Raw genomic sequence first — 144,179 nt, 5'->3', positions numbered from 1 at the left:
ATTTTAAAGAGAGAACAACTTATATATATTTATATATACCAAAAATAAGGGTAACTACTATGAAGGGGTAGAATATGACTCTAAAAATGAAAAATAAAAAATATTTTTTAAAAAAGGGATTGATAAGATGTTGGTTTAAAAAGGGAAAAAGAAAAATTAAAAAAAAAAGACAGTTAAAAAAAATTAACTTTGAAAGACTAAAGAATCATGGTAAAAAAGCCATGAATTCTATGTGCAGTATTCCCCTAGCGCTGGAGTTCTGCCGTTCTCACTGATCTCACTGGTCTTGGCTGGCTGTTCTTGCTGATCTTCTGGGGGAGGGGCCTGTTGCCGTGGTTCCCAAATGTCTTTGCCGGAGGCAAAATTGCCCCGCCCTTGCCGGTCTGGGCTGAGTAATCTGCTCGGGTTTGCTCTCTGGAGCTTTTGTTCCCTGTAAGCTTTCCGTACAGCTTTGGAGGCGGAGAGTGAAAATGGCGGCCTCCCAGTCTCCGCCCCGGAGAAGCCGAGAACTCAGGCCCCGCTCCTTAGTGAGCCCCCAGAGAAAAGCAGTTAGTCACCCCCATCTCCCCAGTCTCCAGCCACACTCCGTGCTCACCTGGCCTGTGACCGAGCGTTTCTATATCTGGCACCTGACCCGTGTGGAGTCTCCAAACCCAGCAGATCCCTGCGGTGCGCTCCCGTGCTGCCCCTCCCGGGGGAGGAAGGTGAGTCTCCCCGGATCTGCCGCTTGTTGGGTCCCTGCTGGAGGAGCAGCGGCCCGACTGTGCCGCGGATCACGGTTTATGGCAACCCCGAGCTGAGAGCCCGCGCCTGGGCTCCGTCTCTGCAGCCGGCTTCCCCGCTCCGATACCTGGGAGCTCTGCCGCACTCAGGCACCCCCGGTCTCTCTGTGACCCCGAGGGTCCTGAGACCACACTGTCCCACGAGGGTTCCACCCCCCGCTTAGCCACTGGAGCGAGGTCCCTCAGCGGAGCAGACTTCTAAAAGTTCCGATTTTGTGCTCCGAGGCTCTATCACTTGCCAGAAGCGGCCGACGGAGCCCCCTCCCCCGCCACCTATCCTCCCAAATATCGGCACGGATTCACTTCTCCGCACGTCCTACCTTCCAGAAAGTGGTCGCTTTTCTGTTCAGAGAGTTGTTGCTATTCTTTTCTTCGATCTCCTGTTGAGTTTGTAGGTGTTCAGAATGGTTTGATCCCTATCCAGGTGAATTCCTGAGACCAGACGGAATCCGGGTCTCCTACACCTCCGCCATCTTGCTCTGCCCCCTAGACACTTTTTAAAAATTTTCTTCAGGGATTTATTCCACTATGATCTACTTGTACTGAATAATGCTCTTCCCCTTCAACCTGGGGGACAGGACTTCCAAACAAGAGGGAGATTTGCACAGATCCAAGTAGAGTTCTGCCTGAGGCATCCGAAGCAGCTGAAACAATGGCCAACTCCAAGAGCCTTCTCAGAAAGAATTTAAGAGCCCTAACCATTTTGCTAAGGAATTTGACTGCACAGGGCATCATAACAAGCTAGATTCCAGCTCAGCTAAAAAGTAAATGGCTCCTACCACACAAAGCACGAGAATACTTCCATTACCCATCCACGAAAATAACAAAGCCTCCGCACTGTTCAAAGCTTCTTCTTTGAAAGCTGGATTGACAGTTTTACATTATGGCTGCCTTCAGCACGATGATCAAAGAAGAAGTTGGCAGAGATAGCAACTTGATATTCAGGTACCAACTGCATTGAGAGGGGCTAAATAATACTGGATTGAAGCAATGCAGTTTAATATCAAAAATGACAACTGGCGATGTAGCGGGGAAACACAACCCACCTCACCGTGGATGAATCAATGTTCTGCTCCGAGCCATTACTGCATTAGTGGCTGGTTATTACTTAAAAATAAAAACTTGCAAGTGTATTGGCTACACCTTCATCAGACTGTCTCTCTGGAGGATTCTTTTATGATTCTTCTGTTTTCCAAGTTGCACAAAACAATTTTCCGTTAACCATATCCCAGCATATTCTGCTTACTAAACCAAAGCCATTTACATAATGGGTAATTTCACACACACACACACACACACACACACACACACACACATTAGCTAAATATATGTGTAAACAAATACCTTGCTGAAGTTTGCATACACTTGGAAAATGCAAAATACTTAGACTGTAGGGGAGGTAGAAGATGGGAGTAAGGTGTATACATGTTACAAGTTAAGAACTAAATAGATTAATATTATCTAATATTTATAATAGCACTTGCTACACTATTCTAAGCACTGTATTTGTATTAATTCATTTCATCTGCACAGAAACTCTATAATGTAGGTGTATTATTATCATCATCTCCCACTTACAGATGGACCTCTTATGCAGAGAGATCAAACAGCAGAACTGGGCATTGAACTCAAGAAGACTTAATTATTAGACTCTGCTACTGCTAGTATACTAAATATATACTATATATATATATATAGAGAGAGAGAGAGAGAGAGAGAGAGAACCTCCTAAGTATAATTAATGTGAGGATTATTCATTTCTTCATTCAAAAGATACTCAGTGGGCATCTGCTCTATGCCAGGCCCTGTCCTGAACAATAAACAGAACAGACAAACCCCTGCCCTCAGGAAACCTACTTTCTAAAGTGGGGAATAGACAATAAACAAAAATGTAGCAACACTATACACACTCTACAGCCACTAAAGCAGTGGAGAGTGGACCTCTTCACTGGGCTTATGGGGTACAAGCCTAACCCTTGGGGTGAAAAGCCACTGGGACACATGGACATATAGAAATAATGCTCTCACATTTCTCTCGCACTTAGAAAAGTTAAGTTTTGGTCCCAGGATACCACGTCTAGTGAGTGGTGATGGAGGCTGTGTTTTGCAGGTCAATGGTCTTTCTAATGGAGATGCTCAATAAGTCATCATTTCCTAAGCTGCCTGCAAGTGAAGAATCTTCTTCTTTTCTTTAGGTTTTACATTATGGCTGCCTTCAGCACGATGATCAAAGAAGAAGTTGGCAGAGATAGCAACTTGATATTCAGGTACCAACTGCATAAGATGATCTACCAAGACATCACTTCTGTGCAGAGAATTTCTCTCTCCCAGAGCTGGTCAAGGGCATTCATAGAAACATATCAGGAGATGCCATCCCAGGAGAGGGGCTAAGGAGTTCTTTTAGCAAGATATCACTTTCTATTGTCAGAATCCAGCCAGGTGATTTTAGACAAGTTAAATAATCTCTTTTTTCCTGGTTCCTCATCTGCAAAATGGGGCTGGAGGAGTCCTATTTTATAGAGTGGTTATAAGTGTTAAAACAGCACTACTTGGATGCTTGAATTGGATACCTCAAATTAAACATATCCAAACATACCCAAATTAAACATGATGATTCTGATTTTCATCTCCAAACTACTTCTATTCCAGCCTTCTCCATTTCAATAAATGGTAATTCCATTTTTCAGGGGGGCTTAATCTAAAAACAAGCCAACAACAACAACAAAAAAATAAACTTTCTGGAATCTTCCCATCCACCCCATATGCATCAACAAAATTCTGTCACCTCAATCTTGAAAACTGTCCAGAATCCAACCACCCCTCACCTTTACCTGCTGGAACCCTATTCAAGTCACTATAATCTCTCACTGGATTGTTGCCATGACTACTTAATGGTCTCCTTGTTTCCATCCTTGGCCCTCAATGGTCAATTCTTAAGGCAGTGACTGGCAGAATCCTTTAAAAACATAAATCAGCTCATGATACTCCTCAGCCCCAAACCCTGCAATGGCTCTTCCCCCTCTCACATAGAATAAACTCAAATCCTTACACTGGTCTACAAACCCTCCACATTGTCCCTCCCCCATCTCCTTCTACCTTTGTGTCCCCTCCCACACTCTTGTCAGGTCATAATGGTCTTCTTGCTATTCCTTGAAAAAGCCATTCATGCTCTTGCCTAGGTCCTTTCCTGTTGCTTTTCCCTCCGCCTGGAATCAACTCTTCCCCTTGGTATCCACATGCATGCCCCCCATTTCTTCAAGGCTTTCCTCCAAAGTCACCTCTTAAGCTAGGCCTTCCTTGAACATTCTGCTTAAATTTCCAACCACCAACCCTCCAGGCAAGCATGCACATGCACTTACCCTTCTTCCCCAGTTTTTTTTTCCCCTTCATAGTATAAAACCTTCATTGTCTTCTAATATAATTGACAAGTATTTACTTCTTAAATGGTTTGTTTCTCCTCACTAAAATAAGTTTCATGAAGGCAGAAATTTTGTCTACCTTGTCTACTGCTGTATCTCTGTCACCCAGAATAGGGCTGCTCAGCACACTGACATTTTGGGCAGGATAATCCTTTATCACAGAGGGCTGTCCTGTGTATTGTAGACTGTTTAGTGGCATCCCGGACCTCTGCCCATCAGCTGCCCTTCCCCAGTTACAGCAACCAAATGTCTCCAAATATTGCTAAATATCCCTCCTGGAAAGCAAAATCTCTCCCAGTTCAGTGTCACTGATCTAAAGCAATGCTTAATACAAAGCAAATGCTCAACACATACTTACTGAAAGAATAAATCGGAGTGAAATGAGTTAATATCTTAAGTACATAGAACAGTGTTGGGCACATAGTAAGGACTCAAAAAACTTTAATTATGATGAATGTATTATTTTTATTATTATTGCTGCACTGCTGTCTACATCTAGAATAAACTATGGAGTCAACCAAACTGTATTATGTGGAGTGCTAGGACCTGATACAGACTTCATTTTTAAAATATACTTGAATTATTTTAAAAAACTGCAGTACAAAGCCTCACACTGAGAAGTGTTAACACATTGGTTACCACCAATTCATTAATTTGTGTTGCCACATTAAATTGTTTTGCGCAGACCTCAGAATACATCATCTTTTGCCACCTCTTTGCATATATTTTAACTTCTTATAAATGGGTCGCTGATTCGGAAGGCTATAGTTTGGCACTGCTGTTTATTTTTAATCCTGTCTATTCCTGTCGGCTCATGTAAAACTGTTCAAGCAAGTATTCCATGGTAGAGTTGTATCAAACATACATTGATTTAATCTGCCCAAATTCAACTATACACGCTTGGCCAAAAAAATAAAGAGAAAAAGCATAATTTTCATTCAACATAGGCCCCTAAATGCAAGCCAATTACTTCATCTGGTGCTCAACTAAGCAGCAGCAATCTGTTCTACCCTGGAGGGACAATTGGCTATATTAGACTTAGCAGAAAAAAAATGGGAAACTCTACACAAAACCGATATACCATATTTTATGGGAGATTTAGGGTATTTTTCATGGCCAAATTTGACCATGTATGTTATAGTTCTTTTTTATCTACAGTCTCGAAATCCAAAAAGTCTTTGAAAAATAGCCTTTTGGAGGAACGCATTTGGCAGCAAATTCCTTGAGGTTATTTATGGTCATTGGTTTCCCAGTGTGTTTGATTATGAGATGCTGCCCAGATCCTGCTGAAGGAGTTAGAGAGGAGAACACACACTCCTTCTTGCCTTACGAAAATTCTGATTTTCAAAACACATGTGACCACACAGGTTCAAAAGACAGACTGTGGACCAGCACCTGGTTTTCAACTCACTTGCTACTTTTTACCCTGATACCTGAATAGGATGTTACCTGGTGGTATAGCAATACCACTGTTATGTACCCCACCCAAGACATGCTCCCTACTTGTGTCCCTCCTGTCAAAAGAATAATCATGAGTGAAGGCTTATATAGCATTTAGGTGGTTTTTGTGCTTAATATTAAATTTGGGGCACTTGCTGTCTCATTTTTATATTTATAACATCAAATTAAAGTAGTTATGATATAATCTGTTAAGCCACCTAACCACGAGGACTGAATATACTAAGCACAAAGTCTTATTTATTTTTTAATATTTATAAGCATCATCATTGTCATGGCTGATGGTTCATCTTTGAAATCAAATTTCTTACTAGTGTTCCTTCATACTTCAATAACGTTTATTTGAAGAGCATCCTGGGATTACAAGGCAAACTGTTAAAAACTGACACATCTGCTCACACATGTATCCTCTTATTTGCTCAATGAAGACTTTATCAAGCAAAACTGGTAAGCCACTAGCCAGACGGATTAAGAAAAGAGAAGACATAAATGACCAATAGAAGAAGTGAAAGAGGGAATATTGTTACAGCATCAATAAACATGAAAAGGATAGGAAGGAATATTTTAAACAACTCTATGTCAATAAATTTGATGATAAGTGGACACATTCCTTGAAAGACACAAACTACCAAAGCTTACTAAAGAAGAATTTGATCATTTGAATAGTCTTATATCTATTAAAAAAATTGAATTCCAAGTTACATCCTTACCAATTGACCCTAATGCTTTCATTTGTGAAATCTAGATTAAACATTTAAGAAAGAATGCAAAGGAGAAGGAGTAGGACAGATCTTTTTGGGGTTGAGCAGAAATAATCTGTATCTCAACTGTGGTGTAAGTTCCCTAATATATACATCTTTCAAAACTCTTCAAACTATATACCTAAAATAAGGGTTGAATTTTACCATATGTGAATTATATCTTAATGCACCTGAACAAAGAAAGATGGAGAAAAAAGGAGAAGTGGAAACCATCTGGGGGCCAAGTATCCAGGCAGTCTGAGACAGCAAAAACCAGCATTAAGAGTGCTCAGATGACAAGTCCACAGAGGTTCTCAGGCAATAAGGTCTAGACAGTTTTGGGTTTCATACCAGTTTGTGTAGGGGCTCTACCCACAAGCACAAGCTCCATCTAAAACCACCACAAAGTCCTGCCTTCAACTCTCCACCTGGAAGGTTCTAAAAGAACACAGAATCAATCTAACATCTGCTAGTTTTCCTCCATTTTTTTAAATTTAAATTCAATTAGCCAACATATAGTACATCATTAGTTTCAGATGTAGAGTTCAATAATTTATCAGTTGCATATAACACCCAGTGCTCATTATATCACATGCCCTCCTTAATGCCCATCCCCCAGTTACCCCATCCCCCCACACCCCTCCCCTCCAGCAACCCTCAGTTTCTTTTCTAGAATTAAGAGTCTCTCATGATTTGTCTCCCTCTCTGATCTCTTCCCATTCAGTTTTCCCTCCTTTCCCCTATGATCCTCTGTGCTATTTCTTATATTCCACATATGAGTGAAACCATATGATAATTGTCTTTCTCTGATTGACTTATTTCACTCAGCATAATAGCTTTCCCTTTGATGGAGAAATATTTCTCTTCCTTCTCCATGGCTCCTGTGAGAAAGTGCACGTATATGTCTACTGAGTGGTTATAACCACTTTCCTTGGGAAATAACCTGCTATTCTCAAATGTGAAAGAGACAGTTTTAGTTTAACAACAGAGGGCTGAAAAGGAATTAAATTTCTTAGCTCAAAGTGAAAAATACCCAAAACTAAAGAATTTTGTTTGTCTTCCTTTCACTTTTAGGACCCAAGATTTTATTAAAGTTCAGAAATGTCACTTGTAGACCCAAGTGTCGTCATTTTTGTTTTATTTTTTCCTGCTTTGTTATGGGCTGAACTGTGTCCCCTCCAAATTCATATGTCGAAGTCCTAACCCCTAGTACCTCAAAATGTGACTGTTTTTGGAGATAGGGTTTTTGAAGAAATGACGAGGGTTAAATGAGGTCCCTGGTGTGGGCCCATGTCCTTGTAAGAAGAGGAGATTTGGACAGACACACACAGAGGTAAAACTATGTGAAGACACAGAGAGAAAATGGCCACCTACAAGTCAAGAAGAAAGGCATTAAAAAAAGAAATAAAAACCTGCAGACATCTTGACCTTGGTCTAAAGTCATGAGAAAATAAATTTCTGCCCTTCAGTCTGTGGTACTTCCTTATGGAAGCCCTGGAAAACTCAAATGGTGACTTTCCAGGCCATGCATAATAAATACAGGTCCAACTCTGCATTTGTAAGCTATGATCTCTGCCCTGCTGGGGCCAAATCACAGAAAAGGCAAGAAATTCCAAATGAGCTTGTCCCGAATGGAGTCAGATGTGACTCAGCCAAGCTGGACACTGATCTCAGCCTTCCAGTTCATTTTAGCAGCCTTGGGGCAATTATAGTGTGAGCCTTTTCTGTAGGACTTCCTGATGGCATTTGTGCCTCGTTGGTGACCATATTTGAAAATGAATAAAACAGGCATTTGGTTAATTACATATTTTTCAACCTGAACAAATTATATTCCTGAACCCAGCCCAGCTTGTGTTTTTGTTACTCCAAATGCAACAGTGAGCCATTCAGGGTGACAGAGTAATTTTCTATCCAAAAAAAAAAAAAAAAAAATCACAACAATAATTTAAGAGTCCCAAAATTCTTTGGGAAGGAGGACACAGACTGAGCATGTTCTCTGCACCAGCCTCTTGGTCAAGGAGCACACAGCCTTAGAGCTCCTGTGTTCTCTGAAATGCCTACTCTACAGCATAATGCTTCACAGCAAGGACTTGAAAACCAGAATGACTTGGGTTTCAATTCTGGTTTCATCATTTATTGTTCTGTTTCATTTGTCTAGGGGCCTCAGTTCCCTTGTCTTCTAAGATGGTAGTTTTATTATTGTTTAGAAGGCTCTTATTAATTATCATCATTCATATTCAGTAGAAACTGTCATTGTTGCGATAAGAGTTTGAGACACTGTAAAACACTTTAACATATACTCTTGTGTTTATCTCTAACATGCCGCTGTGAAGTCAAGGGAGGGTATTGTTTATTTGTAAGGAAATTGGGTCTAAAGAGGTTCGATGACTTGCCCGTGGCCACACAAGGATACAGTGTTCTGCTTACTTCCAGGTCTTTAAACTCATAATGTTATGCTCTTCCCCAACAGTACACTGCCTTCTCCCTCGCTAAAGGTGACCTGGAAGGTTGCTTTAGGCCAGGACTTATGTCAAAAATCTGTCTTCCTTCCTGCAAGTTATAATCAACAACCCATAAACCAGACAAATGCAAGACAAATGCAAGTCTGCATTTGCAATGTACACCAGACAAATGCAAGTCTGCTAAATGCCTTTTGCTAGGACGATGGATATCAACAATGATGATCTTCACACTCATACCAAAAAAAATCACACACATCCCCTGGGGCTTCCTGCCTGGAATCAGGTCATTTTAAGAACTCATTTAATACAACTGTGCTTTGAAAGGCAACTGCTACTGGCTCAGAACAACACTATCAGAAGGCAGCCCATTCCTGGAGCCCTTGCTGCTGAAGGCAAGGGCCATTAGCTAGCCTCCTGGCTCTTCATCACAGAATTCCCCCAGCGTGGGATCTGAGTGATCTCAGAGTCAAAGGCCATTTGCCTGGGGTGTGCTCTCTGATGCAGAAATGTCTGGGCCTGGGCCTTGGCTTGTAAAGCAGCATTGCTCAGACTTTTTAAAATGCAATCTTCAGTAAAAAAGATATTTACATCATGATCCAGCAACAAGTGTGTTTGAAAACAGTGGGTAGAGAAATCAGTTTCGTGAGTACAACCAACACTTTTAAAAATGAATTAGAATAGAAGGGAATGCAATAGGATGAAATAATTATGGAATAGAATAGAAAGTGCATTGCATTTACTAAGGATTAAGTATCCATCTATCTATCTATCATGTATCACTTTATCTATGAACTGGGACTTCAAGTTTAATCTACTTCTGACTGTGAGTCATAGTCAAAAATGTTTGGAAGACCACAGTGTAGACGATGCCAACAGAAGGTGGTTGCAGTGGTTAGGGATTTGAAGAAAAAGCCATAAGAAGGTTTGAGAAGATGAGTGAATTCTACTTCTCCCCTGACTGGGTTCTTTCAAAGTCTCCTCATCCTCATTCCCCAGGAACCCCCTTCCTTGCTGGGTAGGCACAGTCACGCGTGATCGAGCCTGCGACATCTCCAGCCTCACGGCTGACCCTTCTGTTAAAGTAATTAAACAAGGAGGCCATGAGGCTAGGGTGGCTCTAACGCCTTGGAGGCCCGCAAGCAAACCAAAACCTAAGCCAGGCTCAATGCACTCAAATTCAAGAAAATGAAACTTGAAAACAATCATCAGAGACAACCAGCCAGGCTTTCCCAAGTAAGTCAATGGCCTCAGCTATAGCCAATCAAATAATTTCCTTGCTTTTGCTTCCACATCTTTATAAAAACCTAACCCCAAGCTCCTGTTGTGGGGGGCTCCCAACAGCCTTTGGTTTGGCACTGCCCAACTCAAATCAAGGTATGCTCGAAGAGACTCTTGGAAGTTTTCATGTGCCTCAGTTTATCTTTTAACAACTCCCATCGCCATCCCACCCTCAGCTTCGGAAACACCAAATCCAATCCAAACTCCCCCATCCCTGCAGGCTTCTGCTCACATGTTGTTTCTACCTAGATTTCCTGTTCTCACTGTGCCTCTGCCTAGATAACTCCTGGTCAGTGATTCCAATTTTTCAACAGAGCGGCTGCCTCCCCCCTCCAGTGATACCTGTTAGGTATCACTCAGCATTCATTAATTCATTTAGTATTTAACAAATATTAACAAAACACACACCGAGGTACTGGAGATAGATACTCTGGTCAACCAGACAGAAACACCTGCCCTCCCGGGGTTTACATAGAGTGAACGGACAGATGATAAATGAACAACTAAATATGTAATATGATGTCATCAAATGAAGCACAGGAGGGAGAGAAGAAGTAGTAGAGGAAACCTTCAGTGAGGGATAATTGTGAGCAGAAAACGGAGTTAGGCTGCAGAGCAGCCCATGAGTACGTCTGGGGGAAGAGTGTTTCTGAGCAAGGGAACAGCAAGTGCAAAGACAGCAGCAGGACCAGGCTTGGTGGTCCCTGTTGACCAGACTAGGTTAGTTATTCCTCCTATAAACTCCTTAGCACTTGATGTATACTTTTATTACACCAAATGATGTTTTTTTGTTTGGTTGTTTTCTTTCTACTTAAATGAGCTCTTGATGGCATCTGGGAACTAACCAAATTAGTTCCCTCTACATATTTGAGTGTGTGAAGAAAGAAATTAACAAACAATTAAGGAAATGATTGATAAGTTGAATAAATGAGTGAAGCTTGTCTTTTCTTAGGATCCTCCAGAGTGAAGCAGGTCTCTATAACTAGGAGGAACGATGAGGAGGATATGGTCCATCCTTGACAACATAGACAAGGAAATTGATACCACAGAAGAAAAGTCACTTCCAAGGGTCCCCCTGGAAATTCGTGGGAGTAACGGCCAAATTCCTGGTTTCTTGGACAATCCAGGTCTAGAGACTGATCTCTCCACTAATCCTGTAGCTACATCCTGAAGGGACGGTGTTAGCAGGGGAGACCTGGTTGTCTCTGGTCCTCGTGCAGGCAGCAGGAGGATTCCAAAAAATGTACACTTTGAAAGCGAAACTCTGGAAAGGAAAAAAAAAAGAGAGAGAGAGAGAGAAACAAACTTTCCCTAGAACTAACCCAGCTGATATAAGCAAAATCAAAAGAAGAGGTGAGTAGATTGCTTAATTCTTTGAAAAATGTGCCCCATTAGGCTGAACCATCCAAACTCATTAGTTTGGGAAGTAAATTACCTTTCAAGATATACTTGTGTTAAATCAGTGTTTAGAAATTCCTCTTGGCTCTGCAATATTCAGTCTTGTGGAAAAGAGATGCCATGCCCCTGAAAATATTTTCAACTGTCTAGAAAATGAATCCTAAAATATCAGAGCTATAAGGAAAAGATAAACTGCCCCAAAGTCCTCATTTGATAATACAGAGAAGGAGGCAGGGCACTTGCTTGTCCGGGCTGTGCCCAGAACCTGGCCTCTTCCCTCTTGTGTCAGGGTCCTTGCCTCCCACCATACTGCCTCAGTTTACCCATTGCAGATTATTTTTCTTCTTCAATTTTATGAGAGAACATTCCCCCCAATTATGGGATCGAGATTTATGAAGATAACTGAAAAGCATGAAACTCTATTGGCCTTCTCCCAGATTCCAAGATATCAGAGGAAAGATTGCAACACTGTCACATCAAATTAAGTGTCGGATGAAAAGAGCTCCAGAGAATCTGAAATCCAAGGGCCCCTTCCTATCTCACTCTGTTTCTCTTTGACCTCCTACGCTTAAATAAAGCTTAATGGGAGCTGATCCCAGAAATACCCACTTTTCCTCAGCACAGATTATATTGGGAGGAGATTTAGAGATTCCTCCCAGATAATGATAAGGTTGTGAAGTGTGCTCAGGGATAGCAATATAACTTGGAATGTTTTTTGCTTTTTACATTTCTTAACCAGTAGTCAAAGAAATGGAATATAGTATATTTTTAAGTATTTATTTTAGAATATTTTTTGGTTTCATATCTGTTGCAAAGATAATGCAGAAAGTTTCCATATATCCCTCACTGAGTTTCCTCTATCACTAACACCTTACATTACCTTTGGATATTTGTCACAACTAAGGAACTGCAGTTGGTCATCATTATCAACTGAAATCTACACTTCATTTGGATTTCATGAATTTTTCCTAATGTCTTTTTTCTGTTCCAGGGTCCCATGCAGGAATCCATATTACATTTAGTCACCAGGTCTCCTTAGATTTCTTTGATCTGTAACAATTCCTTTAGACTTCCTTTGTTTTTGATGATCTTGACAGTTGTGAGGACTCCTGGTCAGAGATTCCATACCTTGTCCTTCACTTTGCACTTGTCTTAAACGTTTTCCACAGTGAGACCAGGGTCATGAGTTTTAGAAAGGAAGACTACAGAGCTAAAATGCCATTCCCATCATATCATTTCATTTTTTAAGATTATTTATTAATTTGAGAGAGAGGGAGAGAGAGCACAAGCAGGGAGAGGGACAAGCAGACTCTTCACTGAGTGCAGAGCTCGAGGTGGGGCTTGATCTCAGGACCCTAAGATCATGACCTGAGCTGAAATCAAGAGTCTGACTCTCAACTGACTGAGCCACTAAGGCACCACCCCCCATCATATCAATCAAAAGTACATTCGATCACCATGACTTAACACTGATGATAACCTTGATCACGTGGCTAAGACACGGACTAAATAAAAATGGCAAAACTTTTTAACCATGTGTCAGAAATCACCTCAGTTGCCAATACTCCTCTCCCTACACTTTCCAGGAGCACAGAAGCCCACGTGGTTTGCAAAACATACCACATTCCTCTTCCCGCTAGTCCTTTGTTCATGCTGCTGCCTCTGCCTAGAACTCACTAGCCTTCTGCCTTGGCTAATTCCTACTCATCCATCCATATTCAGTCCTGCCTGGACTTACGTTACTTCTTCTGGGACCCTCATTGCCTGTTTGGGCAGGGCAAGGTACCTCTACTGTTTGCTCCCCTGTGCTCAGTTCACACCCCTTGGCATGCTGATTTATATGTGCTTACTGTTCTCCCATCTCCCTTTCATCTGTGAGCTTCTTGAAGAACATGACCATGTATTATCGATTCTCATCCTTAGGGTATAGTGCACAGAAGGAAGTTGAGAAATGCTCATTGAATAGGTGAGTGAATGAATGAACCTGAGCCTTTCAACCTTGTCCAGTAGAAATCATCTTCATTTTTAAAATGGTGAAACCAAGGCTCGGGGATACTAGATAACTTCTTGAAGTTCACACAGCTAGTAAGGACTATGTCCATGTCAACTTCAGTGCTAATATCTTAAGAATCTGTCAGTTAGCTGGTGATGTGTGCAAATTCCTTAGTGGCTACAGGTTGTTATTGTGCTCTTTTGTCTCTTCTAGGTTCAGCTGTTACCATTCGGGTCTTGACTAAAGTGTTCTAATTTGATGTACTTGATATTGAACCTTCATTGTGTGAGCTTCATGTTCTCTCCTCAAATTGGATGCAGGGTCCGCAAGGGACTTCAAGGCTTGTCTCTTTGAAAGTGATTTTAAGGGTGTGCCTGATGTTGGAAGACCAAAGGTGATCATGTACTTTATTTGCACTCTTGGTTCGTCATATTTTTTCTAGGTAAGCAATTGTTAGTCCTAATTGCGATACAATCAAGGGTCCCAGTTCATAAAGATCACCAAATTCTGAGCTCATCCTTTGCTATGTAGAGGACAATACGGAGATTCAGAGAAGTGAATTACCTGCCCTTCCTCTTCATCACTCGGCCCTGCTAGAGTTGGCTGACTTCCAGAAAATATGTAGGCCATACATTCTCTAGGGAATATGGTAAAAATCTTAGCGTTCCTGAAGACAGAATGAAGAAAACCTGGGCCATATGTACAGTATTTCTCCCATCTCTTCTTTGTCCTCCTTTGCTCTTTCCTCTTCCCTCCCCCTCCCTCTGCTTGACAAGTGGGTTACAGTAAGAGAGAGGAAAGTGGGCAGAGTGCCAAACCAATTATAACATCTAAACTTAACCTACAGCTAAACAAACATATGCTAGATTTTCTAGACGAGATCCAATTTCAAGGATTCTGCTCAGTCTCCCTGAAGAATTTCTCACAATGCTAAATTCAAACTGGGAACCTCAGCACTCCCGGCAAAGGTAGGCAGTCTTTGCGGGCTGTGCCAGAGAAGCTCCAGCTGATTGGCAACATGTGTAGAGTTTTCCTTCCTGGCATTCTGCATCATTTTTGTTTTCTCACACAAGGTCTCAGATCACTGATGCCCCTTAATCGTTGGTTAAACATCCTATCTGCTCTTATCCACAGCTGCTGACCCAAGCACATCCCAGCTACGACAGCATTCATCAAACCAATGTGCTCCCCTACTCAGCTTTTTTTTTTTTTTTGGTATGGACTCCAAGCTAAGAACGCTTTTTTGCATTCTTGAATGGTTGAAAATAAATCAAGAGAATAATAATATTTCTTGACATATGAAAAGCACATGAAATTCAAATTTCAACATCCATAAATTTTTGAGTTTTACCAATTAAAAATTTGTAAACAATTAGTTTTCTCTCTTTTCATACAGGTACCTATGGAGTAGCCCCCATGTTGCTTCTTGGCCCACAAAGCCTAAAATATTTACCATCTAGTTCTTTACATAAAAAGTTTGCCTCCCCCTGTTACGGAGAAAAACTATCATGTTAAAAGCTCAGGTCTTAGAATCAAGCTGACTTGGATGGAATTGCCAGCTGTGGGGTTTCAAAGCTGGGTGACTTTGGGCAAGTTACATACCTCTTGCAAGTTTGTTCATCTATTAAATGGGGGGAAAATGGCACTTGGTCTGCAGGAATATCATGAGGATTAAATGGGAGGAGGCACAGAAGGCACTTAAGCATGTGCCTGGCACATAACAAATGCTCAGTGTCTACAGCATCATCCTTGTTATCTTTGTCATTTATTATTAGAGAAATTTTTCTGAAGCTCAGTTCTGAAGCTCCAAATCTCTCTAAAGTGGGTCCTCTACTGAAACGGTGATTACCGGGAGAAGTTGATAACAAGAAAGCATGTTAAAACTCCCTTTCAGGCTCCTCAGTCTCAAGTTCTGATAACAGGGAAGCTGTATATTGGGCTCTCGGTAAGATGCGGATCTAATTAAGTTTTTGCACATTAGAGCATCTATAAGGCTTAACCCTCACAGAGGAGGCATTTTTTGTATTAACAGAGTTACTTATTTCACCAAAGAAATCTTTAGTTGGTGAAACGAGTAGATGATGGAGAAGGGAAATAGGTCAGTGATGGTAGAAAAAGAATACCTATCTAATCTTTGTGCACAGGAACGAGTCTTCCCTTAGTCCCTGTCATTACCAGCTTGCATACTTCTCGCTACTCCCATTTGGTCTTGTTCAATAACCCTGCCTCTGCTTCCTCCAGCCCAATACACATTTACAGTGCCTACACACATACTTTAATTTGTCTTCAAGAAAGCCAGATATATAAAAACAGCATTGTATTATTTTGTTTTTAAATATTCATTTTCATTATAAGTGAAATATTACCAGCGCCTGGGTGGCTCAGTCGGCTAAGGGTCCAACTCTTGATTTCCACTCAGGTCATGATCTGAAGGTCGTGAGATCGAGGCCCAAATTGGGCTCTGTGCTGGGCATGACGCCTGCCTAAGATTCTCTCTTTCCCTCTCCCTCTGCTCCTCCATCTCTGTAAAAAACAAAACAACAACAACAAAAAAACCATAGTATTAAAAATTTGACAAACAAGGAAATAAAAGAGAAAAAGCCAGTATCTCACCTCAGATTTCACTCTTCCTGAGCATATGCCTGCTCAGAGTTGTAATCATAATAAAATAACAAAAAATAACAATAAAATAAAACAACAAGCAGGACTCAGGAATCAGATACCTAGGTTAAAATCCCTCTCGCCTACTAACTGTTGTACCGCAAAGGTACAATAAAACATTTATTTGGTCTTTGTCCCCAGTTCCAGGCACAGAGCTTCCAAAACCCTTGGGGTTTCCTGAGTGATGGGAGTGTCTTTTATTATTCATAACAAGCCCCTTTTGACTACATTTGAGTTTATGTTAATGAGGTGTCAAAGGGTGGTGTCCCAGTTAGCTTCAGGATGGGAAAACCAAACCTGTGATCAGTAGGTAAGAACTTTCAGCCCCTCCATCCATCCACCCCACCCTAGCATTGAGGGAGGGAAGGGGGGGTAGAGACTGAGTTATAAAAACTCTTGAACAATGAAATTTGGAGAGCTTCTGGGTTGGAAAACATTGATGTGCTGGGAAGGTAGCGCACATGCCCCCCCCACCTTATGCCCCCTATACCTCACCTTGCACGTCTCTTCCATCTGTCTGTTTCTGAATTCTATCCTTTATATTAAACTGGTAAATGTAAATAGGTGTTTTTCTGAGTTCTGTGTGTCATTTTAGTAAATTATAGAACCCGAGGAAGGGAGTCACAGGAACCTCCAAATCTGTAGTGAGTTGGCCAGGAGTGTGGATAGCCTGGGCATTCCATCCACAGCTGGCAACTGAAGTAGGACAGTCTTGTGCGGTCTGTGCTAACTCCAGGTGGGGTTGTGTCAGAATTGCATTGACTTGCTGGATCCCCAGTTGGTGTTGGAGAACTGGAGAACTGGCATGGAAAAATGACACACATTTGGTATCAGAAGTGGGTTCAGAAGATACCACGCAACACCCTTCGTTGACTGCCAGTGACAGTTTACAGAACAGGGGAAGAGATTTCCCCAGCACGGTCTGACCATTCCCAGGCTCTCCAGTTCCCACTCCTTCCCAACCTCCCACTGGTGGGTGTGGAGACACACTTATTAGGCAAAACACTCCCAACATACAACCTCCCCAGGACAAGTCTGGGGAAAGAATCGTCTTCACCATAAGAACGAACACATTAATTTTGGAAGTGCTTCATAATTTGAAAAGTTCATCTCTACCCATAGTCTGTAAATCACATTATCCTGCAGAGTAGAGTTTAGTCCTTTTTATTTAACCACCCCCCCACTTCCAAATTGGGCCTCTTGGAGCTTGCAGGGAAAAAGAACAGACCCCATGGCAAGAGCTGCTTCCTTCATTACTAGAAGAAAATCAGCGCAATTGTTGCCCTAGCAAAGATTCAATTAAATTCTTAGCCAAAGGCCCTTGTTCTCTGTAGTTTCTATCTAGGGAAAGAAGGTGAGAGAAAGCTCTTGATCTCTCAGTGACTCCAGGTTTTGCTCTTAACTTCATCAACATTTTACTCATATCTCTGTAGTGGCACTCAACATTTCAGGATTTATCTTTTTGCTACCTGCCCCCCTCACCTCCGCCCACCCTATTAAACTGGATGCACCTCAAAGACAGGGTTGACTCAGCTGCTGCAGCAGAAGCTTAGCAGAGTGTCTGGCCCACAGCGGGCAGCCAGTGAACAAGTGGGTGACTTTGTGTGTGTCTGTGTGTATAAATAGGCATGAACCAATAAATGAATAAATAGCTAATCAGGATAATAAGGTCTACCTTTCAGGATTCTTGCCAATAAGAAAGGAAACTAGAGGAAACATGGAACACAGTTTCTAGTCTGTGTCCGTGCTCAGTAAATGCTAAGTTTCCTCCATTCATTTTCTAAATACAAAAAGCTCCAATTTTGCTTCTATGGTTTATGACATCATTATCATTTGTATGTTGGTTTACTGTAGTAAGTGGACACTTTTAAGAAGTCCTCAGCTCAGTTTTTGTCTGTGCTTTTAGCTATTATGTGGTTATTTTATCACATTTATGCAATGTATTCCAGAGAGCAAATCTCTATTCTCATGTTACAAGCAAAGGGCCTCCTTGCCAAGGATGGTTAAGTGCTAAGTGCAGCATCTATTTGGGATTACAACTGGGGTCCTTGAAAAAATAACGGTATATATAGAAGATAGTCTTTAACCTAGAGGGGGGAATATCAGCATATTTTAAGAATTTAGGGAGATAGTGGAAAAGAACATCTTAATTTTAAATGATATATGAAAACCACCCAGCCATTAAAAGAAGAAAATGTTTTAACCTAAAAGGGGGAAAAGGGGAGATCTGAAAATATTGCAATAGTTTACAGAAAAAAAAATTGCTAGGAATATCTTAATTTAAAAGCAGATACTAAAACTACCCAGCCACAACCAGTGTGTAAACACAAAGACTTTCCAGATATTATATTTGATCACTAAAAGAGAAAGCATTTTCAAGCTCTGATTTTCTATTTTATTCTGTTTAGCTGTGTGTGTGTATGTGCTTCCTTTTATCTTAATGAGAAGAAGCAAATGGAAATAAACTAAGAATTGCTAAGTCAAGCTATGTTCATTTTAGCCCATCAGAGCTTTTTTTTTTTTTTTCCAGAGAATTGGGGGACCTAGCGAATGTTCGAAATAAACTAAAATGGGATTTTGTTTTTCTTACTCATGCCCAACCTCCTTATAACCAAAATCAAAACCAAAACCACTCTGCCCACTGAGCTGTATAAAACTGAAATTTGGCATCCATAAACCAAGCCACGGTTCTTTTAAGACCTTCAGAGTCATAGCCATTCTCTCGCTTGGATAGAACCACGGGGACACCTAAATATAACTACCATTTAATTTGTTTTCTCCTTCTTGGGGATGACAAACTTTTTTGTGGCTAAGTTCCAATTAGGGAAGAATTAAGAGAAACCTGGATCCTCTCTGGATCCAAGCAGAATTCAAGGGGGCTCCTGGCTTGGGTCTTCTAAATGGGAGAGAAGCCAGATTATTTGTGTAGCTTAATTTATATCCATTACAATTACAATATGGTGAGTCTGATGTCAGTAGTGATCACTTGGAAGCCAGCCACGGTTTCCCTCCATCTGGCTCTGACGGGGTGTGCCTTTAAGAGCCATTCCTGCCCAGGCTTTCTTCTACTGTCCATAACCAAAAGCCTTTCCCATTCAGACAGCAGCAAGCCCAACTCCATACCCATGGCCAAAGAAGAAAAGGATCAGTACATAAATATATCTGACAAAATCATCAGGGATTAGAAAACAGAATCTGGCAATAAATATGGTAATTAGGTAATTTGAGACTTCAGCGCAGGGTTCTTTGAAAATGCAATCTCAGAATTGGAGTCTGGAGTTGATTTTTGCAACATTACGGAGAATTATGAGAGAGTAGAAAATTTTAATGACATTTAAGTATTTTTCATTGGCAAATTAATAACTTTTCTGTCCACGCTAGGGAAATTTTAATGACACAATTAGGAAAAAGACCCCCACTTTATCGCAAGCTGCCCGGTTATAGAACTAGCAACTCCAGAGCAAACTCCCACTCCTTTGGAAGCCAAAACGCATTTTGGCTTGAGTATATAATGAGCACTTGGTGGATGCTTAAGAATTCAATTCAGCTGCTATTTAGAAAAAGAAAAAAAATAGAAAGAAGGAAGGAAAGAAGGAAGGAAGGAAGGAAGGAAAGAAGGAAGGGAGAAGAAAGAAGCAGCCATCTTTTTTTTCCCCTCTAATTTAATAGCATGGAAGTTTTAACTATGTTTTGCCATTTCACGGAGGAGAGTTTTGGATATTTAATCAATCTGCAGGTTGTGCTTCAGCTTGGTGTATTTGCTGTGAAGAAGCCTTGATGCATCAAGGAAGGCTTCCCTCTGTGTTTGGAAAGGGAGAGAGAAGCCGGCTCAGTGTGACTTCCTTCAGAAGGTCACCTCTAAACACCCAAGACTGAGTCCTGAGCTCCTCCTGGAGCCATTGCATCTCATCTCCCTCTGTACCCTGACAGGGACACGGTTGTATTGAGATCACTGGTTTTCTCCCCCAGCTTCTGAGCTCCTCCAAAGAAAGGAGTGTGTGCTGTTCCCCCTGGGATTCCAAGTCCTTCCAGAGCTCCTGGCTCATAATGGCTCAGTTATTTATTGAATAAATGAGGGGGGTAGGGCCCATAGGAATAAAAATGCTCTCATCATAAAAAAAAAAAAAAAAATTCTGCATGTTGGAAAGATTCCATGTTCTCTTTTCCTGCTAAGGTTATTTGCTTAATTCCTTATACTGTCCTAAAATATAATCTTTGAGAGATCAAGGTAAAAGAACCTTAGAATAGTACCTCTCAACCTGATTGACGATCAAAATCACACTCAGAAGTTAAAATATCAATTTCCTTGTCAAACTCTAGGCTGGAGATCTGCAGTACTGTTGCTTTGTAGTAGTAGTAGTAGAATCCAGTCGATTCTGAAACATTGGAACCCCTGCTTTTGAAATTAGACGAACCAATCCTTCCAGTTGATGGATTAGGTCATTGACCAGAAAGAATGAGACACTTGCCCAAGGTCAAAAGTAAGTTAGTGGCAGAGGTAGGACTTGGACCTAGGTTTCCTGATTCTCAGCTCTTTTATCTCCTTCTTGCACTTCAAGTGCTTACGAGTGTGCTGAGTACTTTTAATGTGCCAGCACTCTGCTGGGTATTGGAAATAAAAGACAAATAGTAATAAAGCTCCTTTATTAAACACTTACTATATACATGATACTGAGTGAAATGCTTTATTATATAACATAACCCTGTAATGTAAGTATTATTATAATTCAGAGAATTTTGACTTAAACAGGTTAACTTGCTCAACAGAAAAAAAAAAAAATCACTAGTTTTTAAATAGTGGGCCCTGCTGTGGGAGAATTCAGTCTAACAACAGAGCTCAGACAAGCACCTACAGAACCAATTCTACATGGTATGCTGGGGTTTTCACCCCCAACCCTCCTCCCAGCCTCTATCTTTCCTGGAGCTGCTGACTTTGATAAAGTAACTCAAACTGGGGAAGCGGACAGACTCTTTTCAGCCTAATAAGATATAGACTAAAAAAAGGTATAGAAGATGTGTCTATAGGAGCCGGTCTTCGTGGAATAAGGTTTTGTGGCTTTTTTTCTTAATACAATCCACTTGCAGACCAGTGCGCTGTGAAGCCCACTGCTTCTCTTGTCTACTTCTATCCCCAAAGCTGAAATCCTTGCTAAGCTTCTAGCAGTTGCAGAAATAAACATAAGAGAATACCTAACCTTGAAGAGTGGACTTTGAAGATAGGACAGGGTGGGTGACAGGGTTAAAGGGCTCAGGGTGTTGATTTAGGAGGAAAGAAGATAAGTGGGAAAGGCCTGAAGCATCATACTCTGCAGATGATGAAACTGTCCCGCGAACGTGCTTGGAAATCCTAGAACAAAACCACAAACTCCTGACACAGAGCTCAGGGCCAAGGCAAATGATCTACAAAAGCTATTCCAAAATGCCCATCATTTTATTGATTCTCAGTCAATAGGAAACTGAAATATATTATCCAGGACTTCCTGTGCTCTTTATGTTTTCCCTGCTGATACTAACATTTTGTAACATGCTGTTCCACCCTTCTCTTCCATGATGGGGTGGAGCAGAGAGCAGAACAATGAGTACATTCCAGAAGTGCTACGGAGCCCAGATAAAAGAGAAAATAGATCTGCCTAAGGCTAGGGTGTAAGATAAAGAAAATTATCAGGGAAACCATGGCAATGCTGAGGCAAGCCTTACAAGTAGAAGGAGCCCTGAAGTTTGGTCTGTTTCGAACATAATGCTCAGGGTCTCATGTTCTGGAAACTTGCTGAAATGCAGATTTCTAGACCTTCTCTCTGAGACTCTACTTTAATAGGTGTAGAGGTTTTTTGTTTTGTTTTGTTTTGTTTTTTAACTTAGTGTATATAATTCAAATTCAGGAAGTCCCTGATCTTGGACAGGAAACATTTTACATCTTTATTTTCACTAACCTTTAAGTGAAGTTTAGCATTTTGAAAGTCGGCAACAAACTAGGCAAGTAGTAGTCTCTGTGATGCCACCAACAGAAACCCCAAATATTTTGAAGTCAGTAGATATCTCAAAAATCATGTTTATGCTGAAACAACAGAAGTTACTAAACTTGGTGCTAAATCTTATTTAACGTGTTAATAAATAAACGTATCTTACTACATCAGAAAATTGATAGTTCTAGAGATATAAAACTGTATAATTATTTTCCCTTGTGATCCCCTGTATTTAATTGCATGCACTGTTGTGGGAAGAGAGTCCAAGGCCCAAGACATCTGTCATTACTTCTTACAGAGTAAGTTCCAGAAGTCTCCGTTTTCAATATGCAAACCTGGTATTTCTGATGCTAGTGGTCTAGGGACCAAACTGTGAGAGATGCCGGTGTAGGATATATGTGTGTGTATATGTGTGAGTGTGTGTATACGTGTGAGTATGTGTGTGTGTGTGTGTGTGTTATGTGTTTGTGTGAGTTTGGGAGGGTTGGGGGGCTGTGTGTGTGTGTACAAGTGTGCTTGTATGTAAGTGTGGCAAATGCCTGTGTGTGTGTGTGTGTGTGTGTGAATGTGTGTGTGTGTGTCTCTAATGCAGAGGAATTTGGGGTGAAATGTAGTGTTGCAGAACAACAGTGCATGAAAACGAGACAGGAAAGTCAGCGGGGCCTAATATGTACGGCTTCCCAAGAAAGTTCGTTAAGGACAGCACAAGGAATGTCACACTCTCAAACTTAAATATGAAGTCATAAACAAGTAATGCATACCACTTAGCCACCCGACTGTAATTTATTCTTCCCTCCCTACAGTCACTGTTAAATCACAGAAGCAAGGCGAGCAGGCTTTATGACAATAGTGGATTTATGTATACACTATGTCTCTTATTAGCCTGAAATCTGGGCCAAGAATAGGAAGGAAAACAAATGAGCCGTGAGACAAAAGGACACAGGAAATGCCAAGAAACCAGGGCTCCACTGGTAACCAAGGTGGGGACCTGGGGCTCCAGGATCATTCTGGCAAGCTGATCTCCTCTCAGCTGCTGTCCACAGAAAGAAGAGACTATGCATGCTGCCCACCGTCTTCCTTCAAGTGTTTTATTCGACCTCTCCATGTTTAATTATAAACCACATTCCTTTGTGGGTTCAAAGGGAACGAAGAACTAAACTTAGTATATATTTCCTGCCAGCCAGGTAACTGACATACTCGATCTCGTAGAACTTTGAGGAAGCTACTCTGGTCCCCATTTGCCAGTTAAATGTGACTCAGACGGGTAAAGATAGTGTTTAGCAGGTGAAAGTGCTACTGCCATGATCAACCCTTGCTGCTCTGACAATCCCACCCTGCTCCTCTGATTTGTGCTGAGGAATTTCTGCAATTAGTTGGGGAGAACAATTACATACTGTTTTTCTTTAAAAACAAAATCGAGTTGAAGACGGAGGCACTCACTCATCTCTTCAATGACCCAAACGCAGTCCAAAAAGAGTAAAGGGATTATTCCAAGTGCAAACCCTCAAGGACAAAGAAAATCGGTCATACTAGCAGCAAAATCTGAGAAGCCACAAAGCAGATGGATGACTGATAGGACAGTGAATGCAAAAGGCTGGTCCAAAGCCTGCAGTGGGAAAACCAGCTGTATAGGCTGGTTTATGCCACACGTGTCCCCAGAGAATCAGAAACTGGTGGGACTGTGCACCTCTGCATATAGGGACACCGGGGGCTCACAACAAGAGGGTTCTTTTTAAATAAGTTTAAGAAGCGGTTAAACCCCACATCGATTTCTCTATGAATCACAGCCAAGAGTCAGTTGCTTTACTGCAGCAAAAAAGCCTGGAGGTTTATTCTTTGGAAGAGCACAGCCAGCCAGCCTTCCCTCTCTGCGACCACCCACATGAAGGTGAATTAGGGTTGGCTTCCCACATCCTCTCCTTCCTCGGCTGTGTACTGGGCTCCCGGTCTCCTGAAAACCTGCTGAATCTGGAAGATGGTGATAGATGACCCAGGCCCTTGCAATGAAAGTATGGTCTCAAAAAAACCAGAGATGTGCTGGGGATTGAGAAGGCAGGGTAGCCAGGAAGAAGCATAAATTTCCCCACCATCAGCACCACAGAAATGCTGACACTAAAGGTTGTGGGTGAGATTTTTGCAGTGAGTGTCAGTGTGATGCCAGATACCACAGACAGTTGTAAAAATGTCCCAAGTTTCCCCTGAAATTTCCTGGCAGGACAACTGGGCTCCATCCTTAGAGGTGCACTAGGTATAGTAAATGTCATGATTGGACAGAGCCCTAGCACCAGGGTGACCTGATTCTGCCTTCCCCTTGTTTGCAGGGAGAGTAAGGAACATAAGGAGGACCAACATTTGGGGGGGACCAACATTTATTGACTCACTGCAATCATCTGCTCTGTGCTTTCCCTAAAGCAGCAAGAAAGAAAAAGCTAAAAGCCCACAGCCACTAGGGGTTGCTCTGGACAGCAGAGAAAAAATTCTTTCCTGGCCTCTCTCCCCTTCTACCAGCAGATGCTGCTAAAAGGGAGAGAGCATCTTGGACTCTCTTTAAAAATCGGAAGGAGAGATGAACCATGAGAGACTATGGACTCTGAGAAACAAACTGAGGGTTTTAGAGGGGGGGCGGGGATGGGTTAGCCCGGTGATGGGTATTAAGGAGGGCACGTACTGCATGGAGCACTGGGTGTTGTACGAAAACAATGAATCGTGGATCACTGCATCGAAAGCTGATGATGTATTGCATGGTGACTAACATAACATAATAAAATAAAATTAAAATAAATAAATAAATATTTAAAAAAATAAAAAATAAAAATAGGTAATGGGAGAATTTTTTTTTAAGTTTTTTTCAAAGTTTCTGCTTCGCTAAAAGTAAGGATACGTGATGAATAGCTCACTAACTTAGGAAAACACTCCAATGTCCTTTTTGATTAGGAAAGATAAGACTCAGCTGTGATATACAAGGAGGAAATTGACACCAAGGGGAGATAAAGCTCCCTGGAAAATAAAGGGAGTTTTCAACCCACCCCAACCCCCCAACCCACATCCCAGGAGACTGCAGGGTGGAAGAGACAGGTGGGCAGGGCTGAAGGGAGGGACCAATGCCCAGAAGATGGTGCCAGGCTGAGACCTAAGAAGAACGAGGCTGGAAATATTCCATGGCTGGGGCTGACCCAGGAAGTGCAGGGAGAGTGAGATCAGATACTCGCTCTAAGGGGTGCCTTTGTTCTTTATGGGAATCATTTGACATTATTTTTTAAAAATCAAGTCATTAAAGACAAGAACGGTTTTATTAGGGGATCCTTTGGAGAATCGTGAGAATCTTCAGACGTCTTTGGAGCATGTTGGACTTCACTCAGTCATTTAGAATGGGGATTTGAGTTGGACTATTTAGGTCGTCAAGGAAAGGGTGACATGACAGAAGGCAGACGAATTCAGGGACAATAAAACATTGTCTCTTCTAATCATCAGGAAGATAGGAAGTGATTATTATTATTTTTATTATTTTGACTGCAGTGTACCTCTTTGCTACTTGAGTTGTAGAGAATGTCCTCGGGTCACTTCTCAGAGTGTACGGTGGCATAGAATGGAGTCTAAATATCTGGTTCCTCTCCTCTGAAGGACTCCCCACGTGCTTCACGTAGAGGGCAAGTTTGGCTCGAAAGGGTTATCTATTTCACTGAAGGTTAGGGAGTTTCATGGCTTGTAAATTCTTGAGTTGTTAGTAATTTCTGGAAGAAGTTTGAAGGTCAATAAGACAGGCTGAGCAAAATGCAGAATAAGGAGCTGGAAACTAACTACATAAGAGAATGTTGTGTTCTTGTTATCACAAGAACGGAGTAAGCCAAGAACACGTAATCCGATTAAATAGAGATGAAGTCTCCATAAAGACTGTGTGCATCTTTCCTGGTTACCTTGGTAACTCCTTTTTGGAGATCATGATGTTATAAGGAGAAAAAAAAAAAATACTTGTACATGTGACCTAGCAAGAGGCCCCTGGAGGAAGGTCTGGGAAGAAGTTTGGGAGAGAAAGAACTGAGTTGGGCACAGAGTTTGGCCAGGGGAAAATCTTAGGTGCTGCAGACCACGGTGCCCTCTGCTGCCTTGGGCATAGTCAGTGTAAATAATAAGCTAAGCATCTGTGGAACCACGCTTCAGGCCTCCTGGCCTGTGTGGGCACTTTGCAAGCCCTGAGCAGGGATGGTAGAAACCCAGGCTCAGAGGGCTGTACCTCGCTTTATTATCTGCACAGCAGAAGGGGTCTGCGGAAATCTGGGTCAATGTCCTTTCATCTCTAACTGGAAGGTGGGGATGTCCCCAGCCCCGACCTCAAAGGGGTTTAGGAGGATTAAATGAGTTAATACACAGAAAGCATTTTGAACAATGCTTGGCATGTAGTAAGTTTTCTTAATATGTGAGCTGTTAATATTGTAGTTGTTCATAGTATCTAACAGACAAAGTTGGAGTAGAACCCAGAATCAGCACTTCAGTGTCTATCTGAGCGTGATGTCTGGGATGGCAAAGAGCAGAAAGGGAGGAAAGTGTTGGTTTGGGGCCAGGTCAAGCCCAAAATGCAAAGCTGCTGGGTCAGAGTCCCTGGCTCCCAGAGAAGACACAGTTCTCACACCAAGGACAATCGTTCTTTGAAGGTGAGCTGGGCCACTTCCCAGGCCTATACTCTGTGACAAGGACCCTGCACCCTAGTGGGTTCAAACCTCGGGCCTGATTTCTTCGTTACCAGTTTGCTCAGCTCAGGCCCAGGAAAAAAAAAAAGCTATTCTCAAATATAAGTCAGATTCAGGAGGAACTGGTTCCAGCATCCATGACCCTCCAGATGTGCAAACATTGTGCCCCTTCTCATCTTCTGACTCAGTTGTCAGGGCCAGCCCACTAGTCCCAGTGCCAACTGCCCTCTTGAGAATGGATGTGAGTTGAATTGTATTCTCCAAAAAGATATGTTGGAGTCCTCACCCTTAGTCCCTGTGAATGTGACCTTACTTAGAAATAGGGTCTTTGCAGATGCAATCAGTTAAAATGAAGTCATACTGGATTAAGGTGGGCCCTAATCCAGTGACTGTGTCCTTATAAGGAAAGGGAAATTGAAGCTCAGTTATGGAGGGAATGCTGTGTGATGGCAGAGGCAGAAGTTGGAGTTGATGTCTCTACAAACCAAGGAACACCGAGGATTGCCAGCAACTACCAGAAGCTAGGAAAAAGCAGGGGAGGATTTTTCTCTAGAGCATTGAGAGAAAGCATGGCCCTGCTGGTACCTTGATTTCCAATGTCTTGCTCCACAACTGTGAGAGAATAAATGTCTGTTGTCTTAAGCCACCAAGTTTGTGGAAATTGGTGGCAGCAGCCCTAGGAAGATAATACAACGTGGCCCCACTGCCTTTGCCTACCTCTGAGCAGGTCATGTTCCCTTTGCCCTCTGAGTACCTCTTTCTTTTTTTTTTAATTTAATTTAATTTTATTATGTTATGTTAGTCCCCATACAGTACATCATTAGTTTTTGATGTAGTGTTCCATAATTCATTGTTTTTGTATAACACCCAGTGCTCCATGCAGTACGTGCCCCCCTTAATACCCATCACCGGGCTAACCCATCCCCCCAACCCCCTCCCCTCTAAAGCCTTCAGTTTGTTTCTCGGCATCCATAGTCTCTCATGGTTCGTCTCCCCCTCCGATTCCCCCCCCTTCACTTCTCCCTTCCTTCTCCTAATGTCCTCCATGCTAATCCTTATGTTCCACAAATAAGTGAAACCATATGATAATTGACTTTCTCTGCTTGACTTATTTCTCTTAGCATAATCTCCTCCAGTCCCATCCATGTTGATGTAAAAGTTGGGTATTCATCCTTTCTGATGGCTGAGTAATATTCCATTGTCTATATGGACCACATCCTCTTTATCCATTCATCTGTTGAAGGGCATCTCGGCTCTTTCCACAGTTTGGCTATTGTGGACATTGCTGTTATGAACATTGGGGTGCATATGGCTCTTCTTTTCACTACATCTATGTCTTTGGGGTAAATAACCACTAGTGCAATTTCTGGGTCATAGGGTAGCTCTATTTTTAATTTTTTGAGGTAACTCCACACTGTTTTCCAAAGTGGCTGTACCAACTTGCATTCCCACCAACAGTGTAAGAGGGTTCCCCTTTCTCCACCTCTCCAACATTTGTTGTTTCTTGCCTTGTCAATTTTTGCCATTCTAACTGGTGTAAGGTGGTATCTCAGTGTGGTTTTGATTTGAATTTCCCTGCTGGCTAATGATGATGAACATTTTTTCATGTGTCTGTTAGCCATTTGTATGTCTTCTTTGGAGAAGTGTCTGTTCATGTCTTCTGCCCATTTTTTGACTTGATTATTTGTTTTTTGGGTGTTGAGTTTGAGAAATTCTTTATAGATCTTAGAAATCAGTGCTTTGTCTGTCGTGTCTTTGCAAATATCTTCTCCCATTCTGTGGGTTGCCTCTTTGTTTTGTTGACTGTTTCCTTTGCTGTGCAGAAGGTTTTTATCTTGATGAAGTCTCAAAAGTTCATTTTCCCTTTTGTTTCACTTGGCTTTGGAGATGTATCTTGAAAGAAGTTGCTGTGGCTGATGTCAAAGAGATTACTGCCTGTGTTCTCCTCTAGGATTTTGATGGATTCCTGTCTCACATTGAGATCTTTCCTCCATTTTGAGTTTATCTTTGTGTATGGTGTTAGAGAATGGTCGAGTTTCATTCTTCTGTATATAGCTGTTTCTAACTTGGAGTCTTTGGAGAACAGACTGGGGAGGCATCAGTCCTTTCTTACAGAATATCATCTGGGTCCCTTAGGCAAAGTGACCCACCAGTCCCCAGGGCTCTGCATACCACAAGAAGCAGCCGACAGCAGTCCTGCAGGGCATAGAATTAAGTAGAAATATAATTTTGGATTCACCTTCTCTGGGTGGGGCCATCTGACAGCCCCTGCATGCAGAACATGCCCTAAAGATCAGCATAAAGGTGACAGTTTACCTCTGCCTGGCCTGAGCACCAGGTAACTGGTTTGGGCAGCTTCATTTGGAAGAGAAAAAAATAAATAAATCTCCAGTGAGTCTCTCCAATTTATTCCCAACTTAAGGATTAAAGAACTGAGGCTCAGAAAGGTAAACCAATGTGTAACAGTAGAAAATAAATTTTAATGCATGTGTATCTGGTTCTAAACATATCCCCTTTCTATAATCATAATAAACGTCCTGTTCAAAATATGCCAAATAGAAAGAGGTAGGGAGTAGAATCAAAAGATCAGGGTCGCTTAAATGTTCTTCACAAGTTTTGTTGTTTCCATGTGCATATCCAAGGAAGGGTATGACCTGCGTGGAACAATGGCAGGGATTTTTTTTTAAGATTTTATTTATTTATTTGAGAGAGAGAGAGAGAGAGAGAGAGAGCATGAGCATGGGGGAGGGGCAAAGGGAGAGGGACAAGCAGACTCCCCACTGGGCAGGGAGCCTGAAGTGGGACTCCATCCCAGGACCCTGAGATCATTACCTGAGCAGAAGGCAGCCACTGAGCCGACTGAGCCCCCCAGGTATCCCTGGAACAGTGGCAGGGATTAACCAAAGCTGACACTCAGAAAACACTAGAACAAGGAAGAGACAGATCTGAGGGATCTGAGGAAGGAAAGGAGAGGAAGAAAAAAGAATAGTTTTAAAGGAAAGAAGGGAAAAGGAATAGGATAGAACAAAGTCTCTCACAAACTCAGGGGCTCCGGCTGTGAGTTAAGGCCCCAGTTGAGAACAGTTGGAAAAAGCCAGTCCAAACTGGAAAACCCCCAGCAATGTGTGGGACTGAGCCAAACCCCAATGCCATGCCTTACATTTCTGGCTGTCTGACACACATTGATTTAATAACAGACTTCCGGAAGGGGTGGGGAACTGGGGAACCAACCCTTCATTAGCTGTGCACATAGATGTTGTGGTTTCTCAGAGGCAATAATTAACAAGCCTTCCTCTTCTGAGTTCCAAGCCCATTGACAATAGATACCAGTGTTATTTAGGAAATAAAATATCAACTTCATCATGGATAAAACTGGATTGGAGAACTACAGCTTGGATCTCCTGCCAAGAGGAGGTTTTGGATGTTTTCCAAGTCTAGACCACCACCCTATCTTGGGTGGAGTTTGCAAAGCAGTAGGCCTGCAGGGGAACATTTAGCTGCAACAGAAAAAGGCACCCCTTCGGTGAGAACAGCCCCCTGGGTGCATGGCCTGGCACACACAGTGAGGGCTGCAATCTCAGCCCCCACTGGTCCTCATGGCCAGGTGCTTTTATTAGTACACTAACCACTCAATTCCTTGCTGTTCTGCCAAGTAAGCACTCACTCCTCAGTCTGCACACTGGAGAAACTCAGCCTGGCTCCAACCTCCCGATCCTAACAGAGCACCAGGGAAACCATGGACCTCTAAACCTACCTCCAGAAAAGACCCTGGGTCCAGGTGTCCTGACAATCTTGGAGATGAAGCAAACAAAGGAAACATCGTGCTCTTTAAGCAAGCCAAGCGGCCTGAGAAAGTGAAGACAAGCAGACCACACAGACCCTATAATGGACCATCACAGTCAAGGGACATCAACTCATGCAGAAGTTTAAAAAGTTTTGACCGAGACCCACAATAAGAGATATGTTTTAGTTGGTGGGAATGCAAACTGGTGCAACCACTGTGGAAAACAGTATGGGGGTTCCTCAAAAAATTAAAAACAGAACTACCGTATGATCCAGTAATTCTACTACTGGCTATTTATCCAAATATGAAAACACTAATTCAAAGAGATATATGCACCCCCCCGCTTTTTTTAAAGAAAGGCAGACTGCCACCTGCAGCACCTTATTTGGATATGTGTGGAGTCTTGGAAGCTTGACTACCCTAAGTTCTCTTACAGATGGACCTTGAGAGCTTGTTTGGAAGTTCTAGCAGGGGAGCGCAGCTACTCCTATACCCTTGCCTGAAGAATAATCCTCCTTCCTGGGGAGGGTCATCTTCTTCGACTGACTAAGTGTGCAGCTTCGGGAGGGATGCACAAGGAGCAGTGAAGGGAGAGGGGATGCTAGTGACAATGGGGTGACAGATGTTGCAGCCAGATCCCCCTCACATCCTATGCACCCCTATGTTTATTGCAGCATTATTTACAATAGCCAAATTATGGAAGCAGCCCAAGCATCCATCAACTGATGAGTGGATAAAGAAGATGTGGTGTACATATATAACAGAATATTACTCAGCCATAAAAAAGAATGAAATCTTGCCATTTGCAACAATATGGAGAGAACTAGAAAGTATAATGCTAAGAGAGTAAGTCAGAGAGAGACCAATATCATATGATTTCACTCATGTGGAATTTAAGAAACAAAACAAATGAGCAAAGGAAAACAAAAACAACAACAAAATAGAGATACAGAGAAAGAAACAGACTCTTCACTATAGAGAACAGACTGATGGTCACCAGATGGGAGGTGGGTGGGGGGATGGGGATATAGGTGCTGGGGATTAAGGAGGGCACTTGTTTTCATGAACACTGGCTGATGTATGGAATTGCTGAATCACTAAATTGTCCACCTGAAACTAATATTACACTGTATGTTAACTAACTGGAGTTACAATACAATAAATTAATAAATAATGCATAGAGATATGTTTTATATTGTGATCCATCACACATGTGCACACACATCCCAAACTGAACTAAATCTTTCAGTAACCATATTTACAACATTCTCCATATTTATGTGATGTAAATCTCAGCCTTTATTGATTTCAACCTTTAATCAGTCACAACTCCAGTTTGAAAAGTTCTGGCCTAGTGGAAGTCAAACTCCTACCCCATCAATCAAATAAATGATTCTTCCTTCCTTACGGAGGATTCCGTGACAGGGGTGGAGGGAAAAGCATGTATCACCTTCCTGATACTTCATACTTCATCACCTTCCTGCACATTCTAGGGGCCCCAGAAACATGGGGAGGAAAAGACAATCGGAGCCTGCCCTGAGTGGTAGATGACAATCTCAGAAATACCAAAATGGTTCAAGTGCTTCTTTTAATTAAAGAAACATGTTTTGTTTTGTTTTGTTTTGTTTTATTTTGTTTTTAACTGTGACTCGAATCAAAAGTATTTTTGTTTGTTTGTTTTTTCTACAAATATGCCTCCTGGATGGTTTCAAAGTGTGACCAAATCAATGCATTATCTGGTGATTCAACTGGAACAAACCAAAACAACAAAAACATCCTTCAAGCTGAACCAATATTTTGTTCCCTTCAAGCCTCAATGGATCCTGAGACTTAAGGCTTCTGAAGTGTTGATCCCAGAAGCAGGAGGGCCCTGGACTTCAAGCCATTCTGTGCCCCTAACTTGTAGCCTGTATCCCCGTTGTTCTCAGTTACTCTCAGTTCCCGTACGATCCCCAAACACTTCATGCCTCCAAGCCTCTGCTCACACGGCTCTTTCTGCTTAGACTGCCCTTCCTTCTACCCCTTGCCTCCCTGTCTGCTTGCCTCCCTACTCATCTCTCAACTTCATGGTCACTTCACTCATTAATTCACTCACTTTTTCAACAAACTTTAGTTGAAGATTCACCATATGCTAGGACCCATCCTGGTTTCTTGGGGAATCCAAAGGTGAACAACAGCTGGTATTACTGGACACAATGCATGGCATTATTCAAGTGCACTAGGCACTTAAAATAACGTGGTGAGGGTGATCATCCGAGCAAGCATACAGGGTATCATTGGAGCACAGAGCAGGGTCCCGTAACTCAATGTAATGGGCCACGTAAAGCTCCCTGGAGGAGCTAATGCTTGACCCAGCTGAAGACGTGGAGAGAGTGGGGATTCTAGGGGTCAGCAATAATGGAATTAAATATCATTATTCCCAATTTACAGATGAAGAAACAAAGGCACAGAATGGTTAAATCCATTTCCCAAGGTGCAAAGTTATCAATTTACAGAGCTGATATTTGATCTTACTGCACACTGACTCCAAGGTAGGCCTCTGAATCAGTAACTTGAATCATCTTTCATTTGCCATAGGAATTCAGACAAGAAGGCAGCACCATGGACAAATAGGAGAAAGAAACTCAGTGGGATAGGCATGGCTCTTAGATCCACGGTGAAGCCAAGTACTAAAGCCCAGAGAGGATGGCAGAGGGGGTGGGGCTTGGGACAGGGGATAGGGACAAAGCCACACGCACAGCACCTGTAACAGAGCACTAAGTCCTTGGACAATATATTTATACTTTGTAAGCCTCCCTTTCTGTGTCTCTACGATGGAGCTAGCATTGTGTCAACCTGAGGGGCTGTGATGAAGATTATATTAAGTGTATAAAGCACCAAGCATAGTTCCTGGGACACAGCATGTGCTGATTCACATTACTTCTGCTTTCCCTTTGCAGCCCTTAGGTTTTCCCTCCCGTGCTGAGAATACTTGCCTAGGTCCATCCACTTCCTATGCCACAGAGCGAGCAGAAGCCTGAAACCCAACCCCATCCTGGTACAGGTGAGTCCCTGGCACAACCCTGCCAGGGAGTGGCTGGGAGCAGAGTCCCAGGGCACTGAGCGGAGCTTGTTAGAGTGGAAACGGGGAGAACAGGGTCTGTCTTCAAGAGCTATCCAAGGAAGCATGGAACCACCCACCCCCTGCAGGAAGGAACTGCTAATTGAGTTATTAATAATACTTAGCATTCTCCCCATGCTATTCCAAGCTAATTAATTCTGCTCCAAATCCTGGAAAACAAATGACTGGGTGTGTTAGAGACAAGCTTCTGTGTCTGAGATAGAAGAGTGGAGAAGCTTTGTCCTCTGTAATGGACTGGGGGAGGGAAAAACTGTTGCACCACTTCCTAGGGTCAAGTCATTCAGAATTCACAGAGGGCTTTCAGTCCTGGTGGGGACTTACCCTCCACCCCAAAGACCTTCTTCAAACAGGAATAACCACCCAAGGGTACAAAGATACAAGGCTCGCCCTGCCCTAGGACACTGCCCAGAAGTGGCAGGTGTTGTTAAGCTGGTACCATGGTCTGGAGGTAAAAGTTTATCCTTCTATTTCCCCAGAACCCAGGGTAGAGCTCATGCGCCGGAAGACAGGATGTGTAGTTAGCTGCTCAACTCTGCTGCCCTTTAACTCAGTGGGGACTCACTTTACAGACCAGAATCTGGGGGTACCGAGAGTATGACCCGGTTCCCTCCCCTCACAGAAGTGCACAGTCAAGCATGAGACACAGAAGTAGCAGGTAAGCAGAGAGAAAGCTACAATAATAAAAGAATGACTCTGATAAAGGGAGCACCAAGAACCTGGAGCAGTCTGAGAGGAGCAGAGTGGGGTCCCGGAGGAGAGCATGTTTGAGCTGTTTGGGAGGTTGATTAAGAGACAACAAAACAAAGAAATGGAGAGGTTGGTCAAGTGAGGACTAGCTGGACCGGTGCTTAGCGTCAAGAGGAAGCAAAGCACTTTTGGGAATGTGAACGTAGTCCCGTGCGCTGTGGGGGTGGGGGGACTGAAATTGACTTTGTCATCACAGAGCGAAGAGAGGCTAGTGGGAAAACACACAGATGCAGAGGCATGCATAATACATGAGGAGGGGCTCCGGTGAAGAAGAAGGGATTGAAGGAAGTTGACATTACCTTTGCCTTTCGGGGAAGGATCAAATCGGCGACAGATGAACAGGGGAGGGTCCTGCCTTGAGGCCAGAGGAAGCATTTCTCAGGCATGAACTTTTGCCAGAAGCTCCTACCCCCACAAGATTCTGATTCAGTAGGTCTGGTTGGGGCCCAAGAACCTACACTTCTAGCAAACACCCTAGTTTACACAGATGTGGTTCATCCCCAGGTCTTCCTTGGGAGGTGTGGTAGAGAGGTCTTGGTGCCCGGGCCGGCTTCGTGGGTACTCTGACTCTGGTCTGTGCTATTTGCAAGAAATCGCAGAAGGGGCAGCATCCCCTGTGAGATGGGAATGGTGCTGCAGGGGAAACTTCCATACCTTCTTCCAGTGTTCTCCCTTTTCAAATCCAGAAAAGCTCCTGAAAGATAACTTTCCAGATTCCATCCCTTGTAGCAAGGTCCTTAAGAGAAGGGATGCATCTTATTTGAAGGTACATCCCAGCTGAGATTTCATGTGCTTGTGTAATAAATGGAACTGATCAGGGCGCCTGGGTGGCTCAGTCGTTAAGTGTCGGCCTTTGGCTCAGGTCATGATCCCGGGGTCCTGGGATGGAGCCCCACATTGGGCTCCTTGCTCGGCAGGAAGACTGCTTCTCCCTCTCCCACTCCCCCTGCTTGTGTTCCTGCTCTCGCTATCTCTGTCAAATAAATAAATAAAATCTTTAAAAAAAATAAAAATAAATGGAACTGATCTTCAGTCCTTTTCTGAGAAGTGTCCAAATGTTAGCAGCCATCGTGGTTATTTGAATGGATATAACCTGCAGGTGACTCCCTATCCTAATTTCTCCCTTAAAAATGGGAATGTGGTCTCTAGGTATTCTAATTTTTTAAATTTTTTTAAAGATTTTTATTTATTTACTTGACAGAGAGAGAGACAGCGAGAGAGGGAACACAAGCAGGAGGAGTGGGAGAGGGAGAAGCAGGCTTCCCGCTGAGCAGGGAGCCCGATGCGGGGCTCAATCCCAGGACCCTGGGATCATGACCTGAGCTGAAGGCAGACGCTTAACGACTGAGCCACTCAGGCGCCCCTCTAGTTATTCTTGCACCACAGTTGGCACAGGGACCAATGATTTCATGGGCTTGTGGAGTTACGTTGCCTGTGCAGTCACTGGAAAGTGCAACGGACATAAGAAAACTCAGATGTGTGAGTTTGCTAGTTACTAGCTATAGAACTCCGGGAAAGTGAACTATTGTCTCCATGTTGCAATTCCTTCTTTAATAAAGGGAAGGAATTAAATAATGTATTCATTGGTTCATTCACTCAATAAATAATAATCAAGCACATACACAAAGACGACTATGCACTATCCTAGCTGCAGGGAGTCAGTGGTCAATAGGACACACTCCACCCTCACCCCCACCCCCACCCCATCTTGATGACATGATGCTGGATAAGATCACCCCCTCTCCATACAATCACCCATACCCAAAGCATCTTGGAACTGTCCTCCTTCTATATCCTCCTACGAATCACTCTGTCTAGATAATTCTATTCCCTAAATAACCCTATAATCAATTCCCCCTTTTTCCATCCCCATTATTGTACAGATATTCCAACCATCGCGTAAGTGGTCCCTGCCTTTCATAAGATCCAGTAAGGCTCTTCCTTTTCCACGGCCCCCACCCATGCTTTCTCAAATGTAAATCTTGATTCTGTTACTACTCTGTTTATTTGCCCTCCTTGACTCCCTGAAGTCACTGGGTAATAGTGATAATTGTTCCAAAGGGCCTTGCACACTGTAACTCAGTAACTCCCAGCAACCATGCAAAGTAGTTTCCAGCCTGTCCCCATTTGTGCCGGTTATTTGTCTGTTCGGTGTCAGCTCCATTCCTGTCCTCTCGGGTTCTCCTTGGTATTGCAGGGGGTGTGGAAGCCTGCAAATGATAGTTCCCAGGCTCCCTAGTCAGCTGCCCTCTGGCTGGGCTCTGCCAGTGGGAGGCACTGGGGAAAGACTGGAAAGCTAGAGGAAGGGAGAAGCTTGTCTGTGCCTTGTTTTGTTTGCTCCCCACTCGTGCTTCCCCACAGTGGTAGTGGTCCTGGTGGGCGAGCAGCTTCTGGTCTGCACAGCTGCGGGGCCTGCCCGATGGCGGTGGCAGCAATGGCCCGCCTAGCAGATGCAGAGCACACAGGCTGGGCTCTTCCTGCAAAGTCCGGTAAGCACCTCCTCACCCCTTCGCATTCTTTCCTCCCATTTATTCTTCCATCTCTTCCCAAAGACTCTAACTAATGACCTGCATTGACTCCCTCCCTCACTGCTGGAAATACCTGCAGTGCGTTCTGTTTTCTTGACTGCATATTGATGGATACACCACTTAACGCATGAGAAACTGAGGCACAGAGGGGTCGAGTAACTTGTCTCAAGTTCAACAGCTAGGGGATACCAGAAAGCACAGATAAAGCGGAAAAAAAAAAAACCAAAAAAAACAAAAGAGATACTACATGAAGTCAAAGTTCCTTAAACATGTCATTCAAAGCCCGTCATAACTGTTTTCCTGTCTGCACCCACACCTCACAGTCTAGTTGGAGGGTGACACCTGGTAGGGGATTGTGTTCTGATCTTGTTTTTGTTGCTGAATAAATGAATGAATGAATGCCAAATGTACCAGACTTGTGTAAAACCCCAGCAGGATCTGTGACTATAGCAGATGTCTGATGCATCAGTGAAGAAGCACATAAACAAATGAGTGAACTCTAAGCACACGAGTCGACCTGAGAAGCCATCCGCTACCTCTTATCCCTTCCAGTCTCAGTATCAGAGTGTGCCACATCCAAGACACTGAACACTCGCATTCCTTACACAGAGCCAGCGTACAATAAATACACATTTGTTAAATGGATGGGTGAATCAAGCAAGCAACAATGTGATCAATCAAAGCCACGGTTCAGTGCTGTTTGGAATTCTAGTTTATCAAAATATAAAATTTTCCAGGAGCATGGCACAAAAAGAAGCATTACATTTTCCTAAAAACAAAAATCTTCAATGTAGCAGCCCACAAATAATTAGATGTTAATGTTTCTAACTTGAAAAAAAAAAAAAGAAGAAGCCACAGTTAATCTCAGGGGACATCCTGTATGAAAAAGGAAAAACAATGAGTCATGGATTCTAACTTCCTATTTATAATCTGGGTCCACAAATGATCTGTTGCTAAAGGAGAAGAAAGCCATTAATCTCCCAACACAGGGAACAATTTTATATTTTGAATAAAAACAAAATAAACAGCATTAAGGAGGGAAATAAATCAGATATGCAGTAATTAGTTTGAAAGAGCCGGATTTTCCTGCCTAACACTCTCTTTGGAACTTAAGCCTCATCCATCAAAGCGAAAGTGTATCCGATGACACTGAGATTTTCCATTCCCTTTTCAGACAAAATTAGTCAGTTGATCTGAATAGTAAATTGACAGGACCCAGCGGGGGGCGGGGAGGGAGGAGTGATGGGGCCATTGCAGAGGTGGGATCCGATACTTAATAACATTTGGTGAAGCCCAGACTCCTGTGCTTTTAACCTCCTACCCTTTTTTATTCATTAAGTTATTAGTTTTCTATCTGTGAAATCTTAAAAGACCGAGGATTTTTAAAAATAGAATCTAAAAGGCACCTTATTCATTTTCTAACCCAGTGTCCTTATTTTACAGATGTAGAAAGCTCAGCCCAGTGACAGTAACTGACTTGCTTAAGTTTGCACAACAAAATCAGCTGAAACTCCAGAACCCACATCCTCCCAGCCCTTTCTCACAAAGCTCAATAAAGACAAAAGCTCCAACAATCATAAAGGGGCTCCTGACTTCAGGTGAGATCTTTGATTTTTTGCACCACTTTCTGGATGGGAGCCCCCTTTCTGCTAAATTATGGAGACGGTCTACTTCCCTTTCAGATTCTACTTTCTGTAATCTCCCTCAGCCATTTTTCTGTCCAATCAAAAACCTTTCTCCTCTATCTTCTCTATCACTTGTCGGTACCTTATTCTGGATTCTAATTATTATATCCCCTCTCCCTATTATTTTTGAATGTCCTCCTAGAAGAATTTTTTCAGCAGCAGTTTGGTAAGTAATTCATTTGAGGCACAAGCATAATAAGTCTGTCCAGATATATTTACAAATCCTTGCATAGGAGTTTTTAAAATACTGTGAATAGAGTTCTGTGTATAGCATGTCCTTTTCCTCTCCCACAATCCCAGCTATTTGGTTTGGGTCTATATATCCAAAGATTAATGATCATATCAGTGGAAAGAGCAGGGAGATGTAGAAAGATTAAGGATCTCATCAAAGCATTGATTGCTAATAATAATAATATTGGATAATATTAATTATATACATAATTTCTAATAATATTAATTATCAGAATAATTCAAAAGTTGGCTATAAGCTATATGCCTATCAATAATGAATAATTAAATTATCGCTCATTCATATAACAAAAATCTATTTAACCACTGAAAATGATTCAGAGAAGAACATGTATTAACATAGAAAGGTGTTTGTGGTGCCTGGGTGGCTCAGCTGGTTGGGCGTCTGCCTTCAGTTCAGGTCATGATCCCAGCGTCCTGGGATCGAGCCCTACATTGGGCTCCTTGCTCATCGGGGAGCCTGCTTTTCCCTCTCCCACTCCCCCTGCTTGTGCTCTCTTTCTGTCAAATAAATAAATAAAATCTTTAAAAAAAATAGGTGTTCAAAGTGGATTGTTAATATGGGGAATGTGAAGATTTATCAAATGACACTTACTATATGATCCTATTTTTTACCAAAAACAAATGAGCAGATTTTTAATGAAAAAGTATGTAATGATGTTTCCAACTTTTTGTTTGTTTGTTTGTTTAAAGATTTCATTTATTTATTTGACAGAGAGAGACACAGCGAGAGAAGGGAACACAAGCAGGGGGAGTGGGAGAGGGAGAAACAGGCCTCCCGCGGAGCAGGGAGCCTGATGTGGGGCTGGATCCCAGGACTCTGGGATCGTGACCTGAGCTGAAGGCAGACGCTTAACGACTGAGACACCCAGGCACCCCTGTTTCCAACTTTTGTATTGCATTTTATAACAGCACATAGATTCCTTTTGTTATTTTAAAATACAAAGTAAAACGACTCGGGCCATTGCCCTGCACAATTTGAGAAACAAGGTAAGAAATGATGTCTAAGTGTTCTCACTCAGGGAATATGTAAATACTGGGGCAAAGAAGAGGGTTCTGGGTGGTCCCATCCTCCTTCCCAGGACCATGCTTTATTTTGCATATTGGTTTTGTTTGTTTTCATATATGACGTTCTCTTTGAACAAAACCTCCCAAGGGCAGATCCGTGTGTTCTGCTCAGTTTCCTTTAGTAATGATCGGATTAAGTCCTTATCTATGGGTATTTTCTTGGTGTGGACAAAAGTAGGAACATAAACAGTCACTGAAAGGCTTTGATGTATCAGGTGTTGTCCTAGGACTTTTCACAGAAGCTATCCTGTTTGTCCTCACAGCTCTGAGAAGCAAGTATGATTTCCTCTAATTTTGAAATGCAGGAGTAGAAGCTCAGATTTCAGTGACCTGTCCATATTCTCTCAGGCAGACCATGGTGAGCCCGAGAAAGGAACCCAGAGCCAGGAGAAACAAGTCCTGACTTCTGGCCAACTCACAGCATGTGGTCTACCAATGTGGCTGGTGTTGGGGGTTGAACTGTGTCCCCTCCCCAAATTCGTATGTTGAAATCTTAACCTCTCTCAGTACCTCAGAATGTAACTTGATATGGAGATAGGGTGTTTACAGAGGTAATCAGGATAAAACAAGGTCATTCTGGTGGGCTCTAATCCAATATGACTGTGGTCCTTATTCTAAGAAGGGGAAATTTGAACATAGACATGACCAGAGGGAAGACCATGTGATCAGGTGAAGATACAGGGAGAATGCCGTGTGAACATGAAGGATGACCAAGCCAAGGAGAGAGGTCTGGAACAGAGCCTTCCCTCACAGCCCTCAGAAGGAACCAACCCTGCCAAGACCTTGACTTTGGACTTCAGCCTCCAGAAGATGAGGCAATAAATTTCTGTTGTTTAAGCCACTCGGTCTGTGATACTTTGTTACAGTAGCCCTAGTAAACCAATATAGCTGTCACCCTGGGAACACAAGAAATGTCAGTTTTGATGGGAGAAGGGGTACCCCTAAGAACACAGGGAAGTTTGAGGCCACTATAGAGCTTTGAGGAATGGAATAGAGACGCAGAAGGCTTTGAGAAATGGAATAGGGAAGAGGGGGAAAATGCCCGGTAGGAAAGAGGCCCCACAAAGTCCTGCTGCCTTTCTACCCATGTGGCCTATGCCAGCCCTACTACCAGGAATAAATCCACAAGGTAAATTATTCAGAATCGTGTATATTGGGGCCAGAAATGCATTATTTAATTTTTTTGCAGCAGATGTACCTTTTTAATTTGGTTTTATTTTAGGCTAAAATTACAATATTAAATTTTAATATTCAAACATTAGCATGACTTTGCATTCCCTGCATATCTACCATCTCTGTCCTCCAGCATACACAGAATAGCAATAGGGAAGGGCCGGATGCAGCAATCTGGAAAGAGGACCAGGCCATGGCTGCTGGTCCAGTCCCTGCACCGGAGTAGTTGTGTGGCCTTGAACACATGGCTTCATGCCTCTGAGGCTCAGTTACCTCTGTTGTCAATGGTGGAGATGACCTGGGTGTTCTTAAGGTTCCTCCTGCTCAAAGTGTCAGCAGGTATGCATTTCTCTAGGGACTACAGAGAGCCAAATAGAGATCAACAACAAAGGGCAGTGCAGGAGTGGAATGTTAATCCCTACCTTTGCCATTGCCAGAGTGGGGCAGGGTCTCGGGGAGCCATGGAAGGTTGAGCATCTCCAAGTGTTGGTAGGTGTGTTCACTGGGCAGGGTCTCTATAGATGTTTCGGAACCCAAACAAAAGTTCTTAGTGCCTGTTCCTTATCCTCTTTAGTAAATGATAAAACACAAAAGTTACATGTATGCTAAAAATAAAAGATTTTCTGACTGCAAAATCTTGGATGATTTATGCAAGCTTCCGTGATTGTATAGGCGTGTGTGTGTGTGTGTGTGTGTGTGTGTGTGCGCACACGCGTGCAGCGACCTCACATAGGAGGTGCTTCGGTTTCCTTGGTATCCCAAGCAGGTTCTTTGTCTTTTTAGGGCGGTAATTAAGCTTTGAAAAGCAGGTGCTTCAGTAACCCTTCCTATTCTCCATGTGAGGGGCTGCTTCTTAATTTCTACTATTGGTGAGAGTCTGACTTGGCATCACTTTACTTAGTACTTGGATCTTCTCTACAGTCCCACAGGCTGGGAATCTCTCTGCTGTGACTGATATCCTCACCCTAGAGAAATTCTTTGCCAAAACTTGGAATGAAATTGGGTAGAGAAATTGGTCTCTTCTGGCCCCCTTCTCGATCAGCCCCATCAGTCAAATCCAGCAGACTGCAAAAATACTGGAAGTTCTTCACTGAAGAGTTAGGTAATGCCAGAAAATTATTATGACATAGTAAGAGCAAATAACGACTTCTCTGCTCACTTAGAAGTTTCCTAGAAAATGCTTCTGTTCGTAGGCCTTAGAGGAGGGATGCTCTGCCATATAACATAACCTAATCAAGGGACTGACCTCCTTTGCCATATTCTGTAGTTCAAAGCTAGCCACCGGTCCTGTCCACACTGCAGAGGAGGAGATTATACAAGGGGCACCTCATCGGGAGCTAGCTCAGGGTGTGTCTATACCACACTATGATGCTTAGCATAATTTTGAACCCCTTCCCGGCCCTGTTCTTCTGCTTCCTCCCTCCATACAGAGGAGCAAAAGTGGATGCCTAAACTGGTGGAGTAGAGAAGAGATCAGGAGCACTGCCTGGCTTTTCTCCTCTGAGTTCAATAAATATTTTATACGACACCACTGAGCCGGGAATTTATTAAGTACAGTGAGCAACTACATGAACCATAAAAATGATCACCACATACATTTCCTGTGTTCCATGAACCTTACTAAATATTTCAGTTATTTTGTTAAATCCAGGTTTTGATTACGAATCCCGTTTTGTAGAATTGAAAGTAAGGATTCAGAACTTGAGCAAGATCTGTCTGATTCAAGAGCATCCATTCTTGGTACATAATAATAGACCAAAAAAAGTCATGGAATGCTTAATAGGTTTCAGGCAATGTTCTGTGGGCTCTACATATATGAATTAACTCACTTAATCTCATTCATGAGGTAGGTGCCACCATTAACTCCATTTTACATATGAAGAAACTGAGGGTCAGAGAAGTTAGTTAACTTGCTTTAGATCATGTGGCTGGCAGGTGGCAGAACTGAGATTAACCAGAAAGGATGGTTCCAGAAGTCGTGGTCTTAACCTCTATGCTATCCTGGCTGCCACTGCCTTGAAGGAGAAAGAGTGGATCTTAGTATATCTACCCTCCCAAGGGCTAACCAAATAGATAACTCATAGCGTCCCTGCTTCTCTACAGAAAGAGCACATAAAAAAATAAAAAGATGAAAAAAATGAATAAAAGTAAAAGATTCTTCATCAAGAATTATCTTTCATTTTAGAAGCCACATACTTCATTTGAATTTGCTGGTCAAAAATAGACTTAGAGCCTTCTGAAATATTTTTATGAGAGCAATGTTTTATTTTTTTTAAGATTTTATTTATTTGTGTATTTGTCAGAGAGAGAGGAAGAGCACAAGCAGAGGGAGGGGCAGGCAGAAGGAGAAGCAGGCTCCCCGCTGAGCAAGGAGCCCGATATGGGACTTGATCCCAGGACCCTGGGATCTTGACCTGAGCCAAAGACAGACACTTCACTGACTGAACCACCCAGGTGCCCCGAGAGCAATGTTTTAGACATTTAGTCCAAACAGAGAAGTACAATGACTAGAATTCTAAGCTATGAGTTCAAATATGGAGCTAAACTGAGTGAATATTTGATGATATTAAGTAATTATTGTTGTATTCATTTCCTAGCACTGCTGTAACATATTACTACAAACTTAGGGGCTTACCACATCACAGAGGTATCATCTTATAGTTCTGGAATCTGAAATGGGTCTCATTGGGCTAATGAAAGATATCGGCAGGGCTTTGTTCTTTCTAGAGGCTCTAGGGGAGAAACTGCTTCCTTACCTTTTCCAGCTTCTATAGGTCACCCCTGTTCCTTGGCTCGTGGCCCCCTGCCTCCATGCCCAAGGCCAGTGGCACTAGCTGTGTCCTTCCTGTGTAGCTGTCTCTATGGTTGCCCCTCCCTGCTCCCCTCTTCCCTTTAAGAACTTTAAGGACTCTTGTGGTTTCACTGGGTCCACCTGGATAATTCAGGATAATCGCCCTATTTTAAGGTCAGCCACTTAGCAATCATAAATCCATATGCAACCTTAATTCTCCTCTGCCATGTCACCTATTTACAGGTTCAGGAATCAGAACATGGACATCTCTGGGGAGCTATTATTCTGCCTGCCACAACTCTTGGTTTTCTCTGGGTTTGTTTTTCTGCAGGGGGAAGTGATCATTGTATTGTGGTTATTATTTTTTTAACCCTTATCTTTCAGGGATACATGTTGCCTAATTGACAGATGAAAGGATAAGATGTTTGACATCTCCTTCAAAATAATAGCAGAGAAAAAGAAGAGGGAGATCGAGATAAAGTTGGCCATAAGCTGAGAATTGTTGACTGTGCAATTCTGCCTACATGCGAATACATTTAATATTTTTGCATAATAATGACTGAAAATAGAGACTAGGGGACCAAGAGACCATAGCATAAACTGAGTCATTCTGTGTGCCAGCCGCTAGGCAAAACGTCTCATTTGACTCTCACAACAGTCCTGTGAAGAAAACATTCACAGCCCCCTGACACGTAAAAACCTGCTACTCTGATAGATTAGATGACTCACCCTAGTATCCACGTTCTGAATCCAGGTTTTCTTTGATTTCAAAGCCTGTGTACTGAATCATTTTTTTAAGTTAAATCCTCAAATACAGGTTAAGTGGCCACTTAAGGCACTGGTAAGGTGACAATATTTTAGGAGATGTGATGCTTGGTCTCAAGGAGATCAAGGCCTAGAAAATATCTGCTGAATTGTAATTCTGGTCCTGGCTCTGACCGCTTACAAATGATGAGAGGCGAATTATCTCAGTTCTGCAGACCTCCATCAGGCCTCCATGATGAGATCATGGAATCCATTTTGCAAATTGTAGAGGAGAGTAAGGAAGATCAAATTTAAGTTAAAGCTATTATGAACAGGGGCACCTGGGTGGCTCAGTTGGTTAAGTGACTCTTGGTTTCTGCTCGGGTCACAGGGTCCTGGGATTGAGCCTTGTGTTGGGCTCCACACCCAGCACAGAGTCTACTCGAGATTCTTTCCTCCCCTCCCCCTCTGCCCCTCCTTCTGCTCTCTCTCTCTCAAATAAATAAATAAAATCTTAAAAAAAAAAAAAAAGCCATTATGAACAGTTAAGGGCTGTATAAGTAAGAAGGACAAAATGCAAGAACAATGGTGATGATACTGTGGTTGAAGATGAAAAGGCCATGGCCCACACACAAAGAAGGAGAGTTTTCATGTACTGTCAAGTTCTCCCAAGCCTTATGGTTTTTTCTTCACGAAAGCGACAAATTCACACATATGAGTGAGGCTGACCCTAAGAACACCCAGGACAGTAACATTTCAGGGTGACTGCAGAAAAGCTCGGTCATTGCACTGAAGTCTCCTCCTACTTCAGGGACTGTACTCAGCATGCAGGGACAGCCATGTATGGGAAACAGGGATTACTTTTGCTGTGGTGACTGGGAAAGCATGACATTGTATATTAATGAGGAGACAAGAACAGATGGTGTCAGATGCACGTTAACCTTCAAGGTGATGTCCTTCAGGATCCAGTCCCAGCTGGAATCTGCAGGTTTATCACCCATATCCCAGTCATATATACCTTTCATTCCAGCCTGACCTAAAATGAAGTTTCTGGGAAAGTCATGCCAATTTATTGCCTTATTCACAATTCTCATGTGAGCGCACCCTTCCTCCACCCTTTGCTTGGTTCTTACTCATCTTTAAGATTCAAGTCAGGTCCTTCCTTAGGAAGACTTTGAATCCAATATCCCTGCTTTGACTTCCATGAAATTCTATGACTTCCCAACTGTATTGTATTATCCATTTTAGCACTAGACCAAGAGGTACTGAAGGCAGCTGTTGACTTTCCTTGTCCTATCTCTAGTTTCTAGAGAAAGACAGAGAACATAGTGTTTTGTGATTATATGTTGAATGAAAGACAGTATGTCACAGAAAATAAATATTATTTAAAGTACCCCTCCTTTTAAGGGGGTGTTTCTTTGTAATTGAAGGTTTCTTTGCTGAGCACTGCATTTCTTGTGAGTGTGCTCACAAAGAAACAGCAGCCTGAAATCTATGTTGTTCATCATAGTCAAGAAAAGAGAGACTTGGAGAAGAACAAATATTGTTAAAATAGCCATACTACCCAAAGCAATCTACAGATTTAATGCAATTGCTATCAAAATACCAAGAGCATTTTTCACAGAACTAAGACAAACAATCCTAAAAATTGTATTGAGCCACAAAAGACCTCAAAGAGCCAAAGCAATCTTGAAAAAGAAAAGCAAAACTGGAGGTATCACAATTCCAGATCTCAAGTTATATTACAATGAGGTAGTAATTAAAATAGTATGGTAGTGGCATAAAAATAGACACATAGATCAATGAAGTAGAATAGAAAACCCAGAAGTAAAACCACAAGTATGTGGTCAATTAATCTTTGACAAAGGAGGGATGCATATACAACAGGAAAAAGACAGTCTCTTCAACAAATGGTGTTAGAAAAACTGAACAGCCACATGCAAAAGAATGAAACTGAACCACTTTTTTTCCACCATATACAAAAATAAACTCAAAATGGATTAAAGACCTAAATATGAGACCTGAAACCATGAAAATCCTCAAAGAGAGCACAGGCAGTGATCTCTCTGACATCAGCCATAGCAACATTTTTCTAGATATGTCTCCTAAGGCAAGGGAAATAAAAGCAAAAATAGACTATTGGGACTAATTACATTGGACTAAAAAGTTTCTCCATAGTGAAGGAAACAGTCAACAAAATTAAAAGGTAACCCTACTGAAAGGGAGAAGATATTTGTAAATGATATATCCGATAAAGGGTTAGTATCCAAAATATATAAAGAACTGATACAACTCAATACCCAAAAAACCCCCAAATAATCCAATTATAGCATAGGCAGAAGATATGAACAGACAGTTGTCCAAAGAACACATACAGATGACCAACAGACACACAAAAAGATGCTCAATGTCACTCTTCATCGGGGAAACACAAATCAGAACTACAATGAGTTATCACCTCACACCTGTCAAAATGGTTAAAATAAAAAACACAAGAAACAACAAGTGTTGGTGAGGATGTGGAGAAAAAGGAACCCTCTTGCACTGTTGGTAGGAATGCAAATTGGTGCAGCCACTGTGGAAAACAGAATGGAGGTTCCTCAAAAAAATTAAAAATAGAACTACCCTACAATCCAGAAATCACACTACTGGGTTTTTACTCCAAAAATACGAAAACACTAATTCAAAGGGATACATTCACCCCTATGTTTTTAGCAGCATTATTTACAATAGCCAAAGTATGGGATCAGCCCATGTGTCTATTAATAGATGAATGAATAAAGAAGATGTGGTATTTATATACAATGGAATATTATTCAGCCATAAAAAAGAATTAAATCTTTCCATTTGGAACAATATGGCTAGAGCTAGAGAGTGTAATGCTGAGCAAAATAAGTCAGTCAGAGAAAGACAAATACCATATGATCTCACTCATATGTGGAATTTAAGAGACAACACAAACAAACAAAGGAAAACAAAAAAGAGAGAGAGACAAACCAAGAACGAGACTCTTAACTATAGAGAACAAACTGATAGTTACCAGACAGGAGGTGGGTGAGGGGATGAGGGAAATGGGAAATGGGGATTAAGGAGTATATTTACCATGGTGAAAAAATAAAATAAAATGATTTAAAAAAAGGAAGAAGGAAAGAAGGGAAAGGTTCTTCCAGATGGTCCCTAGAGGATCTCAGGCCATCCGTACACATCCACTGAATACAGTTTTATTGAGCACCTGCTCTGTGTCAGGCAGTAAAGATGCAATAGAGAGCAAGAGTGCTGTGGTCCCTGCTCTCAGAGAGGTTACAGTTATCTCATAAAGTGTCACCAAAGCAAAGCAATAGTGTTGTCCCTTCCATTTTTGTCCCCCCAACCTCCAAGAGATTGGATTTTGCCCTTTGTGGCTTTTTTTTCCTTTGTAACTTTAATATTGTTGTGATATTCATTTCCTAATAAAATCGACCAATGGGGGAAAAAAGAGAGAAAGAGAGACTTGGAGGAGCACAAGATCAGAAACAGTGGAAAAGCAGTCCGCTCTGGCTATATTAGTTTCTAGAAGGCCAGTATCTCAAAATACCATTGACTCAATACAATGGAAGTTTATTTCTTACTCACACAAAGTTTAATTTTCATGGACATAAAGTCTCTCACTCATGTAAGCTCCCAAGAGATGATCATGATGGCTAGGGGTAGAGGTATAGATAAGAGTTAGAATTAATTCAGCCCTATGTGTGACCATCAACAGTCCCTGGACTTCAACAATGAACCAGCAGTGGGGGGGGGAAGAGAGAGGATTGTCCGTGGGCAGTTTTTATGGCCAGGTCATCAGGAAGTGGTATGCACCACTTCTACCCATAAGCCAATGGAAAAATCAGTCCCATGGTGACACCTTATTGCAAAGGACCCTGGGAAACGTACTCTAACTATGGGTCCAAGTACAAGAGAAAATCACCTTTGAAGAACACAGGGCAGTCTCTACTGCAAGGGCTGAGAGATGGAGAGTATCAAGAATGAGAAGAGTCCTGGCAAGACAGAAGGTAGAGAAAAGGCAGATGGGGGGTGGGGGGAGAAGGAAAAAGGAAGAAGAAAGAAGAGAAGAGAATGAGAGCCTGGACCACTCAGGAAATGAGAAAGTAGCTTCCATAATCCACATGTGGATTGTGCACTTGCTTTATCTTGCAAACTCCACCTGACCCCTCAGTAAGGTGGTGTCATTTTCCCCATTACAGATAAGGAAGCTGCAATTACCAGAGCCATGTGGCTGGTTACCGGCAGAGTTAGGAATAAGAATCCAGACTGCAAATAGTATAGACAGCAATAATGAAAGGTGATATTTGGTTAGCACATCCTCTATGTTAAGAATGTTAAGAACTTCACCTGAGTTATTGAATTTTAATCCCAAGGTGAACATATGAGAGAGGTACTAAATACCATTCCCATTTTGCAGATGAAGAAACTGGAGTAGAACCGACAAATCATTTATCCAAGTTTTCCCAGCTCTTATGCAAGAGGGCTGGTATTTGCACCCAGGTGCTCTGACTATGAGTTTGCCAGATTAGCTTCATCTTTCCCTGCTGACCAGCCCAAATCCAGCTCTGTCAATTACACCCATTGCTTCCTGACAACACATTCGCCATGTACAACCCCCTTTGAATATTTATCTAGTCAGAACCCCCAGAGGAGAGAATATATTTTGGAGCCTTCTGTCTGAGAAGATTGCTTTATGATCCCTCCATCTGGATGATCAACCATCCCAGTTTGCCTGGAACTGTCCCAGTAATGGCTCTGAAAGTCTCCCATGCCTGGAAACTCCTCAGTCATGGACAAACTAGGAATGTCTGTCACCCTATTTTCAACTCTGAAATCTGTGTATTTATAAAATTTACGCAAGATCCCCTGTCCTACCCTAAAAAGAAGAGGGTCAACTGGGTACACCCTCAGAATCTCAACTCTTCTCTTGATTGGAGCCAAGTCAACCACACTGTACTCTCTTTTTAACTCATCTCCTCTAGCTAGTTAAGGAAAACATGTGAAAAATGAGACACCATTGGCAGGAGTGAGTAGCCATAATACTCTCAGTGGATTGTTCAGTTTTATCATCTGCAAAGACTGTAATGGGGAGGCCACTCTTCATTTTTAGTAAGTCACCAAAGCAGTACATTTGAGACGAGGCACCATTAGAAATCAGCAAGTCTCTCTCCAGCCTGTGCCAAGAGAATTCCTACAAACCAAGAGAATTCCTGCAAACCAAGAGAATTCCTGAAGCCATGGACAGAAGCTGAGATGACAAGCACTCAGGGGGAGCTTGCACTTCTTTGGGGTCTGCTCATGTGGCAACACTGTTTGGGGTATAACCCTGGATTAGTGACTCAAATGTGGCACAGAAGTAAGTGAGCTTTGGCAACAGCTTCATCTGAACAGACAGCATATTAACAGGGCATCCAGAGAATAAAAGTTTGCCTGGGTGGGATTTGAGATTTGAGTAAAAATCAGCCATTACCAATTCCTTCACATTACTGCAATTTCATTTTTTTATGTAAATTAAATTAGCCAACATATGGTACATTATTAGTTTCAGATGTAGTGTTCAATAAATGATCAGTTGCATATAACACCCAGTGCTCATGACATCATGTGCCCTCCTTAATGCCCATCACCCAGTTACCCCATCCCCCCACCCACCACCCCTCCAGCAACCCTCAGTTTGTTTCCAAGAGTTGAGAGTCTCTCATGGTTTGTCTCCCTCTCTGATGACTTCCCATTCAGTTTTCCCTCCCTTCCCCTATGATCCTCTGCACTGTTTCTTATATTCCACATATGAATGAAACCAAATGACAATTGTCTTTCTCTGATTTATTTCACTCAGCATAATACCCTCCAGTTCCATCCACATCAATGTAAATGGTAAGTATTCATCCTTTTTGATGGCTGAGTAATAGTCCATTGTATATACCACATATTCTTTATCCATTCATCTGTCGATGGACATCTCAGCTCCTTCCACAGTTTGGCTATTGTGGACATTGCTGCTATGAACTTTGGGGTGCAGGTGCCCCTTCGGATCACTACATTTGTATCTTCGGAGTAAATACCTAGTAGTACAATTGTTGGGTCATAGGGTAGCTCTATTTTTAACATCTTGAGGAACCTCCATAACATTTTCCAGAGTGGCTGTACCAGCTTGCATTCCCATCAACAGCGTAAGAGGGTTCCCCTTTCTCTGCATCCTCGCCAACATCTGTTCTTTCCGGACTTGTTAATTTTAGCCATTCTGACTGGCATGAGGTGGTATCTCATTGTTTCATTTTAAGGCATTATTTCTTTAGCTTGTCACCCTTAACAAAGGGTGTCATCCTCTGTGTCTTGGTCTGCCTGGGCTGCTATAACAACATATCACAGACCAGGTAGCTTAAACAACAAACATTGATTTTTTACAGTTCTGGAGGCTGTGAAGTCCAAGATCAAGGTGCTGGTGGATTTGGTTCTTGGTGAGAGCTCTCTTCCTAGCTTGCAGATGACTCTTCTCTCAGTGTCCTCACATGTTGGAGGGTGAGTGAGCTCTGGCTCTCCTCCTCTTGTTAGAAGGATGCTAATCTCACCACAGGGGCCTCATCCTCATGACTTCATCCAAACCTAATTACTTCCCAAAGGCACCACCACCAAATACCATCATATTGAGGAGTAAGTCTTTAACATATGAATTTGGGGGGACACAAACACTTAGTCCATAACACCCTGTGTCAGGAGCTCCCCCACCTACAGGTTTGCCCCAGGCTCTGCAACTGATCATGGTTTTACACAAGGAAAATACACACACACACAATTTTGTTTTAACAAACTTTTAATTTTGGAATAATTTTAAATTTTTAGAACAATTGTAAAGATTGTACCCATATGCCCCTCACGTAGTGTCCACCATCATTAACATATGACATTATCATGATATATTATTAAAGCTAAGAAACCAACACTGGTCCATCATTTTTAATGAAACTCCAGCCTTTATTTGTATTTCACCAACTTTTCCATGAGTGCCCTTTTTTTCTGTTCCAAGACCCAATCCGGGATTGTGCTTAGTTGCCATGTCATTTTATTCTCCACTGGTCTGTGACAGTATCACAGTCTTTCATTGTTTCTGATGACCTTGACAGCTTTGAGGAATGTGGATCAGATATTTTGTAGAATGTCCCTCAATTTGGGTTTACATGATGAAAAACAGTTTTTATTCCATAATGCATCAGCCAGGATTTTGATCCTGCTCTGGCCATATGACCTATAACATAAATCGGGCCCTGCCTCATTTTGGTGACGCAGCATCTATTTGACATGCAGAATTTATGTACTGGGTATTATCCCTCTGTCCTCGGTCCCTCCAGCACTAAAGGATGTCTGATCCCGAGGAAAGAGCATAGGCATTAGAGCCATAAAAATTTGGATTCAAGTCTTGACTTTGCATTTACAAATTTTAATCTTGGGCAAATCACTTAACTTCTGTGAACCTCGGTTTATTCTTTTAAAAAAAATGAGAATGGGGCACCCGGGTAGCACAGTCAGTTGAGAGTCAGACTTGGTTTCGGCTCAGGTTCTTGAGATCGAGCCCCACGATGAGCTCCATGCAGAGTCTGCTTGAGCTTCTCGCTCCCTCTGCCCCTCACCCCCATGCTCTCTCTCTAGTAAATAAATAAATCTTTCTAAAAATGAGAATAAAATGCTGAGTTCATGGTATTATTGTGAAGAATAAATGAGCTACCATGTAGCACTTGGAATATTACATAGAACATGTGGGTATTTAATTAACATCCATTTCCTCCCCCCTATATTTGTTCTTTTCAACCACCCAGAGCCTGCCTCTGAATATCATCTGTTGTCAAATGTTTGTAATAAGAATATATGGGAGGTGGACTCATCACAAGAAAAAAAAATGCATAACTTTGTATGGGGACAGATGGCAACTAGACTTACTACGGTGACTATTTCACATATACAAATATCAAATCATCATGTATGCCTGAAACTAATATATGTCAATTATACCTCAATAAAAAAGAAAATGGAGGCTGTGGTAACTCCCCAGCTCACAATCCCCCCAGAAGTGTCATCATCTGTGTGATTCATTCTTTTCTTATAGTAATGGATCTGAGGTACTAGTGGTCATAGAAGGGACATATGACCCAAGTCAGCCAATGGGAGGGCTCCCCTTTCCTGGTCATACTGATCGGTCCAAGCCCAGCCAATCAGTGTTTCCCTGGGATTGTTCCCACTGGGGTTAAGAAAAGAAAGTCCTCTTTCCTTTCTGGTAATGCAGTTAGTTACAAGGATAAACTGCTTGTAGACTTGTTTCCTGCCATGTGGAAATAGCCAGCCTGACAGCAGGAAACCAGCATGCATGAAGAAACAGAGCTGAGACATGGAGACAGCAATCAATGGAATTTTGGTACTTGGGTCCAGTGATTCCTGAGGTCAGTCTACCTCTGGCCTTTCCATAGTTTGGTGATCTAATTAAATCAATGATCCCTTTTCCTTAAACTTCTTTGGATTGCGATTTTATGAAGTACAGTGAAAGGGATCTCAATAGATTGCTTTACTGGACTTTGCTGCCTACTGCCACCTGTTCTAAGCACCTCGCTCCATAACCCCTTATCTTTTCCTCCCTTCTCCTGTGGTCTAGTTGGCACTGAAGTGGCCTCCCTCTTTGGCCCTTTTCCCACCACTGGCTCTAAAGTTAAAAGTCTAAATTACTCCAACACAGACAATCTATTAAAGGAACAAGAATCAAAATCTCTAGGAGTACATCTGTGAGAATGCGCTGAAAAGAAATAAAACCACAAATAACGTCACCTCGTGGCTCAGAACGTAGACTCCAGAGACCATCAGACCTGAATCTGCATCCTGCCTTTGTCACTCACTAGTTGTATGACTTCAGGTAACCCACTTCACCCCTGAGCCTCAGTTTTCCCATTAAAAACTGAACATGAGAATACCTTTCTCATGTAGTCTTTGTGCGGATTCAACAGGATAACATACATGTGATGTCAAGCAGGGTGCCTGCTACATCGCTGATACTTCACTTTATAATACCAGTTATTAATAATGATAATTAAAATTGTGTAAATCACCTGAATCCACCAATTCATCTTGGCCTCAGGAAAGGTAGTAGGAAAGGGGTAGTCAGGCTCTGTGTCTATCCTGATGTGCTGTAGTATGAAACACACATGAAGCACCACTCATGATGTGTTCATGCCAAAAAGAAAAAAAATCTGAATCTGAATCTGAATCAAATAAATCCTCAAGGGCTCACTTATAGGAAAAGGGCATGAGAAAGAAGAAGAGGTTAAATTAAACTATAAGGAAACAAACACATCCAGAAAGTGGGACATACTCAAAGACAGATGACTTGATTTCTGCAATGAATCAATGGCAGAAGGAAAAGAAAGAGAGATAGACAGACAGAGACAGAGACTGAGAACAAGCCATGGTTATGCTATTATCTCACCATATTATACTCAATGGAGAGGTATTTGAAAGAGCACTGATTTTAGGAGCTCATATCCTATCAGCTACTGTCATTACACAAATAAACTTGTGTGATTCATCAAGGGGTGATAATCTACAAGTTGATGCGAGGTTCAAATGAGACAATGTCTACGAAACATGTAATATGAAATTGTATGTCTACATAGTTTTGTAGACACTATCTCATTTAAATACCTATACACAGAGTTCCTACAATGCATACATTTCTCTCCCTCTGCTCATACTGTCCTCCTGTGTTTCAAGCTTATCTATAGCCTGCCCCTACACCCATTGATGCTGTCAACAAACTCTTACTGAGTATCTATGTGTGCTCGGGATGGCAGTAATTATAAACACAGTAAGACAAAGTCCCTGCCCCAGGAGGATTTACAGTGCAATCAACTTGTCATGGCCAAGTCATGAGTTATAAAGGCAGAGGCTACTAAATGTGGCAAAGGATTTGGGGCAGGCAGTCATGGTTTCAAATCTCAGCTCTGCCATTACTAGCTGAGTGGGCCAGATCTACTCTCCACCCTAAATCCCCTTGCTCTCAGCTCTGGGAGACCCATGTATAGGGACAACTTCAACAGGCCCCAGTGCCCTCTGGCTTCCTACTGGGTTTGGCCCACAGAAGAGCTTAGAGGCAGACAGGAGAGGCAGGCAGGACAACTTCTTCCCTGAGCTGTGACTTAGGACTTGCTGTGTCCTACAACCTCAGGTCCCTGCTGCTCTCAAAGTGGCCCTTCTCTCCTTCCCTCCTCCTTTTAGTCCTATGGGTAACAACCCTGCTGCTAACTAGTCCTGGAACCCTGCACCACCCCTGTGGCTTCCTAATGCTGCCCACACCTTTTAAAATAATCATTTATTAAACTGTTCTGAAGCAGCCCCTTAGTGTGAACCACCTGTTTCCTGCTGGAACCTTGACTAGTCCATGGGGTAATCTTGGGCAAGTCTTAAACTTTTGGAACCTTTGTTTACTCATCTGCAAAGTGGGATGAAGTGTAATCCCTTCCTCCTGGTCCTAGGCAACTTTGGTTAAGGAGAAGGCTAGGAAGTATGGGGAAGACTGAGCAGGGAGAAGGACAGACCAGGGTTCAAATCTGACTTTTGTTCTTACAAGTTGAGTAACCTCTGGCATTTGGCAACAAATCTCTTTGCAGTTCAGTTCCTTGTGGGCAAAGGATAATAGCCAATGTTCAATAGGACCAAGTTTTAGGTCCTATTTGAGATCCCAAAGATGGGGACAAAGCTAAGTAGCCATGCGTTCTAAAGAGAGGAGCTAGACCCCTCTCCAGGAGAACGTCTGGTCTGTATCCAAATCAACATTCCCAACGGCTTGCTTACAGGAAGGCTAGAAGCTTCCTTAGAGAGAAGGAATTCTTCCAAAGAGCCTAGTAGTATTGGGTATGGGGTTGCTTCCACTCACCCATAGCAAAATGAGGACATCTAGAATAATCGATCTTGGAGAGAGGATTTGTTGCAAGAAGGCAGACTGGATGCTTGTGGGATGTGGAGATGCAGGGACTAGTCCCAAGCTGTACAGTCCCGGAGCATAGTGGAGTTCTCGGGTGATCTTCAAATATATTCTGCTGGCATTAGTTGCTAAGAGACTAGTGCCTAGCACTAGCCTGGAGAAGGAGGATGGGGCTCATCAAAGCAGCCCAGAATGGCAAAGCAAGTATGTGTGCATTTTATTGGGGCCATGGAAGGCAGACAGATTCACTTATCTGCTCAAGCAGACTGGGGTACCATGAGGTGCAGACACTGAGAGAAGTCACAAGGGGTTAGTCTAGTGCATTGCCAAGCCAGTGTCCCTGATGAAAGATGCCATGTGGATGAGCCAACATTTGGATCCTACCATTTGTAGGGCCTTCAACAGCTTAGATAATGCCATGAAAAGCATCCACCACCAGGTCTCTCACCCTTCTCACTACCCTAACCTTGGAAAAACCATCAGCTATTAGGTGAGTCAGGTAAGAAGTGGAGTAAGGATTGCTGAAGAACAGATCAAAGGCCCTTGCCTTTACTGGTATCTGAGTATCCGGACATGCCTCAGCTGGGCAGAGGGAAAGAAGCTCTAAACTGGATATGAGATTAAATTTTGATTTAAATTGGACTGGACATTTTAATACTTGCAAGTGACCAAGAAGTTATAGACTGTCCCTGATATGCCATCAGGGGAAGGAAGAGGCAAATGAGTTTGAAGGTAATAGGGAAAAAAGTAAAGCCATTTCCTGATTGTATCGACCAGGTCCAACCTATTTCCAACAAAGCTATTGTGTTTATTTTGCAGAGTATTGGTAAAAAATAACTGAAATAACCCAGCATACGACATCCTTGTGAATAGCAGTAGTATTATTAAAGATTTCAATGTACATGTTATGTGTGCAAGGTAATAACACATGAAGGAGTCACATTCCTATAGAGTTAACGCAGAAGAGTGGTTGCCCCCAGTGAGCTTTGGTTCAGGGATCTGTTTTCAGGGGACCCTAGACTCCTGAGTGGCCAGGTTGGTAACCAGAAGGCTAAAAGCAAAATACAAAAGGTCCACATGGCCTTTTACCGTGACCACTGAACTGACATCTGGTCCAAATCCAACCACCAATTGGCTCCCTTGCAGAGCAGACCCACAGAATAGTCTTCAAATTCTTAGAGCAGCACACAAAATACTTGGACTCTGGTTTCCAAACCCACTTTCCACAAATCCCACCTTCCCTGTTAGTTTCTTCTCTCTGGAAACAGTCTGCCCTGCTTTTTGATCATGGTTGCCCTTGCAGAACAATCACATTCTTTCCATTAAGACTAGAATACCTTGGTTTCTATGTTCTTTTAGGCTTCTTTTTTCCCCCCTTTAGTGAGTCACCAACTGTATCATTTAACTATTATATCCTTTAAAGATGGGCTCTGCACTGGGCATGGAGCCTGCTTGAGATGCTCTCTCTCCCTCTCCCTCTGGCCCTCCCACCTCCTCTCTCTCTCCCTAAAAAAGAAGCAGAAGCAGAAGAAGATTATTCACTCCCAGGTTTGCACATTCAGCAAATGTTAAGTGGGGGTGTGCTTGTGAGAGCACATTTGTGTGAATATCCAAAAGCTATTGAAGCATCTGTGTAATCATCATGTCCCTTCCTAGCTGTATCTGTGTGGCAGGGGATGAAGGGGGAGTATCCTTCTTTAACCACTTCATGGTTAGTATTGTGGAGACTACACAGATTCAGAAAGCCAGCTGGTGTCAGAGTCTTGGAGACTACACAGCTTCAACTACCAGTACTCCTTCACTGTGCTCACTGCCTCTGTATGCAGGTCTTTCAATGACCTCTGGGTAAGGAGTGAGACTCTTATAAGCCAAGGAGAAAGGGAGGTTTTTTTTCTCTCCTCTGATTTTTGCCTAAAATATACTGTGTAAAGTTTACGGAATGTTTCAGCTAACCCTCCAGGTTAGTGGTTCTTAATGTTTTGGAGGACATGCATAGCCATGGGACTCTCCTGAAAGATTCGGAAATATTTCTCAGAAAAAGAAGGCCACAGAAGACATAGAGACAAAATGTGCAGAATTATCAGAAGGGTCATGAACACTCTCTAACTATAGACCTTTGCAGATCGGTGAACTCCAGGCTCCGACTCCTGTCCTCCTAGAAGTAAAGGAGTACCTCTTTGTCAGGTACCCTCTGAGGATCAGTAAGAACCAGAGAATCAATGAATCCAAGTGGTTTTTCTTCCAAGCAGTGCAGGAGGAGAGGAGACAAGGTCAGTTGGATGAATGCTACTGAAGGGTGCTGTATGGGAGGTCCCCGACCGAGTCCTCCTCCTGCACTTTCTTGCAGAAAGCAATGCTTACGAATGCTGCACATTTCGGGTAAATTTGCTTGAAATCCAATTTGGATTCATGACTGTGATTCGTGTTATATGGATCGCCATAATGCTCATGGACCAAGTACCTTTCTCAGCTGATGAATTTTATGAAAACCTTTTTTTTAATGTTTAGCTAACTCCTTGATGGGATGCTGCTATATGCCTTATATTTCATTTCACAGCCCCTGATTCCAGCATCCTCTCTCCTTCTCTACCACCCAGGTTGCAGAGGAGACTGATGAGCACATGTTAGAAATACAGTGATCATAAGTTAGGGAGAGCCCCTGCTGGTGGCCTCCTCGTCAGACCACAGGTGGTTGTCCGTGAAGGAGCTGATACAGAGTACCAGGGGAGTCAGTCTGCCATTTTCTCTGTTAAATGCCATCTTAACCAGATTTTACCACTAAACATATAGCCTTTGGTGGAATGAGGGGAGGGAGGTATAGAAATGAGAGCAAAGGTATGGAACGCTCATGGTGAGAATCATGAAGGCAAAAAGAGTCTAACTTTTATAGACTGAGAAAAGTGGACTGGAAAAAGAAAAGGAAAAAAAAAGATAAAGAAGAAAAATAAAACCACAACTAACATAGAGATGAACCACTTAAGCGCCCATCTCATGGCCCATTGTCACCCTGGTTTAGGAAGGCTCAGCAAGCCCCTGTTGCAAGAGCTTTTACCTCAGGGAGGATGAGGAGGGGTGGCTTTTAAACTTCCCTTCATAACAGCTATAAGTGGGGTGAGGAACCTGTACTACTGTGTTGATTTAATAACAGAGGTCACCTTGCTATCTGCACAGCTTTCTCTTCTGCTTTTTTCTCAAGTGGGAAGCTTAAGACCTATTTGTTGTTTAGATGGAACTGTCTAGAAACAAATTTGTTCAAATAATGAAGGTAGCAAAACGATAGAGGAACCCCAAGGGAAGCTGCTCCCTCATCATCATGGTGATCTTGCTAGATGCAAGAGTGGTGTTGAGGGTATGTGTGAGTGTGTGCGTGTGTGTGTGTGTGTGTGTGTGTGTGTGTACAACTTCCCAGCAACCCTGCAAATGTAGGAATTTTGAGTTGTCATTTCATATAGGAGCACACTAAGGCTCCCAAAGACTAGACGGCCTCCCCAAGGACTCTCACTTCACTCAAAAATCAACAGCACCCGAATTATGTTGCTGATATTATTGGCTCCCAAACCCCTCAGGGTTCCATTATTTACTCTGTTTCCAGTTACTCATTTACCAAATGGATTTGCAGATATTGGCAATGATGTTCTGGGTGCCGTGCTGGGTTGTAGTAGGTTGTAGGGATACCAAAATGAGGAGCCACCATCCTCAGGAAGCCCACAGTATAGGCAACTATTGTCTACTGAAATATTGGGGAATTTGCCTTAACCACTAAAACACTGGGCTGCTCTGGTTGAACTAAAGCAACGTCACTCTCATCTTTCGCCCATTTCTTAAGGAGCTGTGCCAACCTCACTTACAACCTTTGCATTCCTTATCTCTTTTCCTCTGGGGCTGACCTCCAGGCTACAGGTGAAAGTCTGCATCTGCTCTCCGTGTCCCTTTCTGCCGGTTCCCTGGCTCTGTCTGTCCACCACATGCCCTGCTTCCCCGAAGGCCCTCCCCTTGGCCTGGTCCTGCCTGTTAGGGCCTGGACTCGATCAGTTTCTTAATGCTGTGACCAGTGACTCAGTCCATTTTGGGAAAGGAAGGGAAGGCAAGGAACCTGGTCAGAAAGGCTCCTCCTCCTCAGGGGGCTGAGGGAGAGGAGTCTGACTCTGAGGGAGTGCCCTGGGAGAGGGTAGAATAAACTTATAGAGTGTAGGTATGATAAGCAAGGACTTTGGAGTCTTATAAACTTTTTCTCACCAGTCTTTCTAGCTATGTGACTTGGAGGAAATAATTTATCATTCTCTGCCTTGGTTTGTGGGGAGTTAATAAACTCCTTACAGGGTGACTCAAAGTAGTGACCGAATTATCAGAGCAAAATAATTGTCATTATATAGCATTTGGCGATTAATTCGAGGAATCTTAGATTGCCGTATGAACACTCAACGAGATGTGGTCCCCGTGGCCTTTGTGCTGGATGTGTTCCATTGACCCACCCAGATCCACTCTCCATCCTTCTCTGTGCCCCAGGAGGCTGACCTGGATGAATCCATCAATCAGCCCCCTTGCCATTTGGTTTCTCATAGGCTTTGGCCAATTATAAAGGGTGGGGGGGCAGTGAGGTAGGGTGTTTATTCTGAGTCACACCTGGAACGGGCGACCTCCTTCCTCCTTGCGTCTTGCTTAAGTCAGGCAGCTTTCTCCATACTGGCCAGGCCCTCTCTGTTTCTGCTACATAACCACTGTCCCTCTTTCCCTTGGACCTGGGGGGTGATAAAGGAACCTTGTTCTTATCAGCCCTGGTACTGCTTCTTCCCTCAGGGTTTCCTTATACCCACATATGACCTCAGTAGTCTCTTGATTAAACTCTCCTTGAATGTGACTAACCTGAAGCCGATGTCTTCTCCCCGGACCCTGAGTGAAACCACCTCCTTCACATTGCCTGAGATGCTGCTTGCTCCAAAAGAGGGCAGGAGTCCAGTTTTGAAGTTCTTGTCTTCTGGCTTGAGTCTCTGTGTGTGGGATGAGTGAGAAAGAAGTACTAGTTCAAATGAATTACCCTGGGGAGGACAGGTCATGGAGGAATAAAGGGGAATGTTGCAAGGAGATTTGAGCCCCAGAGAGGAGCAAACCCTAAGGAAAGATCTGGTAATTGGAATTAGGAACCACCTATCTCAATTCTCTTACCTCCCGAAATCACCCTATGACAGCTTCCTCCCTGTCCAGCACCCCCAGCACCTCCCTCCCCAGGACTCCTGAGAGCAGATCTAGAACCACACTGGCTCTGGGGCAGGGAGGGGCTAAGAATGACTGATGAAGAGCAGAATAGATGTTCAACTTCAGTAGTAGCCAAGAAAAGGAAATTAAACAACATTAATGGTTTTAAACAAATGAAGAATGCTTTCTAAACCAGGGCACATTCTTAGATTCACAATTTTAATGCAAAGACTTCTGGTTTCAGCTCAGAGATGTAGAGAACTGGAAAGAACATGGCTCTCACCATTACAACAACAACCAAAACCGCTGGACAAACTACAAGTTTACAGCTTTTTCTTGCACCTGTCAGAGAATGCAGGCCACAGGGCTATCCTGGAATCTGGGAGAAGCAAGCACCTGCAAAGGAGGCACAGGATTCAAGCATTTGCTCATTTACTGACCTGGGGCAGATGCCAGGTAAGAAGATTCAGTTAAAATCCTGTGTGATTATATGTGTTATGTGAAAAATACATAGAGATATATACACAGATGTATACAAATTGACTCACACAAACATATGGTGGGTATGCAGTAATTTGAGTTAAGGGTAGTGTAAATTATGCCATACTTAGTTCATTTCACAGTGGGAGTTTAACATCATTCTCATTTAGTCCATTGTTACCTTTACTTTTCTTTTACATTTTATTTTTAAATATTTCAAACTTACATAAAATTACAGAGAGTAAGACATACGTCCACAGAGCTCTCGCTCCCCAGATGTAACCAATGCTGATATATGCCCCCTCCCATGCTGGCCGCCCCTCCTCTGTTGAAATGAGGCTGACCCAGCTCCTTGGGCTCAGCAGACTTGCAGGAGCCCAGGACAATGTCCACCCCATCCTACCGCCCCTGCCCACCTCACCACACCTGCACAACTGGACCTCGTATTGTCCCCCAGTTTAGCAATCCATCCCCTTCCTCTCCAAATGCGACTCGCTGTGGTGAGAAACATCAAAGTTCATTTTTGTTTCACTTGGAGCTGGTGAGTTTTTGTTTTTGTGTGTAAGAAAAAGGATCTGCTCTCAGCCTCAGCTTTGAAACAGAAATTGGTCTGTCCCCAGACTAAAATAGCATGCTTCCTGTCAAAGACCTTAATGATAAAACCTCTGGTTTTTTGAAGTCCTGATATATACTAACTCATTTAATGTATTGTTCCACTTGTCCTTCCAGCAACACTGAGAGGTATGTGGGTTGAGCCCTGCATTCCAGACAGGAAACAGAACTGGAGAGGTCCAGGTTTACTCAGCCTTGTGTATCTATCAGGCACCAAAACTGCACTTTCTTTTTAACGATGAAGGTACAGATCGCCTTTCATTTTACAACATCTAGATTGGTTACTCAAAGGCCTTTTCTGTATCCACGGCTTCCTTCCAGAAAACTGAGGTTGGAAGGTAAATGACCTCCACATTAGTGAGGACAAGTGGGACTATCCAATATTTCTTTATAGCAAGGCCTCTAATTCCTGGATATATTATTTTGAACTTAGAGAAAGGGTAGGGCAGAACTTCACTACCATCTGTCTTAGGTCAGTTACATTGAAGCAGCCCCTGAGACAGTGATTTGGGTAAAGGTGGGTTCAATGACTGGGGAGGGCCTTTGAGAGAAGGCATGCAGGAAGCAGGATGGGAGGGGAGGAGGCTAAGCAAGGATGTGGTCTTGGCAGGATCTAGCTTCAGTGTGATCGCATAGGGAGCTCTGGAGCATGAAATACACCTGTTAGTCATTGCCACTTTGAGGCAGTGGGGTTGGCCTTTGTGGAAAGGTAAGAATTATCCTCACAGCAGCTGGGGAATTTGTGTGCGGACCAAGTAAAGGGAATCTGGAAAGGGAACCAACATCCCAGCTCCATTGTCCTCAAACATTTGATAGATGGATGAGGGCCACGGGTAACCGTTTGCATTACAGTAGAAAGAGGCAGAATAATTAAAAGGTTTGAATTGGAACTAAAGAAAACCTGCTACCTCTTAGATGATTGGACACACTGGATAAGGAGATTAAGTTTAGGGAGGTGGGAAAGCTAGTCTTTAATGGTTAATTTCCTCTACCATTTGCAAAACCATTCAATTGAAGTGAGAATGAGTTTGGTCCATGGCTGACTACCTTCAGAACCTTCTGCTATTCTTTCTGATGATGTCTTCATGGAAGGCCCATTGCCAGCCTTGAGATTGCTGATTTCAAGGCACTTCTAAGACAAAAATAAAAATTCCATTACTTTCTGCGGGAGAGGACTGTCTGCTCCTTTTGAGCTGGGCCAGAGGGAGCATTCAGAATACATTGCTGGAAGTAAATGGAATTTTTCAGCTATTTAAATTGCAATTCACCCCTGAAAACTCCATTTTATCAAAACTCCTGGTTAATACTATTTTCCATGCTCAGGTATTCTCCCCAAATACACATGCAGGAGATGCAGGAGCCCTGGGGAGACTGTTGCAGAGACAAAGTTCCTTAAAGAGGCCTCAGGTACTAACATCTTCACAGCCAGGTAACAAACAAAACCCAGAAAGGACTGACCTTTAACTTGGCAGACAGGTATGCGGTAGGACAGAAGGCACTCTACTGGAATCAGAGGATTTAATTTGCCTCTCATTACCTGTGTGCTCATGAGAAAATCATATAATCTCTCTGAGCCTTTTAGTTCACATCTCTGAAATGAGTTTTGGAACACCTTCCTCACCTATCTCAAAGAGCTATTGTGACAACTACATTAGGTTAATTTTTATGAAAGTGCTATACAAAAACCTATAATTAGGGGGGGCGGAGCAAGATGGCAGAGGAGTAGGAGACCTGGATTTCGTCTCCTCCCAGGAATTCAGCTGGAGAGGGATCAAACCATTCTGAACACCTACAAACTCAACAGGAGATCAAAGAAAAGAAGAGCAACAACTCTCTGAACAGAAAAGCGACCACTTTCTGGAAGGTAGGACGTGCGGAGAAGTGAATCCGAGGCGATATTCGGGAGGATAGACGGCGGGGGAGGGGCCTCCGACGGCCGCTTCTGGCAAGTGATAGAGCCACGGAGCACAAAGTCGGAACTTTTAGAAGTCTGCTCCGCTGAGGGACGGCACTCTGGTGGCGAAGTGGGGGGTGGAACCCTCGCGGGACAGTGTGGTCTCAGGACCCTCGGGGTCACAGAAAGACCGGGGGTGCCTGAGTGCGGCAGAGCTCCCAGGTATCGGAGCAGGGAAGCCGGCTGCAGAGACGGAGCCCAGGCGCGGGCTCTCAGCTCGGGGTTGCCATAAACCGGGATCCGCAGCACAGTCGGGCCACTGCTCCTCCAGCAGGGACCCAACAAGCGGCAGATCCGGGGAGACTCACCTTCTTCCCCCGGGAGGAGAGGTGCGGGAGCGCACCGCGGGGATCTGCTGGGTTTGGAGACTCCACACGGGGTCGGGGGCCAGATAGAAAGGCGCGGTCACAGGCCGGGTGAGCACGGAGACCGGGGAGACGGGAGTGACTGACTGCTTTTCTCTGCGGGCTCGCTGAGGAGCGGGGCCCCGAGTTCTCGGCTCCTCCGGGGCGGAGACTGGGAGGCCGCCATTTTCACTCTCCGCCTCCAAAGCTGTACGGAAAGCTTGCAGGGAACAAAAGCTCCAGAGAGCAAACCCGAGCAGATTACAAAGCCCGGACCGGCAAGGGCGGGGCAATTTTGCCTCCGGCAAAGACATTTGGGAACCACGGCAACAGGCCCCTCCCCCAGAAGATCAGCGAGAACAGCCAGCCAAGACCAAGTTTACCGATCAATGAGAACGGCAGAACTCCAGCGCTAGGGGAATACTGCACATAGAATTCATGGCTTTTTTACCATGATTCTTTAGTCTTTCAAAGTTAATTATTTTTTTAACTGTCTTTTTTTCTTTTTTCTTTTTTTCTTTTTTTTTGAATTTTTCTTTTTCCCTTTTTCAACCAACATCTTATCAATCCCTTCTTAAAAAAAAAAACATTTTTATTTTTCATTTTTAAAGTCATATTCTATCCCTTCATAGTAGTTACCCGTATTTTTGGCATATATATATAAGTTGTTCTCTCTTTAAAATCTTGAGATAGTTTCTTCTAACAGATCAAAAGTTACTCTAAATCTCTAGTGTATGGTTTTTTTCTACTCCCCTGCCTGATCACATTCTCTCCCTTTTATTTTTAAATCCTCTTCTTTCTTTTTTCAAACAACTTATCAAATCCTTTTATAAAATTTTTATAATTTCCATCTTTACAGTCATATTCCATCCCTTCATCATATCAACCCTTATTTTTGTACATATATAAGTTTTTCTTTCTTTAAAATTTTGGGAGGGATTTTCTTTTAACAGACCAAAATACACCCAAAATCTAGTGGGTGGCACTGATCTATAAACCAGCCTGATCATATTTGATCACATTCTGTTTTTGTTTTGTTTTGTTTTGTTCTGCTTTTGTTTGTTTTTATCTTTATCTTTATCTTTTTCTTTTTTCTTTTTTTCTTTCTTTTTCTTTTCTCTCTCTTTCCCTTTCTTTTCCCACTGCTTCAGGTCTTTTCTGATTTGTTTAGAGTATATTTTCTGGGGACGTTGTTACCCTGCTAGCATTTTGTTCTCTCATTAATCTATTCTCCTCTGCACAAAATGACAAGACGGAAAAAATCACCTCAACAAAAAGAACAAGAGGTAGTACCGACTGCCAGGGACCTACTCAATACGGACATTAGTACGATGTCAGATCTAGAGTTCAGAATCATCACTTTAAAGATAATAGCTGGGCTTGAAAAAAACATGGAAGTTATTAGAGAAACCCTTTCTGGAGAAGTAAAAGAACTAAAATCTAACCAAGTAGAAATCAAAAAGGCTATCAATGAGGTGCAATCAAATATGGGGGCGCTAACTGCTAGGATAAATGAGGCAGAAGAAAGAATCAGTGAGATAGAAGACCAAATGATGGAAAATAAAGAAGCTGAGAAAAAGAGAGATAAACAACTACTGGATCACGAGGGCAGAATTCGAGAGATAAACGATACCATAAGACGAAACAACATTAGAATAATTGGGATCCCAGAAGAAGAAGAAAGAGAGAGAGGGGCAGAAGGTATAATGGAGCAAATTATAGCAGAGAACTTCCCTAATTTGGGGAAGGAAACAGGCATCAAAATCCAGGAAGCACAGAGAACCCCTCTCAAAATCAATAAAAATAGGTCAACACCCCGACATCTAATAGTAAAACTTACGAGTCTCAGAGACAAAGAGAAAATCCTGAAAGCAGCTCGGGAGAAGAGATATATAACCTACAATGGTAGAAACATTAGACTGGCAACAGACTTATCCACAGAGACCTGGCAGGCCAGAAAGGACTGGCAGGACATATTCAGAGCACTAAATGAGAAAAATATGCAGCCAAGAATACTATATCCAGCTAGGCTGTCATTGAAAATTGAAGGAGAGATAAAGAGCTTCCAGGACAAACAAAAACTAAAGGAATTTGCAAACACGAAACCAGCCCTACAAGAAATCTTGAAAGGGGTCCTCTAAGCAAAGAGAGAGCCTAAAAGCAACATAGACCACAAAGGAACACAGACAATATACAGCAACAGTCACTTTACAGGCAATACAATGGCACTAAATTCCTATCTTTCAATAGTTACCCTGAATGTAAATGGGCTAAATGCCCCAATCAAAAGACACAGGCTATCAGATTGGATTAAAAAACAAGACCCATCGATATGCTGTCTGCAAGAGACTCATTTTAGACCCAAAGACACACCCAGATTTAAAGTGAGGGTGTGGAAAACCATTTACCATGCTAATGGACACCAAAAGAAAGCTGGGGTGGCAATCCTTATATCAGACAAATTAGATTTTAAACCAAAGACTGTAATAAGAGATGAGGAAGGACACTATATCATACTTAAAGGGTCTATCCAACAAGAAGATCTAACAATTGTAAATATCTATGCCCCTAACATGGGAGCAGCCAATTATATAAGGCAATTAATAACAAAAGCAAAGAAACACATCGACAACAATACAATAATAGTGGGGGACTTTAACACCCCCCTCACTGAAATGGACAGATCGTCTAAGCAAAAGATCAACAAGGAAATAAAGACTTTAAATGACACACTGGACCAAATGGACTTCACAGACATATTCAGAACATTCCATCCCAAAGCAACGGAATACACATTCTTCTCTAGTGCCCATGGAACATTCTCCAGAATCGATCACATCCTAGGTCATAAATCAGGTCTCAACCGGTACCAGAAGATTGGGATCATCCCCTGCCTATTTTCAGACCACAATGCTTTGAAACTAGAACTCAATCACAAGAGGAAAGTCGGAAAGAACTCAAATACATGGAGGCTAAAGAGCATCCTACTGAAGAATGAATGGGTCAACCAGGAAATTAAAGAAGAATTAAAAAAATTCATGGAAACCAATGAAAATGAAAACACAACTATTCAAAATCTTTGGGATACAGCAAAGGCAGTCCTAAGAGGAAAGTATATAGCAATACAAGCCTTTCTCAAGAAACAAGAAAGGTCTCAAGTACACAACCTAACCCTACACCTAAAGGAGCTGGAGAAAGAACAGCAAATAAAGCCTAAACCCAGCAGGAGAAGAGAAATAATAAAGATCAGAGCAGAAATCAATGAAATAGAAACCAAAAGAACAGTAGAACAGATCAACGAAACTAGGAGCTGGTTCTTTGAAAGAATTAACAAGATTGATAAGCCCCTGGCCAGACTTATCAAAAAGAAAAGAGAAATGACCCAAATCAACAAAATCATGAATGAAAGAGGAGAAATCACAACCAACACCAAAGAAATACAAACAATTATAAGAACATATTATGAGCAACTCTATGCCAGCTAATTAGATAACCTGGAAGTAATGGATGCATTCCTAGAGATGTATCAACTACCAAAACTGAACCAGGAAGAAATAGAAAACCTGAACAGACCTATAACCACTAAGGAAATTGAAGCAGTCATCAAAAATCTCCCAAAACACAAAAGCCCAGGGCCAGATGGCTTCCCAGGGGAATTCTACCAAACATTTCAAGAAGAATTAATACCTATCCTTCTGAAACTGTTCCAAAAAATAGAAATGGAAGGAAAACTTCCAAACTCATTTTATGAGGCCAGCATTACCTTGATCCCAAAACCAGACAAAGACCCCATCAAAAAGGAGAATTACAGACCAATATCCCTGATGAACATGGATGCAAAAATTCTCACCAAAATACTAGCCAATAGGATCCAACAGTACATTAAAAGGATTATTCACCACGACCAAGTGGGATTTATCCCTGGGCTGCAAGGTTGGTTCAACATCCGCAAATCAATCAACGTGATATAATACATTAACAAAAGAAAGAACAAGAATCATATGATCCTCTCAATAGATGCAGAAAAAGCATTTGACAAAGTACAGCATCCTTTCTTGATCAAAACTCTTCAGAGTATAGGGATAGAGGGTACATACCTCAATATCATAAAAGCCATCTATGAAAAACCTACAGCGAATATCATTCTCAATGGGGAAAAACTGAGAGCTTTCCCCCTAAGGTCAGGAACGCGGCAGGGATGTCCACTATCACCACTGCTATTCAACATAGTATTGGAAGTCCTAGCCACAGCAATCAGACAACAAAAAGAAATCAAAGGCATCCAAGTTGGCAAAGAAGAAGTCAAACTCTCACTCTTTGCAGATGATATGATACTTTATGTGGAAAATCCCAAAGACTCCACCCCAAAACTGCTAGAACTCATACAGGAATTCAGTCAAATGGCAGGATATAAAATCAATGCACAGAAGTCAGTGGCATTCCTATACACCAACAACAAGTCAGAAGAAAGAGAAATTAAGGCATCGATCCCATTTACAATTGCACCCAAAACCATAAGATACCTAGGAATAAATCTAACCAAAGAGGCAAAGGATCTGTACTCAGAAAGCTATAAAATACTCATGAAAGAAATTGAGGAAGACACAAAGAAATGGAAAAACGTTCCATGCTCATGGATTGGAAGAACAAATATTGTGAAGATGTCAATCCTACCTAGAGCAATCTACACATTCAATGCAATCCCCATCAAAATACCATCCACTTTCTTCAAAGAAATGGAACAAATAATCCTAAAATTTGTTTGGAACCAGAAAAGACCCCGCATAACCAGAGGAATGTTGAAAAAGAAAAGCAAAGCTGGCGGCATCCCAATTCCGGACTTCCAGCTCTATTACAAAGCTGTCATCATCAAGACAGTATGGTACTGGCACAAAAACAGACACATAGATCAATGGAACAGAATAGAGAGCCCAGAAATGGACCCTCAACTCTATGGTCAACTAATCTTTGACAAAGCAGGAAAGAATGTCCAATGGAAAAAAGACAGTCTCTTCAACAAATGGTGTTGGGAAAATTGGACAGCCACATGCAGAAGAATGAAACTGGACCATTTCCTTACACCACACACAAAAATAGACTCAAAATGGTTGAAAGACCTCAATGTGAGACAGGAGTCCATCAGAATCCTAAAGGAGAACACAGGCAGCAACCTCTTCGACCTCAGCCGCAGCAACTTCTTCCTAGAAACATTGCCAAAGGCAAGGGAAGCAAGGGCAAAAATGAACTATTGGGACTTCATCAAGATAAAAAGCTTTTGCAAAGCAAAGGAAACAGTCAACAAAACCAAAAGACAACCGACAGAATGGGAGAAGATAATTGCAAATGACATATCAGATAAAGGGCTAGTATCCAAAATCTATAAAGAACTCATCAAACTCAACACCAAAAGAACAAAGAATCCAATCAAGAAATGGGCAGAAGACATGAACAGACATTTTTCCAAAGAAGACATCCAAACGGCCAACAGACACATGAAAAAGTGTTCAATATCGCTCGGCATCGGGGAAATCCAAATCAAAACCTCAATGAGATACCACCTCACACCAGTCAGAATGGCTAAAATTAACAAGTCAGGAAATGACAGATGTTGGCGGGGATGCGGAGAAAGGGGAACCCTCCTACACTGTTGGTGGGAATGCAAGCTGGTGCAGCCACTCTGGGAAACAGTATGGAGGTTCCTCAAAAAGTTGAAAATAGAGCTACCATACGATCCAGCAATTGCACTCCTGGGTATTTACCCCAAAGATACAAAAGTAGGGACCCGAAAGGGTACGTGCACCCCGATGTTTATAGCAGCAATGTCCACAATAGCCAAACTGTGGAAAGAGCCAAGATGTCCATCAACAGATGAATGGATAAAGAAGAGGTGGTATATATATACAATGGAATATTATGCAGCCATCAAAAGGAATGAGATCTTGCCATTTGCAACGACGTGGATGGAACTGGAGGGTATTATGCTGAGCGAAATAAGTCAAACAGAGAAAGACATGTATCATATGACCTCACTGATATGAGGAATTCTTAATCTCAGGAAACAAACTGAGGGTTGCTGGAGTGGGGGGTGGGGTGGGAGGGATGGGGTGACTGGGTGATGGACACTGGGGAGGGTATGTGTTCTGGTAAGCGCTGTGAATTTTGCAAGACTGTTGAATCTCAGATCTGTACCTCTGAAACAAATGCAATATATGTTAAGAAAGAAAAAAAGAAGAAGAAGAATGTAGCAGGAGGGGAAGAATGAAGGGGGGGAAATCGGAGGGGGAGAAGAACCATGAGAGACGATGGACTCTGAAAAACAAACTGAGGGTTCTAGAGGGGAGGGGGGTGGGAGGATGGGTTAGCCTGGTGATGGGTATTGAGGAGGGCACGTTCTGCATGGAGCACTGGGTGTTATGCACAAACAATGAATCATGGAACACTATATCTAAAACTAATGATGTAATGTATGGGGATTAACATAACAATAAAAACATTAAAAAAAAAAAACAAAACCTATAATTAAGCCTATGGTAGGCAAAATTCTAAGACAGCCCCCAAGAATCCTACCCCCTGGTATATATACATTATATAATCTCTGCTCCCTAAGTGTAAGTATGTCCTGTGGATGTGATAGGGTAGTCACTCCCATGATTAGACTATGCAACTTCAGTCTCTATCTTAACAGACTGTAGAGAGACTTTTCCTGCTGGCTTTGAAGAAAGTAAGTTTCCAGGTCATGGTTAGGACCTAGGGATGGCCTTGAGAAGATAAGATGGACTGCCTGCCAGCATAAAAACAGGGATTTCAGTCCTACAACCAAAATTTAAATTCTACCAACAACCTAAATGAGGGTGAAAGAAGAGTCTGGCTCCAAAAGAGAACTCAGTCCAAGCCTTGTAAGACCCTGAACAGAAAATCCAGTTACTCTGTGCCAGGCCTTCTGACCTACAAAAACTATGACATAATAAATGGGTGTGGGTTTAACCTCTAAGTCTGTGCTAATCTGTTACATAACTATAGAAAATGGATATACAATTGGTTGTTCTGAAATAGTTGATTGAGGATCTCTAAAACCCATTTCTCTATAAAAGCAATGAGGACACTAGTGAAAACTGTCAAAATTAACTGTTTCATAACTCTGAAAAATCACCAGTGGCTTGCAGCAATCCAAGCAGCATTTATTCAAGAAAAATGGCTGAATCCCGGCAAGGACAGTGAGCCTTGTGGCATTTTTAACTGGACTTATGCCCATCACCCTCTCCCTAGCTCTTCAGTATCACTGAAAGCCAACAGCCTCACAGCTACAGTAGCTGTGAAAAACAGCAGCTTAGCAGCTACCAAAGAAAGCAAAAGGGGTTTGGAACTTCCAGGAAGTCCCATTCCTAGAAATTGTCAGCATGTGATCTGTCTGGCAGTTCATGAAAAAAAGCTCACTTTTAAGGATGTCTTTATTTCATCTCATCAGAGCTTGCTCTTTGTGAGGAGCCCCACCCACAGAGTATTTGTCAAATACAATCAGTGGCAATTGTTTAATATCACAGCTGCCCAGAGCTGTATTAACAGTTGGAGCTAACAAGTGGCAAACCAAAAATATTAAAAAGAAAAGCTGGGTAATGAGATATCCATAGGCATCTTTGAAAAGCTCCAGCATATTCCTGGGAATCTAGAAGCCCATGTGCATTTTGAGGACTGTGCGTATGCCCCAGAAAGCCCTGAGAATGTCCTACCCTCTCACCTCTGGTTATGCTGAGTCTCTTCATGAGCAAGGAGTTAAGTACAAGTTAGAGTTGTAAACTGTCTGACAGAGCACTGAAAACATAACTCTACACACACACACACACACACACACACACACACACACACAGAGCCCTTAAAAAGGCTGGAAGATTATTAGTTCAAATAGCTTTATGGAAATCTCTTGTTCAGCCATTAGCTAACCACTAAGCTAAATAAATAGAACTTCAGTAGCCACACATGACAAAGAGTACAGATTTTATAGAAATAGTCCAAGAAAGTCACTAAGCTAGCAAATAGCAGCAATAATAAAAAAGCCTGGAGAAGAGAGAGAATCTTATTTTCAGAGTTGACACATCATACTATTTAAAATGTCCACTTTTAAGTAACAATAGCAAAAAAATACAAGACACGCAATGAAATAGGAAAGTGTGGCTCATACAAAGAAAAAAAAAAAAGTTTACAGAAACTGTCTCTGAGAAAGCCCAGACATGGATTCACTAGGTAAAGACTTAAATCAGTTATCATAAATATATTCAATTCTACTTGGTCATGATGTATTATCCTATTTATATATGCTTGGATTTGATTTGCTTGTATTTTGTTAAGGATTTTTACATTTATGTTCATAAGGTGTATTAGTCTAAAGGTTTTTGCTACTTGTGAGTCATTCCAAAATAAAAGAAACCCACATTTTTTCTTCTGAGTATCTACTCTGCCCCCAAGCTCTACTAACCAAGAAGCAATAGAGCATACACTTCCTTAATCACTATGTGACCTTGGACAAGTTGTGTGAACTCTCTGAGCCTCGATGTCCTCATCTATAAAATAGGAATGATATTAATACCTGCTTCTTTGGGTTGCTGTGGAGATTGAATGACAAAATATGTATTGTTATAGGTGGACTTGTTCTCTCCAAAAAAGATGTGCTGGAGTCCTAACCCTCAGTATCTCAGGATGGGACTTTATTTGAAAATAGAGTCATTGTAGATGTAATTAGTTAAGATGAGTTCCAACTAGAGTAAGGTAGGCCCTTCCTCTAATATGACCGGTGTCCTTATGGGAAGATAACTAAGTGGCAACAGAGACACAGGGGGAAAATGCCACGTCATGAAAGAAGTAGAGATTAGAGTTATACCACCACAAGCCAAGGAATGCCTGGGGCTACCAGAAGCTAGGAAAAGGCAAGGAAGAACAACCATCGGAGACTTTTAAGATAGTCTAGCCCTGTGAAGATCTTGACTTTGGACCTACTAGCCTTTAAAAGATTTCTATTGTTTTATTTTTATTTTTATTTATTTTTTTGTATTTTTTAATTTTATTATGTTATGTTAGTCACCATACATTACAACATTAGTTTTTGACGTAGTGTTCCATGATTCACTGTTTGTGTATAACACCCAGTGCTCCATGCAATACATGCCCTCCTTAATACCCATCACCAGGCTAACACATTCCCCCACCCCCCTCCCCTATTGTTTTAAGCCACCTAATATGTGGTATTTTGTTATGGCACTCTAGGAAACTAATGTACATATGAAGCTCTTAGAACAACACCTGGCATATGATAACTCCATAATTCATGTTATAATTAGTCTAGATGTTTTTCCTTCTTGTTTGTGTTAATTTTAAAACAATTTGATAAGTTAATTAATTAGTCTGCTTGGGCTATCGTATCAAAATACCACAGACTGGGTGGTTTCAGCAACAGAAACTTATTTCTCACTGTTCTGGAAGCTAGAAGTCCAAGATCAGTGTGCCAGTATGGTCAGGTTCTGTTGAGGACCCTCCTCTTGGCTTCCAGACATCCACCTTCTTGCTGTGTGCTCACATGGTGGAAAGAGGAAGCAAGCTCTCTGGTGTCTCTTCTTTTATTTATTTATTTTTTAATTTTTATTTATTTGAGAGAGAGCAAACTAGAGAGAGTGAAAGAGCATGAGCTGGGAGGAGGGAAAAAAGGAGAAGCAGACCACCCCCCACAACTCTGGGCTCCAACCCAGGACCCTGAGATCATGACCTGAGCTGAAGGCAGGCACTGAACTGACTGAGCCACCCAGGTGTCCCTCTGGTGTCTCTTCTTATAAGGACACTAATCCCATCATGGGGGCTTTGCCCTCATGACCTCATCTAAACCTAATTACCTCTTGAAGGCCCACCCTCCAGATACCATTACATTGGGGGTTAGTTAGGTCATCCACGTATGAATTTTGGGGAACATAATTCAGTCCATAGCTGTAGGTATTATTACCTCTGCTTTATGGGTATGAAAATGGAGTCTCAGTGAAATTATAACACAAGAAAAATATAAAAGGATACTGGTATTAAAAGGAGAAGATTCTAGTTGACATGTAACTTCATCATGGGCATTTTCACACACAGCCATGTATGTTTCATAACAACAGTGGTGTTACAGGCCTTGGACTCAGAGAGCCTGAGTTCAATTCCACCTTCTGCCACTCATGAACTCTGGGACCTTGGGAAAGTTACTTAACTGCTCGGAGTCTCAATATCCTTACCTGCAGAAGGGACAATTCCTAATGTCATGGAGTATGTCTGAGCACTAAATGACAAATACATATAAAGAGTGTCCCAGAGTACCTGGCACAAAGCAGACATCAAATAAAAGTTCAAACTTCAAAGATAAATATACAAAGATGGTTGATGTAGCCGTAATTGTTAGAACAGATGTGAACAACTTCAACATCCAACAATAAGTTACATAAATGACGATTCATTCCCATAAAGAGATACTGTTCAGGCATAAAACAGAATAAGAGAGATTTATGTTGACTTACTGGGTTCTTTTCCTGTCCCTATCTGTTGTGTGATTTAGGCAAGTGATTTAACCCCTCTGGGCCTCAGTTTCCCCATCTAAACTATGAAAATAAAAGCAGTACCTAGTTCACAGAGGGTTACACGGCATACAGTCCAGACGAGATACTGAAAATCTTCTCAGACACATAGCAAGCACATGATAAATATTAGCCATTATCACATTACGATTCCATTTACATGGAAGGAAGGAAGGCTACTTGGTTAATATCTGGAAAAAGATAAGAATCTGCTATTAACTGTTATTTCTAGGGAGTAGGAGGGAGAAGGGCTTCACCTTTCCCTTTACCCTTTGGGTACCACTGGAAACAAACCAACTCCAAATTATTAGCTCTCCTCTTCCCTCTTCCTCACATAATGAAGAGTAGACCAAATGGTAGCTGAGCACTTTCTTCTCCTGGCAGCCAGGGCTGTTCCTCAGCCAGGACATATGAGTACAACAGCTCAAAGACTGCCATTCTGGTGGGTATATAGCCTCCTTGCCCCCTCTGATCCAATAAGGAAGCATTAATTCCTTGCCTGCTGGGGGCCTCTGAGAGCCTCTGAAATGCTGTTTCACCATGACTCTGGTTTCTTTAGGTCCTTGTAGTCCAAGTTAGTAAATACCTTGACTCACTCTTTGTGCCAGGGACTGAGCTCAGGGCTGTGCACGCACTGTATCTGACTCTAAATAAGTCTTCAAGGTACTTATTCTCATTTCCCCAAAGATGAAACACAGATTACTTATATATAACTGGCCTGCCAGCACACAGCTCATCAGAAAGTCTCTCTGGCTTCCATGGCCATGCTCCTTTCATTGTGTCTTTGCTTTCATTGGCTCACTTTCCCTCTCTAAAAATATTCCTATGTTCTGACTCAACAAGTTATTTTCAAAAAGTCAGTTTTACCAGCTTTGTAATTCTGGCTTGTCCCAACTGGTTCAGCAATTTCAAGAGAATTATCAACTCTGTGAATAATTAACAAGCTGAGTTTGAGCTGTGGCCTAAAACTGACCACTGAACTTGATTATTTGCCATGAACAGAAAGACAAGGAAAACGTCCATAGATCGGCACTTTTTCTGTGCCTGGAGAGGTAGGGAAGCCAGAAGGGTCATTTTCACTCTGTTCCCCCTCTAGGAGATGAAGTCCCCTGTGCTTGGGGACTGGGACTCCACTCCTCAGGGACTGGGCAAGGTTTTGGAAATTAAATAGTCTCAGGTTTAAGTCATAATCAGTTGTGTGACATTGGACAAAGTTACTCCCTCCATACCTCAACTTCCTTCGTCATTTGTAAATGGGGGTTATAGTATTTACAGGCACTTAAGCTAATATTCTGCAGAGATATTAACATTTTTCAGCAGTCATCAACCCAATGACGTGCTGCACACAGAGCAGCAGCTGAGCGCTGGAGGCCCCAGCTCTGCAGGCATGTACCTGTTAGTCTGTGGGGATATAATGGGGCCTCCAGGGCAGTGGCCAGGTGACCAGGAAGGTGGGGGTGATGTGGTAGTGAGGGGTGGGTTTCGGGGAAGCAGCTATTTACCGACTGCTATGGAAGTGTTTTAAGATTTTAATATCTGCTAAGGATTGTTCGAGTGGCTACAGGATGAATAGGGGTCCTTTGCAAGGTGAGTTTCCATTTCTAGGGGAATTTACTCTGTGCTTCGTACTCTGGCTAAACTTTTTTCTCTCACATGATTCCACATAATCTTCACAAAGACTCTGGAAGGTGCTACCTCAGGCCCATGCTTTCAATGAGGAAAATGCGTCTCTGAAGTTTACAATGGCGAGTAAGTGGTAGACTAGTGATCTGAATTCACGCTGACCCACAGCAGAGCCAGCCTCACGCCTGCAATGGAAGAGAGTAGGAAATTCTGGGCAATAGTGCAAAACTGAAGCTGAGAACACGGGGAGAATGATGAGTAAGAGAGCTGGGCTGGAGGACACTTCAAATGAGAAATAACAAATCTGCTAGACACGCAGAGTCCGTGGGCAAGAATGACATTAAAAACATATCCCACCTGCACTTTGCAAATGGAATAAAATGTTGACAGAACATGAATCTGCGTCAAGGGTAGACAGAGGTTCTTCTGCACTGTGCTTATTCAAGCAACTGAAATCTTGCCCAAATAATAAGTTCAAGTTAAAAAAAAAAAAATCACAGCCCTTGCACATGGGGCTTCATCTTCTCTCAGCTCTTGGTCATCTCTCAGTTGGTTTGTCCATTTACTTGCCTTCATCGACTCAGTTTTCAGAGTACCAGGGGCCACTGAAGAAGATGTAGGTGGGAATGTTCCACCTCGTCAACTTTCAGCAGCACTGAGGAAACCTGAAGAGAAGCTTTTGTGATTGTGTGACTTGAAGATGCTTGCAAATGAGAGCGAGTGTAACCACTGGAAGCACCTGCCATGTAGCAGGAAGAGCATTGGCCTGGGAGTCAGATAACTGTGGGTTGAATCTTGTTTGGTGCATTTCACAGCTCAGCCATCTTGGATGAATCATGACTTCATCTTAAAATGACAATCACAGTGGCAACTTCCCAGCTTCTGCTGGAGATGAAATGAAATAACATTTGTAAGGTTCCAACCACAGGGTTTGGAATACAGTATGTGCTCAGTAAACATTTTATTTCCTTTTCTCAGAGGCTCAATTTCTACACCTATTCAAGGAGAATGGTAGTAATATCTTAAGAAGAGGGCGCAGAGATTTAATCCAATACCTGTGAAACACACTTTGACAATGAGTAATGTTACCAACACGTTAAATTAGTGTTGTAGTTGTTGGAAGGAGTTGATGAACTCTTGTCCCTAACTACATCTCACAGTTGAATGTCTCATTCTATCTTTATTGCTTTCAAGTGTCTTCTGATTCTTGATTCTGATTCTTCCAACAAGACTATTGAAGCATTATATATGCCTCCGAATACAATTCACATCTCCCCCTCATGCCTAGCCCGGGGCTGTGGAAGCTGCAAACACGTTGTGAACATGGGCATTTCCAAAGGAAAGGCTACGGAGGTCACGGGCATTAAAATGAAAGGTTTGTGCAAAGTTAACTGTTAAGTGGTAAAACTATGAGGCTCTGGATATTTTCTTCCCTTACCAGTAAATCATCAATTTTAGGATTTTGACTTGTCAGAAAACATTAAAGTGCTGACAGCTTTCGGGGGGCCATGATTCTGCATCACCTTGCTACATGGAATCCCAGTGCAGTTAGGAATTGTTTGGTAAAATTTAGCTTCAGATATCAACGTCTATTCACATATATACACACACGTACATATATGTAGCCATTTAGTTTTGATACACAGTTCATTTCTTATTGTAGGTCAGTAGTCAGAGTGTCTGAAAACGCTGCTCTAAGCAAGAAGGAAAAACCCTGGTGTGTTTAGGGAAAAAAATACAGGCCCGTGAGGCTGGACTATAGTTGTAAGAGGGAGGGATAAGAAATGAAGTTGGCTGCATAAGCAGAGGCCAGACCGTGCGGGTCAGCAGGGCACGGTACAGAACTTAGATCTCATTCTAAGCACCACTGGAAGCCATGAAAGGGTGTAAACCAGCATGTCACACACTCTGATTAACATTTTTAAAAGAAGGATAATTTTGGATACCTTTCTACCATTTGCTCAAGTTCACAGATTGGACTCTAGAATTCCCCAGACTGACCCAGTAACCAAGTGATTTGGAGAGAATTAGAATGCTTGGAATAGAATAAAACTATAAACCACTGATTTGAGTTCTTGGAGATACCAATGAGACTAGCTCAGGTGCTAAAAAATAAAACTCCCATAGAAACTCAAACAACAATGTACTATTTTTCACCTATAAGTAAACAAATATTTTCAAACAGCTTTACCATAATTGGCACAATCTTTTATACAGGGTCACGCAGTCGTTCCTATCAAAATCTAAATTTTGCTGGGGTGCCTGGGTGGCTCAGTCTGTTAAGCGTCCGACTCTTGATTTTGGCTCAGGTCATGATCTCAGGGTTGTAAGACTGAGCTCCGCATGGGGCTCTGCACTGGGCGTGGACCCTGCTTAAGGCTCTTTCTCTCCCTCTCCCTCTGCCCTCTTTACCCCACCCCCTCAAAAAAAATTAAAAATAAAAAAAAAAACCTCTAAATTTTGCATAATCTTTAATCCAGAAATTTCACTTGAATGATTATATTTCCTTCAGAAATACTCTCATACATGCCAAGAACAGGTATAACAAAAATGTGGTATCATTTATAATTAGGAAAAAATGGATATAGTTGAAATGAGCATCAATGAAAAAAAATGCATAAATATGCAGAAGCTTTTTACTATGAAATACTAAACAGCTGTTTAAAAAGAATGTTCTAGACACTTCCTGTAATAATATGAAGAAGGTTTGGATTTATTAATGAGTAAAAAAAAGGAGTGTCACAGTAATATGGGTGGCATGATCTAATTTAAAAGCACTGGGAAAAATACATGCAGCTAAGCATGTCTGAATGTTCATAGAAAAAAATCTAGAAGGAACACACCGCACACCTAATATTGATAACCCTTGGTTACAGGTGGAACAAGGTGAAAGAAGGCAATGGAAAATGTCCTTTCTTTTACTTTATACACATTGGTATTTGAACTTCTTTTAAGCACATATTATTTTTTAACTGTAAGAAAAAAGTAATAAAATTATATTAATAAAAAACATTCATAGGCTGAAAGGGCAGGCAGAGAGAGGTACTAACCAGGAGGTAATAAAACAGTTACAGCTTTAAGATGATAGGATGATATTGGGGCGCCTGGGTGGCTCAGTCGTTAGGCGTCTGCCTTCAGCTCGGGTCATGGTCCCGGGGTCCTGGGATCAAGCCCCGCATCGGGCTCCCCACTCAGCGGGAAGCCTGCTTCTCCCTCTCCCACTCCCCCTGCTTGTGTTCCCTCTCTCGCTGTGTCTCTCTCTGTCAAATAAATAAATAAAATCTTTAAAAAAAAAAAAAAGATGATAGGATGATATCAATGCCTGAGCTTTATCTCCTAGGTTGTCAGGCTGGGGAGAAACTAAAGATTCAGATGAAATGATGCACTTGGCTTGTGTGTGTGTGTGTGCATGTGTGTGTGTGTATGCACATATATTTATGATTGTGTGTGTGTGTGTGTGTGTATGCACATATATTTATGATTGTGTGTGTGTGTATGCACATATATTTATGATTTTTCTCCAAACACCTGGAGCCAGAGAGTTTTAACCAATACAAAACCAAATGTTGCATCATCTCTGACCATCTTAAGTTTCTTTGGCTTAACCTGCTCCACTCTGCAATTCACCTGTGAGATTTTGGTGAGTCATGAACACAGGGCAAAAGTGGAAAAGAGAAAATGGCTAGTGATAGCAACCGATCCCTGAGCATAAAACTTCCTGCCAGGACTACTTCTGAGTGATTTGTGTATATCACCAACTCCAAAACCTCGCATGGTGGGTGACGCATCATTCCCACTTTACAAATGAATACACTACAGCCTCCCAAGCCAGGCGAGGGCATCTGGCCGACTGGCACATGAGGGGAGGTGTGGGGCTGACAATCCAGGCCTCACTCCCATGCCAGGCAATGCTTTCCACAGTGCCTCTTGGGTCCTTCAAACACAGAGAAAGCAGCCTCAATCCCAGCTGTATTGGAGCTGCTTGGCTATGCCTGAAGTCAGCTGGGTGATGGTGCTAAAGAGAACAGAACACTTTTAATGCAGTGAAATTATCCTTTCGGAGTTTTCGATAATGTGCCCTAGTTGGCTGAGATCTGTAACAGCACTACGAAGAAGAAAAAAAGGAATTACTAAGCAATTTATAGTAGTTGTTCTCACGTCCCCCCTCCCCCCCAGCCACATACAGAGACAGATGTGTGTTTTGCTTCCAAAATAAAGGGTTGATGAGTTGGAAGCAGGATTATGTTAGAGTCTTCCTCTGATCAGACCTCCTCCTATCTGCTTAACTTTGCCTGGGAAGGCTACTCTGGACCCTTCCCCATCCCCACCGTGGGGGGTTAGCTGCCAACACGTCCAGCCCTCACGGTGCTACAGACTTCTCCATCAACACAACTTCATCACAGGTCTTGCACTTACCGCGTGCCTGTCTGTCTTGCTCAGCAGAATGTGGGTGGGCCCCTGGAGCACAGGGGCCACACGGTATTCCTCTTTCTAGCCCCAGTGGGTAGCCCTGAAGGGCGTCAATACAAACTTAAAGAATGAATGAATGCAATTCTAGCCAGACACATCATTCGGAATGGCAAAGAAAACAGAAGGGCCCTGTGCAGAGAAGTGCCTTTTAAGTTTTGATAAGAGCAGCTGAAAGTAGTCCAATTCCTCGCTTGGGAGTGAAAGAAATGAAGGAGATGTGTCTTGTGTACAACTCTTCCATGACATTATAATGGTGGATATATTTTTCAAAAGGATAGAAGGCACAACACAAAGAGTGAAACCTAATGTAGCTATGTTTAACAATGATGTGTCAGTGTTGGTTCATCCAGTGTAACCACGTGCCACCGTGACAATGCACGCTGACCCTGGGGGAGGCTGTGGGGTTGGGAGAGGGGGTATGTGGGAACTCTGTGCTTTCCACTCGATTTTGCTGTGAACCTAAAACTGCTCTAAAAAAATAAAGCCTATTACTCTTTTTTTTACAGTACTAAAATAGATGTCAGCACAAAGAACTGCCACCGTTTGATGCTTTATGGCTTTATGAACAACCTTGCTCTCGCTGAAATATATAAAAAGAAATAGACCCCATTAGAATAAAGTAGGATAAATCATGCATATCCATTGAGATACAAGAGAATTCTCTCCATGGGCTTTGATGTATTGGCCAACACTATAGTCAGGTGGCAAAGACAAATGTACCCTAGTATGCAAAAAAAAAAAAAAAAAAAAAGAAAAAGAAAGAAAGAATATCAGTGTTAAAAAGCAAATTTAAACAATTAAAAACAGAACAACAACAAAAAACAACGAAATACTTTTTCCAGAGAAAATACCATTTCCATAGGAGATACAGATTAATTTACTCTTATCATCACCTTTTTCCTCATCCATGGCCAGGATTTGGTTTCTAATATTAAAGATTATGACAAAATTTGCCAGTTCAAAACAATTTTTTTGTGTATAATCCTTACTTTTCATAATAAAAGCACTCCCTGAAAGTCAGTCATCTTATTATTACTTTTTTGCGTTTACATGTTAATTTTTCTACATATTAATTTTTTACATGAATGGGGTTTAGGGCTACGGGCAAGGAAGAAGTACTAATTAGTATTAATTGGTTATAATTAAGTATAGCAACTAGCAACTTCTAGAACCATCTCAAAGGATAAAGTTGCGCTTGGAATCTTGTCAGGGACTCCCGCTAGAGTCGGGTACTCCACACACACAAATGTAGATCCAGGCTCCTAGTTGGTAAAGGGACTTGCTCAAGGTCATATATCATATTTGTAGTCACGCCATTTGCGGCGGGGCCAATGTGGCACTCACGGCACACCTAAGTCCTCCACGATGCACTTGGTTTACATTATCTCATGGAAGCCAACGAACAGCTCTATGGATTAGACAGTCCTAATAGCCCCAATTTTTATGTAAGTCAAGGAGGCTTAAAGAAGTTACTAACTTGCCCAACGTCACACAGCAAGTCAGGGGCTGGAGCGAGATCTGAAGTAGGACCGTGTGACCTGAACTCAGCCTGAAAGGGGAAAGGGAGTCACAAAAGCACAGACAGAAGAGGGTCAGTTGGAGTACGGATTATCACAATGCTCAGCCACGGAAGGGTGGAGGTAATTAGGGAATGGTCAACATTCACCCAGGGCTTGTTATTGTTACTCAGAGAGTTGCTTCCCCTCTTTCTGCCTCTTCTTGCCTTGAGGGTCACTGCCTTTGGAGTTGCTGCAACAAGAGTGAAAATCTACCTGCCTCTCAGATAATGCTGCATGACAAAAGCTGGAGCAGAAGAAGGTTCTCTGTATTCTCCCTGGGTACGGAGAAGGGAGGGGCAGCCAAAGGGTAGGAGGGGCCAGATGATCTTTCAGTGGAGGGATCCTAGCCTGGGGCTTTGGAGACCAGCATTCCTAGTCCAGGCCAGAAGCTGTGGCTTATTAGCTATGTGACCAGGGACAAATGGTTTCATTTCTCTAAACCTATGTCCTCAACTATAAAATGAAGCTATCAGCAGCTGTCCAGAAAGGCCACTGTGATAATTAACACTGGACGGGGGGGCGGGAGGGGGGGCAAGGCGACCTTATCAGTGTTAATATTATCTAGCACTTCTAATCCCCCCTCGGCTCTCCAGCACCTAGTACCTTAAAAGTTCTTAGGCAATATTTGTTGAATAAAATATTATAAACAAGTTAAACGGTTCATCTACTAAAGATCAAAGCCCAAGAGACATTTCAAACCCTCTAGCAGTGGCTAAACGACTGAAGTTTTAACTAGAGTTACCTCTTTATCTTACCAGTTTCTTGTAGCTAAGAAATACTCCATTAACTAAAGGGAAGACAGAAACTTCATTTTGAATAAGGTTTTTGAATACCTATAATATCCTAGATTTTCTCTAGTCAATCATAATAGCTATTGATCTGGGCTTTATGTACATTGTTTCATTTTGTGCTCACAACCATTTGAAGTAGATATTATTTTAGTCTGATTATAATATTATATACATACTATTTTTCAAGTACAACTGAAATTCAGAGAGTTGAGTGAATTTGACCTATGTCCATAAGTCACATTGTACAGAAGATAAAATAAAACTTCCAAGCAAGTATTTAACTTTTCCCAAGGTTACCAGCTTAAGAGTAAGCGGAGCCCAGAGTAGAGAAACTCAGGGAGTCTGACTGTCAAGACTTACCCACTCTTCAGTTCTTTGTGCCTGGGTCAGACCCTGTACCTAGTGGTTAGTTAGTTTAGCCTAACCACTGAGAATCCTCAGTTACGAGGTTAAAATGAATGCACTATCAAGGTCATCAAACCTTGGAAGTTAAGTACATTGTTGTACAAGTTTCCCCCCAAAAATGCAGCAAAGCTCATCTTTTGAGTCACTGATGGCCACCCCTGACAAGGCACCAAAGTCTATATTCTAGCAGTGGCCTGTATTGGCCAAGTGAACAAAATAACGTCTTCTGTAATCATGACTCCAAGACCACGGCATGAAGGCTGTCAGACTTGGGCTGTTTTCCCTCTGCTTCCATCCAGCCTGGCCTGTGCCACTTGTCTCAATCGGATCAGGCAAAGGCCTGAATTCACACTCTACTTCATAACCTGGCTGGCAATGGAGTTCTGGGAGAGGCAAGGACAGGGTCACTCACTTGCTCCCCCTGTTCTATCCATCCTAAAACCACTGCTGCCTCACCCTCTTCAAACCATAGAGATGACAGCACCTTGAGATGAAGTGACACTGAAGACAGAAACTAAAACTGAAGACAGAAAAGATCTAGTTTATCTTTGTATGTTAGGCACTGAGAATTTAGGAGCCTCCCGGTTAAGTACTTGGTGAATATTAGTTGTATTAGTTACATCCTTTTTGCCACCATCCGTACCTTGAGAATTTTGGTCTGAATTCCCTAATGGGAGTACTCCAATTAAACCTACCCCCATCTGCTTTATTTGAAGACCTACCAACCATCAGCACTTCACAGGGCCACCTTTATTATAATCTGTCCTATACATAGGAGTAAAATTGATTTCCCCCGAGAAACAAACTCTGGGGCAGGGAGATTGCTTGTAATCTCTATGTTCCAGTACCTAGGCTGGAGTCCAGCATCCTCTGGCCCTTTCATTACTACCTACTAGTATCTTGTTGTGATTGCAAATGCACACCAATCGTTCTTGCATCTACTCTGCAGATAAAATGGCTGTATTTGTTCAATAAGCAGTTCCCCCAGTTAATTCAGTAAAAGGAAATAAAAGCCCTTCTGCACGTATTCTGGGTCTGTTCATTTTGGAAGTCTTTTTAAATGCTTCCAAACATGTCATTTTCCTACATTAAGCAAGCTCGGTCCACATAGCAGAAATTGGAAGAGCAGCCTACACCAAGATCAACCAAGAATAAAGGCACATTCTGTAGAAGGCTCCCCTCCCTTCACTTTCGTGTGCAAGGAGAACCATGATAAATTAAGGACTCCCACTCTAGGGATAAATGGCCTCCCTGCTGCCGAGCTCCCTATCACCTTCGGCATTCCCGGTTCTTCGTATCCCTAAGAGCCCGTTGACAGCGCCCAGGCTTTTTTTTTTTTTTAAAGATTTTATTCATTTATTCGACAGAGAGAGACACAGCGAGAGAGGGGACACAAGCAGGGGGAGTGGGAGAGGGAGAAGCAGGCTTCCCGCTGAGCAAGGAGCCCGATGTGGGACTCGATCCCAGGACCCTGGGACCATGACCTGAGCTGAAGGCAGACACTTAACGACTGAGCCACCCAGGGACAGCGCCCAGGCTTTTGAACCTCACGGGACTGGCGCAGTGGCTTCAGGTGCTAGCCAAAGGAGTGCTGGGGGCCTCCCACACACCAGAGCCAGATGCCACACCTGCTCTTCTACCGACTGCTGGCATCTGCATCCCTTATTATGCCAACAGTGCCAAGTGGTCACATTTGTCCGTTTCCTGTAATTCAATTACCCAGTGAGTGCACTCCCTTTGTCTGAAACTGCAATCACCCAAGATGCAACTGATTTTAATACCAAAATGCCCCAGTGTAGATTCCAATATGGGAGTGTGGTGATCAGCAATGTTTGCATTGATTCTGAAAATCAATGTGCACTGAAAATTTATGTTTATGAGACATTTTTCAGGAACACTGAGCGCCTAGGAGCAATGGGTGATTAATTCTCGCAGAGGAAATGCAGGGAGGGCTTTGTCACTAAATGAATTCATCAAAATGTTTACTGAGCAATGTAAAGATGAGACACACCAATATTCTCAGAAAAACTGCAGCTTGATTTTTTAAACCACATACGGCAGAAAGAGGTATACAAGTGGAAAAAATATAAATTCAATTAACACTAATAGATGGTTTATTGGACACCCTTACAGCGTTTTCCAAAAGGACTTGACAGATTTTATTTTAATAAGACAGTGGAGAGGAAGTGGTTCAAAAGATGTCATCAATCTTTTATTTAACTAAACACTGCCCTTCATTTTGAAGGAAATGATACAATTTCAAATCGGAACCTCCTTCTCAAGAAGTGGTATGAGAACATAACATTGATTTATCATACATTCTTCAACAAAAATACAGTTTACACAATTTACTAGGAAATAAAATATACACAGAATTTACTGTGTTAGTTAATGTAATTCTCCAGGGGTGACAAGAATTACAGCTAACAAAACATAGTGAAAATATGAATAAACCAGTCAAGTTTGTAGTTACCATGATTTAAAAAAAAAATTTTTTTTTCACAAATAAAATGTAACTTTCCAAACAAAACCATTTGTTGACCATGATCGTAGATTTTATTCTAATGTATTTTTTTAAAAAATGGTTAGACAATCACATGATATCAAGAGTCTTCGACACAGTGGATTCCATTTTGTTAAGAAAAAAAATAGAAAACAAATAGTCATTAATTTTTCTTCACTCTCCATAGCATATGTCGTATAAAATTAAAGTTTTGCTTCCAAAAATATGTTTCCATGTGGTTGTCGTGTTGTCTAGTGGTGCTCTTAGGGCCAGAAGCACGGAAGACACGAGAAGTTGAACCACTGAAGTGTAATTTTTCATAAAAACTAAAAATTTCCTTAAAGGTCTGGTGTCAAGTCTTCTGCTATAGGCATTTTAGTGCTATAAAGTCATTTTAAATTACATGTGGAATAAAAGCTACAAAAACCACGAGTTCTTTTGATACAAAAAGTTGCGTAGCTGATGTTGTGGGCTCCTCTGACATACATAAGCAGTCTCAATAAAATATTTGCTCAAATAAGAAAATAGAATTTGTTTTCATTACTTTTAGTATGTGATCCAGTCCGGGGTCCTGCTTATCCCTGCCACAGCTTCTGAAGAACGTTAGAATCAGTATTTCTTTCAAAGAACATACATAATTCACAGTACAAAATAGTTCTAAAGTCTTAGTCCCAAGGAGAAACAAAAATGATTAAGTATATATATTTTTTTAAAGTGCCAGATGTAGCCATAGCCTGGACATTGCGGACTCACTTATCCGCAACACTGCCACCTTGAGGAAAGGCCTGCGTGGACAGATTCCCCTTTCTTGGAGCCTCCATTGGTTGGTTGGTGCTTTAGAGCCTCAGAGAGCCCTAAGAAAACTTCCAGTGGAATCATTCTTCGTATTACGTACTTCACACCTCTGGTAGCCAGTAAAAATGCTCGCATGACATGGGAAAACAGTCTCTGGAGTGGATGGATTTTCTCTTCTAGTTCATTTTCAAAAAACCTCTTGTCTAGAGGCAGAATACTACTATAGGTGTGGATTTTCTAAGAGTTCTTCCTTCAGGTGGAGACTTCCCACAAAAAGCAGTTCCTTTGTAACAACAGTCACTGGTGTACCTACCTCCGTGGGACCAATGACATTCACTTTCTAACTGAGGGCAAAGGAGGCCCACAGAGATAGGGGAGTGGAAAAGCTAGCTGGCTAGCCAGCCCAGAGCTGCTGGACAGTGCCGTTCTGTTCTGTTCTCCCCTCTCGCTGTCTGCACACTGGTCTTTCAACTACCGTGTTAAGCATAAAAACAAAAAAACCCCGTATCTGTTAGATGTGTGAGGCTCTCCTAAATATCTTTTACCTTGCTTGGCTTTTCCATGAACAAGAGAATATAAACACAAAGCTGAGAGATTATTACACATGAAAACTAGATCTACATTTCCCCCAGGTGACTGACGTCTCTCCAAAGTCCCAGACTATGGCTGAGTGTGGTTCCTCTATAGCAAAGGGATAGGACCTGCTTGGTGATCCTTGTGAGAACAGGCAACACAGCAAATGCCCCTAAAATTAAATTCATATTGAGGTGCTACGACGGTCTAGGCTTTGAAAAATTATGGCATCAACTTCCAAGTTTGAAAAAAGTATACAAGGAAATCCTTCAAGTCTTGCTGCATGAGTTAGAAACCCCCAGGGAGAAAACCCAAGGATTGGGTTTTATACGACGCTCAAATAGGATTCCATTCCAACTCTAAGAATTTGTTCAGAAAAGGACTTGTTCGGTGTCATCTAAAATGACACCCAAGAGAAAGGAAAACTTCATGCGACTTTTGAGACGGCATTAGCAGTGCCAATCCGCAGCAAAACAGCACTGTGAAATCGAGGGCACACATCATCCAAGTGCTCACGTGAATACAGGAGACAGGCTGTAAAAATTTCTAGAAGCCCCACAGTACAGCAAACAGGATCAGCAGCAGAACCCAAGAGTACAGGCCAGCCTGCTGCCGACACATCTCACAACCACCAACCTGTGCCCTAGGACTGTCACCAGATTCGGTGCTGACTACACCAGGTGGCATTAATTTGTGATGGCTGTCACCCCTCTTAATTGCGAAATCGCACTGAAAGGGGGGGAGGGAGAGTTCTCCAAGGAACAAAGGGAAGGCTGTGATATAACAAGACTTTGCCTCTTGATTAAATTGCATCAGGTGTGGCTAGCAAAACACCTTATCAGTGAATAGACCTCAAGCCTAAGATTTTATCACCGGCAGAACAAAAGTGAGCGAGGGGGATGGGGCAGTGAGGAGGCAAAAAAAAAAAAAAAAAAAAATCACAGGTCCACCACCAAAGCCTTACAGTTTACAAAAGGTTACCTTCACTGTCCAGGAAGGGGGTTAGGTGATGAGTGGGAAATTAACTAATTTCTGCCAGGGCAACCCAATTTGACTGCCTCTGTAGTGGATATTTTATGGGGTGGCACCAGCGAACCCCCTATGTGACCTGCAGATGAACACAGCCAAGCAGTTTTAATTAGATCAGAGACACAGAGGGCTTCCTTCCTTTGATAAGAACGCGGCTCCAAGTGCCTACAAAAGCAGGCTAGAAACAAAGGCGGCAAGACAGAATCATAATTGAATCCCTCTCCTAGCTGGCCTGTGACAATGATTTACTCGGAACCTGGGAAGCGGTGGCTGGAGCAGGGGACTCTCCTAGAAGTCAGCTCCACAAGATGAATTACTTGGCGGTGGGGGTGGGCAGGGGGCGGTAGCAAAGTCTTTGTTGTGTAGCCCAAGTTTACCCAACTATTTATTACACTTCACGGTGGGGGGGGGGGGGGGCTGCTTGGTTGTGGTCTGCTGCTCCCAGACCTGGGCCTGGTCTCTCCAGCCTTAAACCGCAGGAATCCCCCAGAGTAAATCACCCGGCTTCCCATATCCCACACTCGCACACAACCCCCTCGGGGCTGGGGGTAGCAAATCTGCAGCTCTCCGTGCTGGCAGGGCGCCCCCACAAGCCCTCTCAGGCCTCAGTACAGGGCACCCCCCAAGCCCAGGGGAGGAGGGGAAGCAGGAAGGACGCAGTAGCAGGGACTGGTACTCCGAACTTCCCTCCACCCCCGAGTGCGTAAGAAGGGTCGAGTTTGGACCCAGGTCCAGCAAGGATTAAGTATCAAGCAAGTCCACCATTTGGCCCACCTCGGAAAGGAAGACTGATCCAAAGGGAGGGCAGGAAGTGCCCCCGGCCAAAGTGCTCCTACCTGCTCCCTCTTCCTCCTCCGTCCAAGATAACAAGCTCAAGCCACAGCTGGCTGCGCTATTTCGCCAACTCTCCTTTTTTCCAAATGGCCCTGGAGCCCAGATGGGGCCCGGAAGGTGCTGGAGGAGGGAGTGAGAGGAGGGAGGGGGCGGCGGCTGCTGCGAAAGGCTCCCTCTCAAGACTCCACACTCAGGGGGCCCCTCAGTGCACCACCGCCTGGCGGGCCTCGTCCTCCCGGGCCGGCGCAGGGGGGCGCCCGGGAGGCGGCGTAGTCCGCGCCGAGTCGCTGTCGCCCTCGTCCGGCTCGGCGGGATGCAGGTGCGTGGCGAGCTCCTGCAGCACCGCCGCGCGCCCGATCTGGTCGTTGCGCCGCTTCTCCATGATCAGGTCCTCCAGGCTCTGGAACTCGAGCGTGTGGCTGCGCTGCGCCGAGAGCTGGATCTGCAGCCGGTAGGGCTGTTTGCCGATGCGCAGCTCGCCGCCAATCTTGAACTCGCGCTTGCCGTAGCGGCACCAGGCGGCGAAGCTCTCCGAGTTGCGCCAGCTCAGCTCGCGCTCCTTGGCGCCCACGTGTGCCAGCGCGTTGCGCACCACGGCGCCCGGGCTCAGCGGCTTGTAGCGGTACAGGTCGTTCACCACGCGGCCGCGCCGGCCCTGGCTCGCGTCCGTCAGGAAGCTGTTGCTCACCTCCAGCCGGTGCAAGTGCACCACCTGGAAGTTGCCCACGTATACAGCCCAGTGCGGGTACTGCGCCTGCGACACAAACTCCACCAGGTCGCCAGGCCTGCACTTGTTGAGCAGGTTCTCGGGCGTGTAGGTGCTCAGCGCCGCGGAGCCCGGCGCGAAGCTCTTCTGGTAGATGCACTCGTCGCGGTAGAACACCGAACACTCCACCTCGTGCAGCCTCGGGTCGTAGGGCTGCGGCGGCGGCAGTGGCGGCCCGTCCCCGCCGTCGGGCAAGCCGTCGCCGCCGCCACCATCCGGCCCCTGGGGCGGCGGCTGCGGCTCCACGTCCTCGTCGTCGTTGGAGAAGATGTAGGAGACCCCGATGCGGGGCCCGTCGTCCCGGTCCACGCCGGTCGGGTCGGCCGTGGGAACTTCCTTATAACTTAGGTGGGTCAGTTTCTCCACCTGGTTACCCATCACGCTGCGGATACACGTTCACACAGCCGAGAGGGGAGAAAGCGAAACCACCACTAGGGTCATTGGCACGGGTCCCCGGACAGGGGCGGAGACCACCTGTTGGGAGAGGAAAGCAAGAAAGCCATGTAGGAACCCCTTCATGAAAAGGACGATTTCTTAAGAGGAGGAAGAAGGCCTGGGGGCCGAGCACCTGGAGCCATTTTACGGGGAAGCTCCGATCTCCACCTCCAGGGTCACGGTCGCAGGAGACCGGGCAACTCTAGCTCTACCCCGCCCCCAGCACTTCACCTCGCCCGGGCAAACGCCCATTGCATCAGCAGCTCCAACCGCTTCCGCCGGCGCCCTACCTGCCAAGCCCAGGCAGGAGGAGGTAAAGAAGAGAAACTTTACTCCAACCCCCCTTTTCTTAACCCTCCCTTTACCCCAGGGCCCTAACTTAGCCCCTGAGACGGCTCCCAAGCCTCCAACCTCGGGGAAACCGGCGAGGATCCCGCAGCTCGGCCCGCGCAGGTGAGCCACCCTACCTGGCTCACCTGCGGCGCTTTCTCCCCGCGTCTCGCCCGCCCCTCCCCCGCGCGCTCCCCCGCCCTTAGGTTCGGGTTACCTGCGAAAACTTACCCGCAGAGAGGTGGAGGCCTTGGGGAATTGGCCCCTCTGCCCCAGCCGCACCTTGAGACTTCTAAGGTGAGTTTGCAGGTGTGGGGTCCGCAATCGCTCCTCTCCAGGCGCCGGTGGCAGCGAGGCTGGGCAGGGGGGAGCGACGCATGTCTTGCCCCCGCGGCTACGTAGCGCCCCAAGACTTGAAGGTGGGGAGCAATGCCTGTTTACACCGCACCCCTCCCTCCTGCTGGGGCTGCGGCTCCCCCTCAACCTGCTCTCGGGGGAGGTGGGGCGCGAGAAGGCGGAGAAGGAAGCAGCCTTGGTGCCCGGCGGCGGCAGCTCCCGCTCGGACCCGGCGAGCAACAAGCGCCGGAGCGGGAGGGACGGGATTGTAGATCCGGCTCCGGGCTCCCCAGGGCGGGAGCGCAGCCCCTAGCATTTAAAGAGACAGACGCTTGCTCCCGGAGCCCAGGTCTTTCCCACACGGCGCAGAGCCTCCGGGATCCCCGCCCCCGCCCCGCCCACCCGGGCCACGGGGCTCCGCCCAAGCCACGCCACCGCGTCGGAGCGGGTTTAAATCCAGCTGGTAAGTAATCAACCCGAAGGCTGGTGACACTCTGAACGCTGGTGTCTCCGTCGGCCACTGGGAATCCCGCTTGCCTTCTTAGAGCAAGGGCTTGATGTGGGGGTCTTCGCTGCTTGCTCACTTCGTATTTTTCCGAGCTGACGGCTTTAAAGAGAAATTGGAAGGCATACGCCACCTGCCAGTGTAGAGATGAGAGAGGGCGTAAGAGTTTTGGTGTTGGCGTTTCCCCTTCGCCTCTTCTTGCCCAGAGACCTGGAGAGAAAGGAATAGTCATTAGGGAGTAAGCAGACGTTTGCTTCTTCCTTTTCTTTCCTAGAATGTATTTTTTGCCAAAGGTCACAGAAAAGAATTTTTTACTTGGACAGCTCGAGAAGCTTTTCAGTTTATTTCTAGAATGAATGCTGTGAAACTTCACGGTTGGAAAAAAAGTTCACAGAAAGGAAACAGTATAAAACAGAACGAAGACTTAGTTCTGGCTTGCTTCCAAGCCCTGCGCTCTATTTTATTGCATGTGCCTGGAAGTTAGCACAAAGTAGATTTCATAACCTCTGTTATTTCGAGAGTTACCAGGTCATGCGGTAGAGAAAGCGTTTGCTCTCGTTGTTTTCCTTGGGGATGGGGGATGTAGGAATTGTCTAATTGTCCTTAAATGAAGAACAAATGAGCAGAGGCCTCTGGTGGATGTATTTCCTTCTTGCTGACTTACAGAAGGAAGTGACAGGAGAGGAGTATTATTGCCTATTAACCTCCACCACAAGAAGACACTTGCTCCCCCCATGCTGATTTTGCTTTTTGTTTTTTGTATTTGCGTGTGTGTTTTGTTTTTCCTTTTGTTTTGTTCCCTACCTAAGATGCAGGTTACCAAAGTGTTCTTTGTCTTTTAAAAAAATAATAGGTTGGAGTGGGGGTGGAGTGCTGTTGATAGACAAGCTTAGGCATTCACTGGAACACCAGACTGATCCGTAGTGGAATCAAGAATGCAACTTAAGACCTCTTCTACCCTGTTTTCCATCACTGTTTCTTTTACCTAAATTTTTCCGGGTAACACTATTATTTATTCAGTATGCATACCAACCAGTGGAAACAGGAATATACTAACACTACTGCGATCCTTTTTAGTTTGAGAGAGAGAGAAAAAAAAAAATCAATCTACTTAGGTACTTTTGAGCCCGAACAATCAATATTGGCAGGGCTGTGATGGAAGTTAGTCCTTCAGCAAGTCCAAGATCACAGTATAAGTTAGGCCAAAAAGAGACTTCTGTGTGCCTGCTGTGCAGATTAAATTAAAATATTTTCCACACAGCCTCAGGCACGTGCTCTGAGATGTTGCTGTTACCTGAACGCTTTGTGTCATCACCATGTGAGCTCATGGAGGTACCCATTTTACAGGGATGAGTTAGGCTTACAGAGGCAATGGTGAGTCATCCCATGTCTGTTAGCCTGAGAAACCTCTGCCAGGGTCAGCAGCGGTAGGCCACTTTGCCCCAGCTGGTACTGGGTAGGTTGGCTGGGGATGGGAGAATGCATAGAAGGACACACAGGTAGGACAGTTTGCTTCCAGCACTCTGGGACAAAGATCTAATGAGTAGGAAACAACACCTAGTTGTCTAGGTGCCTGTCCCCTTGTCTTGAGGAGCTGTGTTCAGGTACGTGGTGATCGTGGCTCAACAACATTTCTTGAATTGAGCAAATAGAAAGTCTTAGAGGAAACAGGTTCTGAGTCATTTTTATATCCCAGTGCTTGGTAGTTAGTAAGTGCTCAATAAGTGCTTGATGGAGGCTTTAGCAGAATTCTTGGCCATATTGGTAGCCTGCCTCCTGTGTAGCTTCTTCCATTGTTTGCTGATTAGGGCCCAACCTCCATCCCATCACCCGGGGCTCTTGGTCAGAGGTTATATAAGTGCTCTCAAACATTCTTTGCTCATCTCAAATAATTGTTTAATGAATTTAAAGTTAAATTAGCTGTCAACAATCTGGAGACTTGAGAAATCTCATGTTTAGATTTCCAACTTTACTTGAAAAAGCTAGCTATGTGAGCCCATCAGGCCCACATTCCATGACGGCAACAAAAAGCTAGAACTAAGCGATCGTTGCCTTGGAGATGAGATGTACTCTCCAGCTGGCCCCCATCCCATCCTGCCCACCTCAACTACCCTAGTTCCTTGGCTGGCCTGGGGAACCTCTGTGTTGGCCATCTCTGCCATTCAAGTTCTTTTTTTTTTTTTTTAAAGATTTTATTTATTTGACAGAGAGAGACACAGCGAGAGAGGGAACACAAGCAGGGGGAGTGGGAGAGGGAGAAGCAGGCTTCCCGCGGAGCAGGGAGCCCGATGCGGGGCTCGATCCCAGGACCCTGGGATCATGACCTGAGCCGAAGGCAGACGCCCAACGACTGAGCCACCCAGGCGCCCCTCTGCCATTCAAGTTCTATACTACACATTGTATCACTTGATTATATATAATTCAGCACTTGATCTTATACCATCTGGTATTATTATTTAATTCATGTATTTAAAATGTGTTTTCTAGAGAGAGCTTGATTCAAAACCTATTTCTTGAAGATGTACTAGGTACCTACTTGTCTCATACACCACACATTCATTCTACAAATTCAACAGGCAGCATGCTAGGTTTTATAGGTATTCATGTCCCCATGGGGCTTAGTGTAGTGGAAGAGACAGAGAATAAGTAGACTTCTTAGGACAGTATGACATGTCCCGAAAGAAGGGGAAGTAGAGGGTGCCTAGGGGAAGTTTCAAGGCATGTGCACACAAGTGAATTCCAAAATGTCTGCCATCAGGAGTGTTGGACTCCTGAGGGTGACACAACTCTAGATCAATAATGACAACTACCAGTGAGCTCTTGATTCTATTATTCTGTTAAGTTTAGAGAGGCCAGGTGACTTCTCTCAGCTGACAAGTGGGACGATCTCACAGGTCCTTTGACTTGATCGACTTATTTGCCACTTGCCTCCTCCTATCAACATATAAATGCTGTAAGAGAAAGGACTTTGTCTACTGTCTTCTTGGCTTTAACTCTGGAGCCCAGTAAGAGCAGCAAAACTCAAGTATTTGCCAAATCTTAAAGACTGTGTTTGTCTCTACTTAAAAGGTAGGAAGCTTTGAGGTTTGAAGGTCCTCAAGCTGGCTGCCCTTGGAAAATGGACTGGAAGGGATGGGAGAGGAAGCAGGTCCGGTAGAAGGCCAGGCTGTGGGAAGGAAGGCATTCCGCACAAATGGAGCCTGGCGGACAAAGGAAGAAGCCCGTGAAGGCACCATCCCCAAGGGCAGCCGCTCACTGGAGACATGTTCACTGGATTGGGATTCTCAGCCACACCGTCGCTTCATCCCCCCAGCCCAGCTGTGACCCAAGTGTCACATCCCACACACCTCCTTGGAGGAGACACTCAATAAAAACAAGCTGTGTTGAATGCCAGTTAGTCACTCGCACAGTCTTCCTGTCCAAAGCAGTGGGGAATAATCGAGAACTGACATTTCTACCTGACAAGGCCGTCCCTGACTCTGCAGGTGTAGTCGTTCGAGTGGCTCACTCCAAGAATGTACAAAACCAGAGCACGAGGGCAGAATTATCTGATTAGGCAATCTGGAACTCTGCCTGTTCCCTGGGGTTGGGCCCCAGGCTCCCGGTGGCAGCAGATAGCTGAGTGAATTTGCAGGAAAACAGGTTCCTCCACACCTCCTTATACTGGGAAACTCCCAGACTTACCTGCGCCTGTTCCCCGCTGCTGGGGGTTTTGTTGAAACCGTAGGAGGTGAGCTATAGCAGAATGGGAGCAGGTGATGTGGGCTGGTGTCCTGTTTGCCAGGTGCATGACCTTGGAGCCTCTCTTCTCCATCTGGCCCCCTTCCCCAGTCTCTAAAGTGGGGCTGATGATACTCCTTATCTCACTTGCGAATCCTCCAGGGAGACAGCTTACATGGAAGCATCCTACAAACCCTAAAGCCTGTGGAGATGCCAGGCATTATTCACACAGCGGGTGTAAGAGCCAGATGATGATTTTAATATGGGGAGGAAAAGGCAGAGCCATTTGTTGTGGGCATGGTCTTAGAAATTTCCATACCGATCCTGTTTTTACATTCCCCAGATAAGCACCCAAAGGCCTAGGGATAGGAATCTTGCTGACTGTAAGTGGGAGAAGCTGGATTCAAATCCAAATCTGGCTGGTTCCAAGCGTACTTTTCCCGCTGCATCAAGCAGCCTCAGGGACACCAGCATATATGTTCCTGCAGCCTTGGCCAGTCTGAGGACCAGGGGGCTGGTGTGTCTGCTGGACGTAGAGTGACCAACTTGTCCTGGTTTGCCCGGGACTATCCTGATTTTAGCATGTCCTAGGCCAGCTGGGACAGTTGGCTGCCCTCTGTGGGTGTTTCCCCATCCTGGTCATTGCTCTCCCTGGAATGTTGCCAGGGATGGAGCAGGGATAGGAGGTGGGGAGCAAGGTGAGTCAGGTGTTTTAGCCCAGACTACCTGTCACAAAGGGCCCCCATCTCCAGGTGAGGTTACATACATAGCAGCAGCTGCATAAGCAGGGCCATCTGGTAAAAAAGACAACAAATAACCTGCTTTGGGCATGTATTCTTTTTTCTGTCTCTTTTTTTAATTGGATGCTTCACAGGAGGTGAGGACTGGGCCTCTCTCCCCTCTGAGAGCTGGTGGCCTGCAGCTGCCCTCCCCACCCTCTCAGCCTGGCTGTCTTGGGCTTTAAAACCTGCAAAGAGAGTTTTGCGCTTTAACTGAATTATTCCTTGACCTTCAGATTAAGGAAGGAATCATAGAGGCTGCTGAGTGGCATCCCTTTCCTCGGCTTCTGTATTTGACTTGCTTTTTCCCTCAGATAACCAGAGCAGGCTGTCTCAAGCAGGCTGGGCCAGAGCGGGGCTGCCCTGTGGGTAGGCACGGAGAGGAGACGCCCTGAGAAAGGGTCTGGGGCTATAACGCCCACACAAAACCATTTAGCTCTCCATCCATTCGTCCTGTGGCTAACCTGTGAGGAGGCTTTTAATCCTTTTCTAGAAGAGGGCTCACCAGTGGGAAAACACTGAAGCCTGTCCCTTCCAGATCCTTGCAGTTTCGGGAGGCCCCTGACAACATACTGTTGATGTTGAACCGGAGAGTTTGATTTGTGCTCGAGAGTCTGAGCTTGTAGCTGGGCTCCTGCAGGAGCCTCATGAAAGATGCATTTCACCAAGCGGTTCCGGGGAGAGACTGGCTTAAATTACAGCTCTATAAATCCAAATATTGGCATATCTGCAAATCCAAATGTAGAGATTTCAAAAAAAGTCTAAATTCTAAGAATCTTATTTTGCACTTCTTGTGCAAAAAAGGGGAGGATGAGATATTTAGGGAGGAGACAGGACTGTCAATAATGAGAAAAGCTTCAGCACAGCAAACCCAACCTCCTTTTCTTTCCTTGGGCATTCTTCATGCTTCCAGGGAAAGAGAGCTGACATCAGGGAGAAAGACCGCATTTGTTCAGCATGGCTTTCTGCAGGACAGATTAGGGGGACCACCCACCCAGGATTTGGGGCGTAAGTCTCAACAAGTGTGGTTGGTCAATTTCTATCTGTTTTTCCCAAGCCAAGGGAACCCCATGGGGCACTTACCCCACTGTAGTCTGTTCATAACCCAGCAGCCCCTAGCAATCCCATGAGACTATAAGCCAAGCCAGGTCACTGCTTTGCTCAAAGCCCTCCTGAGGCTCTCCCTCTCTGTTGGGGAAGGGCCCAAATCCCTAAAATGGCCCCCAAAGCCCTGGCCTGTCTTCCACATTACCTCTCTGCCACTCCCTCATTCACATCTCCAGACACACTGGCCCCTTGCTGTTCCTTCCCCAATGGTGGCCATGCTTCTCTCTCACAGCCTTAACATTTGCTGTTCCCTCTGCTTGGAACAGTTTACTACCAAATAACTTCATGGTGTGCTAAGTCTTGACTCAGATGATAGCTTCCTGGTGAGCCTTCTCTGGCAGCGCTATTTAAAATTCCAAATGTCCTCCCACACATACTCCTTATTCTTCTTTCCTGCTCAATTTCTCTATCACTTACTCAACTCACTTATCACCTTTTAGGGTTCTATTTTAATTTCTATATTATTTTGTTTATTACCTTTCCTAATTGAGTACAAGCTCTATGAAGCCAGGGATTCTTGTTTTGTTCATGGAGGTATCCTTAGCTCCTAGAACAGTGTTGGACACTTGTTAGGATTATTCTTAATTTAGAGATGAGAAAATTACTTTAAAAATTTACTAAAGGCCTGGGGTGTGCCAGGCTCTACCCTAGACAGTTGAATTTCAGAGGGGTTACGAAGTGGGTTAAGAAGAATTTAACACAGCTAAATTCATCAAGAAATTATAGCTCTGCCCTGTTCAACATGGTAGCCTCTAGTTATGTGTAGTTATATGTGGCTATTGAGTACCTGAAATGTAGCTGGTCTGAAATGAAATGTATTGTTAATGTAAAATGTACACCAACTTTACAATATGGTACGAAAAAGTAAAATATCTTACTAATTTTTTCCAAGTGATTACATGTTGAAATTGTAATATCTTAGATCTCTTGGTTTAAAAGATAATTTTACAGAGCCAGGACACCTACCATTAACATTACCGAGCATGTTCTACCACCTACCAACAAAGCAGACCTCCTGAGAGGCATTTGGGGAACCGTAGAAGACATGCTTATAAACAGTACAAATTGACCTAATAATTATATTTCTTTTCGTCAATCAGCAAGAGAGGTGGGGGCCTGGCTTTATGCCTCAGACTCTGTGGGCTAAGTCCCTCCACTTTCCATGGGTTGGCAGAGTTGGGTTTCTGAGTCTTTGAGCTTAAGGATTATACCTCAGATGATGAAGAATTCATGAAAGTGGTAATAAACAAATAAGATAGTAGCAGCTAACATCTGTGAAGTGCTTATTATAAATAATGCCATTCTAAGAGCTTTATGTATATTCACTCCTCTAAGCCTCACCTATGAGCTAGGCATTATTATCAATATCCTCAAGCATCTTACCCACGACAACACAGCTAGTGATTTGCGGAGTCAAGAATCAGACACAGGACAGTGCCACAGAGTAGGGGTAACCTCCAGCCACCCAGCTGGCCCAGATAGTAGCCAATATGGCTGAGTTCCTTTGTCTTCATACTCCACATTCCTTCCATCTTTGCCTTCATTCATGAATCTGACTCCTCACCACACTTCTGGCCTCATGTCCTCCCAGTTTCCCAGTTGGCTCAGCCACATCAGTCCTTGGTTTCCTGTCCACACCAAGCTTGTGATTACCTCAGACCTTGACATGTCCATTCCCTGGGCCTGGAATGTTCTGGAATTCCACTCTTCACAAAGCTAAATCCTTTGTATTATTTATGCCTCCAATTAAGTCAAGTCCTTAGAGGGGGTTTTGCTAACGAGCTTGTTACCCACCTCACCCTTCTTCAGCCCATTTATTTCCTACAAAACACTTATTACAATAGTGATTGTATTTGCTTCTTTCATCATTGCCCATGTCTCAAGGAGGCCAGACTGATGTGTCACTGTTGTACCCCCATTGTCCAGTGTAGTGTCCTACACACAGTAGATGCTTGACAATTATGTGCTAAGTAAACAAACCCTTCTTTGGATTAGCCTGATATTCTCATTTTGTGTGGCTCAGGAGTAGCATTTCTTTAAAAAGTGATTTTGAGTTTCAAGTATGTGTTCAGTTCACAAAACTAAGGTGTGAAGTGGAACCAGGAAGAAGCTGATGGAGTAAAGTGGTCAAGGGGGAGAAATAAAAAAAAAAAGGAAGTCAATAAGGTCCTATTAAGGAGAGCAGATATCAAGAAAGGATTTTGCTAAAGGTCATGGCATTGGGGGTTGATTGCCAGTTGAGTGGATGAGTTATCTGACGACACTGCAGGAGCAAAGGATGGGATGGGGTTCTCCCTCTACATAGGGAGGACTTACCTGTGGGCTAGCCCTGCCCTGGACTCTGGCTGGGGCTGAATGTGCACCACTGTGCATGGCAGTCAGCTGCTGTGTCTGCCAGTCCCGTTCCAGGAATCCTTACTGAAGGCCTACTTTATGCCATCCATCATTCTCACTTGCTATGCAAAGGGACCAAAATCTGATCCTTGCCCTCTGGATGCTCAGGGCTCCATCATACCAACTAGCATCTACTGAACAGCTTAGGAGATGTTCAGTAAGCATTTTTTAAGTAATAGATTAATGAATGCATAGAATTAAGCCTTTGTCTTAAGAGTCCTAAAGGCAGTTGGGGATGCCAGACAAGGGATATTTAGAGACTGAGCCAAAAGGATAAGTATATAAGCTATGTTTACCGAGCTTTTACAAATTGGAGAAGCTATAATCACTCTGTACATAGCTCTTGTAGGGGAGGAAGCAAATAATTTTGCTCTGTCTTAGTTTCATTGGCTGGGGTCCTCAAATTAGACTAGCAGATGACAGATTAACAAGAGAAAAACAAATAAAATGCTTTTTACTTGCTTATTAATGTGTGCATAACACACATATATAGGAGCCCTCTGTGATGAGTAGATCAAAAGGGTGGTTGCAACTTGGGCTTTTTTATATTTTAGCAAAGTACAGTAATTTTGTAGAGAAGTGACATGACAAAGGGCTTTGAACTTCTATGGAAAGCAAATTATGGGAAGACAAATATATGGAGAAACTAATGGTAAACTAATGGAAATTTTCTCTGTGTCATCTTATCTCCAACGGTACAGGAAGTGGAGAAGGGGGACACCTTAACAAGGGGAATTTATGTCTGTCTTCAGGCAGAGAGGGGGAGGGCAGAAAGCTTTTCTTATATCTGCTTCTCAGTTGCCTTCAACTCAAATTAATCCTTGTGCCAAAACGACACCTTTTGGGGTAGCATATTATGCTACTCTTCACTGTGAACCAGAGAAAGATGAGGTCTTGTCTCTGAGATAGCAGAATTCATTCTTTGCCAGGTACCGTGCTAACTATTTGTAATCATTGCCTGGTTCACCCTTCTCATGACCTCACAGGGCAGGTTCCATTTATGATTCTAATCCCCATTTTAGAGCTGGGGCAAGTGAACTACCTAAAGTGTCAAATCAGCCAACCAACAGGATATGGACCCAGATGGCTCTGAATGCAAGCCCCACTGGACAGGGGACCCTGGTGCTCCAGCCACTATTTGTCCCACTGATGTGACCAACAACAACAGGAAGGAGCTTCTTGCTAAGGCAAAATGCAGCCATTAACTGTTCCTTTCTCTTCTTCCTCCTCCTCTAAGTGGGGTGTGCTTGCACCAGAGCATCTAGCTCAAGGGTTTCAGACTGGTGTCTTAGACTTTAGCACACCCATATAGATTTCGGTAACAGACTGATAGAAGATGGCCCCATTGGGAAAAGGGACCTGAACTTTCTGTATCCGGACAGCCCAGGGAGAGGGAAAAAGAAACAATCTGGGGACCCTGACTAATTTGACAAATGAATGTATTACTATGGGAGGGTCTGAGTCATTAAAGCTTTGGGGACATGACAACTATGATGAATAAATTGGATTTCAGTGTGCTGTACCGAACGAATCACTACATCCCTGCAGGCACTTAAACACGACACCAAACTGGAGCATGAAGAAGTCTGCCATTTTGGCAAGGTCAGAAAGATTCCCATTCCCACCTGGCAAATTTCCCTCACCTAGTGATTTACAAATTCCTGCCCCAAATTGTCAGGGACTTGATCAACATTTACCAATACTGCACTCAGCCCCTTTCCTTCCCTTGTCCACAAACCCCAGGGGCTCTTGCCTCCTGGGTCATTATGTAAATGAGTTATAGGCAGACCCTAACAACCATTAACTAGGAACACTCCACCTTGACCATCTCTAGTTAGCTGGATTTCTGCTTAACTGAAGGTTAAATAAAACCTGCCTTGTTTTATTCCTTGTTATTGAAAATCTTTCTAAACTGTGTTAGTGCACCTACCTGCCTAAGTTTCTGGAGCAGAATGAAAATAATTACATTTTTGCTCGATGACCAGACATCTTGCAGTGTCTTGGGGCACTGTTCTTGCTAGTGGTTAGGATTAAAATTTCGCTTTTGTTGCAGACTTTTGTGAGAAATTGGGTGCTAACTGTTTTAAGTTGAAAAGAAATTAATTCAATTTTGTTGCGAGAAGCATACCATCTTGCCTTCCCAGTGCCTAGTAGAGTGTCAGGAGCGTTTTCTCAAAAATGCTGATGGAGTCAATGATTGCCTGATATGAATTTATTTCTTGCAGGTTTTTTTCACCTAATAATGATTGTATCTGCTCTTTATTGATTGCTAGTGATTTTTCCAGGGGTTGTGCTAAGCCCTGTGTATGCTTTACAGCATTTCATCCCTTGTTGCCACGCAGTGGGTGGGCTTTATTGTACAGATGAAGAAAAGGAGCCTCAGGGAGACTGAGTGACTTGGCAGAGGTTCCCAAACCAGGAAGGGGCAGAACAGAATTCACATTACTTGAGGGGTTTTATGGATGGCGGTTTTCTTCTGCATGTGGGGCTTGATATACCGGAACTGCCTCAAAACCACAAGAAAATGGAACCTCTAGGAAGTGAAGTTGAGGTGGGACAGACATACATACACCCCATGGTCCTCGACTCTTCATCTATGAGGGAATCAGTACAGCATCGTAGTGTTGAGCAGTGATTTTCAAATTATCTGTAGGGAAGGACCAGGCTGTTTGTTTTGTTTCCTGGTTTTGTTTACAATTTCTAACTTTTTGTGTACAATACCTTTGTAAAATAACATTGATATAATTTACTAGATGAACGCAGTAAAAATAATAAAACGATGTACAAGCCTTAAGTTTTGCTACTAGATTTAGCAGATATAAAATAACTGTCATATAGTTATAAAATTTCTAGCAGCTCACTCCCAATTTTTGTTCTTCTTTCTCTGTGGACAGGTAACAAAGAGTAGGTGGACCAACAGAGGTGCTCCCATTCCACTGTATAGTGCTGGGTCCTGGGTCCAACTGCCCCTCCTCCAGGTGTGGTCTATGACCTGGCAGCATGGGCCTCCCCCGGGAGCTGAGCTTGTGGGAAAGGCAGGATCTCAGGCCCTTACTTCGACCTGCTGAATCAGAATCTACATCTGAACAAGGTCACCTGATGATTCTTGTGTGTGTTGGCGCATAGGAAGTGCTGTCTTAGAACATAGGCTCTGAAGTCTGACTGCCTGTTTTAATCAAGCTCTTACCTCTTACTTCTGTGTGACCCTGAGCATCTCAACCTTTCTGTGCTTCAGGTCCCTAGCTGTAACAGCGCCCCCCTCTACTGTGAGCACTGCGGGGTCATACACCTGGAGGGCTGAGGCTAGATGATTACACTCAGGGAACCTAGCCCCGAGCCCTGCGGAGCCCTGCACTGTAAGGTAAGGGCTCTGTAGCTATTGCTGTTGTTGTTAATGATTTATTATTATTATTATTATTATTATTATTATTTATTATTATTTGTACTAAGCCATCCTATTGCCTTTGAGGTCTAGGCATCCAGGCCAAGGATGTTTACTTTAATGATCACATATCTGTTAGCTGTACGGAGGGGTCCCCTTTCCCTGCCTGACCCACGTTATTTAAATGGCTGCTGAGGCCACTTAAAACCCACTTGGACAGGTTCCTCACCGCACTCAGGACCATCTGTTCATACTAACCGTCTGGAACAGAGTGAGTCTGCAAGGGTCCCCTCCAGGCTGGTAAGTTCTGGCCTCCCAGGATGTTGAGGGCAGATCTCACTGTGGCTTGGTGGATCTTTCTGGCCCATGGAGCCATGGCAGTTCAGCCGGGAGAGAGTCTGCTGTGGGTGGTGGGGTTTCTGGGGCAGTCGTGACCCTAGCTGCTCTCTTTCTTTCCTTCTGTTATCTCTACAGAAGAAAATCAGCGTGTCCACTGGTGAGACTAACAGTTCCGTGAGCCGCTGCCAGGAAAAGGCAGCAAACAAAGTGAACAGTCAGCCAAGGAGCGTCTGCTGGAGATTTACGTGGAAACCTGCTCACAGATGCAGGGCTGCTGGATTTATAACAAGGGTGGGATAATTTGTTCTTGTGTGCGAAGATAAGGGTAAACAAATTTCATGCTGTGATGTAAGCTCCTATCTGCAGAAGTCAGGAAAGATTCCTTGCCCTGCTGCCTAATCGCGTGCTTGACAAATTATCCTCAGAGGCTTATTTCTCCGGTGACTTCATCTAGAGGTCACGCTGAGGCCTGAGTGTGAAAGGTGGAAGGACATGCCTGGTTGCAGAGGAGGGAGACTCTTGTGTTCCTGTGCGTCCGGAAGCCCAGAAATGAAAGTGGCCACAGTGCTGGCTATAGTATTTGGAAAATCCCCCAGGGATGCTGGGGTGCCGCTGAGTAGCTCTGTGGGATCCGTGGGCACGGTTGAGGAAATATGGCTGGAAATGTGCATTCCCATTTCACCCCACGCTTGGCCTTGGTCCAGCAGAGACACACACCCTGGCCCTGCCCTTTGTACTGTCAACAGCAGGTAGATAAGTGTCCTGTGTTCCCAGCGAGCCTCATCACACATGGAAGGAAGCCTCCCCTGGGCTGTAGGAACTAGCTGGCTGTCTCTGCCACCCCTTCTGCTTCTCAAGGACCAAGGCACTATCTTGATCATCTTTGTATCCCCAATGCAGGAGCTACTCTATATAGTTGAATAATGTTTACAGAAATAAGAAAGCAAGCTGGAGCTCAGAGGGTGAACCTCTAAGAAGTGTTGGGGCGCTACTTAAAATTTGGCAAATGATTATTCTGTCGTATACGTTATTTGGTGTTTTGCATATATTTGTTTTATAATCCTAATTATTCTCTATGTAATTATTATTACCCTACCTTACAGATCTTCCAACGGAGGCTCCAGAGCCAAGAAAACACAGGTCTCCTGTCGTGAAGCCAGGATTAGAACTTACTACTGTTAGGCGCCCAGCCCCTCTTTGCCCAAGCTGATCCCAGAGTCCTGATTCCAGGGTGTATCACTATCCATGTTCCTTTAGGAATTTCCCTGGGCCTAGGCCTCGGTCTCATTTTTCCCATCTGTAAAAAAGGGGGAGAGACAGATTAAGATCCCATCAGCTGCTTGTCAGCAGGTGTCAGGAATGCAGGAGGGGGACGTGTGCCGTCAGGCAGACTGGGCTTTAAGGCTTGGGCAATGTCGAGTGTGAATCCCCAGTAAGCTGGATGTTGCTACACAGTCTTGGGTGTGAGAAAAGTGAACAGGGAGCCAGTCGGTAGCACAGGACCTCCTAGCGGCCGTTCATCCCAGGGGCTAGAAGTCCAGCCTAGGACTGATGAGGGAGCAGGCTGGTGTAATAGAGAACAGTGATCCCAAAAGATGGGCGTGGTCCTGTTTGTGTGTGTGCAGAGTAAGGCACACATATGTGCACACTTACGCACACACGGATACAGTCATCAAGAGAGTGTCTCTGCGTAGCCAGAGACACAGAGACGTAGGATAAAATTCTTCTATATTGCAGATGATATCATCCAAACTCTCTGGCTTCCCAATATAGGACTCTGAAGATCATGAAGGTCTCTTATTAATCTCCCTCTGCCCATGATTTCCATATTCTCGGTGCAGACAGTGTGTATAATATATTACATTCTGTGGAAAACAAGGTAATATATGTGTGTGTACATGTGCATATGTACACACATATATATGTCACTATGTATATATTGTTTTTTCCCATGATTTTTCCATATATAGGCTATTTCTGAAAGTTTATCCAAAAAGCTAGTAAGCATAGCTGTCTCTGGGTAGGGATCTAAGTGCCAGAGGTACAAAAGAGAGTAACTTTGCATAATATCCTCTTTTATAATATTTGAATCTGTTGATCATGGATATAGATTCCTTATTCAAAACAGTAAACCAAAACAAACAAACAAACAAAAAACTATGGTTAAGCATTTATCTTACACTCAGCTGTTTCTGAATTGGTTCCTCGGGGAGCAGCTGATTTGTTTCTGAATGCCATTAACTCTCTGAGTATTTATGATACTGTTAAAGGTCCTTTAGGGTTCATTGGAAAGAAGTAGATTGAAGGAAGTCCCCTGGAGGTGAGGAGGATGGAAATGCCCTAGGGGGTGGCGGTTCCTCCAGCCTCAGCCAGGAAAGGCCAGACCACTGGGGCCTGACGAGTGCCAGTCATTCTAGCAAATCAGTTAAGAAATAAGGTGGACTCTCCATCTTAACACTGGCTGAAAGGGGTGTATTTAGAAGTATTGGGAGATTTGAACTGGACTTAGGGAACTTATTTTTTATTTTTGAAAGTAATTCGGCTGCAAATGCCAGACATTTGCTGCTGGACTGAGCTGTGGACACAGAACTGAGATGCAGACTTTAAAAAGAGAGTCAGCTGACTTTATTTAATACCTGCCTTGGGCCGGATTGTGGGTAGGCATTTTGCAGTCTCATTTCATCTTAAACAATCCTAAAAAGTATGAATCCATTTTACCTGTGAATGAAATGAAGACCACGGGACACTAGGGGTTAATCAGATGTGGCCCCAGATGTCACAGCTAATATGGCAGAATCACAGTATGACACGAAATTCTGTTTGATTCAAACCCTAGGATTTGCCCAATACTGTCTAAAGAAAAGGAGTGGAAGCTTCTTGTCTCACTGTATTGGCAAATACTTATCATAAGGTAGTGGCCCTGAAACAGTGACTACATCAGAATCACCCGAAGGGGTTGTTCAAGCACTTACTGCTAGCCCCGCCCCCAGAGCTTTGGCTTCAGTAGGTTTGGGGTGGGGCCTGGGAATTTGCATCTCTAACAAGTTCTCAGGTAATGCTGATGCTTTTGGTTTGGTGACTCCCCTTTGAGAACCACTGTCCTCAAGAGACTAGAGTAGGGTTCATAGAGCTTAACTGGTGATTTTAGGATCAAATGTGATGGGAACAGGGCAATTTCATGCTGTTTATATTTCTTGTAATTATTTTCTTTGGGTTTTAATGAAATACTTTTCAAAAATATCTACCTATCTTATATGTTTTAAGGTGAAAGAGGAAAATGCCTTTGGGTTTACACATGAGCCAGAGAGAAAGTGGGACCAGCGCATCTTGCATCTTACGGTATGGCATGCAGAGGGGGCCACAGGACTCCCCAGGGGAAGACCAAATCACTGATCAGGACTCTTTGGATCACTAGTGACAGAAATCTAACTCATTTCTCTCAGGATCGAATTTAGCTATGTGAAACAGCAGCTCACTTTAAACAGGTGTCTTAAAACCAATTTTTTGTTTTTCTTGTTTTTCTCTAACAAAATCAGGTCTGGCATCTCTGTGATTCTTTTTTCTTTTCTTTTTTTTTAAAACCCATGGTCACAAAAGAGCTGCTGTGGCTCCAGTGATCACATCTGTATTCTAGTAAGGAAGGTGGAAAGTGGAAGAGATGTGGTCTGCCTCCTCAATTGTTATATCCCTTTTAAAGCCTTCAGCTGCGTCGCATAACCACATCTAGCTGCAAGGGACACGGACAGAGCATTTAGAGGATGGTACATTCCCCCCTACACAAAATCAATATTTTTCAGTCAAGGGAAGAAGAGCTATTGGGTATTAGGAATGCACTGAACAGTCTTGCACAGCAGATTGGGCAAAATCTGGAAGACAGTGGCTTCAGGAGAAAGGCAAAAATGAGTGGTTTCAAGAAAGTTAGAGGGGTTAGCTTTTGCTGAATAACAAGCCACTCCAAAACTCAGTGTCTTTTAAAGTTTAAGTTTAAATAAACACATATTTGCTTATGAATCTGTGGATTGGCAACTCACGTGGGAGACTCATCTGTGCTCCATGTGGTGTCCACTGGGTTTAGTGTTGCATCTGTGACCTTAGATGGCTGGCTGGGACAGCTGGGATCTTTGAGACACGTAGGTTCTTCTTTCTACATGGTTTCTTGTCCTACTGTCCCCTTCTTTACATGATAGCAAGAACGTCCCAGGGACCCACAAGTTATTTATTGTGGAGCAACAAACCACTCTAAAACTTGGTGAAATAAACAACCACCCTTCCATTTGCTCATAACTCTGTGCACCATCATTTTGGGCTGGGCTCAACTTGATGGTTCTTCTGCTCATCTCTGGTATCCCTCATGGGGCATAACTGGGGTCAGATGATCCATGATGGTCTTCCTTTTATGTCCAGCAAATGGTGCTGGCTATCGGCTGGGCCACCTCTCTCCAGCAAGCTAGCCTGGGCTTCTTCACATGCTGACTAAGTTCTAAAAGCAGCAAGGGAGAGGGTAGGTCCCAATGCATAAGTATTTTTCAAGCCTCTATCACATCACATTTGCTGATGTCCCACCACCCTAAGCAAGTCATATGGCCAAGACCTGAATCAATGTGGGAGGGGACTGTGCAGGTTGTGGATACAAGGAGACATGATTTAAGTCTACCAAAATGTACCTTAAACCAAGGACTTGAATGTCCACAGGGTTGTCCCTGTCATATCTTTGCTTTTCTCTGCATGTCCTCTTCATTCCTTGAGACAAAAGCCTTCCCTGGAGCCATACCTGCCCTCAGTTCCAGAAATCACTTTTTTTCAGTTTCCCAGCAAAGGGAAAAGGGTCTTTCTCCCTTCAGTTCTATTCTGAATGCTGCTGGGAAGAACTCTGATTGGTCTGCTTTTGGTGAGATGCCCATCTTGCAGCTAAGTAGTTAGGATACGATTATTGGCAGTTCTCACTAGAAGTGCATATTTGGATAGGGTTGCAGAAGGAGCAATGTTGGAGACACTATTCTAAAAATAAAGTGGTGTCTCTTCTGGAATAATGGAGATATACTGGCCAGAAAAGACAAATGTATGGGCACAGACATCATTAGGGACCTTTTTTTTTTTTTTTCAAATTTTATTTATTTGAGAGAGAGAGTGAGTGAGCATAAACAGGGGAGGAGCAGAGGGAGAAGGAGAAGCAGACTCCTGTCTAAGCAGGAGCCCAATGTGGGAGATGGAGGGCTTGATCCCAGGACTTCAGGATCATGACCTGAGCCGAAGGCAGACACTGAACCATCTGAGCCACCCAGGTGCCCCATTAAGGACCATTTGAACAGAAAACCTCACAGATTCTTGTGGATATTTTTTGTTTGTTTTGTTAGTTGGTTGGGAGGGTTGGTTCTCTTAAGAATTTAAGCTAAGCTTAAATTCAGGTTCTATAAAAATGTAATCTAAGCTTAAATTCAGTTTCTATTGTTTTCCAAAAACTCTACACCAATCTACACATTTTCCCTATTTTATTCGAAAAAATGCAGACTAATGTCCACTGCTGGCCCCAGTGGGAAGGTTTCTAACTGGGTGTTCTTTGTGGCAAATATACAATAGCAATTACAATGTTTTGTCACTCACCTACCCCTGAGATTGTGTTGGGATGACAACACAGAAAAGCAAAAGAAGAAAGACCTCAGTCCTTAATTGGCACATTGGTCACATCAATGAGGATCTATTTTTTTTTTTCCTCCAATCCCATTAGGTATTCAAGAGTATGCTAATGACATTTCACTTTATGACCTGTGAATATATGGGAATGAAAATTGCTGGGATCGCCTCTGCGATGCATGGCTTCTGATGGGGGCATTCCCGGTGAGTGTCATGGAGGGTCCCCAGCATGAGTGGAGGATAAGGGCCCACTCTTGCCTTTTTAATTGGAGTGAGGGAAAGTAAAGAAAAGCAGCCACGGAAAGTGCACGGGGCGTAGGAATGCTGGTCTTTGGGGAATGCGATCCAGTTTCCACAAATAGCAGAGATTCCTGAAAGGCTTTGAGGCTGGCTTTGCTGGGTAGCCAGGGAGATGCTGTGCTTCTTGCCTCCCTGCTCCTGGAGAACGTGAGCTTGCTCCCCCTGCCCAGAGGCCTCGGCTGGTGCAGCCAGGGCTTATTTCAGAAACTCTCCCAGATACAGCTGCTACTCTGAAGCACTCTGTTCATTGGTGGAACTGGCTCCTAATGGTTTCGGTGCCCTGAGGCATTTCACAGACTCCCCTTCCTCCCAGCAAACATTTGCCAGTAATTGTGGTGTCACCACTCTTAGTTAACAGGTTCTGGTTTGCCTCAAGGGGTTGTTGAGTTCTCTGTTGGATTCTTTGTTAACAATTGTGGTGTGTTTATAAGTAGGACTGCTGAGGAGTCTCGGCTGTGACTTTGGAATATGAAAACAGTCTGGCTTCACATACACCCCATTCAGAATCCATGTTCCCTCCTGTCTGTACTCCTCCACGGTCTCCCATTCCCACGGGTCCTGGATAGACATTTGTGGGAGATGCCTGGGCCCAAACTGGGATTTCTCAGCCAATGCAATGGAAAAGCCAAAGTGAGAAGAGTAACGTTTCAATCAGGTAAATTGTGCTAAGGTCCACGAGAAGCCACAAGGAGACCACCTGCCTTTCTAAAATAGCAATGGGCTACAGAGCAAGGAGTCAGGTCAGACTCTTTAGGGCACACTTGGGGTGCTGGGGGTGGGGATGGGAGCTGGGGGGTAGGCAAAGCAAGGGAAGGTTTCATGTAATTGCTTAGCCATAGTCATATCTCAGGGACCCACAAGGAGGGAAGTGAGACCTGAGATGAGTTTGTAGGTAGAAAGTGGGAAGGACTGCACTTCTACTTCAGCTAGAACCCATCTATTATATTTTATACATTGAATGACCAACTAGGATCCAGATTTTAAAAAATTAGTAGACTTTTTAGAGCACTTTTAGATTTACAGGGACATTGAGCAGAAATTACAGAGTGTTCCCAAATATCCCTTTTCCTTTCCAACCCATCCCTCACCCCATTTTCTCTTTTATTAACATCTTCCATTAGTGTGGTACATTTGTTACAAGTGATGAACTAATACTGATATATTATTATTAAAGTCCATAGTTTATTGTTACAAGTGATGAACCAATACTGATATATTATTATTAAAGTCCATAGTTTAAATTAGGGTTCACTCCTTGTACATTCTATGAGTTTTGACAAACCCATAATGCCATGTATGCACATTATACTGTCAGAATAGTTTCACTGTCCTAAAAATGCTCTGTGCTCCATCTATTCAGCCCTCCCTGAACTCCTGGATTCCACTGAGCTTTTTACTGTCCCTATAGTTTTCCCTATGTCAGTCATATCTTTGTAATCGTACAACATGTAGGCTTTTCAGATTGGCTTCTTTTACTTAGCAATATGCACTTAAGTTTCTTTCATGTCTTTTCATGGCTTGAGAGCTCATTTCTTGTTATCACTGAATAATATTCCACTGTTGGGATATACTCCAGTCTGTTGGATGTAGGTTTTAAAAGAGGTCTTCTACAAAAAGCATGTTTAAAAATCACTGGTTTAGAAACAAATAAACACTGGGTTAGAGTTTATGGCTTTCTTTTATGAGGTAACCAAGATGTTGGATAGACCACCTGCAGGGACAGCACCCAGGTAAACAGATGTGAGGACAGGTCAGAGTGACTGGTTTATAGGAAAACCTCAATTCCTACACACATATAAAAGACAGTATTTAAAATGGCTGGTATTAAGAGAAAGAACATTGGACCAGGAATGAGAAAACGTGGTCCAATATGAGTCGAGCATAGAGTGACAATTTGTTTATTCACTCATTCATTCAGCACTGATTTACTGAACACCTAATTGGAAGATTCACGCTTGGTCCTGGGAATAGAATAATGAACAAAACAGATGGAACTGATGGGACTTTCAGGAGAGTCAGGCACTCGCCAAAAAGATCACACCAACGAATATACAGTTACATACAGACTGAAGTTTCGAAGGAAAACAACACGACTGCTATTGGAGAGCCAGGGGTAGTTCCCTATAGGAAGGGGCACTTGACCTGAGATCTTAGGAATAACTGGGAGTTGACTTGGGTAAGGAAGAGGCTGTTACTCTTGTCACCAGCCCCACTAGCATCCTGCTTATCAGACCCTTCTCTTCCATTGTCCTCTCTATAAGGCAACTCCATGATGGAAATACAGCCCTCTGTGGAATGACTGGGGCAGACAGTGGGTATAACCCTCTGACACCAATCCAAAGAGCTAAGTACCTCCACAGACTGCAAGGGTGCCAAAGACAATTAAGCTTTAATTTCTTGCTTGCTGTGTCCTCCATCTCTTTTTTTTCCAACAAAATATATTTTGAGCAGTCATGATATTCCAAACATGGGAGGCATAAAATTAAATAAAAGATGGTGTCTCCCTTTGTGGATGAGGCTGATGAGTCAACATGTAATTGCATAACACACTCCGACAGCAGCCCTTGCAGGGTGTCCTGAGGGCATCCACATGTGTTTTTCTTGTAGTATGTATTGAGTGCCCACTGTATGTGTTGGGCCAGGGATGGAGAGATGAAGGAGGTATAGGATCTGCCTATAAGGACCTCACTTTCCAGTGCAGGAGATGATCTGTCAACGTAATTCAGTACAGTGAATCCCAAGATAGGCACAAGAGGTAACAGAACTACTTGGAAGAAGGTACTGTTGAGAATCCTCGCTTAAAATCTTTTTTGCTTTAGGCAGAGGAAGTAGACTTCTTCCTAATTTATGGTAAAATGATTTATGGAAATGTATATACGTAACTATTTTAGCTAAAAAATTCTTTTCACTTAATCTGAGGCCTGAGATGACAAATTCCTCACTCTGCAGAGGGAGGCTCAGTGTTGCAGAATTAAATAAAGATTATGCAGCTTCCTGAGGTGGAAGACTGAAACCAGCATGCTGAGGTCAGTCCTGCTCAGATGCAAGTGACATCTTTAGTTCCGGCTATGAATTCTCCTAGGGCCTAGTGAATGAATTCGATGTTGGGGGGTCAGATGTAGCCCTGATTTTCCTTTTGGAATAAAGCATCAACCACAGCCTGTTCTAACCTATTGGACCCAATGGGAGCCTCTCTTGGTTCAACCAGGGCCATTAGAGAAAGGCTGCTGGGGGTCTGGAATACGCTTCCCAGCCAGGATTTAAATGTGTCTGGTGGCCCCTCCCAGCCTCTCTGTACTGGCAGGTGTCTTCTGCCCCAGTATCATAGAGTCCAGGATGCAGGGGCAGCAAGCCCAGTGAGGATGTCTGTTTTTTGTCCACTTTCTTTTGGGTAAGCTCTCTGCCTGATAAAGAGGCTGACGGGGGCAAACCATCTGCGCCGTGTCATTCTGCCCACCACACGTTCCCATGAGGAGGTACATGAGGCCGTGTCCCTAGGATGCCCAGTTTGCCTGCATTGTCCAGAACCATTTATTGCTGTTCCAGTATAGCAGTTGAGAATGTGGGCTCTGGACTTCGCCAGGTCTGGTTTTGAAATCCAGTTCTGCCACTGAATAGCTGTGAGGCCTTGGACAAGTGGCTTTACTTAGTTCTAAGGCCTGTCTGTAAAATGGGTATAATCACAGTACCTATATCAGGATCCTGACGGGAAATAGAGGCTGCACTCGGGTCAGGGTCATTCGAACAGGTTTTATTTACAAAAAAGGGAAGCTATCAAGGTGTGGAAGTGGTTTAGGAAGCCACACAAGGTAGTGAGGTAACTCAGGTTCATAGGAAAGAGGGAAGAGACAAGTGACAGGAACTCGAAGGGGGAAGAGGTGCTTAGCAAAGGCCTCTTTGAGAAAAGCCAAGACCTTAGTCTACCAGAAGTGGCCTCACAGAGAAAGAACCTGACCTTCCTTTCCTTCCTTTCTCTAAAACCCTGCTCCCCTGAGGCTGCCTGTTGGCCAGACCCAAGGAGAAGCTAGAGGGCAAGAGAGCAGGTGTCATAAGCTGCACAGACAAGCCTCCCAGGGTGGAGAGAGCAAAGTGGAAGCGGGTAGGGACGGTGGTGGAGGGCAAATGGAAGATATCCAGCACAAACTTCACAGCGTGGTGGAGCTGATTACAGAACACAATGACCTAAGGCTTGTTGACCTTAAGGGCACAGTTCCCGGCACTGAGTATTTAAGGAATGTTAACCGTGACACTTAGTATTTCTATTTTCTAGATCAAATGTGAAAGAGTTGGCAATGTTTCAGAGTTAAGCGCATGAAGCAGGGCCTAACTGGAATAACAGGGATTTTACATGTGGTCCTCACCCATGCTCAAGTAACAATGAGTTTGTGCTTCCTTTGGTAGAAAAAGAAAACTGAGTGTTGTTTCTCCTGTCCAGAGGAATGTTCAAATTACTTCTTTGAACCCAGCCCACCTCCTACAACTCTTGTCATCTTTTCTTTGCCATTTCGGGTTGCATGTGAATGTGCTATTATAAAGAAAATGTGATTTAAGCTACTGATCACTAAAGTAATGGTTCTCAAAAGAATAAGGGTTATTTGGGTTATTGGAGGGGCAGGAAAAGGGGACTCCACCTAACCATGAGGCAGTATGTGCGGGATGTAGAGGGTACAAAGATGACATGAGATCTCATCACCAGAGAGGCTGACTCGTAGGGATAGGTCCATTCCCAATCTTGGTATTAATGGATCTTCCACATGGTCCTTCTGCCTTAACTTTTGATGTGAGCATGAACCAGTCATGGTGCCTAGATTTCTGTAAATTTTGTGTCTTACCTCAGGAGTATTCCACAGATTAACAAACATCGAGAAAACAGGTGAGTCCTTTTGCATGGGGAAGGGAGCCTGTCTTCCTATTGCCTATCATTAATCAAGGTGGGATTGGTTCCCCAGTTCCCCCCTCTTACTAATGGTGTGAACTTGGGTGAGCCGTGTCACCTCTCTGAGCCTCAGTTTCCCCATTTGTTAAGGTAGGGTAGGAATACTTTTCTTGTGAGGTTATTTGGAGTAAATGAAAGGAAATCACGCATGCAAAGAACCTGTAGGCACTCAGTGCATGGCTCTCTCTCTCTCGAAATCCATTTTATATTATATTATATTTAATTTTTAATTTTTTTTATTTTTAATTTTCTATTTCATTTTAAACAGCCATAAATACTCCAATAATGGGGAGAGATACTTCACAAAGATTCTCTAACACCAACAGAAAATAGAAATATTTCCCAATTCTCCTACATTCAAGTGCCGTGGATTGACACAACTTCTCAGATCCCCACCTTCTTCCACTTGCTCCTGATCCTTCATCTGGAAGGCTGCCCTTCTCACACCCCACACCATCAGTTCTTCTCTCTAGTTTCCCTATGTCTACCCTTCCCCAGAACTGTGTTCACACCGCATTCAAGACCTCACACACCAGGATGCTCTGTTCTGCCCACAGGCTCCCCGCTAGGCTGTGTCCTCGATGCGGGTAGCACCTGAGGTGTAATCCCAGTGAACATACGTCAGGCTCTTCAGTTCCAGACGTGCTCTCTCACTGCATCCTCACATCCGCCCTACAGGGCATCGTTACCAATGCTTTATGGATGAAGAAACTGAGGCACCAAAAATTTCAGCATTTTTACCAAAGGTCTCAGAGGTGCAAGTAGCAGAGCCAGAATCCGAACCTGGTCTGACTTGGGGGTCTCTGTTCTTCTCTGCACTAGCTGTGTTGGCTCTGGATAGAATCCCTGCCTCATCATAGGTGTTCCAGAAGTGCTTGTTGAATTAACTGGAACAAACACCCAAAGCTATTCTTAGAAAGTTTTAACTTCATGGGCTATATACCCTTATGTGAAGGAAATGCTGAGGTAATGAATTTGCGCCCATGAGGCATTGGAGAAAGCTAGGTTTAACACTTAATTTTTTTTTTAAGATTTTATTTATTTATTTATTTGAGAGAGAGAGAGCACGAGGGTGGGGAGGAGCAGAGGGAAAGGGACAAGCAGATTCCGTGCTGAGCGCAGAGCCGGACGCAGGGCTCAAACCCAGGACCCTGAGCTCCTGACCTGAGCCGAAATCAAGAGTCAAGAGTCGGTTGCTTAACAGACTGAGCTACCCAGGTGCCCCAAGTTTAACACTTTAAAGTCATTCTGCCATTATATATAACAGAATTTGTGTAGGATCCTTTTTCCATTCAGATACTTACCGAGCATGATATGAACACACAAGCACACACACAAAGTACACATTCCACACACTACCATTTCCTAGGCAGGGACGAGCTGGGATAGCTTGGGGAGTAAGATTGCAGCACCTCTCTCTGTGTTCTTGCAAGGAAATTCCAACAGCTCTCATTTAGAAGGTTCCCTTTGGTGGCAAGTGGCTCACCACGCAGCACAGAGGAGTGAGATAAGTGTTATCATGGCCATTGGACTTGACTGTAGTTCAACCCCAAGGTCACTGGGAGGCCAGAGCAGAACAAGGGAAGGAATGTTGGCCTCTGAGCCCGCTGAACCTCAGGGCACAGTCACTCCCCCTGTTGGCTTTCCCAGGGAGCACTGTGACAGCCTGTACCAGCCCTTCACGGCGCTGCCATGCTTCTCCCCACAGGAAGGGAACCAACCCCACACCCGCATTCTGGAAAGCTCAGGCACCACCCTGCATGGCCCTCACTCCTCTTTGCCCATGCAGCCTGTCTCCAGTTCACACAAAAGACTCTTTCAGAAACTGGTTACCTGGATTTGAACTTTTCAACGAGGCTTTTTTTTTTTTTCTTTAAGCTCTGCAGCTCAAATACCAGATCCTGCTGTTGCTAAGATTAAGGATTTTCTCCCTCAGCTCAGTTTCCACTGACTAGGAAAGACCAGGAGATGGATTACTGTTCTCTTGCCAAAAGCAGAGAGGGTGCTTGAGCTTCTGGGGCTAACACTGGGATCCGACATTATTCAGGCCTGTGCTAATAGTCCTTAGTTACTCCTCAAGCTCTCACAAAAGTCACACACATTTGTGTTGGTAACTAAGGCCTACGGAAACCACTCAGCCCTAAGTGCACACAGGAGAACCATGGAGTCGGAGTAAAAGGTAATTTTACATGAATATTTATATACTGTACATACTGCGTGCCGTGATTCACGCAGCTTATTTTCAGTTTATGCATTTGCTTCCCATTTGCCGTCTTTATTTATTACAAAGTTAAAGCCGTTAGCGAAATAACACATCAGAGTGGGTTTTCTCCCCCACCCTCCCCCATCTTTAAAAAATTTTCCTGCTTTCTAATCTATTTCTGGATAAGTCTGCCAATATAGCAACGAGACTGGTCACTGCTGCCAAGCCCCAGAGATTCACGGAGTATTGTACTGAGTGGAGTGCCAGGCCTGTACCACCGAGCGCTGCGCCGGCCACCACGTGAGCCCCGTGGCTGCTGAGCTGGGGAGCTCCCATCCATCACCATTAGTGACAAGAAGCACCCGCTGCTCTGACTTTCAAGGTGGGGATGCAGGTGCCAAGACTGCTAGAGTGTTCGCTGGGTGCATGGGATCTAGAGCTAGAGAAGCTTGGGTTTAGGGCTCAGCACTTCCCCTTACTAGCTCTGGGATGCCTAGCAAATGACTTTCTACATCCTTTCTATGAACATTCTCAGTCTCCATTTCATCTTCTACAAGATGAGCCTAATACACTCAGCTTGACACATGACAAGCTCGAAATATACATGTGCTCCTAACTGTAACCTGGAGGTGACGAGGAAAAACACAGCCTAGGGAGGTTTAAGTCCCTTCCCTAACGTACACACCTACTGCATTTTGGACCTAGTTGTCTGATCCCTGTTTGCTTCATTCCAAAGCTTCCAATCTGTTCGTAATGAAACCCACCTCGATATCTCTTGCTGCTTTCTACCAGAAATATGTATTTGAGATCTGGCAAATTTGAGCTTTTGGGGGCCTTGACCTGGATACAAATGGTAAGAATAGGTTAAAAAAAAAAAAAGGCGCAGGTTGTCCTCGTACCAGTGCCAGATGAAACGTGCTTTTTAGAAATGTCATCCTAATATTTTGATTTGCGCCTGAGTTCCGTTTCTATGGGAGCTGCAATTCCCAGCACTCCTAAAATTCGCTGCTGCCGCCATGGTCTTGATGACTGGTATACAGAGAGATGCATCTCTCAATCCCAGGGGAAGAGCTTGTTCAGCTCTGGATGTCATTTTCCAAGAGAAGCAGAGACATGTTGGGCATGCCCCAAGGAGGGCCAGCAGGATGGTGAGGGCTGTAAGAACATGCTAGGAGCAATGCTTGCTCCATCTCAGAGGAAGAGGCCTGATGTGTGGCAAACAGATTAATCTTTGCCTTTGAGGCTTCAGACGGAAGGTCTCACACAACAGGTGCGAGGCACAAGGAAATAGTTTTGGGTTCAATTGGAAAGAGAGAGTTTTGAGCCTGCAGTTAAACAGTAGAAGGAGCTCTGCTGAAAGGGAGGCATTTTCATCTCTATGGTGTGCCTGATGGACTGAGGAGCAATTTTTAACCATGTTGTTCCAAGGGTTTGTACATAGACGAGAAGAGAACCAAGGTGCCCTCCAACTCATAGATTCCATCCTCATGATATGCTGGGTGCTTACAGATGTGCAAAAGGCTTTCCTACACCTGTTTTCTTTCACTCATTCACGTGCAGTTAGTCAGTAGACCAATGAATGGCTTTCGTGCTCCCACTATCTGGCCCTAGGTATCAAGTACATAGCAGTTAACAAATGCTGCTGTCAAGTACCTTACAGTCTTGCGGGAGAAATGGACAAGAAGACAGACATTTGTAACAGAGCCTGGTAAGGGCTGGAAGAAGAAGCATAGAGAACACCAAAAAAGAATATCTACCCCTGTCTGGGGAGGAGAGAAGGCTTCCTGGAGGAAGGGACATCTAGGATGGGACCCAGTTGGACTCAACCAGGGGAATAATGGAGGAACACAGTAGGCAAGGCATTAGCCTGAACCAGAGCCTGGAAATGTAAAAGAAGGCAGGATGGGGAGCTGTAAGCAGTTCTGTTTGGCTGGAACAGAGTCTGTGAAGATGAAAACAGGGACACAAAGAGATGAAACTAGAAAAGGAAGTTGTGGGAGATGGTGAAAATGGACACATCCTCTTTTCTTCTTAGCAACAGGGGACATCTATTTTCCCGTTTCATCCCTTGAATCTGAATCACCGATGGGACTTGCTTCAGCCAATGAGAAATTAGTAAATATAAGAGGAAGAACAAAAAGAGGCTTGACAAATGCTTGCACAGGAAAGTTTCTTGCTGCTCTTGGAACCTGACACTGACACTTTTTTAAGTCCATGATAACCTGCTGGAAGATGAGAGACACTTGCCCCCAGTGTCTTCTTGGTCATCCCTGGCCTGGAGTCAACTGTCTTCAGAAGCAGAGCTACCCAGCTGACCTGCTGTTAACCACAGATGCGTGAGTGAGCCCAGCAAAGCTCATCAGAAGAACTGCCCAGCTGAGCCCAGCCCAAATTGCTGACTCAGAAAATCATGAGCTAAGTAAATGGCTATTATTTTATTCAACTAAATTTTGAGTGTTTTTTTTTTTTCTTCTTCAGTAAAAGCTAATTGATATGGCAGTCTTAGAGATTTATAAATCACGTTAAGGAATTTGGACTTGAATCTGAGAGCGCCACGGAGACTTCAAAGGGTTGAAGCTATGGAAATGTTAGTATCAGATTTGTGTTTCGGAATAATCACTGTTGGATCCAGCCAATGAGATCATGTGTGGTTAAGTATCTGCAAATTGTAAAGCAGTATACAAATACAGTTGATGAGTAAAAATAGTACATACCAATGGCCTAGAGACACATGACACACAATTTCAAGGCAAGCCCTTCAAATCAAACTCCCTGAAAATATCCAGCAATGGCACATCTGGCTATAAACAAATTACCTCCCAAGTACCTTGCTGCTGATAACCAGCTCTGAGCCTAGAAGGAGAGCTGGCCAAAGCAAGGTGGCCTGGGGGAGGGGCAGAGTGTGCCAAGAACATGGAAGATTCACTTTTCTCAAAGATGACTTAGATCAACAGTTGTTCAGGCTAATTTGGTCCCTGTAACAATTACCTAGGTCCTGGGGCCTCAAGCAAGCCTTTTAGAAGATTATCATAAGGGCATGATCAAAGAATTACACAAGGATGAGTTTACTTTTTGCAACATTATCTATACTGTGAAAAAGTTAACACAAATGTCCAACAAGAGGGAAATAATGATGTAAATTATACAACTATATAATAGTGGTTGAAAACTATGTAAATATTAAAATACTTTTAAAGATTGTGGCACAGAAAATGTTCACAATATAAAACATATGCATATAAAGTAGGTAACAGTTTCCTACTAACAGTTTTCTACCCTTTTACTTTTAATAATAAACTCCTGATTTTTAGCTGAAAACATGGCCCAGCTAGAAACCTCATTTCTCAGCCTTCCTGGCTTCTGAATGTGACCATATAGCTGAGTTGTGGACAATGGAATGTGACCAGGAGGGATGTGTGCCACTTCCAGATTGTTCCCTAAGTATTTATGGATGGGTGTTCCCGTCGCCTGTGCTTTTCTGTAAGGTTGAGTTGCAGATGTCATGATGGGAGCTCAGAGATATATGTTGGACCTAGCACCTGTCTAGGGAGTAGGTGTCTCCTGTGTTGATGAAACTCCTGCCCAGTGTGAATGCTTCACCAAAGCTCAGGTGACCCATGAGCTGCTGCATGTTTGAGGGACACTCATTTGAAGGTCAATGATCAGGTGCTCAGGTGGGCAACTTGAGAAAGTCACACACTCAGCAGCAGAGTCCCGCAGAGCCAAATATTCTCGTTCCAAGTCTGGCACCTTATCTCTTAGATTAACTGTGATATTGTGGGGACTGCAAGTGATGTGAAGAGACAAAGGAAGGACTGTCACAGGAGTGCAGGTGGGTATATATAAAGTGTGAATGAACTTGGGCTATTCATTTTGGGTCATTTCTCCTTTGATCTCTTTTTGTTGACTCTCGGTTCTGCTCCCTTTCTGTCATGGGTTGAATGCTTCCCCCCACCAAATTCTTATATTGAAATCCTAATCACAATGCCTCAAAATGAGACCTGACATGCAGAAGAATCTTTGCAGATGTAATCAAGTTAAGATGAGGTCACTAGGGAAATAAGTCAATCAGAGAAACACAATTATCATGTGGTTTCACTCATATGTGGAACATAAGGAATAGTGCAGAGGATAATAGGGGTGGGGGGGGATACCAAATGGGAAGAAATCAGAGAGGGAGACAAACCATATGAGACTCTTGACTCCGGGGAAACAAACTGAGGTTGTGGAAAGGGAGGTGGGTGGGGGGATGGGGTAACTGGGTGATGGGCATTAAAGAGGGCACGTGATATAATGAGCACTGGGTGATATACTCAACTAATGAATCATTGAACATTATATCAGAAACTAATGATGTACTACACCTTGGCTAATTGAATTTAAATTAAAAAAAAGATGAGGTCACTAGGGTGGTCTCAAATCTAACACGACTGGTGTCCTTATAAGATGACACATGGACACACACAGGGAAGCTGGCCATGTGACAGTGAAGGTTGAAGTGTTAATAACTGCAAGCCAAGAGTGCCTGCAAACCACAAGAAGCTAGGGAGAATCAAGGAAGGATCCCCGACACAAGCCTTCAGAGACAGCATGGCCCTGGTGACACCTTGATTTTGGACTCTGAAGCTCCAGAACTATGAGATAATGAATTTTTCTTTTAAGCCACCCTGCTCATGCTACTCAGCAAGGCAGCCCTAGGAAACGAATACACTCTTTCTGGGCCACCTAATTCCCTGCAGAAATGGCCAAAGCAGGCAGAGCAGTCCAGGCAGCGGGGCACCCATAGGGTTCTGACCCCTTACCCAGGGCCCTGGGAGTGACTGGCTGGCCAGGCTGGGGCCTTGACTTAGAGGATTTCCCTCAGCATTAAAGCCAGAATGGATCAGGCATGAACAATTGCAAGATTTATTACTTAACCCTGATTCCTACCAGGGTTTTGGGGGGAAAGAAACAGATCAGTGGTCTATGGAAGACCTTCCAAGCCCAAGCTCTTGTCATAGTCTCCGTGTTCCCATTCTTTTTCTGGGACAAAACTACTCCCATTTGTACTCAGATCTCCTGAGAAGATGGAGCAAACTGGACAAATGGGAACACCCTCACCAATAAAATCACAAGTTACTTCATTTGCATGCACTTTTCTCATTTAAATATCATTACCATAAGGCGGAGGTCCTATCGCCAGGGTGATGAGTAACAGAAAATGAGCAGGGTAGGTTTGCCAGAGACTCTCCACTTTGACCCATTCCTGCTGTGTTCTCAGCTACCCTCCCAACTGCCATTAAAGGAATACAGATCATTCCATAGTTCTGCCTTTTTCTCATCTTGTTTCACTTTTCCCTTTGCTTAAGATTCTCCTTACCCTACCGGATTTGCGAATTTAGCTCTTTCATTTCTTCCAGCTGAACTTGATGACCCTTCTATTTCATGCCGTCTCCTCCGATCGACCCCCCACTTTACTGTTTCCCTTTCTGTGTTTCTGGTGCCTGGCACTCGATCATATGACCTGTCCCGAGTGTGAATTCCAGCTTGGCTGTAAATTAGCTCCCTGACCCTGCGATAAATTCTTGAATAATTCCAGGCAGCAGGTTGCCGATCTGTAATAAGAGATGTACTTTAAGAGAATTAAATAAGGTAACATATATGAAGGCCAATGCATCTAGCCTTTGTATCAGTTATCTAATGCTGTGTAACTTAGGAGCTTTGAGCAGCAAGACTCATTTATTATCCCTCACCCCGTCTGGGGGTTTGAGGTTTCTCATGAGGGTGCAATTAGGTGTTAGCTGAACCTGCGGTCATTTAAAGACTTGGCTGTAGCTGGAGAACCCACGTGGAGGGTGGTCTTTTCATGTGATCCACTCACAGTGGTGCTGGCTGTTGATGGGAAGCCTCAAGTGACTCTCTCCGGAGGGCTCTGGAAACCCCTCGTGGCATGGTGGCTGTCTTTCCCCCAGAACAAAGCGAGGGAGAGGGAGAGAGGCACAGGGGTGCACGTCTTTTATGACCTAACATCTGAAGTCACATACCATCACCTACACCACATCTGTTTGTTGAAAACGAGTCATGAAGTTCTGCTCACATTCAAGACAGAGAGATTTAAACTCCATTATTGGAATGGAAGAGTGTCCAGGCCATGGGCAGAATCAGGTGTGTCCACGGGGCCTGCAGAAGCTCCCCCTGGTCCCTGGGTGTCTTCAGTGAGTCTACGGCCATACCATCCTGAACGCGCCCGATCTCGTCTGATTTCGGGAGCTAAGCGGGGTCGGGCCTGGTTAGTACTTGGATGGGAGTGGGACAGTCCGGACGCAGCCCTGGTCTGGGCAGCTGAGGGTGGCCCAGCCGGGCTCCGCGGGATCCTCTGCTGGGCCAGGCGCGGTCTGTCTCTGGCCCATCAGCCTTCAGAGCTGCTGCTGCTGGAGAAAACTCTTCACCGGCCCCGTGTTGGGCCTCTCAGCCCCCACCGGCTCCCGGGCCAAGCAACACAGCACCACGGCAGGCTAAGCGCCTCTTTTAAGGCAACGGACAACGTGTGTTGATTGTGTGCTGGTCTGAAACCTCGGGAGATCCCCAGGCAAAATTCGCCCGGCACAGGGAAGGCAGGGCGAAGAAAGAGGCCGGCCACTCCAGATAGGTCGATTGGCAGGTTTAATAGGCAAGGGAGCTTACCCAGGAGGCTTGTCGTGGGCCCCGCAAGACCAGCAGACCTCTGCACGGGCCAGCCAGAATCTTAGCAGTTATAGTGGGGTTCGGTCTCGGACCAGCCGGCACCTCCCACCCTCCGGCTGCACCCTTGAGCCGCTCCTACTGTGGCAGTGCTGGGCTGAATGTACCTTCCCAGGCCAGCGGAGGGGGTGGGGAGCCTCCTTTTGCTCCAGGGTCAAGCGGAAGTCCTGTCCTCCCCGTGACCTCCTCCTCCGACAGCGTGCTCGGGAAGCAGGCGGCCGGCAGGATCGGCTTCATCTCCGCAGGGCTTTCGTCCTGACCTCCGGACTCTGGCTCCAGGCTGCTCCCTCGTGGACACAGCCAACCCCTGGCACCAAGTGCAGTCTTTTGGCAGAATCTGCACTCAGGCCCTCCAGGACCTGCCAGACCATGCAGCTGATAAACGCCTCCCCCGCCACCCCAGCCCTGCCCCCACGCTGCTAGAACCTTCCTGCCCAGAAGGATCAGCTGGCTCTTCCCAAGCATGGATCTGAACTTGGGGACAGAAAGCACTGGAAACAGCCCCTGCAGAAGGCGTGTCCCGCCGGGATCACCACAACGGGTAGGTCTTGCTTGTACTTGACACATTCTGCTCCTAGCCAAGTCTCGGGGGAGCAGCCCCTTGGCTGCCACCTCCCTGCAGTCCTCAGCCCCAATCCTACACACACATTCTATATGTATCTGTATTTGTGGCAAAAAGGAAAAAAAAAATGTTATTTCTAGAATTTACCGCATCTTGCTCTGGTACCCCCTTACCTGCGGAGGGGGTGGTATGAAGGACTGAATGCTTCTGTCTCCCCAGAATTGATGTGTTCATATCTGAACCCTCGGTGTGTTGGTCTGAGGAGATGGGGCCTTTGGGAGGCGATGAGGTTGAGAGGCTGGAACTATCCGGAATGGATTAGTGCCCTTATGAAAGAGACCCTAGAGAGCCTTCTCGCCCCGTCTGCCATGTGAGGTCCCAACCAGACGATGCTGTGAACCAGGAGGTGGTCCTCACCAGACACTGAATCTGCCGGAGCCTCCATCTTGGACCTCCCAGCCTCCAGAACCCTGAGAAATCCGTTTCTGTTGTTTATGGGCCCCCAGTCTGTGGTGTTCTGTTGTAGCAGCCCCCGCAGAGGAAGACAGGTGGCCTAGAGTAGCCGCACTAACCTTTGGTGACTGAAAAGATCAATCTCATTCTTTTTGAAATAGTTTCTTCAGCCTCCTTAAGGTAAATAAGCCACTGATGAAAAGCTCAAACTCGCGCAGGCCTGATGTTTTCCCTCTTGGGACACCCCTCCTTTCCTCTCTCCCTGAGGACCCCACACCCACTCACTGTCCCTGGACCTGTTTTCTGCACACAACTCTCTTCCCGGCCCCCACCCCCCACGTTAGTCTTGCTTTGGCCCCATCTTGCTTCGGCCCCATCTTGCTTCTTTGACTTTTGAATCAAAGTCCTCCGTCTTTGTCAAGGTTAACTCAAAATACAACTTTTTGCTGAAAATATTGCGATATGTTGTATTTAGATTTCCAGGCTAGTTGCCAAAGGCTCATTCCTCCAATAATGTAAGTAATATCTGACAATGGGCATTTTTAGAAAAGTAATAATGTTACCAAATTAATTACTAAATAAAACACAAGAATATATTCTTTCATTTATTACTTTTATGTCTTAAATTATCACAGAGGAAAATTGTTTTGGGGTACGTAGTTTTTCGAACTTGAACACACGTATGATTTGTGGAGCCACCTCCATGGTCAGGTTACCGAACGGTTAAGGTGCCCCCCAAACTACCTCGTGATAGCAGCCCCCACCCCTACTCCTGGCAAACCACCCATCACTCCATTACTAGCATTTTGTCACTTCAAGAATATTATGTAAATGGAATCTTTTGAGATCGGTCTTTTCTATGATCCTGTTGGGGTTCATCCACATTGTTGAATATCTCAGTGGTTTGTTCCTTGTTAATGTTGTGTAGTAGTCCATTCTGTGAGCATACAACAGTCTGCGTATCCCCCTGACCACTGAAGGGCATTCGGGCTGTATCCAGTTTTTGGCAATTGGAAATAGGGCTGCTGTAAACATTCAGGTGCAGGGTTTTTGCATGAATACGAGTTTTCATTTTTCAAGGAGAAATGCCTAGGAGTGGAATTGCTGTTGACTCATAGGACACACGTTATGTTTGTAAGAAACTGTTAAACTGTTTTCCAGAGTAGCTGTCCCATTTTAACTTTCCCACCAGCAATATACAAGACTTTCAGTTGCTCTGCATCCTCACTAGCACTTAGTATTACTGGTATCTTTTTTTTTTTTTTATCTGTTCTAATAGACTTGTAGTGGCATCTTATGCTTTTTGTTTGCATTTTTCTAATGGCTCATTATGTTGAACATCTTTTTTAGATGCATATCTGCCATACCAGTATCCTCTGTTCTTTTGCCCATTTCTAAAATCGGGGTTTTGTTTTCTTTCTGTTGAGTTGAGAGAGTTCCATCTATATCTACATATACACGTCCCTTGTCAATATCTAATTAGTTTCTTCTAGTCTGTTGCTTCTCTCTTCAATCACTTAACAATGTCTTTTGCGGAGCAGAAGTTTTTAATTTTAATGAAGTTCAGTTTATATATTTTTTTTTTTTTTTTAATGAGTCACGCTTTGGGTGTCATTTGTGAGAGCTCCGGTTCTTCCATCTTCTTTGGTTTCTGAAATCTGTCATTCGAAGTGTTCCCGCATAGGTAAGGAATCATTTCTCTCTGGCTGCTTTGAATACTTTTTTTTTTCTTTGTTAGTTTCTCAAAGTTTGATTAGGATGTGCCTGGATTTTTGAGGGCTTATCCTGTATGTGTTTTGCTTCGTTTTCTTAAATCTGTAGGTTTAAGTCTCTTGCCAGACTGAGGAAATTTTCAGCCATTATTTCCTCAAATATTTTTTCAGTACCGTCCTCTTTCTCCTATCTTTTTGGGACTCCAGCGACCTGTTTTTTACGGCCCCCCAGGTCCCTGTGACTATGTTGTGTTCAATCCCCTTTCTCTTTGTTGTTCGGATGGATGACTTCTACTGATGTATCGTTAGGTTCACTGACGATTTTCTCTGTCATGTCAGAACCCATCTAGTGAGCTTATTGATAGAGCTTTTGGTTATGGTGCTTTTTGTTTCTAAAATTTCCATTTGATTCTTCTGATATTTTATTTCTTTGCTGAGATTGTCTATTTTTTTTTTTTCAGTTGTTTCAAGAATGTTTGCTATTGCTCGTGGCATTTTAAAGATAGCGGCTTTAAAGTCTCTGTCAGAAAGTTATGTTATCTGTGTGTATTAGTCTACCAGGGCTGCCATAACAATGACCACAGACTGGGGGCTTAGACGGCAGCTCACGGTTCTGGAGGCTGGAAGCCCAAGACCAAGGCGGCAGCGGGTTTGGTGTCTTCCAGTGCGTCTCTCCCTGGCTTGCACGTGGCTGCATTCTCACTGTGTCTTCTGTGCACGTGCATCCCTGGGGTCTCTGTGTGTCTGAGTTCCCTCTTCTTATAAGGACACCAGTCAGATTGGATTAGAGCCCCCCAAATGGCCTCATTTTAACTCAATCGCATTTCAAAAGACCCATCTCCAAATCAGTCACATGCTGAGGTACTAGGGCTTAAGGCTTCAGGTGGATGTGAATTTTGGGGGAACACAATTCAGCGCATAACACTGTGTCATCTTGGCGGTTGTTGTCTGTCGATTGTCTTTTCCTAAGTGGATAGGGGAGTTTCTGTTGTATCAGGCAACTGGCCTGGTTAGATTCAGGCTGCAGGTTCCAACCTTTCTTCTGTGGGCTACCATTCCAATGTCAGTTCAGGTTTGAAAGCCTTTGCAGGTCCAGTTAGATCTGTCCCCTGTGTGCGGCATGCAGGGATCAGGCTGAGAGGTGGGCAGTGGCTTGTGTGTTCAGTTCTGGAATTCTTTGATATGCTGATTACGATCATGTCCATGCATGCACAGCTTGGGGGAATGCCTAGGAGTTTATAAGTAACTTCATGGGGTCACTTTCTTGATCTCCTTCCATTTTGCAATCTGCTGGTATTTGTTCCCTGGGTGTCCCCTTTTGCACCTTTAGCTAGAAAGCTGGGGCTTTAGTTAATCTTCCCCTGCCTCACATTTCTGTGACTACCTCCATGTCTGGGGCCAACTTCTGGGAGGACAGAGAGAGACAAAGAGAGTAAAAATTAATTGCTTTATCCCACCTTCTTGGAATTGCAGCTCCACAGAGAGGAAGGGCCCTCCAACACCCTCCCCAGTCAGTGGGCTCCCGTGGGGGACCTCTGCCATCTCTACCAGGGCATTTCTTAGGGACCGGGGTATGAAACAGAAGGAAAAAAAATGAGGAGGGAAGTTTATATATTTTCTTTGCACTTCTTGAGGCCAAATTAAGGGCTTCTTCTGGAGCTCTCTGTGCTGATACTCACTTGCTGGTTCCAGGCTACATTGTACTCAGGTGGGGGGACACCTGAGGGCAGAAAAAAATGAAAAAATCACCACTGATTGGTGGTAGTTCAAAGTCTGATCTTGTTTCCCAATTGTCCTGCTACTATTCACTTCTCAGAGCCTCTGAGTAGGTTTATTGTGTATTCCGTCCCTGTTTTGTAGCTGTGTTCAGTGAAAGAGACAGAGTGGATTGTGCTTACTCCTTCTTCCCAGGGACTGGAGACCCTGAAACAGCAATGTTAAAATTGAATAAGAAAAAGGTGGAAACATGTCTTTTGAAGGCTAATGCTTAAGGCCAACAGATGCAACGAGGGGAAGATGAGGATATGGGTAGAAGTTTAAGGGAAAAACAGGAATCCTGAAGGAGATGTCTAAAAATCTGCAAAGGCTTTGAAATTGAGAATTCCTGTTTAATTTTAGATAAAAATGGATAGTTTCTATTTTCTTGAATGCTGACATGTAACTAATACCATCTTTATGCTTATATGCAATGATGAATTTTCAGCTCACAAGAATAAAGGAGCAGGAAGAACATACGTGGGGAATATAAGTGAAACAAGAGAGAGATGTAGTTTAAAATGATGTGTTTGTCTTAATTTGTTTGAGTTTGATGGTAAAGACAATGAAGGACAGAAGAAAGGAAAGCTGTTGGAGTCTCCTTAATGGGAAGAATAGAGGTCTGAGAAAAAGCATGCCTCATGCTATTCTTTGGTGACCACATGGCGGCGCTATTGGCAGGACACAGCTTTAGTGGGGTCCTCTCCAAACTGGGTTGGATACATTCTAGGAATGTGCAAGAATATCCCTAAAGAAAATACTAGAACTTCAATTTCTGTTTAGATTTTATCTTAAGAAAATAGAAATACACTAAGGTTTACTAATATTTAATATGTGGACTGATAACTGGCTCCATCACCAACTAGGTAAGTTAGATGATTTGGTGTCACATGGTCTGCAAGGACACTGCAAGGATGGGGACTCTATAATTTAGAAGTTGGTGGTGGCCAACTCTCATTCATTTGCTGTGAATGTATGGTGACATATTGCAGTTCACACGTTCTTGATGAAGTGTATTTGTACACTATATTACTGATTTTTTTTTTAAGATTTTATTTATTTATTTGACAGAGATAGAGACAGTGAGAGAGGGAACACAAGCAGGGGGAGTGGGGGAGGGAGAAGCAGGCTTCCCGCGGAGCAGGGAGCCCGATGCAGGGCTGGATCCCAGGACGTGGGGATCATGACCTGAGCCAAAGGCAGACGCTTAAGGACTGAGCCACCCAGGTGCCCCTGTATTACTGATTTTAGTATACTAGCCCTCTTTAAACATATAAGTGACTTAGAATATTTCCCGCAAAGAAACTGCAGGTCAAAATTCTACTAACAAGGGCTCCTGGCTGGCTCAGTCTGTAGAGCATGTGACTCTTAACCTCGGGGTTGTGAGTTCAAGTCCCACACTGGGTGTAGAGCCCACTTAAAAAAAAATGATACTAATAATTCAAGCCAAAATAACAAAAAAAAAAAAAAAATGGAAGAACAGCAAACCTTGTTCTTCTGTTTTGGACTCTTTTCCAGACATATCATGGGATTAAAAATAATGGCTACTGGTGATAGATAGATAATCTGACAGTGATTTTAGGACAAAATATACCCACGTAATTAATCCCTTTGAGGTAAAGATAATGTTTTTGATAATAAATGAGAAAATAACAGCTTTATAAAAAATTTTTTTATTTGTCTGAGAGAGAGAGCACAAGCAGGGGGAGCAGCAGAGGGAGAAGCAGGCTCCCTGCGGAGCAGGGAGCCCAATGTGGGACTCGATCCCAGGACCCCGGGATCATGACCTGAGCCGAAGGCAGACACTTAACTGACTGAGCCACCCAGGCATTCCTGGAAATAACAGCTTTTTGAAAGAAATTCATGATTTGGAGAAAGAATTTTGAAAATATGTTTAAAAATATTTCCATCATTATGTGATTTTTGTTCCTGAGATGAAGATGGATGTATTTTAACCTATAAAACTCAGATTTTGATATTAATAAGGCTTTAAAGCTGAATTTTCCTGTCTGTTCAAAAATCTTCCAAATAGGGGCGCCTGGGTGGCTCAGATGGTTAAGCGTCTGCCTTCGGCTCAGGTCATGATCTCAGGGTCCTGGGATCGAGTCCCGCATCGGGCTCCCTGCTCCTTGGGAGCCTGCTTCTCCCTCTGCCTCTCTCTCTCTCTCTCTCATGAATAAATAAATAAAATCTTAAAAAAAAAAAAAAATCTTCCAAATGAAGACTTTCAGTAGGTTTTAAGACCATTTGTAAAAACCATAAATATTAAATGCTTTCCACTAATTAAAAAAAAGACTGATATTATATAAAATGAAAATTTATTGATCAAATATCAACATTAAACTTAGAATTATTTGTGAATGGGACCAAAAGTAGGGACCAGGACTTAAAATAATTTGAGCTAATATGGTTACTTGTATATGAATATGCTTTTTCCATAAGGACCTTCTTTGTGAAGTATATTTTTTCAATTAGGCAGTCAGTAAGATCAAGAAACTAAATAGATTTTGAACCAGTCCATGAAATCACTGTACCACAAAATGTTGTGTCCAGACTTTTCAAAAGCAACAGAGCATATTTAATTGTATTTCTCTTGCTAAAATTAATATTAGTAATATTTTTAGGTAAGGCACAAAAGTTTATGAAATAGAATTTGTTTCATATTTTTCATTGTCTTTAAATTTATTTTTTGTGTGTTTTATAATAGACACAATCATAATAATTATATGTGGCATTTTATACGTTTTACTGCATACCAGGTACTGTTTTAAATGTTTTACATGTATTAATTATTTTAACTCTCACAATACCCAGTATATATCCCAGTGTCCCCATTTAAAGGATCAGGAAGCTGAAGCACAGATAAGAAACTAGCATAAGACCAATTACTTAAGAAGAGATACAATCAAGATTTATTAGTGCAGTAATGCATATGTTTAATTTATACGTAAATTACTACATCTCTAAACCAATAAAAAGACCAAGAGAAGTATGGATTAAAGTTCAGAGACTATTTGTCTAAAACTAATAGGCATGGTGGTAGCATTAGAATGTGCTCACAGGGAACTCAACCCAACATTCAGTGTAGTTTATTAGCATTTATAAAGAACCTGTATGATCCTATTTAATTCCCACAATAACTTTTGAAGTAGTCATGTTAATCTCAAGAACACAAGCATAATAAAAAATAACATTTAATGGAGTCTCACAGACTTGAATATAAGGTCTCCCATTACCACTCACCACATCTTAGAGGTTCTCCTAACTTTTTTGAATTTAATTTTAATCATTTTTCAAAGTGGGCAAAATAATATATGTCCCATAGGGTGGCTGTCAGATTAAAGAGCATGTCATAGTGTAATGCAGGGTAGTGGTGAAGAATACAGATTCAGGAGCAGGACCCTCCGGGTTTGAATCCTTGCTCTCCTGCTTAGTAGAAGCAACTTTCTTTGTGAAGTTACAAATCTTCTCTCTGCCTTAGTTTCCTCATCTGAAAAATGGGGCTAATAATACTACCTACCTCACAGAGTTCTTATGTGGATTGATTTATGTAATGATATTTAGGATTTGGTACCCCATAAGTACTCAATAAATGATGGCAGTTATAATAAATATAAAGTGCTTAACGCACAGTAGGTGCTCAACAAATAAACAAACAAATAACTGTTTGTAATCATTATACCCATTGAGAGCTTTATTCAAAATTATGCAGTTAGGACGTATCCAGTCTCCCCCTTCTGGATTATATGCTATAAACAGCTGGAGTTGACATGCATGGATACTTCTCCTCTGAGGGATATAGGCAGAATGTGTTCCTGGGGAGAAAACAGCCTGAGCTCATCAGGAAAGACAGCACTGGGATCTAAGTAGGCTTTGGAGAGACAGGAGACTTGGAAGAGGGATTTTGAGGGAGAAGGAATGATGCAAAAGCCAAGAAACCAGAAGAGAGAGACATGTTCCAGGGAGAGTGAGTAAATTTTTTTTTATTTTTGTTTGGATTGGAGCAGAGCTACATTTTAGAAAGATTAACCTGGGGGTGTTTTTTTGGGTAGAACTAGAATAGGAAAATATCCGAGAAGTGAGGAGACAAAAGATATGAACACTGTGCTCATCCAGACATGAGTAGTAAAGACCGGAACTAGGCAACCGCTGAGGGAATGGAGAAGAGGACAGGGAAAGATGCTCTCCGGAAGCGAAGTCAGCAGGGTCCGGATACTGATAAATGATAGATGAGCAAATGGAAGTCAGTAGATAGAATGACACTGATATTCTCATTTCAGTTGGTTGGGCATCAATAATGACATTGAGAAATAGGAAAGTAATATTTAGAGGGGCAATGATAGCTTTGACTTTTTACTTTGAATTTGAATTAATGGAGAAACACATTAAATAAAAATGTCCTGGGGCATTTGGAAAACTTAGATTGCAAAGAAGTCATTGCATAGAGGACATAATTGAAGGAGGTCTCTGTTATCCAAAGAAGATTTATATTGGAAAAAGATCATTTAAATAAATCCACATGGGACAAGACTGATATTTAACAATAACTAGTGAAAAACTGATTAAATTGGGACCTCAAAAGAAACAGATAATTACAAACAATTACTTTTATCTTATATTTAAAACAATTTATATTATAATTCCAACTGGTTACTAATTCTTAGAATGAACAAATAATTAATTGCTTGTTGGTTATTGTTGTTGTTGTTGCCATACAGCCAATAAACTTGTGCACTAGTCAGTTATGAGAATCTTCACTCCATTTTACTTTAAAAAATATAAATGCATGTTTATTCCTTAATCTTTTTTTTTTAAATAAATAATTGGCATATTGATTAGAGTTTTGACTGGTCTCTCATGCACAGATCTCATATGTAGTAAAGAAGCCAATCTTGCTTCTTCAACATGGACTGAAAAATTTAGACTCTTTTGGCAATCGATCTGAATGCAATATCCTTTTAGATTTTTATGACAGTTTCCTCTAAACTTTTTAAATAGTTTTCTTTAAATTCTGGTAAAATACACATAACATAAAATTTGCCATCTTACCCATTTTTAAGTGTACAATTCAGTAGTGTTAACTATATTCACACTGTTGTGCATCTTGCAGGATTGAAACTATATACCCATTAAACAACAACTTCCCATGTCCCTCTCCCCCTAGCTCCTGGAAACTTCTTTTTATACCCAGATGTGGAATTGGTAGAATATACGGAAATTCTATTTTCAGTTTTGTGAGGAACTGCCGTACTCTTCCACGGTGGCTATACCATTTTCCATTCCCACCGTCAGTGCACGAGGGTTCCCGTTTCTCCACATCCTCGCCAACACCTCTTTTCTTTTTCCTTGTTTTCTTTTTACAGTAGCTGTTTTAATTGGTGTGAAGTGATATCTCATTGTGGTTTTGATTTGCATTTCCCAATGAGCACCTTTTCATGTGTTTATTGGCCATCTGTATATCTTGGAGAAATGCTTCTTTCATCTATATTTGGAGAAATGTCTATTCAAGTTTTTTGCCCATTTTTGAGTTAGGTTGTTTGGTTTTTGTTGTTGTTGAATCTCTGGAGTTTGCTATATAATCTGGATATTAACACCTGATCAGATACGTGATTTGCAAATGTTTTCTCCCATTTCATAGTTTGTCTTTTCACTCTGTTAGTTGTGTCCTTTGATGCACAGAATTTCAATTTCTGCGTGTCCCAATTTATCTATGTTTACCTGTTTTGACTATGCTTTTGATGTCATATCCGATGGGGTTCAGAGCATGCTACCCCAAAGTATGGCATCTTGGCAAATTCAATATTTTTAAACTGAAGGAGTTTGAGAAAATTTGTGGTCATAAAACCCTGTGTGAGAAGTACCCTCTCAATACCTGGAGGAAAGGAGCATTCTTATCTCTGAAGGTAAAGGAATGCCAAGAAGTCACACCAACAGGCTTTGCTAAATTTCCCCCAGTTTACTACACTTACCTTATACTCTTTGCCCCATCATATTTCTCCACAACTGTCTACTCTTCCTCAAACCCAGCATAATAATACTCAGATTTAACCATTTCTTTGAGTCTCAATTTCCTTTTGAAGGTGCCCATGTCACCCAAGACTTACATTAAATAAATTGGTGTGCTTTCTCTTGTTAAATCTGTCTTTATCGGTTTAATTTTCAAGCTCAGCCAGGGATCCCAAGAGGATCGAGGACATTTTTTTTTTTCTGTCATACATGTCCAAGAAATTACTGAGAAATCCAATGTCATGAAGCTTACCCCCTGTGTTTTCTTCTGGGAGCTTTACAATTTTAGGTCTTACATTTAGGTCCTTGATCCATTTTGAGTTTATTTTTGTATGTGATATAAGATAAGGGTACAACTTCATTCTTCTGCATATAAATATCCAGTTTTCCCAAACATTTGTTGAAAGACTGTCCTTTACCCATTGAATAGTCTTGACATGGGGTGCCTGGGGGCTCTGTTGAGCATCCGACTCTTAGTTTCAGTTCAAGTCATGATCTCAGGGTCATGGAATCAAGCCCCGCATGGGGCTCTGTGCTCAGCCAGGAGTCTGCTTGAGATTCTCTTCCTCTCCCTCTGCCCCTTCCCCAGTGTGTCCACGCACACTCTCTCTCTCTCTAAAATAAATAAATCTTTAAAAAATAGTCTTGACATCCTTATCAAAAATCACTTGACTATATATGTGAGGGTTTATTTTTAGGCTATTATATTCCATTGGTCCATGTGTCTTTGTACTAGTAACACACTGTTTTGATTACAGCAGCTTTGTAATAAGCTTGAAATTATGACCTTCAATTTTGTTCTTTTCCAAGATTGTTTTAGCTGTTCAAGTACTCTGTTTTATGCTTAGAGCATCATTATAAAGAGGACAAATATTGCAAAAATATTTGAGATTTTATCATGTTTTTTCCCAAGAAACTCTTTTAATTTTTTGACACTCAAATCATTTTCTGTGAAGACTTTGAAGCCACTGTTCTGTCATCATCCTAATAAATTGATCTTCTTCATTTGTTCACTGAAGTAACTCTTCTGGGTTCTCATATACGCGTGCCTTTGGAAGTGTTTCAGCTGTACTCCAACCTCATGAAATCCTGCGTCTTTTACAAGATGTGCAATTTTACTGTGAGATAGAATTGCTTTTGTAGTTAGTGGTACTAGTAGATGTTTACATGTGATAATCAGTGAATGACTGCCTTACTTGTCTTGATGGACTCGGAGACATTTGTTTTAAACAAGGAAGGATGTTTGAGTAGAGATGAATTTTTATAAATTGTCAGTTGTCTGGTAAATATTTTTACAGAATTTAACTTTGTGAGTTTGGGGGTTCTGATGATAAATATTCAAGTAAAGATAGTGTGTTATTGTTGAAGCCACAAGAATGGATGTCTTCTTCAGAGTAAAGCACTTTGAGCAGGAAAGAAAATCAAAGCAGTCATGGTAACACTAACTTTTAGACAGTGGAGCAGAAAAACAGTTGCTGGAGCAGGGGCTGTGAAGAAATTATGAGAATAATTTAGCTAATAAAAAAAAATAAAGAGGAGAGAAGAGAATTTCGGGTTAGTAATCTCGGGAAGACTGATTATTGAGGAGAAAGGCATATGGGGTGTAGCTTGCGCCTGTAAGAAAGAAAGAAGATATTGAACATGTTCAAGATTCCAGGCACAGTTCTAGGCATCAGAAGCAGAGGATGAAGATGTAGTAGGATTCCCCTAAGCCTTCTCTCTCAAATGTCACTGCTTTTAACCCAGCACTGACATATGGGATGAGAAGGGCTGTAGCTCCCAGGGGCTCTGAGCTTGACCAGTCATTGACCCCTCAGCATCCTCTGGTGTGCTGTTTCATCAGACATGTAAGGACAAGTCCAAACTCAGAAGGGAAGACACCATGGCTAGATTCTGGACATGATCTGGATTCCAAGTGAAGAGAACTGACTACAGGAGTCACTTGTGACATACAATTCACAGTTCTTCTCATTTGCCTATGTGTTTAGTCCTGTGTTTCTTTCCACAGGGTATTGAAACCAATCTTGGGATACTGGGGGAGAGAAACGATAAATTTAAAATTATAAAACAATAATAGAAAACAAGAGTGAAAGAAAAAGGCAATACAAAAATACTAGCCATAACCTAGAAGCCCTGTCATGTTTGGTCCTGGCAATAAGAAAATACAGTCAGGAATATTATTCTCTTTATTTGTGGACTGTTTTTTTTTTTTTTTTTTTCTGGCTGATTGAGGTCCTTGAAATTTTAGAAACTGAAGGAAAAAGTAAAAACAATTTTAAAATATTTTGTAATCTCATTACAAAGAGATTTACAACTGTTAATATATTGGTATGTTTCCTCCCGGTTTTTCTCTCTTTCTGTGTATATAGATTATATCATGAGCATTCTCCCATGTCATTAACTACCTCATGCAAACATGATTCGTAATGGTCTTAAAATACTACCTCATATGGACATCCATAATGATTCCAAACCCATTATTACTGGACATTTTGATTACTTCTAAAAAATAAAAAAGGAGAAAGAGGATGGTAAATGCAAAAGGACCTTTGGTTTCAATTTCTTTTAAAATACGGGGGGAGGCGGGTAAAAGATGCATCTCCCATTGGGCCCCCATTATGTGTACTTTCTTATTTTCATGCACAGACTCATGCAGAGGCACCATTAGAGATCATATAGAGCTTTCCATTTTGATTGTGTTCTTGAACACCAGTCCACCTCCTTTCTCTCTGTCCTATAAACTACTCCTGCCGGGCTTTTGTCACAGCTGGCTTTCAGCCACCTTGATGTTGGTTAATAACTGCTGAACGTACTTTCCCCCGGAACGATTTGCAATTTAATGAGGGATTCTAGAAACCTAATAGAATCATGTACAACAAAAAGTATAAATATATAATGGTGGCATTTGAAGCATATTTACAAAGTCATACTGTTTTATTCATTCACCTTCATTCATTTCTTTTACGAGTGTTTATTGAGCTATGTGCTAGGCACAGTGTTGGATGGAGGGCACAGAAATAAGTCCTCAAGGAGTTTACTCCTAAGTGGTTCTCAACCAGGAGGCAATAGCATTTCTCTATCCATTTTCAAAATGTTGGGGGCAGTTTTGGTTATCCCATTGACTTGAAGGACATTACTGGTATTTAGTGGGCAGGGTTTCTAAATGCTCTGGAGAGGTTTGCACAAAGAATTGTCTGGCCCCATCCAGTGGTGTCTCCACTGATTAACCAATGCTACAACGTGAATCATACTAGTACTAACAATGTACTATAGATCCATGCTGTGTTAAGCACTTCAACTGCATTGTTTAGTTTAAGCTTACTTTGATACTTTGTAGTAAATATTATATCCATTTTCCTGAATGGCTTAAAGACCATAAAGAACTCTCTCAAGATCACATTGCTAGTAAATGGCAGAACCAGATTTTAAACAGTGTCCTAGATCTGACTCCAGAACCCACAATCTTAATAACTATACAATTCAGCTTTTTAAGCTAAAGATAAAATAGAACCCAGAGATCATGTTTGAGCAAGCCGAGGACACAAACTATGATTTATTCATCTTTCTTCTTTATACCTAGGACAATGACGGCAATAGCACCTGTCCTTTAGATGTTATTTTATTTAGTCTAATCCTTCTGTGTTTTACAGATAAAGAAAACTAAAGTTCAGGGAGTTTAAGTTCTTCTAGTATGGGGCAGAGCTGAGGCTAGAATCCAGGGAAGATGGTACAGCCACTATGGAAAACAGTATGGAGGTTACTAAAAAAAAAAACAAAAACAAAAAACTAAAAACAGAAGTACCATATGATCCAGCAATTCTATTTCTGGGTAAAAGTCCAAAGGAAATCAAATCACTGTCTTCAAGGGCTATCTGCACCCCCATGTTCATTGCAGCATATTCACAATAGCCAAGAATGGGTGACTGTGTTAGAAATGTCGGTTTCTGAGTCCCACCCCTAGAGATTCTGATGCACAATGTCTGATGAAGAGCCACCATGTATATACATGATGGAGTATTATTTGGCCATGAGAAAGAAGGAAATCCCGCTATTTGCAACAATGTGGATGACACTTAAGGGTGTTATGCTAAGTGAAATGAGTCAGATAGAGAAAGACAAATACTGTATGATCTCACTTATATGTGGAATCCCCCTTATATATGGAAAGAAGCCAAACTCATAGAAACAGGAATGGTGGTTGCCAGGGGCTGGAGGGAGGGGGAAAAGGAGAGATGTTTGTCAAAGGGCACAAACTTATAAGATGAATAAGTTCAGGGATCTAATGTACAGCATGGTGACTATAGTTAACAATACTGTATTATATACTTTAAAGTTGCTGAGAGAGTTGACCTTAAATGTTTTCACCACACATGCACACACACACACACACACACACACAAGTCAATTATGTAAGATGATAGAGGAGTTAACTAATGTTACTGAGGGAATCATTTCACAATATATAAATATATGAAATCAATATGTTGTAGACCTTAAACTTATACGGTATCATATATATATGTGTATATATATAGATATATAGAGATAGATACAGATATATAGATATATGTAAATATAGACGTGTATCTATATATATCTCAATTATATCTCAATGAAGCTGGAAAAAATAGAGTATACCCACTTAGAAAAAAAATCTGGAGAAGGGAGATGACAATTTGCTAGCAGCCAGCTACTCTACCAGCCTATCTCTTAACTTACCTACTTTCCTTGTCTCTCAGTCCCTGGCATCCATTTACATCAGGGCAAACTTTTTCTATAAAGGTCCAGGTAGTAAATATTTTAGGGTTTGCAGGCCATATGGTCTCTGTCATAACTGTTCTCTCTGCCATTTAGCAAGAAAGTTGGCATAGATGCTTTGTAAGCAAATGGGCGTGGCTGTGTTCCAATAAAACTTTATGTACAAAAACAAGTGTTGGGCCGGATTTAGCTCATGGGCCATAGTTTGCTGACCCTCGGTCTGTCTCCAGTGGTGGACTTTGTCCTTTTAGATCAATCTGTACTTGACTCATTACTGATAACTTGGAATAAGACAGGTAAACATTTGGAACCAGAATACCTCAAACTGGTTGTTCACCGGACTACTTGGGAGCTGTGTTAGCAATGTCGGTTCCTGAGTCCCACCCATAGAGATTCTAATGCAGAATGTCTAGGGAAGAGCCTCAACCTCAGTATTTCTGGCTCTGAGGCATGCACCAGTTTGAAAACCATGAGTTTATGCTTTTAGTAGATAACTTTGCAAAGAAATAATGTTAAATAAATCTCTGTGTAATCTCTGTCTCACCCACAGTCCTAGCTCCATGCCAAAAACTCTATAGTTTACTGAACAGAATATCCGTTTCATCTCAAAACCTCATATCATTCCACCCTTTCCCCATTTATTCAGAGGCAGACACATTTAAGTAAAAATAATCACCATCAGAATACTAATGGGCCATAAGCTAATGTAAGGATATTTATTCAGCTGAATGCAATTACCAGGAAAACCTTGTTTTCTAAATGGTGTGACTGTAATCCAATTTAGGTCTTTTAACCCCTGGTGATTTTTGTTTCATTTTGCTTTGTGATGGGTGGAAACCAGGCATCGTTGCTGGGGGCTCACAAAGCTAGAATAAAAAGGAAATAGCACCACCACCACTACAGGCAATTTTCAATTGCAGTGAGTCACTAAATCTCCATAACCACGGGTGGCTCTACATGATTCTGTTGCTAATTGAATTTTTTCCCCCGAGTAGAGTGAGGGCTTATTTTGCATCAACATGATTCTATTTTGTGATGATTGTTGATAAAGTCAGCTAAATTAATGGTATTTCAGCTTCTGTATCCATAGGTATCACTGCTTTAAGGAGTATGAATGCCCATGTAGGTTTTTCCAAGAAAATACAGAGTACAGAAGAGATGGTCCCAAACTCACTGCATTGGTGTGGATGAGATGGTTGGGATGGTCTCTCCACATTAGTGATATTATGCCCTTCTCAGTGCATCGTATCAGAAGGTACATGATATCAATACCTTTTTATTACTGGTGAGGTAATCTTTTTTTTTTTAAGATTTTTATTTTATTTTTTTTTTAAGATTTTATTTAATTAATTAATTTATTTACTTATTTACTTATTTGAGAGAGAGAGAGAGCATGTGTGAGCTGGGGTTGGTGAGGGGCAGAGGGAGACTGAAAGAATCCCAAGCAGATTCCACACTGAGTGCCGAGCCTAACACAGGGCTCGATCTCACAACCCTGAGATCATGACCTGAGCTGAAACCAGGAGTCAGATGCTCAACTGACTGAGCCACCCAGGTGCCCCTCTGGTGAGGTAATCTTTGACCACTTGGTTTAGGTGGTGTTTGTCAGGTTTTCCCACCATAGAGATTTAAATTTTCCCTTTAATTAATAAGCATCTTGTAGGGAGATACTCTGATGCTATGAAAAGTAGTGAGTTGAATTGGTTTTGAGGAAATAGAGAAGTGGACACATATAGCTGTGCATATGAATGGTATATATTAGAGAAAATGATAGTTAAAAGCCATTTTGCCATTAACTAATCCAAAAGTCCCTCATTTGAGACAAAGAAAACGGCTCACCTCTAAGAGAATTCAGTCTTAAAATTGGGATGAGCATGAGCCCAGCCCATTTTCTCACCTCAGGTTGATTTACTCATTCCTGATCACCCTGAGAATTTATCATCTATCCATAGTTTGTTGGCCTTTGATTATATTTATATGATAGAGACAGAATTCATTCAAGTTTCCCCCTTATTCCACTGGTCAGCCAACTTTTCTCTTCTTCCCACTCTGTCATTAAAGTTCTGTTTTCACTGTCTTAGCTCATGGATACAGAATCTTGCTGAGTATATTTGCTGCAGTCTATGAGTCAGCTGGTAGACAGGCTCCAGTTCGAGACCGCTCCTTCCCCACGCTGGTGGGACAGCCGTGGGCCTCTCCCTCAGGTTTGATTTCTTCCCTCAGGTGCCAGGCCGTCCTGGGCTCCCCAGGCCAGGCTAGCTGTACCCAGAACTACAACCCTGTGTTCTGTACTGCCTTAACAGGAGCTCATCGGTGCCTCTTTAACATGGAGTGTCGGAGGTATTTTCGTCTTGTTAGTCTTAGTTTATTTCGGGTAGTCAGCGGAACACAGCCATGTGTCTTACACCAGTGGTTCTCAATTTTTTTTTTTTTTCCCGGTGCCTTGTCCTAGACTGCATTTGAGAAGTTGTCAGAACAGAGCCTGGAGGATTAAGAAAGGGGGTCAGAACTCTCTAGAGACCATCAACAGGGCCCCCTCTCTCCCTCTCAGCCAAGCAAACTCACGCATTAGCAGGAGTGAGATCATTAGGACTGCTTTTGAGAAAGCCTACTTCTACCCCTCGTCCAACATAGAAATACGGTTTTATATTGAAGACCAAGGATTTAGACATCATCAAAGGGTGTATGTTAGGACTGCAAAGGTAAGTGCTTTGGAAATGGTGTTATCTGAGGAGGGTGATGTTAACTACATGGACAGAAGACTTGTGGCCACATAGCTTTTATCTTCTAATATCTGTCTTGTGAAATTGGTAGCAAACATGTCCTGGGCACTTGTAAAAAGTGAAATTAGGTCTCGTGAGTGGATGAAACAACGAGGAAGATTTTGGCTCAGACCGAGAGGAAGAGGTTGTGCCTACCATGCTTGGCTATGGGGGGTAGCCACCGTGTCCCTGCATCTTTGTACTTTAAAGGTTATTATTCATATTTCTCATAGAAGGAATCCATGGCTCAGAGAGTATCTGCCCCAGCTTGTTCTGCTTTGTAGGGGCCAAGGCAGATTCAAGTCCAGGCCTGTGTGGTCTTTCCCCTAGGTCTTTCTGCCTTTTGGGCCCGTGAACCCGAGCTGTCATGCCCTGGGTCATTCTGTGTCCCAGTGACCCTCCCATCACTGGAGGCATTGGGGCAGACTGTGTAACTCCAGAAACTCCTACCCTTGGGGTGCAAGGTTGCACCAGATGACCTTTAAGACTTGCAGATTTCAGACCCCGAATCTAATTCAAACCAAGGAATAGATGGACAGGTCACAGTTTAAGAGCTCCATGGTGTCCTCCCTGTCCTGTACCAATCAACCGATCTGTTCTTCCTGGTGCTGCCCAATAACCTTCTTGAAGACACATCTCCGCTCTTAGCCCCTGCTGCTCCAAAATCAGAAGCAGCTCCCATTTGCCTATAGAATCAATCAATCCTTCTAAAGCACTTTTCCATTTTCAAAGCCTGTCTTCCGTTTATTTTCGGCTCACTTAGTCCCCTTCGCAGCGTCTGCCCTCCTGGGACACCTTTCTCCTTACATTCTGGTGCTCTACCTTCCGTAACCAGGCTGTTCGCTCCTGCTGAAGTGTGCATCTCCCTGACAGCTCTCCTCGAATCACTGGCCTCCTTGAAGGGTCACCTCTAATGTCAACGCTTCTGTGAATTTTCTCCTCAGTGCCCGGGCAGAGATGCAGTCTGCCGTCGAACTAGGGAATGAACAGCTTGCATCTACCTGAGAGGATGCACCCCATTCTGTGTGCTTCCCGGATTGTGTGTGCCCTCGTCCTGTCTCCTCATGAAATCAGTGGCTTCTTGAGGGCAGGGCCTGGATCAGATTTATTCCTATTTGTTTCTCCCCTTATCCCCTCCAGTGCCCAGTGTGGTGCCCCCCACACACCAGGTAGTCAGTGTTCCCTGGGATCTGTGGAGCTGGTGACAGGATCGAGTCACCAAGCTAACTCCCAGAGCAACCTACTTAACACGTTGTAGTGTCTGCAGAATTTGAGGTTACGGACTGGAGAGGAAGAGAAGGAGGAGGAATATATCTTACCTGTTAATTCTTGCCTGGTATTTTTAGTCGTCTCATGAAAGATAAAAAGAAGAAAAAAACGTAAAAGCTCTGTCGACAGTAAAAAGCAGACATCTATTATCTTCAACAAGTGCGTGCTCACTCTTCTCAGAACGAACTGAATTCATCTTTTAAATATTTTTTTTTCACATCCCTATAATTATTTCCTTTTAAAAAAATTGCCATTTTGAAAAGAAAATTCAGTTTCAGAGAGGTTAATTAACTTGCCCCAGTAAATGGTGGAGATGTCGACACTCAAGATTTTGCTTCTCTTCATGGTCCATGCTGCCTCCTGGAGCTGCAGACAGTGGGAAAATGAGTTGTTTGGGGGATAGTCTGTGGTTCCAAGAGGTTCTCGAGCTGAGGTCATCTTGCTTGGAGGTTGAAAAACACAAAAAACTAATGCAACTACTACTTGAAGTTAGCAGACTTAACTTTTAACTTCTATATTTGTTTCAGATCACTCTTTCAAGTGTGGTGGGGGGAGAGAGAGGGAGAGAGAGAGGGAGAGAGAGCGAAAACAAGCGAGAGTGAGCAGTGTGTGTGCTAAGGAGCCACTCCTGCATCCTTAATTTTTCACTCTTTAACCATTAATCCATCTTTAGAAAAATGAGTGATAAAAAGCAATGTCTCATCAGTCTGTGGGAAACTAAAGAAAAAAAACAGTTAAAGATATGTATGTATGCAACATTTGCCTTATTTATATATACTGAGCTATGCAGGGCTTTTTTTTTTCTCTTTTAAAAGTAAAAATAGCAGGAAATCATGCTATGATCTAATATTGTCTTTAGTGTGAGCCTTTGGCCTAAGAAGCCACGTGTATGCCCTGCAGAGGCCTGTGTGATCTCTGGGGTATTTATGAAGGAGGAAGGGACCCCGGGCTGGGAGCCAGGCCCTGAGTCTGGCCCTGCTACCACTCCGATGCATGAGATCGGGCAAGAAGTTTCACTGCTTCAGTTCCCAGTTTATTTTTCATTTATCAAAGGATGACGTTGGGTTAGAACAGGGTTTCTAACCTCCATGGTATTGATACTTTGGCTCAGGTAATTCTTCGTTAAGGAGGCTGTCCTGAGCATTGTGTGGTGTTTAGCAGCATCCCTGGCTTCTACGCGGTAGATGCCTGCAGCACCCTCCCCCCGCTCCTCGCCCCTCTGAACTGTGACAACCGAAAATGTCTCCAAGACATTGGCAAATGTCCCCATGTCTCCTGGGGGGAGGGGGCAAAAAGCAACCTCGGTTGAGAACCACTGGCTAGAAGCATGTTTTACATTCACCAAATATTTATTGAGAACACCTGATTGGGGAGGCTGTATGCACAGAGGTGGATTGAGTAAATACCCTCCTGTCTTCATGGAGCTTCAGTCTAGTGGGGAACAGGAGTCTTCAAGCTGATGGGAAACATGAGGACAGGTGCTATGGGGATCCTCTGGACCTGCTATTCTGGGAACATACCAGCCCTGGATGGACCCCATCACTTCTTAATAAAT

At 43.2% G+C, this 144,179-nt stretch overlaps 2 protein-coding genes and 1 long non-coding RNA gene across 8 annotated transcripts; 2 read left to right on the top strand and 1 right to left on the bottom strand.

Annotated features, from left to right (window-relative positions):
* Positions 1-38,465: 38,465 nt before the first annotated feature.
* LOC144381706 (uncharacterized) lies at positions 38,466-40,862 on the top strand. The gene is made up of 2 exons (XR_013447474.1): positions 38,466-38,617; positions 40,641-40,862. It is a non-coding gene; the product is annotated as an uncharacterized LOC144381706 (long non-coding RNA).
* Positions 40,863-60,596: 19,734 nt separating this feature from the next.
* Positions 60,597-90,640, bottom strand: LRATD2 (LRAT domain containing 2). Of its 2 annotated transcripts, XR_013447690.1 has the most exons (2): positions 89,467-90,640; positions 60,597-60,701 (listed from the first exon to the last, which is right to left on the bottom strand). XR_013447690.1 is itself a non-coding variant. In XM_036114465.2 (1 exon), exon 1 carries the CDS (start codon positions 90,606-90,608, stop codon positions 89,667-89,669), a length of 942 nt encoding a protein of 313 aa, XP_035970358.1. In that variant the 5' UTR covers positions 90,609-90,640; the 3' UTR covers positions 85,921-89,666. The 2 variants fall into 2 exon arrangements, 1 of the variants encoding a protein (XP_035970358.1); XM_036114465.2 differs by lacking the exon at positions 60,597-60,701 and having other exon boundaries at positions 85,921-90,640.
* A 42-nt stretch (positions 90,641-90,682) lies between these two features.
* Positions 90,683-119,936, top strand: LOC118549866 (uncharacterized). 5 transcript variants are annotated; one of them, XR_013447691.1, is made up of 8 exons: positions 91,177-91,292; positions 103,072-103,197; positions 103,693-103,848; positions 106,822-106,896; positions 109,283-109,392; positions 114,326-116,603; positions 116,815-117,009; positions 118,239-119,936. XR_013447691.1 is itself a non-coding variant. In XM_078072016.1 (6 exons), the coding sequence occupies exons 2-5, from the start codon at positions 103,144-103,146 to the stop codon at positions 109,376-109,378; spliced, it is 381 nt and encodes a 126-aa protein (XP_077928142.1). In that variant the 5' UTR covers positions 90,683-90,978; positions 103,072-103,143; the 3' UTR covers positions 109,379-109,392; positions 114,326-116,794. The 5 variants fall into 5 exon arrangements, 3 of the variants coding, with proteins under 3 accessions (XP_077928142.1, XP_077928141.1, XP_077928143.1); XM_078072016.1 differs by lacking the exons at positions 91,177-91,292; positions 116,815-117,009; positions 118,239-119,936 and adding an exon at positions 90,683-90,978 and having other exon boundaries at positions 114,326-116,794; XM_078072015.1 differs by lacking the exons at positions 116,815-117,009; positions 118,239-119,936 and having other exon boundaries at positions 114,326-116,794.
* The last annotated feature ends 24,243 nt before the right edge of the window (positions 119,937-144,179 follow it).

This window comes from Halichoerus grypus, chromosome 5 (genome assembly GCF_964656455.1).
Source record: "Halichoerus grypus chromosome 5, mHalGry1.hap1.1, whole genome shotgun sequence".
Classification (NCBI taxonomy): domain Eukaryota; kingdom Metazoa; phylum Chordata; class Mammalia; order Carnivora; family Phocidae; genus Halichoerus; species Halichoerus grypus.
This window is presented reverse-complemented; position numbering and strand designations above follow the sequence as displayed.

Excerpts from the sequence above, each read along its gene's own strand:
- LRATD2 (XM_036114465.2), bottom strand. The coding sequence starts at position 90,608 with ATGGGTAACCAGGTGGAGAAACTGACCCACCTAAGTTATAAGGAAGTT.
- LOC118549866 (XM_078072016.1), top strand. The coding sequence starts at position 103,144 with ATGATTACACTCAGGGAACCTAGCCCCGAGCCCTGCGGAGCCCTGCAC. Across the intron at positions 103,198-103,692 it reads GCGGAGCCCTGCACTGTAAG|AAGAAAATCAGCGTGTCCAC; the intron begins GTAAGGGCTCTG and ends TTATCTCTACAG. Across the intron at positions 106,897-109,282 it reads AGCGCATCTTGCATCTTACG|GTATTCAAGAGTATGCTAAT; the intron begins GTATGGCATGCA and ends CAATCCCATTAG.